We start from the raw sequence: 144,179 nt of genomic DNA on the forward strand, positions 1-144,179 counted from the left end.
CAGAGCATGGGCTCTAGGGCTCACGGGCTTCAATAGTTGCAGTGCAAGAGCTCAGTAGTTGTAGCTCGTGGGCTCGAGAGTGCAGGCTCAGTAGTTGTGGTGCACAGGCCCAGTTGCTCCGTGGCATGTGGGATCTTCCTGAACCAGGGCTCGAACCTGTTTCCCCTTCATTGGCAGGCAGATTCTTAACCACTGCGCCATCAGGGAAGCCCTGTTATATCTTCTTCTTGAACTGATCCATTGATCATTATGTAGTGTCCTTGTCTCTTGTAACAGTCTTTGTTTTAAAGTCTCTTTTGTCTGATATGAATATTGCTACTCCAGCTTTCTTTTGATTTCCGTTTGCATGGAATATCTTTTTCCATCCACTCACTTTCAGTCTGTATATGTCCCTAGGTCTGATGTGGGTCTCTTGTAGGCAGCGTATATACAGGTCTTGTTTTTGTATCTGTTCAGCCATTCTGTGTCTTTTTGCTGGAGCCTTTAATCCATTTACATTTAAGGTAATTATCGATATGTATGTTCCTATTACCATTTTCTTAATTGTTTTGTGTTTGTTTTTGTAGATCTTTTCCTTCTCTTGCGTTTCCTGCCTAGAAAAGTTCCTTTAGCATTTGTTGTAAAGCTGGTTTTGTGGTGCTGGATTCTCTTAACTTTTGCTTGTCTGTAAAGTTATTAATTTCTTCATCGAAACTGAATGCAAACCTTGCTGTGTAGAGTGATCTTGGTTGTAGGTTTTTCCCTTTCATCACTTTAAATATGCCCTGCCACTGCCTTCTGGCCTGCAGAGCTTCTGCTGAAAGATCAGCTGTTAACCTTATGAGGAGTTCCTTGTGTGTTATTTGTTGCTTTTCCCTTGCTCCTTTTAATATTTTTTCTTTGTATTTAATTTTTGATGGTTTGATTAATATATGTCTTGGTGTGTTTCTCCTTGGATTTATCCTATATAGGACTCTCTGGGCTTCCTGGACTTGATTGACTATTTTCTTTCCCATGTTAGGGAAGTTTTCAACTATAATCTCTTCAAATATTTTCTCAAACCCTTTCTTTTTCTCTTCTTCTTCTGGGACCCCTATAATTTTAATGTTGGTGCGTTTAGCGTTTTCCTGGAGGTCTCTGAGACTGTCCTCAATTCTTTTCATTCTTTTTTTTTTATTCTGCTCCGCCGCAGATATTTCCACTATTTTATCTTTCAGGTCACTTATCCATTCTTCTGCCTCAGTTATTCTGCTATTGATTCCTTCTAGAGAATTTTAAATTTCATTTATTGTGTTGCTCATCATTGTTTGTTTGCTCTTTAGTTCTTCTAGGTCGTTGTTAAACATTTCTTGTATTTTCTCCATTCTATTTCCAAGATTTTGGATCATCTTTACTATCATTACTGTGAATTCTTTTTCAGGTAGACTGCCTATTTCCTCTTCATTTGTTTGTTCTGGTGAGTTTTTACCTTGGCCATTCATCTGCTGCATATTTCTCTGTGTTCTCATTTTGTTTAATTTACTGTGTTTGGGGTCTGCTTTTCACAGGCTGCATGTTCGTAGTTCCTGTTGTTTTTGGTGTCTGCCCCCAGTAGGTGAGGTTGGTTCAGTGGGTTGTGTAGGCTTCCTGGTGGAGGGGACTGGTGCCTGTGTTCTAGTGGGTGGAGCTGGATCTTGTACTTCTGGTGGGCAGGGCTGCATCCGGTGGTATGTTTTGAGGTGTCTGTGAACTTAGTATGACTTTAAACAGCCTCTCTGCTAATGGGTGGGGTTGTGTTCCTGTCTTGCTAGTTGTTTGGCATGGGGCATCCAGCATTGGAGCTTACTGGCCATTAGTTGAGCTGGGTCTTAGTGTTGAGAAGGAGATCTCTGGGAGAGCTCTTGCCTATTGATATTACATGGGGCCAGGAGTTGTCTGGTGTACCAATGTCCTGGAATTGGTTCTCCCACATAAAAGGCTCAGGCCTGATACCCAGCTGGAGCACAGAGTCCCTGCCAGCCACATGGCTTGGAAGAAAAGGAAGAAGAAGAAGAAAAAAGAACGGATGGAACCCCAAACCAAATGGTAAAAGCAAAACTAAACAGACAAAATCACACAAAGAAACATACACACACACACTCATAAAAAGAAAACAAACAAACAAACAAACAGAACCCTTGGACAAATGGTAAAAGCAAACCTGAACAGACAAAATCACACAAAGAAAGATACACATACACACTCACGAAAAGAGAAAAAAGGAAAAAAATTTAAAAGTTAAAAATAAATAAATAATAAAATAAAAAAATAAAAAGGAAGAGAGCAACCAAACCAATAAACAAATCCACCAATGATAACAAGCACTAAAAACTAAACTAAGATAAACATAAAACTCAGAAACAAATCAGATGCAGAAAGCAAACCCCAAGTCTACAGTTGCTCCCAATGGCCACTGCCTCAATTTTCGGAGCATTTGTTGGCGATTCAGGTATTCCACAGATGCAGGGTACATCAAGTTGATTGTGGGGATATAATCTGCTGCTCCTGAGGCTGCTGGGAGAAATTTCCCTTTCTTTTCTTTGTTTGCACAGCTCGTGGGGTTCAGCTTTGGTTTTGGCTCCACCTCTGCGTGTAGGTCGCCCTCAGGTGTTTGTTCCCTGCCCAGACAGGAGGGGGTTAAAGCAGCGGCTGATTTGGGCTCTCTTGCTCACTCAGGCCGGGGAGAGGGAAGGGTACGGTAGTCATAATTGGAATGTGGGGTGAGCCTGCGGTGGCAGAGACTGATGTGACATTGCAACAGCCTGAGGCACCATGTGTTCTCCTGGGGAAGTTGTCCCTGGATATCCGGACCCTGGCAGTGACAGGCTGCACAGGCTCCTGGAGGGTGTGTGTGTGTGTGTGTGTGTGTGTGTGTGTGTGTGTGTGTGTGTGTGTGTGTGTGGATAGTGACCTGTACTTGCACACAGGATTGTTGGTGGCAGCAGCTGCAGCGTTAACGTTTCATGCCCGTTCCTGGGGTCCAAGCTGATAGGCACGGCCTGAGCCTGTCTCTGGAGCTTGCTTAGGTGATGCTCTGCCTTCTGTGGGCACACGGGGAAGGAATCCCCTCTCCTCACGCACCCCAAAACAGTGGTCTCTTGCCTTTTCAGCAGGTCCAGACTTTTCCTCTGACTCCCTCCCGGCTAGCCGTGGTGCACTAACCCTCTGCAGGCTGTGTTCACGCCGCCAACCCCAGTCCTCTCCCTGCGCTCTGACCGAAGCCCGAGCCTCAGCTCCCAGCCCCGCCCACCCCGGCGGGTGAGCAGACAAGCCTCTCAGGCCAGTGAGTGCTGGTCAGCACCGATCCTCTGTGCGGAAATCTCTCTGCTTTGCCCTCTGCACCCCTGTTGCTGTGCTCTCCCCGTGGCTCTGAAGCTTCCCTCTGGCCAACCCCACCGTCTCCACCAGTGAAGGGGCTTCCTAGTGTGTGGAAACCTTTCCTCCTTCACAGCTCCCTCCCACTGGTGCAGGTCCAGTCCTTATTCTTTTGTCTCTGTTTATTCTTTTTTCTTTTGCCCTACGCAGGTACGTGGGGATATTCTTGCCTTTTAGGAGGTCTGAGGTCTTCTGCCAGTGTTCAGTAAGTGTTCTGTAAGAGTTGTTCCACATGTAGATGTATTTTTGATGTATTTGTGGCGAGAAAGGTGATCTCCACTTCTTACTCTTCCACCATCTTGAAGGTCTCCTTTATTTTCGAATGATTCAGAGAAAATACATTTAACTGTTTAGATAGAGAGATGAGCAAATGTGGGAAAGTGTTAACAATTGATGAATGTAAGTGAAGAATACACAGGAGTTCCTAATATTCTTGCAACTCCTGTAAGTTTGAAATGATTTCAAAATGAAAAGCAAAAAGCAAAAAAAAACCCAAAAAACTTTAGAGCATCTTTTTTTTTTCTTTTCTGAGAAATCTTTTTCACAGTCTATGTATTGGGCTCCCATTTGTAATCTGGAGTGATGCAGGGTGGAATGTGACCAAAGACAGTTATAGCTGTAAAATTTCAGTCAAATGTGAGGTCAGGCCTTTTCCTCCATTTACGTGTCACAAAATTTTTTATACACTGAAAGGAAGCCAAGGAAAAGTTAAAAACACAAAAAAAATTAAAAAAAAAAAGATGTTTACATGTAAAAGGAAGAATGAGTCATTGTTTTCCTCAACAGTTTTTCTTTAACTTACTGTGAAAATTTAAGTCCATAGAAAAATAGAATTAGTGAGATAAACACCTATAAATCCATAACCTAGAGTGAACAATTGTCAATATACTGTCACATATGCTTCATTATTATTTTTTGTTAACTTTTTGAAAGATGTCATGACATGTCATGCCTGATCCTTCAGTGGGAAGCTCTAAAAATAAGAAAAATGTTCTTTATAACGACAACACCATTAACACACCTAAGAAAATTAGCAATAAATGCCACCTAATTTCTAGTCCATATTCAAATTTTCCCATTTACTCCCAGATGTGTCTTTCACCGATTCGTTCAAATCAGAATCCAATCAAGGACCACACATTACACTTGCTTATTGTCTATTTTAAGTCTCTTTTAATCTACAACTGTCTCCCTCTTTGCTCTGGGTTGTAACTTTTTTCCTCTTGTGTCCAGCAAATATAATCTTGGGGGGGGGGATTGTTAAATAAGGAGTTTGAATAAGGCTGAGTCTTTGTATACATTATGGGCTAATCATACCAAAGTATTGAATTTTTAAAAAAATTTATTTTATTATTTAATTAATTAATCAATTTAGGCTGCGCCGGGTTGTAGTTGCGGCATGCGGACTCTCAGTTGCTGTATGCATGTGGGACCTAGTTCCCCCACCAGGGATCAAACCCGGGCCCCCTGCACTGGGAGCGTGGAGTCTTACCCACTGGACCACCAGGGAAGTACCCAGAAGTATTTAATTAAAAAAAAATAGGGGATGTTTTTATTTATTTATTTAGTATTATTATTATTTTTTGGTACACGGGCCTCTCACTGTTGTGGCCTCTCCCATTGTGGAGCACAGGCTCCGGACGTGCAGGCTGAGCGGCCATGGCTCACGGGCCTAGCCACTCCGCGGCATGTGGGATCTTCCCGGACTGGGGCATGAACCCGCGTCCCCTGCATTGGCAGGCGGACTCTCAACCACTGTGCCACCAGGGAAGCCCCCGATTTCTTAGAGACAAACTGAATACTGTTTTGAATAGTATTTACAGGCTCCTTGAACCTCACTTTTCTCATCTATATAATGGGGATGATAATCCTTGTCATGTCTATTCCATAGGTGTGTCATGAGGATCAAACAAGACCGAGTTTGTGAAAGCATTCTTTTTACTAGCATGCACATGTAAGTCAGCATTATTATTATCATTTTCTCCAGAAGAATGGCTTTTTAACTTGAGAGTTAGCATGAGACATAAGTCTAAACACTGCCACAGGCAGAGGGGAGCAAAGGGAGAAAAGTTCTGTTACGACCAATTAATCCTCCTGTTTCCTTCAGAATCCAAACCCCAAACCTAAGTCCATGGAAATAACTTTTCAAACCATAGTTTCAAATATGCCCCCCTCCAAACAGCCTGAGCCTTGTATAAGCAGCCGGCAGACAAGGCCCAGGGCCGGAAGAAAGGCCCGAGGCCCGGAGCAGGCAGAGCTCCATGACCAGCTGAAACGTGTGGGCACAAACCACCTGCTCTCTCACCTTCTCACCTACTCCCTTTCCGCCCTGCGTGCGTCAGCGCCCCTCAGCGCAGGCCGGAACCACAGCAATGCTGACAGTGTTATTTCCTGTGTGAATGAAAGTGCAAAAGGATGCAAGGATGACTGGTCGTCCTGTCACACGGGTAGCATCTAGGGTCTGGCTTTAGGAAACATCCTTGATTCACTGTCCTGCCTTGTAAAGCCAAGTGTTTTTTAGGCTTGAGCCAGAGTGAATGAAGTGCTCTTCCGAGCTTGGGAGATAGAGGCTGCCTTTGGCCGCACCACGTGTGGGCATGTATTGCTTCCCGTTTTAAATTTGTCTCTTCTGTCTATCCAGGTTGAATCCCTTTAGCTGTTCACACCGTACTAAGATTAGGAGCTCTTGGGATCTCTGTGCTGGAAGGAACGTCAAGGTCATTGATGCCAGCACCCACTCAGTTAATAGTCAAATGTCCTTCATACTATTGCTTATGTACACTCAGTGAAGTGGTTAAGAGCAAGACTCCCTGGGTTCGAACTCCTGGCACCTACTAGTTGTATAATCTCATACAAATTACTTAACTGCTCTGTCTTAGTTCCCTCATCTATAAAGTATGGATAATAATAGTATTTACCCAGGGTTCTTGTATGAAGATCAGCAGAATGTATCTATATCTATATATCTCTGTCTTCGTATCTATCTATATCTATATCTATATCTATATCTGTATCTATATCTATCTATCTATATCCGTAAAACACACACAGCAGTTCCTGGCTCATAGGAAGCATTATATGTGTTGCAATTTTCATGTACCTGTCCAGCCTCTGCATAAACAGCTCCAGGGATGGAGAACTCCCTAGCTCATGAAGCAAGCCATTTAATCATTGGTCTGTTCCAACTATCATGTACAAGCTCCTTATATTGTGGGAGTAGGAAGAGAAAGGAGCGCCAAAAATATACTGGGTCCTATGGTAGATTTTTTGGATGTATTGTGTTGTTACCCTGTGGAATTATTTATTCTCATTTTATTGATTTGCACGTGACAAAACTGAAGCACAGGGATTTGAGAAATTTGCCCAGAGTCAAACAATGATTAAATGATCCTGTCAGAATTTGAACTTGGGCCTCTTAGGCTCCAATATCTTTAATTATTGGAAGGTAACTGCCCTTTTCCCACTGAGACTTTGGTTTTTCACAGTGGTTGGCACATAGTAAGTTCTCAAATGATAGGGATTGTTATTGTTAATTTCTATTAATACTTTATATGTTTGAACCATTCTTTCCCTCTTTTTTTTTTTTTTTTCCCTTGCTGAGGTAGGCTGCTTACAACATTCTTCTCTACTAGGTTTTACCTGTATAAAATATCAGTAGCATAGTGTTGCCCCTGGTCACCTGCGTTCACAAAGACAATGACTCACCAGGTAGAGAAATACTTGACAAGAATCCCTTTTCAAGTTAGTTTCTCCTGTAGTACAGAAAGTTTTAAGGTCAGAAGTCAGTCCCCTAGTAGCTCTGAGAAGAACTTCTCTTTCTGCATTTTCACCAGGGTCGTTTTTCTTCCTGAAGACTCAGCTAGAATAATTAGGTACCAACAGGCATTTAGTCTAACTGTCCATCAGCTGCTTAGCTGTAGCCTCTTCTTACACATGGCCAGGATGGAGTGCTCCTGAGGCAGCCTGTTTCATTTTGGATAACTCTTATTATTTAATTCATTTATTTATTCAACAAATATTTATTGAGAGCTGAGAGCTGTTGCCAACCCCTGAGCTAGGGACTAAGGATACAATGGAAAGTAAAAACAGCAATTTCTTCATAAGACTGGACCATATTCTGCATCCCTTGACTTTCTACCTGTTGATGTATAACTTCTGCCCTCTGGAGTAACAGAACAAGGTTAATTTCTGGTCCTCACAATAATCCTTCATATACTTGAAGATGGTTTTCCAGTTGCCTGTGTAACTAAGATTTTTTTCTCCAAGCTTTCTTTGTAAAGATACTACTTTTTTAAATATTGGCAGGTGACCTAAAGGTGATGAAAAAAATGGGTCTTATTTACTTTCTCCTAGCCTCAGTTTCCTTATTTGTGAAATGAAGATAATATATACACAACAGCTAACTGAAAATTTTTTTTAAGTATTTATTTACTTTTAACATCTTTATTGGAGTATAATTGCTTTACAATGCTGTGTTAGTTTCTGTTGTATAACAAAGTGAATCAGCCATACATATATATATATCCCCATATCTCCTCCCTCTTGCATCTCCCTCCCACCCTCCCTATCCTACCCCTCTAGGTGGGCACAAGCACCGAGCTGATCTCTTTGTGCTATGCGGCTGCTTCCCCCTAGCTATCTATTTTACATTTTGTAGTGTATATATGTCCATGCCACTCTCTCAGTTTGTCCCAGCTTACCCTTCCCCCTCCCTGTGTCCTCAAGTCCATTCTCTATGTCTGCATCTTTATTCCTGTCTTGCCCCTAGGTTCTTCAGAACCATTTTTCTTTTTAGATTCCATATATATATGTTGGCATATGGTATTTGTTTTTCTCTTTCTGACTTAGTTCACTCTGTATGACAGCCTCCAGGTCCATCCACCTCATTACAAATAACTCAATTTCGTTTCTTTTTATGGCTGAGTAATAATCCATTGTATATATGTGCCACATCTTCTTTATCCATTCATCTTTCGATGGACATTTAGGTTGTTCCATGTCCTGGGTATTGTGAATAGAGCTGCAATGAACATTGTGGTACATGACTCTTGGTTTTTTTCAAAATTTTATTTATTTATTTATTTTTGGCTGCACTGGGTCTTTGTTGCTGCACGCGGGCTTTCTCTCTAGTTGTGGCGAGCGGGGGCTACTCTTTGTTGAAGTGCATGGGCTTCTCATTGCGGTGGCTTCTCTTGTTGCAGAGCACAGGCCGTAGGTGCGCGGGCTTAAGTAGTTGTGGCACATGGGCTCAGTAGTTATGCCTCGCGGGCTCTAGAGCACAGGCTCAGTAGTTGTGGCGCACGGGCTTAGTTGCTCCTTAGCATGTGGGATCTTCCCGGACCAGGGCTCAAACCTGTGTCACCTGCATGGGCAGGCAGATTCTTAACCACTGCGCCACCAGAGAAGCCCACATGACTGTTTGTAAATTATGGTTTTCTCGGAGCATATGCCCAGTAGTGGGATTGCTGGGTCATATGGTAGTTCTATTTTTAGTTTTGTAGGGAACCTCCATACTGTTCTCCATAGTGGCTGTATCAATTTACATTTCCACCAACAGTGCAAGAGGTTCCCTTTTCTCCACACCCTCTCCAGCGTTTATTGTTTGTAGATTTTTTGATGATGGCCATTCTGACCGTGTGAGGTGATACCTCATTGTAGTTTTGATTTGCATTTCTCTAGTGATGTTGAGCATCCTTTCATGTGTTTGTTGACAATCTGTGTGTCTTCTTTGGAGAAATGCAGGTGACTGAAATTTTGAGATATTGTGTTACTTATCTGAAATAGAGTAAGTATGTGTGTGTATTAGTGCGTATTAATAGCATTAAATAACCTTAACTGTATGCCTACATGTACCAGGATTCTTCTAAATGCCTCACATTTATTATCTCATTTACTGTCATAACAGCTCTGTGAAGGGGGTGGGGGTAGGAGATTATTCCTATTTTACAGATAAGGAAACGGGCACAGAGAGCTTAAGTAACTTGTCCAAAGTCAAACAGCAAGTAAGTGATATTGCTAAGGATCTGAAACAGTGTGACTCCAGACCCTTCTTTAAGGCTCCCTGGTTGGTAGCCGTTTTTATATCAGGAGGAACTGAGAGAGGGACAAGAGTTGAATGGTCCAGAAGGTGAAGTGGAGCTGAGACTGAACTTGGAGCCTGATTTTTGACCTGTGGTATCATCTAGTATTTTAAATAATTGGCTACAGTTTGAAATGCAGTCTCTTGGGTTCACAGTCTAGCCTCAAAGGAGGCTCCCTTCTTCCCTGATTGCAGCAATCCATCCATTCAGTCCCCTACTCACGTGTGCTGGTTCCCTCTGTACCCCATTGTGTGGTTCTTGGCAGCAAATAGTACTTTTCTTTCCTCAACACATCATTTGTTAGTTTCTTTGCACTGGTTCAAATTGAAGCTTACAAACGTACTTTTTCACTTAAGTGTGTTTTTTGGTATAGCTTGGTTTTTAGCTATTTACCATTTCTAAATCAGTCTGCTAAACTGGGAAACCATAGTTTCAACTAAAAATAACAAACAAAAGGATAATTTCCTTAATACTTATAGAGCTTTTACAAATTAATGAGAATAAGGAAAACAGCCCAGGAGAAAAATGAGCAAAGGTTATGAACAGACAAGTTGCAGAAAAGGAACTACAAATGGCTCTTGTATGTGTGTACTAATCCTTGGTTATTATTAGGTAAATATATGTTAAAGTTATGACATTTTTCCTATGGTAAAGATGGGTACATATTTCTATCTATGTCTGTATTTATATCTACGTATATCTGGTAATATATTTTGCTGGTGGGGTAATAGGAAAATAGGTATTCTCATACATTGCTCTTGGAAAAATACATTGGCAAACTTCTATGAAATACTGTTTGACAATTACCTATCAAAATCATAAGTGCATGGACCCTTGTTTAGGTCACAGTTTCTCAACTTGGGCATTATTGACATGTTGGGCCAGATAATTCTTAACTCTGTGCATTGCAGTATGTTTAGCAGCAGGCCTGGCCTCTACCCACTGGATGCCTGTAGTACCTGTAGTACCTGTAGTACCTCTCCCTCCCAAAATTGCTTCCAGACGTTGCCAAGTATCTATGGGGGACAAAATTCCCCTTAGTCAAGAACCACTGGTTGAGGGTTTTCTTATTACTGCATAACAACAAACTTAATGGCTTAAAACAACAACTATTTGATTTGCTTGTGATTCTGAGATCTGGATTGCACTCAGCTGGGCAGTTCCTCAGCTGTTCTTGCCAGTGGTCGCTCATATGGCTGCATGTATTTGGTGTGGCAGGTGGGGCTGACCTCAGCTGGGATAGTGAGGTGGCTGGCTCTTTTCTCTCTAAGATCATCTCTGGTCCTCTTTCCCTACACATGGTCTCTCGGTATAAAGAGAAGGTGAAGGTACAACACTCTCTCTGTGTGGTTTCTCCAGCGGGGTAGGCAGATTTTTACCTGGCAGCTCAGGGATACCAAGGACACAAAAGTGAAAGCTGGGGCTTACCTGGTGGCTCAGTGGTTGAGAGTCCGGCTGCCGATGCAGGGGACACGGGTTCGTGCCCCGGTCTGGGAAGGTCCCACATGCCACGGAGCGGCTGGGCCCGTGAGCCATGGCCGCTGAGCCTGCGCGTCCCGAGCCTATGCTCCCAATGGGAGAGGCCACAACAGTGAGAGGCCCGCGTACAGAAAAAAAAAAAAAAGTGAAAGCTGCCAGGCCTTCTTAAAACTGTTGCTTATGTTCAGCTAAGCAGTTTTCTACATTTCTATATAAAGTGAAGAATCTGTCCAGAAAATTCTTGGACCTTAATGACTACTTTTGATTTATTTCGTATCTGGATAAGGCCAGTCCAAGGAGAGGTTATGCAAAGCATTTGCCATTGCCTTCTCCTGAGTCCATAATATTCCAAAGCCTAGATTCCCTGCTCCTTAAGGCTAAGCCTGTCCTGGTCCTTCCTTTTTCACCATTATAAGTCATCTTCCTTCTGAAATTTCTTCTTTTTTTTAAAATTAATTTATTTATTCATTCATTTTTTGCAGCCTTGGGTCTTCGTTGCTGTGCGCGGGCTTTCTCTAGCTGCAGTGAGCAGGGGCCACTCTCTGCCGTGGTGTGCGGGCCCCTCATGGCGGTGGCCTCTCCTGTTGTGGAGCATGGGATGTAGGCTTACGGGCTTCAGTAGTTGTGGCCCACAGGCCCCAAAGCGCAGGCTCAGTAGCTGTGGCACACGGTCTCAGCTGCTCTGTGGCATGTGGTATCTTCCCGGACCAGGGCCCGAACCCATGTCCCCTGCCTTGGCCGGCAGACTCCCAACCACTGCGCCACCAGGGAAATCCCCCTTCTGAAATTTCTGTTCTTAGGGTTAACATCCTTTAGATCTCAGTTTAACTATCACTTCCTGTGTTCAGTTGACCCTTGAACAATTTGGAGGTTAAGGGTGCACACCCTATATGCAGATGAAAATTCTGGTATAACTTTGCAGTCGACCCTCAGTATGCCAAGGTTCCACATCCGTAGATTCAACCAATCTTGTATCATGTAGTACTGCAGTATGTATTTATTGAAAAAAAATCCACCTATAACTGGATCCATGCAGTTTAAACCTGTGTCGTTCGTTCCAAGGTTCACTGTATTCCGTGACCGTATTATCTTAAATACCTCCTACCCTACCCCACCTCCAACAACTTGTGAAGCGCTTTTGAAGCCCCTTCTGACATCACTTTTCCATTGTTGCATTGGCCAAAGCAAGTCACGTGGCCAAGTTGAGAGTCATCATGCGAGGGGACTTCCAAGGACATGAATACTGGGAGGTGTGGTCCATTGAGGACTTTTGATGTAACTTCTATACCACTCATTATTCATAATTTTGTTTATCTCCTTTAGAGAGTTTATCATAACCTATATTATCATTTGCTTATTGATTTACTTGTCTGTTTCCTTCTATTAGTGAGAGGAATATGTACTGAAGTGCACTGGTGTCTGATACCTTGTTCTCTTCCAGAATCTCTCAGTGTTTGGCACACAGGCCAATAATAAGTATTTGTTGAATAAATAACTGAGCTCTGAGTTTTCTAAGCTATGTTCAGCTCATTTTACAAAAGACCCTGTGGTGATGTGACCAGGGAGTGGGTTGAAATTCCTTCCTCCATTTTTAAGCACCTTGTACATTTTAACAGTGGTTTTCTGAAGACAATGCCTCAGTCTTTAAACTGACACACCTTTAAGTGTGGTAAATTCTTACATCTGAATGGAACATAAAATCAGATTTTTCTACTTCTGTCATTTTCGTCATTTTTCCATTGTACTCTTAGAAACTTGGGGTATATTTGATGACTTTTGTTAGTTTATACTATCTCAAGTAATCTTTTAAAATTAATTAATTAATTTTTGGCTGCATTAGGTCTTCGTTTCTGCACGCGGGCTTTTCTTTAGTTGCGTCAAGTGGGGACTACTCTTCATTGTGGTGCGCGGGCTTCTCATTGCGGTGGCTTCTCTTGTTGTGGAGCATGGGCTCTAGGCGCAGGCTTCAGTAGTTGTGGCTTGCGGGCTCTAGAGTGCAGGCTCAGTAGTTGTGGCGCACGGGCTTAGTTGCTCCTCAGCATGTGGGATCTTCCCGGACCAGGGCTCAAGGCCGTGTCCCCTGCATTGGCAAGCGGATTCTTAACCACTGCGCCGCCAGGGAAGCCCTCAAGTAATCTTGATTATCTTTCGAAATAGTCTCATTCATTTCTTTAGCGAGGAATGTAGAAATGTTACAAAAGGGATTTGTGGAATTGAGCGGGACTGATGGTAACTTCTGAAAATCCAAGTTGTTAACTATGGATTTTCAAATCACTGGTGATTTCAAGTTTCCTGAAGAGGTCTTTTGTCATCCTGGTGGCCCTGAGACTACAGGGATTTTTTTGTTTTTCTTGTAGTTTACTTAGTCTTTAATAATATCTATGGAAAATGCAGAGAGCTTTTATGCAATATACTTTGGGGAATTTGGTAGCTATAAATTTATGCAGATAAGGTACTCCTGATCTTGCTTTTTCTTTCTAATTATGCTCCTTTGAAGAGTTCACAGGATTCTTAATCTTTTAAAATAGAGTGGGTTTATGCTTCTTTGCTGGTTGCCTGGAAGGAAGGAACAGGAAAGAAGGGATAAAACCCAGGAGATAATGCATGATATCAGGATACTGGCATTATTTCAAATTAAAATCTATGTACATAACCAGCTTTCTCAATTCTTATACCAATTCACTCTTTAAAATCTATCAGTACACATCTATGTGTGAATATGATTAAAAGATGCTACATTTCTCATATGTGTTTTTTCAGTTTACATATATCTTGCAATCCCCATACAGCAAACGTAAGATAGTGGTGGCAATATTGTATATAGCTTAGGCATCATATAAGAAAATCTTAATCAAAACCGACAGTAGCAACTCTTGTAGTAGCAACTTCATTCTAGCTGAGTGACCTCAGGCTACTCATTTCTCTTCTTAGGAACATTAGGAACAGTGTCCTCAATTGTGAAATAAGACGACTGGGGAAATGTCCCTTCTAGTTCGTGGGTTTGGGTGCCAGCAGCAAAGCAATATAATTTATATAAAGATGCCTGTTGGGCTTCCCTGGTGGCGCAGTGGTTGAGAGTCCACCTGCCGATGCAGGGGACACAGGTTCGTGCCCCGGTCCGGGAAGATCCCACGTGCCGCGGAGCGGCTGGGCCCGTGAGCCATGGCCGCTGAGCCTGCGCTCCACAACGGGAGAGGCCACAACAGTGAGAGGCCCGCGTACTGCAAAAAAAAAAAAAAAAAAAGATGCCTATAAAGCTCCTTAAAACAGAAAAATACTAAGGGTATATAACTTAGGAGGGTTTTGTACAAAATTTGAAGGTAGAAATCAGGATGGGATATCACTTTTTTCAGAGTAAAATGTCAAGTTATTTAACAGGAAAAAGAAAAGACAATGAATTCCTACTTAATTAACAGAATTTAGAGGCTTAAAATAAAATAAATATTTTTTTCCTTTCGCTGAAATGACTGTGTCAGAATTTTAGCTATATCAGAATTGCTTACATCATACTTTAAAGCAAGTATCCAGAGAGTTGAACTGGAAATATGTACAGTCCTCATAACAAGCTGATGAAGTGTGAGAATGAGGTTAGCTGGATGGAAGGACATAAAGAAAGAAAAGATGGTGTTGTAGACACTCAGTTGTACCACAGCAGAGAAAGTTCATACTAACATTCTGTAATGTTGTTGCACTGGGTCACTGAGGGGGAAAGTTCCTCTAAGACTTTTAATTAATGTGAGGATGGCAAACAGCATATCAACACCTTCCTAGTGAAGCATTAATCACCTGGAGAATCATTTCCACACCCTCTACCAAATGTAACTGGGAGCAAGTATGAATAGAAAAACATGATTTAAAAACGATCTGTTCAGACCCTCAGAATGAAACACCGTAGGAATTACTTTCTACAGCTTGGGGGAAAACAGAAGGGAAAGAGTGGGTGATAGTCAAGCAAGGTTCTGTCTTAAAAGGGGGAGCTGGAAAATGCAAAGCAAGCAGAGGCACTAAAATGCTGAGCATGGAGGTGCACAAACGCTTTCCAAATCATGGTATTTTGTCCTCTGCCCTCTCTCGAAGGGCTCTGTGAACTCCTTTGTCATCCAGTCAGTAAGCAGTGTCACTCAACAACAGTGCTAGGCCCTGAGGATTTAAAAATGAATGAAGTTCACTTTTAATGAGTGAATCTCTGAATCTTCAGGTCCCCAATTCACCAGCTGTGAGGGAGTGGGCAGGATGGGAATAGCTGGGGGTAAGACCTGTTTAATAATCACAGTGCTGTGTGGTAATGGTTGAAGCTGAGGGGAAGCCCCAAATGGTGACCCTAGAACGTTCACAGAGAGGGTGACATTTGATACAGCTTAGGGGACAAAAAGGACAGTGGCAAGTGTGGTAAAGTGTTGGGCCAGCCAAGGTACAGAATGGGAGAACTGGCATTTCAGAGAGATTGGGAAAGGGAAGCACATACAGAACCAGAGAGGTTTGCAAGAATAAGACATGTTTGGAGTCTGGCTGTAGTTTCTCACCATTAAAAAGAAAATTCTCGTTTCCTTTAGGTAATGCTCATTGTATGTATCTCATGGCCTTCACCTCCAACCTGGATCCAAAGAGCATTCAGTTTCCTGTCCCCAGGTTGTGAGTGTAACCTGATATATTTTCCAATTTAGTGAATTACAGAGGGCTAAAGAAGAGATGACCTGAGGCACCCGTAATGCAATTTGCTGAACACTTATGAGGTGTGCAGCTAAGGCCCTTAGAGCAGCCGTCCCCAACGTTTTTGGCACCAGGGACTGGTTTCATGGAAGGCGAGTTTTCTAGGGGAGGGGGGTGGAGTGGAGTGGGGGGTGGTGGGCGGCGGGATGGTTCACGCGGTAAGGCGAGGGGTTGGGAGCGGCGCGGAGCGGCAGGTGAAGCTTCACTCGCTAGCCCGCCACTCACCTCCTGCTGTGCAGCCCGGTTCCCACCAGGCCGTGGACCCGGGGTTGGGGACCCCTGCCTTACAGCATTCCCGTATTTAATTCTCATAATGACTCTGTGGGCTAGGTACTATTATTATTCCCATTTTTAAATAAAACAACTGAGGCTTAGAGGCATCTTGTTCAAAGTTATATGGCAAGTGAGCTATGCAGTCTGCTTCTAACCCAGGCAATCTGACCGAAGGGACTCAGGTCTTAGTCAGTGTGCTATCCTGCCTCAAAAGTGTGAGCACTGCCACCACCAGGAATCAAAAAATATCCTATGAGCATCCCACCCAGCCTGGGGCCTTCCCTTCTCATATGGAAAAGAGCACAATGGTGAGGGTGAGGGTGTCACCTACGGTGTGAGTGGGTGACATGGAGTTCGCCAGCCAGATCTGCCTTCAAGGGAGGACATGCTACTCAGCTCTGAGTGCTGTCGACAGCTGGCCCTCTCAGGGACTGCCTCAGTTGCTGAGTCACCTTCCCAAGGTCGTACTACTTCCCAGAATGTACCACATCCAATGACTAATTCAGGAAGCGATATAAAGGTCCAGCCATGTAGGCCCAAAACTCTGATGAGTCAGGCTAGCTGCAGGGCCTCTAGGGGAGGTCTGCTGAGCCTGTTGTTGGGTTTACACTGAAGCTCCACTTCTCCTTCTGTCCCATCCTGCTTCCTGTCCCTCCCTCCACAGGTGTCAACCCCATGGGCATTCCTTAATGACCGTCCCACCACTCTGTCTCAGAGCCTGCTTCCCTGGGGACCCAATTGGTGACAACATTAATTCCATTCTGTGACCTCTCACTTTGTCTCCTTTGTAACTTCCTTTCATGTTAGTTTCAAAACCATGCGCCTTTTGTTTTTAAAGGACCTTTGATTTTCCATGTTCCAGATAAATATCTAAGAACAAAAGTTTTAAAATTCTCAAAGGTAGCTTACACAAAGATTCAATCCCCCTCTTTTGGTTGTTATTGTTGTTGTTGTTAATAGAACTTATTTAGAGCTGTATTAGGTGCACAACAAAAAGCAGAAGGTGCAGAGAGTTCCCCTATATCCCCTGCCCTTCTCCCACATGCACAGTCTCCCCTACTAGCAACATCCATTTGCTTTGGTTTTGGCAATAGATATAGGTTATGGAAGTAAGATCTCTTTAAAACCAAAACTTTCATTAAAATAGTTTATGTGAACTTTTCATTGTTATTTTTGATGTTTGAGTTGTTGGCTGGCTTTATTCCAATAGCCTCTTGCTGTGTGAACTTGGCAGGCTCCTTAAACTTTGAGTCCCAGTATCCTCATCTCTAAAATTGGAATAGTAATTATTGGGAGGATTAAATGAGATGTCCCAACTCTAAGCAAAGTGCCTGGCACATAATAAAGCTTAAGAAAATGGGCATTTTAACATAAAGTTGGCACTGCACAGGTCACAGGGTATATTTGTTTCCTGTGGCTGCTCTAACGCATTACCACAGACTTGGTGGCTTAAGACAAGAGAAATTTATTCTCTCAGGCTCCTGGAGGCCAGAAGTCTGAAATCAAGGTGTGAGCAGGACTGCTGTCCCTCTGGAGGCTCTAGGGGAGAATCCTTTCTTGCCTCTTCCAGCTTCTGGTGGCTGCTGGCATTCCTTGACTGCATCACTCCAATCCCTGCCTTCCTGGACACATTGCCTTTTCCTCTCTGCCTTCCTTTTATAAGGGTACATGTGATTGCAGCTAGGGCCACCCTGAAAACCCAGGAAAATCTCCTCAACTCAAGATCCTTAATTTAATCTGCATGGGCCCTGTTTCTCTGTAAGGGGACATTTCCAGGTTCTAGTGATGAAGATCTGATATCTTAGGGGGACTATTTTTTAGCCTACCACACAGGGTCACACAGTTCCTGTCCTGTCCTTACAAGGCATGGTCCTGGACATCTCACCTTTAGATTACTAAAATAGTCCTTTGTTCCCCCCAGTTTGTGGTTCAAAACCATCTGCCTTATTTTAAGAACATTCCTCCCTCTCCCAGAGGGGACAGTGGCTCCCAGGGTTGGGTGGTTTCTTTAAGGTCTCAGCACTAGACAGTGTTGCTGTTTTAGAGGCATCTTTCCAAGGTTTTATTTAATTCTGGGATGCACTCTAGCACTGTTTCTCAAACTTGCATATTCCCAGCATCTCTAATTCCGTAGATGGTGCGAGGTTTGGCAATCTAAAATTTTCAAAGTGTCCCACAGGAATTTTATCAGCCAAGATTTAGAAACATTGATTCCAGCAAAGTCCTGAACCAAAACCCTCGAAATAGGGAATTCCCCTTCCCGCCTGCTGGGTGTGTCATGGTTGCATGACTGAGGTTTTTTTAAAAGGGTGCAGAAAAAAGAAAAGAGCAACTCTGAAAACTGAACAGTCTATCTGTACAGTATTCCCTGAAAGAGCTCCCTAGCGGGAAAACTTCCAATTCTGGATTAAGTGGCGGATGGCGACAGCCTGGATTTGGCAGTCCTGCTGCTGTCACTAGCCCGGGACCTCGTAGGTCTGAGTGATAAAGCCCCGGCCGCGCCCTCAGCGGGAGCCAAGCTTTCACTCGGTGAGAGCAGCTCCAGCTGTGGTGGCGGCCAGGCTATTCCAGCCTTAGTGTGGGTGTCCATAGAGAGGTACATCGCAGTTGGGGTGGGCGGGGGAGTGGCCTGCAGCGCCACTCCTGCAAGTGGCAGCCACTCCAGAGTGGCGCGGGCAGGGGGCGTGGGGAGACGTAGATATATTTATTCTGGCGTGAGAGCGGGATGCTGGGACCGCTCTACGCTGCCGGAGGAGCTGTCCTGAGTCGAGAGCAGACAGTTCTCCCGAAAAGGCTAAGAAACCAGCGCCGGTGATTGGCCAGGTGGGGGCAGCCGTAGTGCGGTGGCCGAACGCACAGAAAAATTTCGGGAGTTGTGGAAGTCCCTTCGGGGATGATGGGGCGCAGTTTGGCTCAGCCAGGAGCGATGAAGGGGCATGTCCAGCTCAGCCGTGAGATGTTGGGGCGCAAAGTCAGGCTCCCTCGGGAGGTGACAGGGGTATAATGTCCAGGTCAGCCTTGGAGTGATGGGGGGCGCAGTGTCAGGCTCAGCCGGGAAGTGATGAAGGTGCAGAGTCAAGCTCAGCTGGGAGGTTATGGGGGCTCTGGGTTAGGCTCAACCTGGGGTTGATGGGTGCCGCAGCGTGGAGGCGCTGCTTGGGGCGCCTGCTCCGGCAACCGGGCGGTCAGGTGCTGTTCCTGGGCGCCGCAGCGAGAGGCGCTGAGCGCCGACGTTCGCAGCTCGCCCTGAGCTGGGGCAGCGGGAGGAGCCCTGCGCGGTCACCGCCTCCTCTGGCCACAGGCTCCTCCTCTCCCCCCGCCTTCTTCGTCTCGCCTGCCCGAGCGCCCAATCAGCAGCCCTCGGCCCCGCAGAGCCGGGTTGCTTGTCTGGGCGGCGGAGGCTGAGCGCGACCCAAGCGAGCCGCGGCGCCCGCCGACCAGGGACAGGCGGGACTCCCGGAACCCCGCTTTGCCCCGCGCGGCCGCCCCCCACTTCACTGTCGCGCGGACGCTTCGGCCCGAGCCGCCTGGGCCACGATTCTCCTCCTCTTCCTCCCGGAGGGGAAGGAACGGAGACGGCGGAGTAGCTGCTCCGGAGAGAGCAAGCTGAGGCCCTTGCCCCTGAGGCTCGGGACTGGAGGAGGAGGAGGCGGAGGCGGAGGGAAGTGCGCGTCATTCCCGGGAGGAGAGTGTTTCACCTCCTGGCAGAGGCTGCGGCTGCCAGTTGCGTAAAAGCGGCAGCGGCGGCAGGCCGGGGCTGGAGGGGCTCCCTGGCCATGGAGGGAAGATCCAGACCCTGGGACGCCAGGAGCTCGGCTCTGTGTCTTTGGACTGCTGTGTAGGCACCTGAATTAGCCGACGCTAAGCGGGGGAGGGGAAGGTAAGAAGCAACGGGGTCACCAGCCCCCGCCCCCTCCGCTCTGCCTCCCTTGCTGCCCGCTGGGGGCCACTGCCAGGATGCGGACCATGGTCCTCCGCTCCTTCCCGGCTCCCGGCAGTCAGGCATTGGGGCATTTCTATTGAAACGGCGAAATCCTCCCGCCTCCCACAGCACCCTCCCCCCCTCCCACCGCGCGCCGCCTTTCTCCTCTTTGGATTAGGAGTAACAAGACTCCTCCGAGTAAGTCCTGTCCATAAGAAAGGGTCTTTGGGAACCACATCTTGATTTCTTTCTCTCCCTCGCTCTTTTCATTGCTTTTACGGGGAACCAAACAATGGACCTTTGAAAGTCGGTGTGAACAGTCTTAAACTTTCTGGAGAGGGCTGGCTTGGGGGAATAAACCCCACAGGAAGCCGACTACAGTGAAAGGTTGGTGGAATGTGCATTGCAGAGTTTCGGCTTCAGTGAGCGCGCGCGTACGCGTTTGGGGTGATCTTTGTCTCTTTATTACCCTGGGTTGGTGCCCCCCCCCCGTCTCCCACCCCAGTTTCTTTTAGTTAAGGTAAGGCGACTCTTTAAGGTCTCGTGCAGCTTTCTTTAAAGCTGGGGAAAGGCTTAGCACTGGCCCCCACTTCCAGCTTTCCTCTGCAAAGTTGGGAGGTCTTGGCAAAGGAAGGGGGTCCGGCTCTGTGAGGACCCCTAAGTGCCGCGGTTAATGCTGGTTGCTACACCCCTTGTAATAAAACCAAGGTTCTGACGTCCCTGGATGCTGTCTGCTGAGGGTTGATTTGTGTCCCCAGATTTCCCGTGGAGCGGAAGCCGCTCACTTAAATTCTCCGCGTTAGGTTAGGAAAACAGACTTTGATATATGTCTCCTTTCATCAGCAGTAAGGGTTAAGGATAGAGTGCTTAATAATTTTAAGAACTTTCATTCCGCACAGGAGCCACTCACTGGCTTGTGTTCACTCCCCTTGTTTCAGTGTGACTGTGATGCGATGTTGCATAATTACGCGTGTTGAGGGTGTGCAGATACTATCTTCGTGAGCTCTTCCCAGTACAAAGTGAGAAGAATTTAGAGGAAGGGGGATGGAGGGAGGTTTCACCTGAGCTGAGTGAAGACTGAGTCCTCAAAGCAGCCAGGCTTACCTGTTGGAAATGTCTCTGTTTTAAAAACAAATACATTTAGGTTCTGATGAACCTATGGGCAGGACAGGAATAAAGACGCAGACATAGAGAATGCACTTGAGGACACCGGGAGGGGGAAGGGTAAGCTGGGACGAAGTAAGAGTAGAATTGACATATATACACTACCAAATGTAAAATTGCTAGCTAGTGGGAAGCCGTTGCCTCGCACTGGGAGATCAGCTCGGTGCTTTGTGACCACCTAGAGGGGTGGGATAGGGAGGTTGGGAGGGAGACGCAAGAGGGAGGGGATATCGGGTTTTTGTATGTGCATAACTGATTCACTTTGTTATAAAGCAGAAACTAACACAGCATTGTAAAGCAATTATACTCCAATAAAGATGTTAAAAAAATAAAATAAAAACAAATACATTTAAAATATTTAGCCTTATGGTTCTTTGGTTGTCTAGAAAGGAACTATTAATGTTTGTTTGACCCTTGAAGGAAACTTGCTATTTCCAGAATTGGTCTGGGCATCATACTTTGGTTGTGTCTTTGATTAGCTATGCAAAGGGTTCTTTTGAGTGTGCATTTCTGGGCAAAGCAGAAGGTAGTGCACTTCCTCTGCTTAGTAAACATTGGCTAGCACCTTTTGATGCTTTATCCTTTACATTAAAACCACTCCTCTCAATTTTCTGTGTACCTGCACTACAGGATGTGTGTGTGTGTGTGTGTGTGTGTGTGTGTGTGTGTGTAACTGGAAGTCTTGTGGTTTTCAGTTCAGTCCACCTGACACTGTCTTATCTGAATGTGTTTACAGGCCCAGAAAAGTAAGGTTAGAAGTGAACTCTGAGTCATCACCTGTTTCCCTTTAACAGTCTGTGAATGAGCAAGCAAGGGGAGGACTGGGCACTGTGTGTGTGTGTGTGTGTGTGTGTGTGTGTGTGTGTGTGTGTACAGGAAAATTGAATCAGTGAATTCTTACATGGTACTTGTTTAGATTTCCTTTGTCACAGCTAATTGAGTAAAAGTCTCTTTTTTTTTTAAGGATTATTGGTTTTTTTTTGTTTATTTATTTATTAATTTTGGCTGCATTGGGTCTTGGTTGCTGCACGCGTGCTTTCTCTAGTTGCGGCGAGCGGGGTCTAGGCGAGTGGGGGCTATTCTTCGTTATGGTGCGCGGGCTTCTCATTGCGGTGGCTTCTCTTGCTGCGGAGCATGGGCTCTAGGCGCCCAGGCTTCAGTAGTTGCAGAACACAAGCTCAGTAGTTGTGGCTCGTGGGCTCTAGAGCGCAGACTCAGTAGTTGTGGCGCGCGGGCTTAGTTGCTGTGCGGCATGTGGGATCTTCCTGGACCAGGGCTCGAACCCTCAGCATTGGCAGGCAGATTCTTAACCACTGCGCCACTAGGGAAGTCCCATGAGTCTCTTTCCTTGGTTTGGCCTATAACCCCTCAAATTTTCAAAAGTCAGGAAACTTTCACAACAGGAAACCAGAATGGGGCAACACCTCATTCATGTTCTAATAGAAATAATCAAGCCTGTTCTCAACCAGCTATCTTGGAAATGAAGAGGAAACAAAGCAGAGAGTAAGGTAGTCTTGTGGGCCATTTCTGAATTTGAAAAGTTACTACTTACTAGCTATGTGCCTCTGGGCAAGTTTCTGAAATTGAGAATGATGAACCACATGTCAGAAAGAGAAACTTTAAATTACCATTGTCAAGTTAACAGTTTTACTCACATGGGTTGCTGTATGTAAATGTGTACCTTGTAAAGTGCTGTAAAATATTTATGAGTATTGCATCATCCACCCACCCACCATCCCTTCAGCTAACAATTATTAATCACCTATTGTGTGTCAGGCTTTCTGGAAGCAATCTGATTGCCCACTCTCTTTGTGGAGTGTTCTTTTTGGTAGGGAGAGGGAGTTGGATGAATTGGTTGAAATTCCAGAGGTCACAGGGAGCAAAGATAGGGACTTCCCTGGGGGTCCAGTGGTTAAGACTCCTCGCTGCCAGTGCTGGGGGCGCCTGTTCGATCCCTGGTAGGGAACTAAGGTCCCACATGCCTCGAGGCCAAAAAAAAAACCACAAAAAACAAGGAGCAAAGATAACCTGGTGGCTTCCATCTATAAAGAAAGATAAAACAATCTCTGCTGTTGAAGAAATGAGTCTATTCAGGTACAAAAGGAAATGAACAATTAGAAAGCCCAATAAGTGTTTGGAGAATTATGCATAGAATGCTTTAAGAACCCAGAGGAGGATCAGATTGGGAATGGGAGGGGGAAGCAATTTAGTGAAAAGTAAAATTTACTAAATCAGACGTAATAGTAGGGACTGAAAACTGGTGTTAGACGTACCATTTTGAAATGTAAAGATTAGAGGACTTGAAGTCAGAATTGAGTTTAAAACAAAGCTCTGACAATTGTTAACCATTTGCTTATTGGGCAGATCCCCAAATTCTTCACATATTGTTTCTTCATCTGTAAAATAACTTTATGGAATTCTTTGAGGATTAACTTTGATTTAATTTGCTGTGTATATGATAAAGTACCATACAAGCTAATGCTGTTTGGTACTTTCAAAATATGTTCTTTTTAAAAGCTGTAAATAGATACAGTTTATAACTTAGTCTAATTGGTCTCAGTCACAGATTTCTATTTTATTGGCCCTTTCCTGAGTGTGCTGAATCCCATCTTGAGTGCAAGTCTTCAGCTGTTGTCATATGGTGAGTCTCACTTGTTCAGGCATCTTCATCTCAGCCATAGGAAATCTTTTCATTGCGTTTGGGTTGTGAACGCTAATTAGAAGGATGGGCTGTCTAGTACAGTACATCAATTGAGAGGGGCTTGTCTGGGTCTGTACTGTAACGTCTGTACTCTCCTCCCTCCCTCCCAAGTCAGGCTAGTCCTTCTGTTTGTCTTGATCCTAACAAAATGAATATAGAAAAGGAAAAAGAAAGGACAAGAAAAACTATACATCTGCGTTTTTGAGACCATGAAAATCACCCTTAATAGTTTTCTCCATTTGTATAGAGGTGTAATTTTTCAACTACACTATTAAAGAAAGGCTGTGCTCTCAATAGCAACAGCTGCTGTCTAGGTGAAACTTGAATCTGTAAGCAGTACTTGCTTTAATATACTTGCCTTAATTCTCTGCTTGAAATGGACTTCAGCTCATCTGACATTTTAATAAATTGCCTTTGATAGAAATCCATACTCAGTATTTAAAACTGCCATGTTAAATGTGACTTTTTGGGGGAAGGGTGATATGACTGTAAATCAGTTCGCAGGACAGTTACACAGGCTGAATCTTAGCATACAGTTTGAATGGGCCTCAAAAATAATATTAAAATGAGGAAGTTGAGACCCAGAGAGGCTAACTAATTAGGTAAGGTCATGTAGTAAATTAATGGCTGAGCAGGGACAAGAACCCCTTTGTCCCTAATTTCCAACCAGCATATTTTTTTCTCCAATATACTCTAATTTGTTACTCTTTGGTTTTGTTAGCAATTTAGTTATTTTAATGTTTTAATAGTGAAATAATTTGCATTCTGGCTTAGAAATCCACTGCGCCCAAGTTTAAGGCAGACACTGTACCTTCTGTTTTGTTTGGGAGAATCTGGATGTGATATGGTGCACAGAGTGGGGTGAAGCTACTTGTAATAAGTTTGTCAGATAAGGAACTAAGTGTAAAAGTAACGTTAACTTTACTTGCATTTTCTATAAATAGTCTACTAATTTAAAATATTGTCGAAGTGCACATTTTTTAAAAGAAGCAAGTTCTTCTGAGTAAGAAACGTTACTCAGATTTGTGTTGTGAAACATATGATAAAAGCATATTAGAAATAGGTTTGCATGTTCTTTTGTTTTTCCTGTACTTGTTTTGGGAAGCCTTTAATGCTGGTTGTTAGAAACTATGCCCAGCAAATATTTTGTTACGTTCCCAAGATGTACAAGGCACTGTGCAAGTTGCTGTGAATGATACAAAGATGTGTGAGGCATAGGGTCTTTATTAAAATGTCTCTTTACAAAAAGTGAAACAGACTCAAAGCTGTGTATGACTTAAAACTTAGAATTGCTATCTCCCAGCAAATCAGTCCTTTGATCTAGTAGGCAAATCTGCTCTGAAATTGTTATTATTAGACTAACCAGACTTGTAACAAGATATTTATTTTCATTACATGGTGACAAGTGATAAACCTTTCACTTTATTTACTTTATCAGGGCCTCATCTTAGTTTGGACAATAAGTAAAACTTTGGCAACGTTCGATAAGATTTTATATTATGAAAAGTTTGCCTGGGAGAGCTTGTGGCGGTCTTAGCTCTAATGTATTTTAAAGATGACTTTTTTTTTTTTTTTGCGGTACGTGGGCCTCTCACTGTTGGGGCGTCTCCCGTTGCGGTGCACAGGCTCCGGACGCGCAGGCTCAGCAGCCGTGGCTCACAGGCCCATGGCATGTGGAATCCGCGGCATGTGGAATCTTCCTGGACCGGGGCACGAACCCGTGTCCCCTGCATCGGCAGGCAGACTCTCAACCACTACGCCACCAGGGAAGCCCTAAAAATGACTTTAACATTGCATAGAAGTGCGACTGGAACATTGTTTTTGCCTGAAAAGGTTGCAGTTTAAGACAATCCATATTGAGGAACTGAGAAAAGAATTGTCCTCATTGACTTTGAGTTTGATGTTAGTATCTTAAAACATATGCATATTCACCACAAACTAGATGTCATGTCTGATTACTAAGTCTCTCCGAAGAGTGAAATTATTATTGACTTGGGGGCTCTTGCCTAATTACTGGCTTGTGCTTGGAGACTGCAAGCCTTCTCTTATCATAATGGTCTCTGCTAATGGTGACTCACTTCCCTGAAGAATGAGTGAGGTTTTTTGTTTGTTTTTTTGTTTTTCAATACACAACGAGGTTGGAAAATTCATTATTAACACTTAAGAGATTGGAAAGATTAAGTTTAGCACAAGGACAAATGCCTGATTCCGGTTACAGAATAAATTAGAAAAATGAGTCATTTTTAAAAAATTGTGGCTAAAAAACTCCCACATACATACCATTGTTTTTAATACCACCAGTGCCACCACTATAAAGTCAACGTTGTATGAGGATTTAAAAAATATTATACTTCATTAATGCAAAAGATATGGCTTTAATTGTTCAATAGGTGCTTGGTGATAGCCATTCCCCAGCCATCCAATGCCATATACTCAGACAGATTGAAGTGCTAGTAATGTTGAGAAGCTAGCAATTTGGTAGCAAGTGGGCTGTGTATGAAGGTATAGGTGAAAAGGCCAAATGAGAGAGAAATCATCTTATCTGCATGATTAATGACATCTTTTGATGGATATTAGTTGCTGTTTGTCCAAGTGCCTGTCCTTACCATATGGCCCCCCTTCACAATATATGGTCAGTTCATGGATAACCTTCCCCAGCTGCCTGGTTACCATGTCGTCTGAACTTGGCTTTAGCCTTAAAGTATTTCTTCTTGCTCCCTGTTTGTGCTTTAGTCCTCATCACTTGAGCTCATTACTCAGCCCCTGTTTACCTGTCCTGCTACTGCTGGCAGTATTCTATCCCTGTTCAGCCATGCAAAGTCCAGCCTCTGCTCTGGTGCTGAGTAATTTGCTCGTTCACTGGGGGTCCTGCCTTTTGACTCTCTGGTACCCCTGAATTTGACAAATGTCAAGGAGACTGTGGAAGGGGTGTATATGGTCCCTATGGTAGGCCTAGGTTTCACAAGCCCTAGGAGGACAGGGGCTGTGATTTTTTTGTATTTTGGCCAGGAACTCAGGAACTCATCTGCAGGTGACACCTGCCAGCCAGCCTTCTGGAGCATACGAAAGACATCCTGAGTTTGTTGTTTTCTCCCTATATTGGTTATTGTTGGACAGTGTGTTGTCATTTTTTTTTTGTGGTACGCAGGCCTCTCACTGTTGTGGCCTCTCCCGTTGCGGAGCACAGGCTCCGGACGCGCAGGCTCAGCGGCCATGGCTCACGGGACCAGCCGCTCCACGGCATGTGGGATCTTCCTGGACCAGCGCACAAGTCTCAACTACTGTGCCACCGGGGAAGCCCAGTGTGTTGTCATTTTAGGGGCAGAGTTCAGTGGTAGATTTTAGTTCACACATGCAAAGGAAGATATTAGTAGTAGTCTGATGGTATACATTTGGGTAAGTAAGTTTGGGATTTAATAAAATCAGGCTATCACCCCTTTAGACACACCAGCCTAGTGTCTTTGCCTCAACATATATTGTAATTACTTGTTTACCTGTGTCATCGTCTGACACCCACCCCCCCAACGCTAGGCTATGCGCTTCTTGAAGGTGGAGATCATGTATATTTTTTGCACCGCTGGGTCCCAGTCATCTAGCAAAATCCTTGTCTCATAAGCAATCCCCAAACCTGAACGCATTCCCTGTTTGGTAAGGCTTTTCTCTTAAATATACTGTATGAAAAATAGACTATGTGTTGTAGGTTAAAAAATATATATACATTTGGATTCTGATCCTGCACCTGCCATTAATAGAAACTTTGCTTTGATGTTGGATTGAGTAGCCTGGATCACTTCAGTCTGGGCATCTCATTATTCATCTGGAATATTTCTTAGTTTGAAAGGCATGTCAAAACATACTTGGTATATGTTTCCTACTGTCATTGCATTTTGATGTCTGTATGTCACTGGATCATAAACTTTTGGTACACCTGTACTGATTTATCAAACACATCTCTGTTGTCTTTTCTTTTTTCCCCACCTTTCAACATTCTACCAACATGACTTTCTTGAATTTTTCTTCTGGAAAAGCATCTTAAAGCTTTGTCCCTGGCGCTCGGCAGAGAATGTAGCCCACAGGCAGCTCTGCCCTTTGCTATGACCTTAATTAAATCAGCCTCCCTCAGGTCAGACTTAGGCTTTGGTTCTTTCTTTGGAAGGCCAGCTGCAAGGCTGATGACATGCCTGCGTCTGCCATTGTGTGCCTCTGCACAGCCATCCGTCACTGTCAGCAGGTTGGGAGTCTCTCTGCTGTGTACTCCCAGCCAGTGGGGAAAAAGGGTGAAGGGGGATGGTCTAAAGACCCTTGAGAGGGAGGGGAGAAAAAAGAACAGTTTTCAGTAGAAAGAATTAAGGAGAAAAAGGAATCTGAGGAATAATAGTCGGAAGAAAGGAAACAGAAGTGAAGAGCAGAGAACTGGTAGGTAAAATGACCCTCTCCTCTCTCCAGTTTTCCAAGTTGAAGAACAATCATGCTCTAGTTTTGCTTATCCTTTAGTTCTTTACTTCTACCCAGAGGCCTATGTACTTTGCTGTTTTTTAAAAATTTTATTTTTGATTGGGCGAGGAATGTGAGATATTGTTCAGTTGTTACCCTTTCTACCCGCCTTGGTCTGTAGATCTGTATTTTTGCCCCTTTTGTTTCTCTTTTGTTTCCCGGGATAATGTTCTCCAGCCTTTTCGCTCTATCAGCCATCTTGGCTTTAGGGTCAAGCATTGCTTTTCATGGACGGATCTGAAAAAAGACAGGATTAATGAGTATATTTGGTGGCAGAAAAATCAGACATCTGCCTCCTGTACCTTGCATAAGTGAGAGGAGTAAAATAATGAATTAAACTATTTCTTAAAGGTCACTTACTTTAAAGTGGGAAAGTGTTCACTGGGTTTACTTTGGGCATTAGATATTATAAATAAAGACTCTTGTTTTGATGGACCATATTTTAACAGGAGATTCCAATAGAATTTGCCAAGGATATATACACTTTAGTGAAGTTGTAGCTAATTTGCTAATCTGAAATCCTTAAATACAGACCCATGAGCATATATTGTTTCGTTGTTTTCCAGGAAAGCAAACTCTTAGTATTTGTAGTTAATTTTTGTTTTCCAGGGATTTACTGTTTCCTGACTATAGTTTTCTAGCAAAGAGAGTATAGATTAAATGAAAAGTGAATTTCTAAGCAGGGAAAAAAATGTCTTCTAACTTTAAATAATAATTATTCCAACTCAAATGCTTAGTGGGAAAAAAATTTCTTTCTAGTAAATTTAGTCTTTTTAGGACTATATGTTTGAAATATTCCTTGTGATTTCTCGGTATTGTGGTTTAATAGAGTTAGTGTGTATTGAGAGAGTTATTTCCTTTTGAGGGGGGAGATAATGTGAACAATATATGGTACCAAACTGGAAGTCAGGTGTATATTGGTGTTTATATATAATACTAGGTTAACTTTTGAGTATATCATTCATCATATGTGTCTAAATTGACCAAGTGGCGAAAAGAAGGTGGAAGATTAGAATTAAAGTGTCTCAGTACCTTATCCTTTTACTTCATAGGGAGCTGTTTATGGTTCAAGGTTGGTGCATTCCCCTTCTATTTCTGAACATTGGCCTCAGTGAGATCAGCTTAGTGAGATGAGCAGGAATCAATGCAGGTAAACTAACTCTGCAAAGTGTCTTATTTCTTGGGAATGTGCCAGACAGTTGCAGGTGCTAGTGACTCATTCTGATTTGGAGAGTTGAAGGACAAAGACAGAAGGGCTATGACAAGCGCTGGGTAATAATGGAGAATGTGTGAATGTGACAGTGTGAAGGCACTGTCCTGTTTAGAAGTCTCAGAGTATTCATTTCTTTGCGAGTCTGCTTACACAAAACCAAGCAGATCTCTGAATGAAAGTGAACTTATGTTTTTCCCCACCATCTGTCTATTTTCTCTCAAATAGCTATAGGAATAGACCTAGCATTTATGCTGAATTCCTTTGCAGTCATTGTTGTAGAAAAATGTGTTTTATCTTGTTTGGTCTGGGAATAGAATATGTAATAAAGTATATTCTGCTGAACTATGTATAAGAGAATTCCCCCCTCACCGAAACTCTCTTTGTTTTATCCTTTGCATTTGAAAATCTTTATATGAGAATATTGATCACACTTAAATATTTGACAGTTTGTGAAATTGAAGATCCTAAAAGTCAACTTTGCTGTTTGTTTCTTACTGCATAGTTTTGTATGATTGAGTTGTTGAGCTCATTGTTTATCAACTACAGACATAATCTGAATCTAAAACAAAACTAGATGAAACATCCTACCTCCTACTCCCCCCACACACAAAAAAAACCCAAACCTGAAAATCACCTTGATGTTATTCTCTCTTGTCCTTCTCTTAAAAATAGGAGATTGGAAGTTAGAACCATTAATTGAAAGTTCAAGGCCATTAGGAGCTGGTTAAGAATTTTGTTAGGTCGTGATTACTAGTAATTATAAACAAAATTATCATTTGTTTTCATGATAATTCGCGAACACCTCTCTTTCCTGGCATAATTTACTTTTATTTTTGCTGTGACTGAGCATACCAGGCAGTGTGTTACAAAGACCTACTAAAGTCTTAATAAAAGGAAAAGTTTCCTTAGCCAGGTTTTGGCCAGTTGTACTGAAACTCTCAGAAAGTAGACTAATTTGTAGAACTGACCTTTAGGTTGGATACTGTTTCAAGAATTATGTCCTTGATCAAAGAAAGATAAACTTGAGGAGATCATGCCAGTTTCTTGAGTGTTCCTACAAGCCTGAATTTTCCATTCAGAAATAAGTTTTTATACCAAGTGTAGGCAGGATTTAAAAGGGCTTAAATGAGTCAAAAGTATTGCATTTTCATTAGGTGTTCAGTATGATGGGGCCAATATGCATGGCATAGCAATGGGCTGTGGGACACCCCTACATTGGGTTGGAGGGGCTGGATGATTTTGCACTATAGGGCAAGTGTCCTCAACCACTGTGTAAGTGATAAGCACTTGTGGTAGGCAATTGGCCTTCTGTATTTGTAGCTCAGCAGTAGAAAGAAAATGAAAACTCAACCCTTTTAAAGGGTTCTTAGGAGTTTTGAATTAATTGCCACTATCTCTATATTGAGAAGACTTTACCTTTGATCATAGCATTTATTTGCTGTCAGCGTAACAATATAAAGTGGAATGGAACATCTCCTTTTTCCTAAGTACCTACTGCATTTCATAGTGTGTGGTTAAAACTTACAAATATTGTGAAAAGTTGAGCTTGTCTAGATGGTTTGCTGTTCTGTATCTTTAGAATTTCTATTTGCAGTTGTTAATAATAACGTTTAGTCACCCACTAGATTGCATATTAGCATTTTGTAAAAATTAATGCGTTGACTTTTTTGCTTGAAGTAGTAAATGTTCTCCATTTTTCCCAAATTAGGGTAACTAATATAGAAATTAGACAAATTTCCCAGAGCCTCAAGGATGTTGAAAAAGGAGTAAATGGGAAATTCCAGTCTCTGTGTGTGTGTGTGTGTGTGTGTGTGACAGAGCGAGAGAGCGAGAGAGCGAGAGAGAGAGAGAGAGAGAGAGAGAGAGAGAGAGAGAGAGAGAGAGAGAGAGAGCGCGAGAGAGAGAGGAAAACAGTAAGTTCTAAGTTCAGTAAGCACTTACTGAGTTCCTACTGGGTGTAAGTTCCTGTGAGAATACTAAGAAGAGTAAGGTGTTGTCCCTGCTCTCAAGAGGCTTTTGGTCAACTGCAGGAGATGGACACGTACTTACATTAACTGAAACATAAGGCAGACAGCAAGGTGATTCAATAAGAGTTTTAAACAGAGTACAGGGAAGAACAGGCAGGGAACTTATTGTGGAATCCTGAGAAGCCTTCATGGATGAAATAGCACAGTATAGGAGACTATCTCAGTTTTCTTAAAATCATGCCCCTTTTTAATAGGTCAAAAAAACCCAACTATGATCTCCTTTAATGTTGTTGAAATTTCAAAATAAATTACTTTCTGTGATTATTGTAATTTATAATCAAATTAATTAATTGAATACTCTTACCAACTGTAAGCCCCTCCCACAGTTACTGTTTGAGTTTATACACTCTTTTTATCCAAGAGAAGAATTGTATTTAAAATAACCACAAAATTTTAAGGTATTTTTTTGTGTGAGGGCAACTGAGAATTTGACAAAAGTACTAGGTTTTGAACGCTACCCCTTTTCTCAGTATTTGCATATCTTTAAGTTGATATGATTTTTTCATACTTTTAGTCATTTCTTTCATATCTACTTTAAATTTTGCCTAAATTCCTGGTGAAAATTTTTAATTGCGTGATTTTATTTTCAAATTAATTATTACCAAGCCTTTTGGGCTACTAGGTTTTTAATCATCCAGGAAATAAATACTCACAAGATAATAATTCTAAGGAACATCTAAATACCAAAAATTATGCTCCAAAAGCTTTGTAGAGTGTATTTCCAAATTTGATATGAATGACTTGGGTTATTCCTCATTTTGGATTGTTTGTGTTTAGGGGTTTAGCACAGTCCAAAATAACTCTTAAAATATATCTTAAAATACTGGTGTGTTCCTTCTGTATACTATGTGATTTCCACTAGAAATACAGCCCTTTTAAAAAATGACAGGTGATATAAACAAATTAACAGTATATTAAGTAAAAACTTCCATCTGTAGTAAAAATTTTAAAATGACACCTAATGCTAGCCTTGAATAAAGCTTGAAAGCCAGGGGAAACTCTTCATCCTCTTTCCTCTATTAGGTTTCTCTGTTGTTCTTGGGAACATAAACTAATGTTCAAACTAATGCTACCAGTAGTAACAACCTTATGGACTGAACAGCCTGGGAACCTATCACAGTATTTCATGATATTTCCTTGGTCAATTTCACTCTTCCTTCAAGCAAGTGATTTAAAATTGAATTTAGGACTCTGTATAATATTGTTTAACTTTTTATACTATTTCATTGACACAAATACTGTTAAAATAAATACTTGGAATAATTAAAAATAAATAAATAATAAAATTGAATTTAGGAATTGCATTTCTTGGGGGTGCTGTATATCTTTTATCTTTATCCCCCATAGTCCCTACCACAATTCTCTAATGACAGTAAGAGCTCGCAAGTGCTTATTGAATGAGTGAAATGACAATTTTTCCCCATGAATAATTGAAATCTAGCTAGCAATCAATATATTTTAAAGTAATTGATTTATAATACTACTAAAGCAAGCTCTTAAATGTAAAGTGAAATCCTAAAGCAATGTATTTGTGTCTTATTAAAAAATTGTAATAAATTGTGAGGATAATCTGCATATTATTATTTTCTTGTAAATTTATTCTAACATAGTTTCAATAATGTGTTACTTAGGAAAATAGTGATTGTATTTGTTGCTTATGTATTTACATGTTTTTCAGTAAAATAGAGCTAATGGACTCATAATATATAGAAAAAAATATATACAATTTTGCAGAAGGGTCCTGGGGAAAACATACCATGATTACCATTGATTTATTGGTCATGTTAGTTTGTGGCAGACACCATCTGAATTTTCATGTTAGGATACCCTTTTGTGAATGTGAAGACAAATATTTTTCCCAGTGGGATGGTGACTTCATTTAGGCTCTCACTGCCTTTTTTTCTGTTGCTTTGGGTACATCTGGAGACATTATCTCCCACAAAAGGGGCCCCCCGGCTGTTAAATAATAACAACCTTTCTCACCCTGAAACAATAAAGTATCAAGTGATTTCAGCTTCAAACAAAAGATTTCTACTCCTTTCAGAGGAGATTATAGTCTGATTCCCCTCTCACCCTGGTGAGCCTGGCACTCAAGAGTATCTAGTTTAGTCCTTTCTTCGTTAATAGATGATCATAAAGGGGTCTTTGTCATACTCTCTCATTTGTTCCAGCAGGATGTATCTATTATTTTGGTCAGCTGCTTGACACATACAGCAGTTTCTTCAACAGCACCTTCGATCATGTTGTTCTCCCTTTGTCATAGAGCTTAAGCTTCATCTAAATAATTACTTTTGTTCAGAAATCAAACCCCACAAAGCAAGTGTTTTTGACAGACACACTCTGAGAAAGTTCTTTGCCCCATGTAAAATCAGCATCAATTCCTGATTAGATTCCCTTTCTGTCCTCATTAATTTCCAGATCGTTTGGGTCCTGGGAACACTTATTTGTGGCTTCTTTAATGGCCACATTTTGTGTTTAATGGATTTGCTGTAATTTAGAGTAGTTTGGAAGTACCCTTTTTTGTTGTTTTGGCAGAAGGTGAGTGGGATTAATTATAAGAGTATTGAATGAAGTCAGGTGACTCTGAGATGCTGCAGTTGTTAAGGGAGGGAAGTAATGAACATCATGTTTCTTATTTATTCACAGTTGCTGCAATAAGAACATTAAATGACAGCACTTCTTTCCCTCCCTCCCTCCCTCCCTCCTTCCATTCTTTCTCTTTTTCTCCCTCCCTACCTCCTAGCCTCCCTCTCTTTCTTTAACTTGGCAAAGTTACAGAGTAAGGTTTCATTCAAAACTTATTCTTTTATTCGAAAACTGGTAAATGCTTACTATAAAGAATATAGAAAGTAAAAAGGACTGCCGTTTTGTGTGTATGTCAGCTTCTCTTAGATAAGAAAGAATCATGTAGAGTCTGGTAAACTTCTGCATGAAGAAGTTCTGAGAATATTAAGGTGCCCTTTCAGACTCAACACAGTTCTTGTTATACCCTTGCAGAATTGATTCTTTGAAATTATTGCCTCTCAATTGTTTTGGAAGACACATGAGTGTAACTGTTAAGAGCCTGAACTCTAGATTCAAAATTCTTGGGTTCAAGTCCTGGTTCTCTGTAAACTAGCGAATCAACTTTTCTAGTCCTCAGTTTTCTCATATGTAAAATGGGGATAATGGCACCTACTCATAGATGTGTCGTGTTAGATGAATACGACAAATTAAACGTATTAGATGAGTTAACACACATAAGGTGTTTAGAACAGGGCCTGGCAGTAAAGTGCTCTATGAATGTTAGCTATTTTTTAAAATCATCTTAACCATAATCTTTGAATGCTACTATTTTTTAAACAAAATTTGAGGATTTAAAGGAATAATATAGAGTTTCTCATTAAATGAATTCACAGTCTGTTAAGTGATAACATGGTTAAAAATAGTTCGGTTGCTTTACAAGGAGATAAATTTTGTGGAAAAATTAGACACCTAAACATGCATGCTTGCCTCCTGGAACTTGTTAGGGCCACCTTATGGTTCTCATATGACACATGGACTCTAACTTCAATTTGAAGAGATTTACAGTAATGATACTCAAGGTGTGACCACCTGCTTCAGTGTCACCAAGGTACATTTTAAAAATGTGAACTCCAGGGCACTCTTTCCACCAATTGAGCCAGAATCACTAGGGTGGAAAGCCTGGGAATCTACATTTTTAACAAGATTCCCTGGTGATTCTTATGCACAATTGAGAACAGTTGCCACAGAACAGTGGCTCTCAAACTAGATGCTCATTACTGTCACTTGGGGGGCATTTAAAAGATACAGATGCTGGGCTCCTGACTTAATTTTGGGAGTGTGGCACTGGGCATTAACGTTAGTGGCTTATTATAATGTGCAGGGTGGAAGAGCCATGGCATTAGAAGACGATTAGTGGAGGTGATTGTTGACATAGTTTATTATACCAGGATGTAAGCTGACTTGATATTTTCAAAAAGTCATTACAGTGGTTACCAGGGACTGGGGCGAAGTGGGGAATGTTATTGCTTAATGGCTATAGAGTTTCTGTTTGGGATGATGCAAATGTTGTGGAAATGGATGGTTGTAATGGTTGTACAACATTGTGAATGTGCTTAATGCCACTGATTTTACGTTTAAAAATGGTTAAAATGGTAAGCTTCATGTTATGTATATTTTACCACAATACTAAAAAAAAGCCATTACAATTCTCACATTTCTGAGCCTTAATTTTCTTTTCTTTTCACAGTGACAGTATATCATGCATGCCACTAACTCCAGGGGCCACTCCCCTGCTTTCCTGCAACCTCAGAATGGAAACAGCCATCGCTCATCTGGCTATGTTCCAGGGAAGGTTGTCCCACTGCGTCCCCCTCCTCCTCCAAAGAGCCAAGCTTCAGCCAAATTTACCTCTACCAGACCGGAAGCCCGGGCCACCTTTGCTTTCTCATCTGAGGAACAACAAGCCCAGAGAGAAAGCCGAAAGCAGAAGAGGCACAAAAATACTTTCATTTGCTTTGCTATTACTAGTTTTTCATTTTTTGTTGCACTTGCAGTCATTTTAGGAATATCCTCAAAATATGCTCCAGATGGTAAGTGTGTATGTGTGCATGTGTGCATACAGAACCCATTCTAGGAGAAGAAAGAAGGGAAGGAAAGAGTAGAATAAATTCTGAAAAGTCTTTTGTTATTTTAACTTGGCTCTAGCTTACTAATATATAATTAGATAATATGAAGTGTATCTTCTTGTGAATGAGAGCGATTGTTAAAGGAATCCACTGGAAATGACAAAATTAAAGGACTGCTCTTCCTTTCCATTTTCCCACTTTGTCCCAGGGCTCAAGACTTTCTTAGAGCATTTCTTTTCAAAATAGTAATTTTAAGAGTCTTTTTTGAAATCCTGTGGTAGCACAATTTCATCTTTTGTGGTAGGTATGATTTTCAGACTGACACAAGTTTTTAGTAATAAAAATTACTAAATGCAGTGATAAAGTATATTTAATTGAAAAATAAGTGAAAGTGATAAGTTTTGTGTTCTGCCATTTGAAACCAGTTGAGGAGACAGCTCCAAAAGAGAAGCTTCCAATATTTTTGAGGAACAAGGCATATCCTTAAAGAAGAAGATCCATTAGTAGGTATAAGTTCTGATACACTTGTCTTCATAGTTAAACATCATTTAGGGAGATTTTAATTTCTTAAATGGCCTTTGCTTTTCAAGTTGGTAATATAGCAGTACTTTGAATGATTTTGAAAAGTTTATTGTCAGTCAGCCTCAATATAGTACCAATGAAGAATGGCCTCATAATATACCCTATCCGTCTCTCTGAAAATCAAAGGGCTCAGCACTGTGGAAAAAGCAGACCAGGCCACTGGATTGGTACCATACTGGTCTGCATTTTCTTTTTATAGTCTGCAACTGATTTTTGTTGAATTAGTGCCTCCTTAAATGGGTATAATGTTTGAGAAGCATTTTACCAGTTATAAGACTTAGAAATATTAGTTTATTTAGTTTTCATGGGTGATTTAGGGGTCTTATAGACTTTAAGGTTTTGGGAGGAGGTAATGTCAATACTTCTAAGAAAATAGACCTAAAGTAAGAGAGATGTTCATTCAACATCTTTGTTGGCCAAGCCAGTAGACCACATAAAGAACTTGCAACATTGCTTTTCATTGCACGTAGCATTGACTTTCTTTCCCCTTTTCTCCAGAGAAATAACCAAATTCACTGCTGTTGATTCATTCTTTCCAAGTAATCTTCAGTAAAGGGATGCTAGATTTTGGAAAATCAGAGCTGAAATCTGTGGCTTTAATTGATGTTTTCATATTCTAGCTAAGACATTGAATTGCTGATGTGGTTCCTTGAATCAACATCGTTTAGTTTCACATTTTGGCAGTGTAAGGGCAGAATATCAGTGGAAAGATGAGATATGCTGAAATATTTCAGGATCAGCCTCACTGTGGTTATTGCTGTTATGTAACTTTGATAATGCATCCACTGCTCAACAAATGGGTCGCTGAGAAGGTGGAACTAGCTAAGCTAGTTTTTTGATGCTTTCTGCAGACTATATATTTTCTCATTAAGTGTAGTTTACTGGAAAAAAACAGACTGGAATTTTTGGTGATAAAAAATTTCTAATGAAGCATGCTTTCCTGGGGAATAATTATAAACAATTAAGAGGAATTATATAACTATTATAGTAGGCTCTAGATCTTTTGAGACTTAATTCCTTCTGGATTTCCTTCTGTAGCTGGGTACAGTGCTTGTTACCTGGGGCCTACATTTGCTTATGATATCATGGAGCATTCCAGCTAAATGTTTTAAGGGGAGAGAGGGAGGTAGAAGAAAAGCTCAAGAAATCCTCAGTATTAAGTCAGAACGAATTCAAGACGTTTTTTGTTTCTTCGATGGGAATAAAAGTTTAAGGATTATTCTTAGTATAATAGTGATGATCATTGATTTATCAGAATTAAATATCAATGATTATGAAACTGCTAGGAGAAAAACTAATTCCATGAAATAATTGCCAAGGTCTTAACTAGTGGGACTAATTTTAACTGTAGTGGTTATGATCACCTCAAAGAGAAGGCATGAGCCAACATGAATGCTTAGAAATAGATGCTTGCATTAGTGGTGTGCAAGTTCAAAATGAGGAATCACAATTTTCTTCCTATAAAAAATTATATCTTTGTGATGTACCCAGTGTCTCTACTTTTTCTCATATTATCCCCCAACATATACCTTCCACCTTCATATGATTTGCAAGCATATCCTGTCCATTCTTATCTTGGCTTAGTTTAAATGTAGGCTGTATCTTGCTATTCTAAATGAGCAACCAAATGGACTTGCATAGTGAGGGATATTTGCATCACTAGTATTCTTATCTCCCCTTCATGCTCCTCTTATTTAAATACTATCCACCCTTTGAGGATCTATGTCTAGTGTCATCTGCTCCATTGAAGCTGCCTCGGTTACTCTAGCCCCACCCCTCCTTTCTCTGAGCTCTTTTTCATCTAAAGTAACTACCACATTGTTCAGTATTATTTCATACATGGCGGCTTTTTCTCCCAAGCTAGGTTATATGCTCTGAGGGCTGTGAGCTCATTCTAAATTTTATAAATTATATACTTTATAAATTTTACACTATCTAGTCCAGAGTAGACAAATTGATCCTCAATAACTACCTGGTCATTAGTTGGTCAAAATTGGTGTGATTTTTTTTCCTCTCTTTTCTTCCAAATTATATCAGAAACTAAATGTCTCATGCATTAAATAGCTGTGGCAATGCAAAATACTTTAGTTTTCATCATCTATTCAAGAGGCAAATTCTTTTTTTGTAAACACTCCATTTATTTTTTATTTTATTTTTTAAGATTAATTTATTTATTTTTGGCTGCGTTGGGTCTTTGTTGCTGCATGTGGGCTTTCTCTAGCTGCGGCGAGTGGGGGCTACTCTTCGTTGGGGTGAGCAGGCTTCTCGTTGCAGTGGTTTCTCGTTGTGGAGCATGGTCTCTAGGCGCGCGGGCTTCAGTAGTTGTAGCACATGAGCTTCAGTAGTTGAGGTGCATGGGCTCAGTAGTTGTGGCTCACAGGCTCTAGAGTGCAGGCTCAGTAGTTGTGGCACACAGGTTTAGTTGCTCCGCGGCATGTGGGATCTTCCTGGACCAGGGCTCAAACCCGTGTCCCCTACATTGGCAGGTGGATTCTTAACCACTGTGCCACCAGGGAAGTCCTTTTTTTTTTTTTTTTAACATATCTTACACGTTACTAACATTATGTACACTATACACATCTGTTTTTTTTTTTTTTTTTTTTTTTTGCTGTGCGCGGTCCTCTCACCGCTGTGGTGGCCTCTCCCGTTGTGGAGCACAGGCTCCGGACGCACAAGCTCAGCGGCCATGGCTCACGGGCCCAGCCGCTCTGCGGCATGTGGGATCTTCGCGGACTGGGGCACAGAACCCGTCTCCCCTGCATCGGCAGGCGGACTCTCAACCACTGCGCCACCAGGGAAGCCCCACATCTGTTTTTTTAAAAAAATATTTATTTATTTATTTATTTCGGCTGTGCCAGGTCTTAGTTGCGTGCGGACTTCTTAAGTTGTGGCATGCATGTGGAATCTAGTTTCCCTACTAGGGATCGAACCCGGTCCTCCTGCATTGGGAGCACGAAGTGTTACCCACTATACCACCAGGGAAGTCCCTCAAGAGGAAAATTATAATTCTAGTAAAGAAACGCTACAAGGAAAGTAAACCTCATTTCTTAAAGGGGAACTTCCATATCACTCAACTTGCTGAGTAATCTAGGGTTTGGCTTCTCTAATCTGCCGTTTCCTCATCTCTGAAAATGAGAAGTCATGTCTTTGGCCGTTTGCCTCTTGAAGCTTTGTTGGGAAAGTGTATATGTCTGAAGATAGTGATGTTTATCAGCGGCTGCCTTTGGAATGAAAGAATTGCTATTATCACCTACTTTATGATTCACTGTGCATACGAAGGAACCTGGGAAGACCTAATATACATACTGGTTAGCAATTTCTATTTTTTATGTATCAGTGTGTTGTGAACATAGTTTCTTTTCTAAAACGGCTTTCTACAGTGGGTCCAAGAACAATTCAGAGTTTTGCCTCTTACTGTTGATTTATTTCCAGAGTAGATAGTTCAGGCGAACTCTGTTTTCACCTTGTGGACTCTGACCCAAACTAGTGGATAGCGACTTGGTTTTGTGGTGAAACCTTTTTTTTTTTTTTTTTTTGCGGTACGCGGGCCTCTCACTGTTGCAGCCTCTCCCGCCGCGGAGCACAGCCTCCAGACGCGCAGGCCCAGCGGCCATGGCTCACGGGCCCAGCCGCTCCGCGGCATGTGGGATCTTCCTGGACCAGGACACAAGCCCGTGTCCCCTGCATTGGCAGGCGGACTCTCGACCACTGCGCCACCAGGGAAGCCCTGTGGTGAAACCTTTTTTATGCGTTGAGGAAGTAAAGGATTTGACACATCTCTGCTTGGTGGGATGGATGGAACTTCCATCCTTATGGAAGGAAATTAAAATATGTCAGCCCATTACTTGCAGGTTGCAATAAATGATGGTAGTACTTGGATTTGGCTACAGGTATTTTTGCATATTGTTGGTTAATGGGATATCGACGTTGCATTGTTTTATAGAGAATTGCCCAGATCAAAACCCTCGTCTCAGGAACTGGGATCCAGGACAAGATTCTGCAAAACAAGTTGTTATCAAGGAGGGAGATATGTTCCGCCTGACCTCAGATGCCACGGTGAACTCTATAGTCATTAAGGATGGAGGTAAGTAGCAGTCCCTGTCTATGGGAACAGCAAGGTTGCTCTTTACTGCAGGGCAACGTTTGATGTTCTTTATGTAGAAAACTATTCTTAGCTTTTAGGATGTGGTGTCACTCTAACCATGGAGACAGGAAAAGTTCCTAAGGTAGAACAGTAGAATTCAAGAACTGGAAGGGCCGTAGAAATCACTCAAGTCAAGACCCTTGATTTATAGAAAAGGAAATAGTTCCAGAAGGTCATCTCTCATAGCTAAATCTTTGTTACAACTATGAACAGTGATGAGAGAGTTAATGTGGGTTAACATATGTGAAAATGAGATTCAGATTTGTAGAGTCTTACATATTTTTCTAGAAATGATGTACCTTTAAAGTGAATGGATTGAAATTCATACACATGGGCATCTTTAGGGTGTTGAGATATGAACTCTCCATTTCCTCCTTTAATATGTTTTGAAAACAGGTTCAATTTTCTAAGCAGACTTCTAGTAAATTCTTTTTCCCAACTTAACTGCGGAAGTGCTTTTTTCCCCTCTTAAGATGAAATTTATTTCTCTGTACCTCAGAAAGATGTTTTAGAAGTTGGCTTACTTAGTGTGTTATTCCCTGCAGGACTGCTTGTATTTGGGGACGATAAAGATGGATCCAGAAATATTACTTTGCGGACTCGTTACATCCTGATCAAGGATGGTGGGGCGCTTCATATTGGAGCAGAAAATTGCCGCTATAAATCCAAAGCGACAATTGCCTTGTATGGCAAGTCAGATGAAGGTGAAAGTATGCCAACATTTGGCAAAAAATTTATTGGTGTGGAAGCCGGCGGGACACTGGAATTACATGGGGCACAGAAGGCATCGTGGACGCTGTTGGTGAGAACTCTGAATTCCTCAGGCTTGACCTTTGGCTCCCATGCCTTTGAAAAGGACTTTTCCAGGGGCCTCAATGTGAGGGTCATTGACCAAGACACAGCCAAAATTTTGGAAATCGAGAGGTTTGATACCCACGAATACCACAATGAAAGTAGGCGACTTCAGAAATTCCTGAGAGACCAGGATCCAGGACGGATTGTTGCCATAGCTGTTGGAGATTCAGCAGTCAAAAGCCTCTTACAAGGAACCATACAAATGATCCAGGACCGGCTGGGAAGTAAGCTGATCCAAGGACTGGGCTACAGGTGGGCACACATATCTCTCTACTTTCCTTCCTGCTATGTATTAGCGTCTGTCTGTGTGAGAGGAGAGCGGGATGGAGAAAGAAACAAAATACTTCACAGTCCGACTTCAGGGGCCAGAATGGCCACTACCATTTGGAAGTCTCGTTGCCTCTTGCTTTGAACTGGAGGGCAGAAGACTGTTTACAAAGTTCTTTTCTTGGCTTTAGTTTATGAAGCACTTTGTGAACCTTAGTGTTGGGCTTGTGAAAAATTAAGAACAGAAGCGTACTGAAAGCAATCAGGCAGTTTAAGGAGATTGATTTCCTTCTTTTATTATCTTCTGAAGATCATATGATACTCAGGCTAATTGGAGGTACCTTATGAGTTGAAAGGTTAGGGCCCAATTCCGTGCTAAGGTGGAGAAGTTGTCTGAAAAGATTGAGGAGGGGTGGAACATGCACAATTTTCTTTTTCTTTCTTTCTTTTTTTTTTTTAATCCGTTAATTTCAGTCTGCTTGTTTGATGGGCACAGGCCTCTGGGGCCCTGGCACATGTGAGGAAGCACAAGTTGGAGGGCTACGAGGTTCATCCAGATAGTAGGATTCATCCCTACAGTTTATTCTTGTGTTCTTGTGCCATAGTCTAGTTAATCATGATTTCCTAATGCAGTTCTGGGTTCTGGGGAAGCAGCTGGCTCAACATTTAATTTAAAAAAAACAACAAGTTTTAATTCTGCTTACTGTTCACAATAAAGTCAGGGAATATCTGCAGTGAAAAGTAAGAGGACTTCAAAACTCCCATGTTGAAATGATCTAGTTATTATTTTTTTCCTTTGATGGTGGGTTGGTCTAGTTATTATTTTTTCTTTGGTCAGTGTTGGAATGGAATATTATCTATAGAAATTGTAGAGAAAGTTAAGAAGACAAAAATTAGTGAAGAAAAAGCACCCGTAATGTTCTTAAAATGCTTTTTACTCACCCAGGGAATACTTAGGGGATTCTAAGCGCCGGGTACCCATAAATGCTTAGATGAAAGGACACTGTCTCAGAGTCCTCTTTGAATCTGGTGGATAAACAGAGACCTAAGTAGAAGGGGATCATACAGTGAGAAACTTAGTGCAGCTATAGGGTATGATGGGAGTGCAAATAGAAGGAGCCTTGGAGGCTCCCCAAAGGTGAGAAGCCCGAGGGAAGTTTAGGAGTATACTGTGTAGGCTGTAGAGAAGGAGGGCTTAGAGGTAGTTTCTTTTGGGATGGTGGTGGTGGTGGTGGTTTAATTAAATATTATACATATACAGAAAGGTGCTAAAAACAAGAATATAGAGTTTAATGACTTATCACCATGTGATATCGGGGTAGCGACCACCCAGTTCAAGAAAGAGAACGTTGCCAGTGTCCTGGAAGCCCCCATCCTATCCCATCCTGTTCACTGACCACTCCCTCTGTTCACCAGAGGTAAACCACTCCCCTGGATTTGTGGAGAACACTAAAGTTCAGGTTTGCCTGTCTTTGAACTTCATATAAATGGAAGCAGACAATATGTTATATTTTGTGTCTGGCTTCTTTGCTCAACCTCGTTATTGAGTGTCGTTTATGTTGGTGCATGCAGGGTGGCTTATTTTCATCGTTGTTTTATTTTCTATTGTATGACTATAGCACAGTGTATTTACTGCTGGACATCTGGGTGGTTGTCCAGTTCGGACCTCTCATAAAATGTGCTTCTCTGAGTGTTCTTTTATCCATCCCTTCATGCTCATGTGCACATATTTTATAATTTATAGACCTATGAATGGAAGTGTGGTCTGTTCAAAGTCAGACACCTACTTTGTTTCACTATCCAGTAATACCGGAGATTACAACTTTATGTCATTATTGTTCTAGGTTTTGTGTGTTCATTAGCTATGAATATTTTGTTTGACTCTTTTTGGGTTCCTCTCCCTACTGTTTCTAAATTCCCTTTAGAATTTAGAAATATTGCTGCTGATTTGATGGAGGAATTAGAGTTGTGATCCTTTGCCAACATTCCATTGCATTGACATTATCTCCAGGGTACATAAACATGCCCCTTTGAAGATAATGTTCTGGCACGCTGAAATTTTCCTCAAGTGGAGGAGGGAAGTAGGAGTGTTTTGGAGATAATATCAATAGAATAGAACATTGTTTTATAGTTGCTGAGGCAGTTCTGGTAAATAAAGGAAGCCTCTGATATTCTTCCTCTTCCCTCTCACACAGGAGATAATAAATGGAGACATTCTTCGTTTGATTCTTTCTGCTGTATCAAGGAATATAAATAGAGCTATAAAGCAGTTGTCCAAAGAGTAGCTAATCCACGCAGGGGTGGGTGTAGAATTTGTAAGGTTGTAGGCATGCTCTGATTAACTTTCATCTGTGAGTATCCAGCCATCTGTCTAGCATAGATTACATTTGGCATTTTTTTTTTTTCTACAGTAGGAAGTTGACATTTTTCTTTTCATGTTTGAAACCAGGAGTCTTAAGGCAAATTTTCTGACTTTTTATCTTTGTTCTTTTTTTTTTTTTTTGATTGATTTTGCCACAAGCTTGAGCAAAGTCCCTGGGATGTTTATCACAGTATCACAGAAATAAAATGGTGTTTTTCAAACATACTGCTTTCAACAAATAGATATAAAGCATGTAAAATTTTAAATCTATTGGAGAGTGATTCTACAGATTTAATTTAAGAATATTAAGAAACCAATAATCCAGTGGTGCTCAGCCTTGTTTGCATACATGAGATCTTAAAAAAATCCCACGCCCAGGGCCCACCCTACATGATTTACCTCAGGATCTCTGAAGGCTAGGACACGCGCCCCCCTGCAATTTGTGCAGTTAAGGTTGATACCTACGGCTCTAACCTCTGACCTGTGACTCAGAGGTTCTCAGTGTGGTTCCTAGACCAGCAGCATCAGCATCACTTGGGAATTTGTCATAAATGCAAATTCTATGGCCCAGCCTCAAACAGTCAGAAGATGGGGCCCAGCAATCTGATTTAACAAGCCCTCCAGATGATTCTGATGCCTACAAAGTTTGAGAACCACTGTTCTAACTCAGTGGTTCTCCAGTGTGGCTGCACAGTCGTGGCATCTGGGGAACTTTAAAAACAGACTAATGCCAGGCCCCACCTGTAGAGATGTTGTTTGCATCAGTGTGGGCTGGGTCTAAGCATGGATATATTCCTAAAGCTCCACGTGATTCTATTATGCAGCTAGATTTGAGAACATAGCAGAGACGATAGTGGAAAAGAGACCAGGTAATAATTTAAAAAGAAATGGGTTTGTGCCCAGAATGATATAGGAATGAAATGGGTATGCATTGAGGAAGGAAGTCAGTGCTTAATTGAAGTCATAGTCATCAGTGTTTCACCTGTTACAGAGCTGGACAAACAAGGATTTAAAATTCAGGTGCATTTTCTTCTGTGATGTCAGTTATTTCAGTCAAGTTTGGACTTGCAACCACATATGGAAAAAGAGGTGGAGGGATTGACAAAAATGAAAAAATGAATTAACAGCACCTGTCATAACATCTGTGTTGGGGAATTTGGTCAGTACCATGACAAATAATCAAATGCACCTGCTTATTTTCCTTCTAGGCAAGCTTGGGCTTTGGTTGGTGTCATTGATGGTGGAAGTACTTCTTGCAATGAATCTGTGAGAAACTATGAGAATCATAGTAGTGGAGGAAAGGCTCTTGCCCAAAGAGAATTTTATACTGTGGATGGTCAGAAGTTCTCTGTGACAGCTTATAGTGAATGGATTGAAGGTAGGCGAGTACAGTTTATACTCTTGTAAGACATTGGTAAGTATTGTGACAGATTTTTTTTTAAGTGTATTCAAATGACTGTTTAGATTTCTCAACTGGTTAAAGATGAAACCTATAGTTTCCCTACTGTACGTAATCTTTTAGACTCAAGGGTTTTTTCTGGACTAGAAAATGATCTAGTTTAGGCACCCCCAATTGGACTTTTGTTCTTCATTCTTGAGTCATATGGTGTAGTTAATGGATTTGCTTCCTGGATTTGGTACCAATTGAACCAATCTGGATGTGATCGGGTGAGCTGTCTTAAGTTATGTTCTGTGACAGTGAAATGATCTTGTACTTTAGATTTTCTTGTTATATAGACGTGTCGGCAAATATTACCTTTGAACACATGCTGTATAAACAAATTACTCATTTTCTTAGCAATTTTTCCTTGATAATCCAGCTACTACATTTATCTTATGGACAAATTGGAAAACACAGAAAAGTACAGTTAAAATTAATGTTTAACCCTATCATTCAGAGTTAATTAGCACTCTTCAACTATGTTGCCTCCCCTAGTGTTCATTTTATTTTAACCTGCTTTCCTCTCCTTAAATAATGTATTGTAAAGTTACCTTAGGTCTTTACTTTTTCTTCAGCACATTTTAAAAATTATAATCCACCTTTCAGAAGAACTATCATGTCTAGCACTGATGCTCTGATTTTTTCTCTTAAGGATGTTCGCTGCAGAATTTCTGTACTTACCGACTTTGCTGCTAGATTTTTTTGGCTCCAGGTAGATAGGCAGCCTTCTGTCTGTGCTTGCCCACCAGCTTTCTTTTCCAACCCAATATTATACTAAAATTAATGTGAAATGAGTCATTAAAAAGTGCTTTATTACATCTGTAATTAACCAGAAAGGTTTAGTTTAGATTGAGCTTATAACTCTGTTTTGAGCAGCATTGTAGCAAAGTATTCACTGAAATGGATTTTTTGAGACAGAATGCCTGGGTTCATATCCCAGCTCTTTTACTTACTATACGATGATGGGCATGTGACTTTAACTTCCTAACCCTCAGTTTCCTCATCTGAAAAATGGGGATAATAATGGGAACTACCACATAGAGCTGCTGTGAGTATCAAATGTGAAGAATATGAAGTTTTTTAGCACAGTGTATATAGTAAGCACTAAATAAAGGTTAGCTATTTTAACAATAATGCAAACATGACCTGGGTGTATTTTGTGTCCTTATAATTAAAGAGAGAAAGTCTTTTGCTTTAAAACAGAGTTCCTGGTATGTAACAGGGACTTTCACATGTTCCATCTAAGCAGCCGTCTGAGTCTGAGGTGAGGAGATGGTTTCTATTATGGATAAGGAAGCTGGAATCATGCCTCAGCTTTCTGCCTGCAAGACTACTGCTCTTTTGACCACGTCCTGGTTGCCTCTGGCAAAAAGCATAGGTGGATGAGGAGTATTTCTAAGCAGGAATTTGGACCTGCATGAAGAGTTTAGTGGAACTGCTTCCAGGAAGACTCCAGGCAGAGGATAACACTGACAAACCTTGAGTCAACATTTCCTTTGTGGGAAATTTTGCTTTCATTTCCACATTGCCAATGACTCCTCTCTTCTGGAAGAGGGTACATTCTAGCTATCTACTATAGGATATTGTTTGTGTTCTGTGTTCTCAGTGGCTCCTATTTTCTGGAAGAGGTAGAAATTCTCTCCAGGAAGCAAGGAGGATAAAACTTACATCCTTTCATACTTCCTATTCAGTAGTGCTAATAGGAGATATCTCAGGTAGGATTTTCTTCTACAGCCAGAAAAAAGTGAGGAATAATCGAACAATACAGATTTTTTCCATGTAACCTAGCTTTTTTTTTTTTAAACAGAAACAAATTCTGATGGTCTTTTAAGCCAAAACTTATTGATCTAGAAATCTTTTTTTTTTTTTTTTTTTTGCGGTACGCGGGCCTCTCACTGTTGTGGCCTCTCCCGTTGCGGAGCACAGGCTCCGGACGCAAAAGCTCAGCGGCCATGGCTCATGGGCCCAGCCGCTCCACGGCATGTGGGATCTTCCCGGACCGGGGCACGAACCTGTGTCCCCTGCATCAGCAGGCGGACTCTCAAGCACTGTGCCACCAGGGAAGCCCTAGAAATCTTTTTTTAAAAGCATTATTGAAATTTTATATGAAAAAATTAATGTTTCTTAGTTGCTCTTTTTTTAGATAATTCTTTTTGGTAAAATCTGAAATTTTGGGTAGTGATTGTCATTGCTACTATGAGTTTTTTGTTTACCTTTGCTTTTAACTTGCCTGTTTTGATTCTTGGGAAGGCAGAATGATATAGACTTTAGGAAATTGGACTCTGGAATTAAATTAGCATTCATTTGTGGGCTCTATCATTTTTCAGCTGTCAGTCAGACTCCTTGACCTTTGCTTTCTTTATCTTTAATGCATATAATAGTTCCTATATCTCAAAGTTGTTTTGATGAAAAGTTATTATGTATGTGAAATTGCACAGTTGTTAGCTATCGTTATTGTTAGAGTTATTATTATTATTTAGACAAAATTCCATTATAGGCTTTAGTATTTATATGCAAGAAACATATAAAAAACACTTTACATTTATTAGGTTCTTTTTTTTTTTTTGGTGCTTTGTAGAAACAGGAAAACATGGTGGATCAGAGTCTAAAGGAGCAGAATTCAAGATTTGCTCAGGTTAGGTTTTATCAGGGTATCCTCAAGACTGTAAGGATATTTGTGTTACTCTTTGTGCCTTGCCTAAATTTCCCTCTTTTTTATTCCCCTAACTTGAGTAAATGAGTTTTTTTTACTCCTATCATCGACTCTTAGAGACAGTGTCTTAAAGTAGCCCCAGAGTAGTTTGCCAGTTAATTAGAAGGATGATAGTGAAGTACAGTTAGTAAACAGATATCTTTGAAATGTGGTGTTTTCCCACATTTCCATATTTTTCATAGCTTCCATCTATTCCATATTCATTTGCATTAAATCAGTTTTTAAACCATGACAGATTATATCATGGACAGTTTGGAAGTAGGAAACACTTCTACACTTGGTTGCATGTTAAAGAGTATAAGTTATGGAGATGCTGGATCAACTTTTCAGTTTTCATCTGCCTAGTTGGGAACCAGCTCTGAATTTCAAAAGGAGGTATTAGGAGAGAGCAGTAATTAGTAGTCCCTGGATTGCAAGCCTGACGTTATCCCAGGAAAGGAGCTGAGTTGGACTGGGGCACTATCATGTGGCCTTTAGGTCACATTGCAGATAATAGTGGGAATGCTCATCCCTTCAGTAGACATTTATGAGTCTGCACTATGAGACAGAGCAGTGAATACACAGATGCATGTACTTTGCTGCCTTTACTGATGTAGCTTCCAAGGAGGTGAGCTGTCTTCCCATTGGAATGATATGAATCATACCAGAGAGAATATCAGAATGAGAATACCGGACATAAAGGTTACTTCCAGCAAGGATGTTGGGGAAGTACTTAAAGGTTCACCTGAACTTTATCAGATGAATAGTATCTTGGTTGATGAATTAACAGTGGAAGGACACTGTAATAAAGACTAAAGGATGAGCAAAGGCACAGAAATGAGAGATTGCCTAAGGCAAGCTTTTATTCTTAATATTAAGATTACATATGTACTAATGTCCTGTTTCATCCTGTGCATGGATCAAATTGAAGCATTGCTGACTTGTGTTTATTTTAACTTTTGATTTGTGAACCAGTGAGGGGGTTGATTTTAGAAAAAAAAAATCACTTTCTTTCTTGCTTTTTGGTTTAGGTGTTTCTCTTTCAGGTTTCCGGGTAGAGGTCATGGATGGAGTGAAACTTCATCTGCTGGATGACGTTAGTAGCTGGAAACCCGGAGATCAGATTGTGGTCGCAAGCACGGACTATTCCATGTACCAAGCAGAGGAGTTCACTCTTCTCCCCTGTCCCAAGTGCAACCGCTTCCAGGTCAAAGTCAAAGGTATCAGACTGCTCAGAAGGCTTCTTGGGAAACACTCTTTTTGAGATATGACTCCTGGAATTCTTTGTTTTTCCTTCAGTCATCATCATCATCATCTTCATCAATATTGAAGTTCTTAGTAGTGGGGTGCTTTGAACACAAGAGTCCCAGAGGATGTTAGATAAAAGTAGTCATTGAGCAATAATGTTGCTGTTAATGATGTGTTATAGGCAAATCAGTGTTTTTGTGCCAGTTTCTATGTTTAAAAAAAAAAAAGATGCAGACTAGATGGATTGATTTTTTTTTCAAGATCCTTTCCAACTTCTTATTAATTTTCCACTATTAAATAATAGTAAACCAGATTCATTTTTTAATAAAGTCTTTCTTTTTTTAATTAAAAAAAATGAAACTCAGGGTTTTTGAGTGTCTACTTTCTTGGCAAAAAGTAGATCTCACTAATATATTTAAAATGGAACCAAAAAGGTATTTTCAGGGCTTCCCTGGTGGCGCAGTGGTTGAGAGTCCGCCTGCCGATGCAGGGGACATGGGTTTGTGCCCCGGTCCGGGAAGATCCCACATGCTGCGGAGCGACTAGGCTCGTGAGCCATGGCCGCTAAGCCTGCGCGTCCCGCAACGGGAGAGGCCATAACAGTGAGAGGCCCGCGTACCGCAAAAAAAAAAGGTATTTTCATAAAACTACATTTCCTGTCATAATCTTGAATAATATATTTTTTGAGAAAGAGCAATGTACAATAAGATTCTTACTGTAAGCTGTGTTTATAAAGGATGACTGACATTTACCAGGTACTTATTTTGAGCCTGGTAATAGGCAAAGCTTCTTCCTTCGTTGCCTCAATTATGGGATTCATTGTGCATTTCACTCATTATATTTCCTTGCTTCTGTAATAAAAATTATACATTTATGATACAAAACAAAATAAAAACAAAACAAAGTAATTTATAGTAACTATTTAATAAGTACTCAGTGGGTAATTTAGAGCTTTGAAGGTTAAAGGAAAATTTTTTGCTTTAGAAAAAAATGGGATTGGCCCACTTAGCAATTTTTTCTTGTTTCATTCAGTGTTATACTTTTCTTTCTTGACAATACAGGGCATAAGCAGAAAACAAAAAGCTAAAAAACCATGATACGATCTGGCATTAATTTCATTTGGAAATTCCCACTCTTGTTAACAAGTCTACGTGATAATGAGTCTCCATAATCTCAACTCCTTGATTTATTTGTATTTTTCCTTCCTGAGTTTTTATAGTAAAGATCAGATAAAAACTCATTATTAAAGTGTTTCTAAGCTTCCAATAAATGTGGGAATTTAAAAGTGCATAATAATATTACAATAAGAAGTGGGAAGGGAAAGATGGTTATTTCTGTACTGTTAATGTCCAAATGCAGATTACTTTAGCTTTGAAGTAGAAGCAAAAACAACTTGACACTCTGTTATCAACATGTACAGAACCATTCATTTTCCTAGATCCAACATGCATCTGGGTCTTCATGTGTCCTCAAGGGAGTAGAACAAGAGCACATGGACAGGAAGCAGAGAGTGAGAGACAGCATGGATTCTTAGTTAGATTCTGGATTATTGGTGCTGTTCAAGAGAGGACTGAACTACTTCAGGGAGGAGTAAGGTCTCTGTGTGTGGATTTGATAGTTGGTAGTGAGGGTTAAGGCATTGAGTGGGGGATTAGACTATATAATCCTTAAAATCTTTACTTCCTGGGATTCTGTGGTTCTGAGGTATTGAAGAATGGAAGAAAACAATAAATTTTAATAATGTCTTGGAGTTACAGAAAAAAGAGGACTATCTTTTTGACATAAGTTTTATGTTTTCATTGTTCTAATGTATTTTTGCTTTGCTCTCATCAACCAGAAACGCCTCAGTTCCTGCACATGGGTGAGATTATAGATGGTGTAGACATGAGAGCTGAGGTTGGAATTCTTACCCAGAATATTGTAATCCGAGGAGAAATGGAAGACTCATGCTACGCTGAAAACCAGTGCCAATTCTTTGATTATGATACCTTTGGGGGACATGTCATGGTAGGCAAAAGGATTTAATGAACTCTTTGAAACCCTGGCTGCTAAGTGCATGTTGAAAAAACTTCAAGTTTTGGAATGAGATCTTTATGGCTATTGAAATCATATTTTATTTCTTTATTCAATAGCAATGAGATTTTAGATGATTAAAAGATAAGGTTATATCTTTATTTAGTTGATCTGGACCTATAGTTAAACCATTTAAGAATTGTCCTGTGAAGGATTAAATCAATTTACATTGGGAAGAACCAATTATACAGACAGAGAAACAATCTCAGTATCATGCATGCAATCTCTGAAAGAATCAGTTTTTTTTTTAAAAAACATATTATGAAACGGTAAGCAGTACACATTCAAAATATGTTTCTGTAAAGATATTTTTTGTATGCAGATTTTTACTCTGTAAAAGTACTAAACACTTACTGTGTGCTAAGCATTGCTCTATGTACTAATGTATTGGACTCCTGGGCTGCATTTTGGCTACATGTGTCTTAAAATCAGTTTTTGTGCATTGAGTAGGCTATTATTGTTGGCTACGTTTCTATTGCAGTGATTTCTAAAATGTTGGTCAGTGTCATTTCTTTGTTTTTAGTAGTGTGATAAAAAATCCAGTGTTTGTAAATATTGAGATCGCTCCAGTGGTGGATCAACAGAGGCGTTTTTAAAAAGGACTCAAGTAAACAACAGTATGTGCTAACTAAAACATTGAGGGAGGATTTAGAAATAATTATTTATCAAACTCTGGTGGAGATTATAGAAATGAAAGAATAAGACAAGACTGGAAATGGCCAAAATATTTGAACAAACCCAAACATATATACAGAAACCATTTCTGTAGTTTTCCTTGTTACATTTCCTTTATTCCTAATGAGAGGCTATTTTTATTGCTCTTCAAAGCATTCACTTATGTAAAGAAGCATTTGCTAAATTATGATCCAGGAAAACAGTCTAGTCTAGTCTCCTTCAGATATTTTCTGTTAAAACAATATTTTTTGCTACTTTGCTATTCTGAGCTACTTTGCTGAAGCTACTTTGCTTACGTATTAGTTTGATTTTGGTTATCTTACAGATAAAGAAAAATTTTACTTCAGTCCATCTTTCTCATGTGGAATTGAAACACATGGGTCAGCAGCACCTGGGGCGGTATCCTGTTCATTTTCACCTGTGTGGAGACGTGGATTATAAAGGAGGGTACAGACATGCAACGTTTGTGGACGGCCTATCTATTCATCACAGCTTCTCAAGGTGCATCACTGTGCATGGGACAAATGGCTTGCTGGTAAGTAGCCTCACATTATGTTGATGCATATTATGGAAACAGTTAGCTCTCCTTCATTCTCATGACTTCTCAATTTTATATAAGTAAGCTGTTATACCACATGTCTTACTCTATCCTGCTTCACTGAGAGTTCTGCTGTTTTTCTCTGTTCTTTTAAGAGATCAATGAACCCTGACATTTGACTTTGCCCCATCAGCTAAGATCAAAACTTGTTTTTGCTTTTGTACTGAGCATGCCTCATGAATAGCACTTGTCGCTTAAACCGCAGTCAATCTTGTTACCAGTGACATCATACACTTGTATTTCTGCAGATAAAAGACACCATCGGATTTGACACACTAGGTCATTGTTTCTTTTTGGAAGATGGTATTGAACAGAGAAACACTTTGTTCCACAATCTGGGACTCCTCACCAAACCAGGCACCCTACTTCCCACTGATAGGAATAACTCCATGTGTACCACCATGCGGGAAAAAGTGTTTGGAAATTACATCCCCGTGCCTGCCACTGACTGTATGTGAGTAATTGGCGGAGTGAAAAACTCACTTGTGATGGTCAAGGGCTGTTGGCTTTTGGGGAAGATATTTTGGGGGAGGTTTTTAATAGGTGGGATTTTTCCTGATGAATGTTTAAATAACCTTAAAAAATGCCTTTCAGGGCTGTTTCAACTTTCTGGATTGCTCATCCCAACAATAATCTGATTAATAATGCAGCTGCAGGCTCACAGGTAAATAATAAAGTGCTTCAGTTTTTTTGTATTTAAGTTTGTAAGTATTCTGGTTTATATATATGCAATGTAGTTTGTGGTAATCTAACTCAAGCACCTTGCTTTCTGGTACAGCTTATTTCATTGAGAGCAGGCTATAGTTGAGATGGTTCTTCTATTTTTTCTAAATCATTTGTGCCAGTTAGTGTTTATGAGTGTAGTAAGACAGGCGCTAAATGCCAGAAAAGAGGTGGGCTCATATCTAGGGTTATCATGCCATCTCCAGAGTGTATTTTTAGTGTATTATGTACGATCTTTCTGGCTTCCCTATTTCAGTCATATATTAATGAGCAAAGAAAGCCTTATGAGAGTGGATTATTCTGTAGAATATTATGACAGTGGTCATTCTGGTCAAAGGGGCAGATCCTTTTGTTAAATACAGGGATTGTATACACTTAGGGATTTCATCTCTTTGGTAAAGCAAGGACTCAATTGTGTGCCTTAAATTGTTTCACATACACATACACAGGGATAACTAAAGAGAATAAATGAACTGTTTTTGGATGACAGAAATGTCTCCTGGATAAGCTTGGAGAAATTTACATTTGTAATTGTGTGTTTTTAGAGCTGCTAATTTATAACAAAAATGAATCTTTAAGACATGATACTATTATGAGTATATCTGTGCTGAAAACTATAGCACAGAAATATGAGCTTTGTAGCAAAACCTGAATATTCATATATATACATCATGGCTATTAACATTTAAAAAGGAAAGAAATACCTAGCATTGTTTCCCAGGATGAAATAAAAAATAGTTGAAGGGAGTATTTCTTCAAGATAACCAGAAAACAGGTATCACTGGGTGATGGTAGAATTCACATCTGTGATTTTTCTTAAAAACATAAAACATAAAATTCTTATTTGACAGAGCAGAGACCTGGACATTCAATCATTTCAGGCTTCTATTCATTCATTTTTTATCAAATATTTGTTGAGCCCATACGGGATTTGTGTTGAGAGTTTCTGATTGGAAGATGAGATTTTGGGTAAAGGTGACCAAGGGTTTGATGTGCAGTCTTACCCCAGGATCATCTTCTGATCTGTTACATTACAAATCAACAGTCAGAGCAGAGCTTCCTTTCAGCTGTTTTCAGAAGTCATGGGTAGAAGATCAAAGCAAATTGCAAATAGTCCATGAAAAATGTAAGGTGAGGTTGCCAGACATCCTTATTAGGCCTCATGTGAGAAAAGAAGAAAGCAGGTCTCTATCTTTTCCATCTCCTGTGTGTTCTTCGTCCTTTGCATTCTGTGAGTTCTTTTTTTCTCTCCAGAAAAATTGTTCCAGTAAAGCTCATGTTTTGGCAAGGGTTTTCCTCCCAAAGTAAATCAAACCCTTTCTTCTTGGTACCTTTCCACTGCATTTTACAAAGCTCTCTTTGCCTGTTTTGACACCACAGAGTTTTAACAGGAAACAGCTGCTACCTCCTTATCCCGCTTTTTCTATCCCCAAACCTGAAACTCCATTGCATCTTGGGAGGGTTTACTCTGCCCTCAGTTTATAGGGCTATGGTATGGAGCCTTCTTCACAGCCCTCCAAGTCTGTTTTGTGCCCAAAAGAATAGAGGTGGCAGACACATTTTTCAGAGTAGTTTGTTTTACTAAGACCCATCTGTAAAGTTTTATCATGGAAAAATGCCACATATTGCATTCGTTTTGGTGATATGTTTTCCACAATTCATATCTCTATGCTCCTAAAGGACTTCGTTACAACTAATATAGTACTTATTACATATATTATATTTTAGTTCTCTCTGTATTTCCCATTAGAGTATGAATTCTTTGAGACCTGGCACTAAATAAATGTTTGCTAAATTTGCTAAATTTGCTACCATACTTTTGGACTATATATTTGAGTTTTAACAATCTGTTTAATCAGAGTTCCTTCATGTGAAGTTGTCCTTCACATTGGGCTGATTTTTAATTAAATTGTAAAATAAAAAATTATCACAGAGATTAAGAACATTTCATTTCGATTTTTATATCTCATTTTGAGTGTCAGAAATTTTCAAACTGTTCTGCTTTGGTTAAGTTAAGTAACATTGAAGTTGAACAGACAGGACCTAGCCTGAGACAGCATCCTGATTCATGTGTGTGGTGGTTTTTTCTGTTTGGCAAAAATTTGCCTCGGGACAAGAAGGGCACTGGAGTTGTTTGAAAGAAGTCAGTGATGGATAGTTGTTTAATAGGTATGACTCATCTATTGATCAGGTTTGGAGGTAAACAGAAAAAAACCCATATTGCTAAAAGGCTGTGCTGTCCTGGTCACATGGAAGGGAAGGGAGGATTTGGTTCTAGTTCTGTATGACTTTTTTTTTTCCCCCAGCTGTTATTTAATACTTTGATTTAAAAAAATTTTTTATTGGAGTATAGTTGATTTACAATGTTGTATTAATTTCAGGTGAATCAGTTATACATGTACATATAACCGCTCTTTTTTTTTTAGATTCTTTTCCCAGATAGGCCATTACAGAGAACTGAGTAGAGTTCCCTGTGCTATACAGCAGGTTCTTATTAGTTATCTATTTTATGTATAATAGTGTGTATATATCAGTCCCAATCTCCCAGTTTATCCCTGCCCCCCCTACCACCCGTTATCCCCTGGTAACCAAAAGTTTCTTTTCTACTGGATTGGCCAAATGAACTTTTTGACCAACCAAATACATCCATGACTCTACTTCAGTTTTGTAAATAACTTCATTTGTACCCTTTTTTTTAGGTTCCACGTATAAGTGATATCATATGATATTTGTCTTTCTGTGTCTGACTTACTTCACTCAGTATAACAATCTCTAGGTCCAGCCATGTTGCTACAAATGGCATTATTTTGTTCTTTTTCATTGCTGAGTAATATTCCATTGTGTGTGTGTGTGTGTGTGTGTGTGTGTGTGTGTGTGTGTGTGTGTATGTTTGTGTGTGTATGTACATACCACATCTTCTTTATCCATTCCTCTATTGATGGACATTTAGGTTGCTTCCATGTCCTGGCTGCATGAGTTTTTAAAGTAGATAATGATGGGAAAGTTACTTCGAAAATAAATTTTGGTATCAGCCAATTCTATCTTTCGTCCCATCTTACAAGCAAAGTTAAATATGCCTTTTTTTTTAAGCCTGATATACTGCTTTGAGTGTACTAGATGAGTGCACAACTCTTAGAGTCAATTCTGAACCTGAACCAATGAATAATTAGTGTTAAAAAGATGAAACTTGTTTGTGAAATGCTTAGGTTATGTGAGAGTGTTTCATAGAGTGGCTTTATAAAAGGAGGCTTTTTAATAATCTTGCCCTTTTAATTATAGGATGCTGGAATATGGTATTTATTCCACAAGGAACCTACGGGGGAATCCAGTGGATTGCAGCTCTTAGCAAAACCAGAACTCACTCCATTGGGAATATTTTATAACAACAGGGTCCATTCAAGTTTTAAGGTAGGTTCCTAAATTTTAACAATCAGTACATAACGATTTGCAGGGTAAAGGATGGACTACTGTGATTACAACTGAGAAATGTTAATATTAGGTAGAACTTGTCATCAGAGAAAGTAATTTGTGATTAAATAAGCAGACTCCTAACCTTGCCACATTCAGGATGTATAGACAGCTTTCTGTTTATACACACATAGGAATATATGCTACGGCACACATGTACATGCAATCTGAATAATTATAATAATGGACTTGACCTATGAATCCTCATCCTCTTCCTTCCCTCCCCTTGCCTTCTTTCCAATCTTTAATATCATTACATGTTTCTAAGGATGTACACATTAGTGTATTATATGCTTCTGGAGCTTAAAAAGCATATTTTCTCTCTTCTCTCAGTGCTAATAGGGTGTCCTATTGGACACTTAATACTAGTTATGTAAATAGTGAAATATTGTTTAAGAATATTTGACCCAATTTAAAATGATATATAGGTCAAGGAGACGAAAGGCCATTTAAGAACTCTAACTTTCATGATATTTGGCACTTGTCCCCACCTCCCTGGTGATAAATGCATCTGGTTCATTTTATGCTTCCAAGGCATCTTGATATTTTCATCATGTGATACAATGCCCAGATTCTTTACTCTGATGTGCCCATCAAAGTTGAATTAATACTTTCCATTTATGATACTCAGAGGATCCTTTAAAAACCTAAGTGTGATGTACTTTGAAGAGCTTAGAATCACTTGATGAAGACTTGAGAGAGGAAAAAACTTAGAAAGAATTGTGGTTTTTATGAACTGAATAGTTGATTAAGGCTAGTAACTGTTGAAAGCAGCACTTCAAAGCAGAAATCCTCAAAATTTTCTAATTATAAGTGGTATTACAAAAAACACCTTATTCTAATTAATTTTTTAAATGTCATATACCATGAGGACATATAGTAATCTACTGCATCAATTTAAAATAAAAGGTATTAGATCTAAATAATGAGTGGATTTATTAGGTTTTAACTTATTAAATTTGGGACTGACTATCCAGAGTGATATCAGACATCCAGCCTGCTGGGTGTCTCAGGGACACATAAATAAAATGTGTTCAACACGAAAATCCTTATTTTTGTCCCCAGACCCATTTCTGTGTCTTCGTTTCAGTGAATGAAACCATTAGCCACTTAATTGCCCAGACTAGAAATATATGAACCTTTATTGTTTGTTTCCTTTCCCTTATCCTTAGACATTTTATTAATTACAAATGGTATCAATTCTACCTAGTAAAGAATTCTCACTCTATTTTACCTGTTACTACTGTCACGAGTCTAGGTCACCTTTATTTCTCTTCTGGATTACTGTAGTCAGCTCCTATTTTTTCTCTTATCTCTCTTTTTGCCCCTTTCTAATTCATTATCCATCTTGTAGCCACAGTATTCTTTCTTAAAATGCACTTGATTCCATTGCCTTTATTAAACGTCCCATTGTCTTGACTCTTTAGCGTATCAACTCTGCACCATCTGGCATTTGCTTCTCTTTAGTCTTCTTCCTTACCTTTCCTCCCTTTATACATTTCCTATTAGTCCAGCTAAGATTTTTTTCCCTCAGATGTGCCATGCTTTCTCTCATCCCCAGATGTTTTGTACAAATGATTCCCTTGAGTACTTTCCTCTGGGTTCTTCAACTGTTTCCCACCCACTTGCTGCCCTTCATCCCTGACCTGTTCTGTGTGGTTAGTTCATTTAAGTTTCAGCTTTAGGATGTCACTTCTTTTTGGAGACATTCCCTGAATTCTCTCTCTCTTACCTTCACAAAAGGTCTTATCTTGGTGCTTTTCTTATGTGCTGCCAAAGCATCATCTACTTCCTTTGTTATATACTTATCATATTGGATGGTAATTGTTTATTTCATTGCATGTCTTCCTGCTAGTTTATGTGTCAGTAACAGCAAAGACCATAGTTTTCTGGTTGACGTATAATGCTTGGTGCCTACCCTAAGGTGGGCACTAAATAAATGTTTGCTGAATGACCGAATGAGTAAAAGTATTTTAAAAATACAGTAAAGTAGCTCTTTTTGTAATACCTTTGCTTTGCTGTTTATTCCCTTCTCCCTCCTTTTTTGGTAGATGTGATAAGCTAAAACTTATTTCATGAATCATTATATATATAGTTATAACTTGGGATTCATATTCATTTCAGTCCATTATTATATTTTCCAGGCTGGCTTATTTATTGACAAAGGTGTCAAAACAACCAATGCTAGTGCTGCTGACCCAAGGGAGTACCTCTGTTTGGATAACAGTGCAAGGTAGAACTGGTCCTTTTAAATCACACTCAAGCCATATCTTGCCAAAGTAAAACTTTCTGAGTTAAGCTGTTGCGCTCTTTCTCCAGTAACATGTTTAAACTGAAGTTTTCAGGGTTTGTAGGAGGGTTTTGGAAAAACATTTATTTTGCTGTTCTAGGTCCTGTGGCTGGGCTTTTCATCTTATTGAGATGCCAAAGAAATTGATGCTTTTTCTCTTTTTGACAGTTGTAAATTGATGTTAGAGAGAGTTGTAGAAAGAGAAAGAAAAAGAAGAGAGATATGTTGAAAAAGGGTTCAAAATTTGGCCAAAAGTAGAACATGATTCATTGAAAAACAAGTTAAGCTAAGATGTTTTAATATAATCCCTGAAAACCAAGGCATATATAATTTATTGTTAGTGGTCAAAGTGGAATGTCGCGTTAAATCTGTTTCAAAGGGAAAAGTCTCAAACTTGATGATTAAGCTAGTTCTGGTTCAGTTCTTCGTACTCTCAGATGCATATCATAGCTGGGCTATGTGTTACTCTCCTTTATAACCACAAAATGTGGTTAGGATATGGATCAGCATTTCAACAAAGTTTTTTTTTTACATGCTGTGTATGAGCCAAAATAAATAAAATATCTCCAATGGAAACAAAATTTTCTGGAAAAGATGGCAACTTAAGGTCATATTCAGTAGAAGCTGTGTACATGTTGTTTTTCTATACTTGAAGTTGATTGACCAACTAAAGGATCTGAAAGGGTTCTAGATTTAATAGGCTCTGTTGACAGTTATTTACGAAAAGGATGACAGGCGCTATTGTTCACAAGGGAATAAAGTAGGAGTCACAATGGAGGTTGGTAAAGCAGAATCCTTGTGACACAGTAATAAAGGTCAGGAGAAAACTGGGCAAATAAGTTAGTAAAATTAGTCATTGTTAAAGGGCAAGTTGAGCCTGAAATATAGTAAAGCAATGATCAGAAAACATTTGACAAGTGGAGAAATTGTGGGCATTGTTTAAATAAAACACAAGGAAGGTACTGGACACCTAATAGCTGGGCAAGGTATGACATGGAAAAAGAGGAGATAAACTTGAGAAGAAAAAGGAGCATACAGATGACAACAAATTATGAACCAAAAAGAGAATATTAACTGACAAAACAAATCTTTGCTAGAAGATTGCTGCTGCTTTTTAAAAGAGTTTGTTATAACTGGTAGAACTAATAATGTGTACTTTGCTAAGTTAGTATTAACAGAAAAAACTTTATACACAGCACAATTGACTCTCTTATCTGCCTTAAAAAATTACATGTGTGTGTATAAATGGATGGATGAGAAAATATATTTCAGAATCTATTGATATTTTCATTATACTTGACAATAAAACAACTTGTTCATAGTGGCCTAAGAAGTTCTTTACCGTGTGTGAGTGTATGATATTATGATAATGGTATTCTTTCCTCTGCTCTCTCTTACTTTTGTTACTAGTTTATAAATACATACATATTGGTAAGGAATTAGACTCCATTTGGAAGTTGTTATTGAAAAGAACTGATTATAGGAGAGGAGTAACAAGACATTTGACAGCTAGTATATACATTTAATTTTGTATAAACTAATGTATAAGATATGCCCTCATGCATTCATGCAGTTCAGACATGAGTAAAAATGATAAAACTCAAACACAAATGAGTAATAAGCCAGCCCATGAATTAAACATCAGACTCATGGGATCCAGAAGATATTTAGTGTGTTCAACAAAGGGGAAGTTGACCTAATAGTTAATCAGATGAGCCTTTCCTTGTGTCTTCAAGATATGAAATTACAGGAATCCAAAGATGGGATATTTTAAATCCAGAAAGCTCCCAGTTTAAGATTGGGAAATTTCATCTAAAAGGGTAAAAGAGCATGAGAACCAACAAGTGCATTTAAAGCAGAGGACAATTAAGGGAGAGTTGGAAAGTGTGCTGAAGGCTTATACATGAAGGTGATAGAAAATTAACTGCATTTTCTACATACCAAGTGGGAAAGAGGATGAAAAATAAAGGTTATCTGAGCAAGTGGTCAGTGATTTATATGGATAGAAATTTCAGAAAAAATGAGACGGCTACAGCAGAAAATCAGATGTTGCTTGACTGTACTTTTTTTTTTTTTCTTTTTGGCTTTCTTTTAGAACATTGTGTAGTTTCCTTACCAGAACTCTTCCATCTGCTTGATATTATGTGATGACTGCAAAGCTGTTTGGCAGCAACTACAATGCCAGAAGAGTGGGTGATGGCTCAGAGTCAGACTTTTTACCCCTTAGGTCAGAGCCATTTAGTATAAGGCCTTATGTACACAATCTAAGGGTGGATGTAGCGCTTTCTAGATTGGTCTCCTTACCATCCGTTCTCCATTATCCTTTCACCAAGTAGCAGCTAGTGACCAGTTAAAAAGTGAAATCCGGTTATATCACTGCCCTGACTCCATGTTTCTGATGACTTTCCATCACACTTATTTATTTATCCACCTGCTTTATTGAGGTATGATTGACATGTAAAAAGCTGTGCATATATAATGTATAGAACTCGGTAAGTTTGGAGATAAGTACACACCCATGAACTCTCAAGGGCATAGACTTATCCATCACCTGCCAAAGTTTCCTTCTACCTCCTTTATGGTCATTATTTTTTTAATTAAAAAAATTAAATTTTTTGTGGAAAGATCACTTACCCTGAAGATCTACTCTCAGCAAATTTTAAGTATACAATACAGTATTTTTAGCTATAGGCACTATGCTGTAGAGTAGATCTCTAGACTTTATTTATCTTACATAACTAAACCTTTTGTGCCCCTTTGACTATCACTTCGCCATTTCCTCCTCCCTCCAGCCCCTGGCAACCACCGTTCTACTTTTACCTTTGCATTTAGAATAAAGAACCACACCCTTGCCTGGCACATGCCTTCGTGTCTATCCTCTCCCTCTTGGTTCTTACTTACCAGCCAATCTGCTTATTGTCCCTTCAATATGCCAAGCTCACTCATGCCTAAGGACCTTTGCACTTGCTGTCTTCTGGGCATAGCTGCTTCTCAAACCATACATATTTGATGAGCACCTACCATGTGCCAGCAACTTTCATAGTGATGTTTGTGCAAATGATGTTTCTTTCACGTATGATTGAAAATCTCAACTGGCTGAAATGGTTTTTGTAAAGCTGTGTAGTTTTTTCTCTCCCCACCTGCCCAGCTCTGTAAGATTATGATGGAAATGATCTTTTTAAAAATTAGGTGGCCTTATGGAATTATTTAAGTTGTTACAGTTGACAGAGGTTTTTTTGTTGTTTTTTTTGGTGGGGGGGGGTGCCATGCTGCATAGCATGTGGGATCTTACTTCCCCGACCAGGGATTGAACCCGTGCCCCCTGCAGTGGAAGTGCGGAGTGCTAACCACTGAACTGCCAGGGAATTCCCGGTAAACAGGGTTTTCCGGGTTTTTTTTAAGAAAAAAATTTTGAATTTTATTGTATTTTTTTATACAGCAGGTTCTTATTAGTTATCCATTTTATATACATCAGTGTATACATGTCAATCCCAATCTCCCAATTCATCACACACACACACCCCCACCGCTTTCCCCCCTTGGTGTCCATACGTTTGTTCTCTATGTCTGTGTATCAGTTTCTACCTGCAAACCGGTTCATCTGCACCATTTTTCTAGGTTCCACATGTATGTGTTAATATACAATATTTGTTTTTCTCTTTCTGACTTACTTCACTCTGTATGACAGTCTCTAGATGCATCCACCTCTCTACAAATGACCCACTTTCGTTCCTTTTTATGGCTGAGTAATATTCCATTGTATATATGTACCACAACTTCTTTATCCATTTGTCTGTTGATGGCTTTTAGGTTGCTTCCATGACCTGGCTATTGTAAATAGTGCTGTGATGAACATTGGGGTGCATGTGTCTTTTTGAATTATGGTTTTCTCTGGGTGTATGTCCAGTAGCGGGATTGCTGGGTCATATGGTAATTCTATTTTTAGTTTTTTAAGGAACCTCCATACTGTTCTCCATAGTGGCTGTATCAATTTACACTCCCACCAACAGTGCAAGAGTGTTCCCTATTCTCCACACCGTCTCCAGCATTTGTTGTTTGTAGATTTTCTGATGATGCCCATTCTAAATGGTGTGAGGTGATACCTCATTGTAGTTTTGATTTGCATTTCTCTAATAGTGATGTTGAACAGTTTTTCATGTGCTTCTTGGCTATCTGTGTGTCTTCTTTGGAGAAATGTCTATTTACGTCTTCTGCCCATTTTTTGATTGGGTTGTTTGTTTTTTTAATATTGAGCTGTTTATATATTTTGGAGATTAATCCTTTGGTGATTCGTTTGCAAATATTTTCTCCCATTCTAAGGGTTGTCTTTTCATCTTGTTTGTAGTTTCCTTTGCTTTGCAAAAGCTTTTAAGTTTGATTAGGTCCCATTTGTTTATTTTTGTTTTTATTTCCATTATTCTAGGAGGTGGATCAAAAAATATATTGCTGTGATTTATGTCAAAGAGTGTTCTTCCTATGTTTTTCTCTACGAGTTTTACAGTGTCTAACATTTAGGTCTCTAATCCATTTTGAGTTTATTTTTGTGTATGGTGTTAGGGAGTATTCTAATTTCATTCTTTTATATGTAGCTATCCAATTTTCCCAGCACCACTTATTGAAGAGACTGTCTTTTTTCCATTGTATATCCTTGACTCCTTTGTCATAGATTAGTTGACCATAGGTGCATGGGTTTATCTCTGGGCTTTCTATTCTGTTCCATTGATCTGTATTTCTGTTTTTGTGCCAGTACCATATTGTTTTGATTACTGTAGCTTTGTAGTATAGTATGAAATAAGGGAGTCTGATTCCTCCAGCTCCATTTTTTTCCCTCAAAACTGCTTTGGCTATTCAGGGTCTTTTGTGTCTCCATACAAATTTTAAGATTTTTTGTTCTAGTTCTATAAAAAATGCCATTGATAATTTGATGGGGATTGCATTGAATCTGTAGATTGCTTTGGGTAGTATAGTCATTTTCACAATATTGATTCTTCCAATCCAAGAACATGGTATATCTCTTCATCAGTTTGTATCGTCTTTAATTTTTTTCATCAGTGTCTTACAGTTTTCTACATACACATCTTTTGTCTCCCTAGGTAGGTTTACTCCTCAGTATTTTATTCTTTTTGTTGCAATGGTAAATGGGAGTGTTTCCTTAATTTCTCTTTCAGATTTTTCATCATTAGTGTGTAGGAATGCAAGAGATTTCTGCATTAAATTTGTATCCTGCTACTTTACCAAATTCATTGATTAGCTCTAGTAGTTTTCTGGTAGCATCTTTAGGATTCTCTATGTATAGTATCATGTCATCTGCAAACAGTGACAGTTTTACTTCTTCTTTTCCAATTTATATTCCTTTTATTTCTTTTTCTTCTCTGATTACTGTGCTATGTTGAATAATAGTGGTGAGAGTGGACATCCTTGTCTTGTTCCTGATCTCAGAGGAGATGCTTTCAGTTTTTCACCATTGAGAATGATGTTTGTCGTGGCTTTGTCATATATGGCCTTTATTATGTTGAGATAGATTCCCTCTGTGCCCACTTTTTGGAGAGTTTTTATCATAAATGGGTGTTGAATTTTGTCAAAAGCTTTTTCTGTATCTATTGAGATGATCGTATGGTTTTTCTTCTTCAATTTGTTAATATGGCGTATCACATTGATTGATTTGCGTATATTGAAGAATCCTTGCATCCCTGGGATAAATCCCACTTGATCATGGTGCATGATCCTTTTAATGTGTTATTGGATTCTCTTTGCTAGTATTTTGTTGAGGATTTTTGCATCTATATTCATCAGTGATATTGATCTGTCATTTTGTTTTCTTGTAGTATCTTCGTCTGTTTTTGGTATCAGGGTGATGGTGGCCTCATAGAATGAGTTTGGGAGTGTTCCTTCCTCTGCAATTTCTTGAAAGATTTTGAGAAGAATTGGTGTTATCTATTCTTAAATGTTTGATAGAATTCACCTGTGAAGCCATCTGGTCCTGGACTTTTGTTTGTTGGAAGTTTTTTTTTGGAAGATTTTTAATCACAGTTTCAATTTCATTACTTGTGATTGATCTGTTCATATTTTCTATTTCTTCCTGGTTCAGTCTTGGAAGGTTATGCTTTTCTAAGAATTTGTCCATTTCTTTGAGGTTGTCCATTTTATTGGCATAGAGTTGCTTATAGTAGTCTCTTAGGATGCTTTGTATTTCTGTGATGTCTGTTGTAACTTCTCCTTTTTCATTTCTAATTTTTTTGACTTGAGCCCTCTCCCTCTTTTTCTTGATGAGTCTGGCTAATGGTTTATCAAGTTTGTTTATCTTCTCAAAGAACCATGTTCTAGTTTTATTGATCCTTGCTATTGTTTTCTTTTTTTCTACTTCGTTTATTTCTGCTCTGATCTTTATGATTTCTTTCCTTCTACAAACTTTGGGTTTTGTTTGTTCATCTCTCTCTAGTTCCTTTAGGTGTAAGGTTAGGTTGTTTATTTGAGATTTTTCTTGTTTCTTGAGGTAGGCTTGTATTGCTATAAATTTCCCTCTTAGAACTGCTCTATCCCATAAGTTTTGGATCATCGTGTTTTCATTGTAGTTTGTCTCTAGGTATTTTTTGATTTCCTCTTTGATTTCTTCAGTGATCTCTTGGTTATATAGTAACATACTGTTTATCCTCCATGTGTTTGTGTTTTTTACATTTTTTTCCCTTGTAATTGATTTCTAATTTCATAGTGTTGTGGTCAGAAAAGGTGCTTGATATGATTTCAATTTTCTTAAATTTACTGAGGCTTGATTTGTGACCCAAGGTGTGATCTGTCCTGGAGAATGTTCCATGTGCACTTGAGAAGAAAGTGTAATCTGCTGTTTTTGGATGGAATATCCTATAAATATCAATTAAATCTATCTGGTCTGTTGTGTCACTTAAAGCTTCTATCTCCTTATTAATTTTCTGTTTGGATGATCCATCCATTGGTGTAAGTGAGGTGTTAATGTCCCCACTATTATTGTGTTACTGTCCATTTCCTCTTTTATAGCTGTTAGCAGTTGCCTTATGTATAGAGGTGCTCCTGTGTTGGGTGCATATATATTTATAATTGTTATATCTTCTTCTTGGATTGATCCCTTGATCATTATGTAGTGTCCTTCCTTGTCTCTTGTAACATTCTTTATTTTAAAGTCTATTTTATCTGATATGAGAATTGCTACTCCAGCTTTCTTTTGATTTCCATTTGCATGGATTTCTTTTTCCATCTCCTCACTTTCAGTCATATGTGTCCCTAGGTCTGAAGTGGGTCTCTTGTAGACAGCATATATATGGGTCTAGTTTTTGTATCCATTCAGCGAGCCTGTGTCTTTTGGTTGGAACGTGTAATCCATTCACGTTTAAGGTAATTATCGATATGTATGTTCCTATTAGCATTTTCTTAATTGTTTTGGGTTTGTTTTTGTAGGTTCTTTTCTTCTCTTGTGTTTCCCACTTAGAGAAGTTCCTTTAGCATTTGTTGTAGAGCTGGTTTGGTGTTGCTGAATTCTCTTAGCTTTTGCTTGTGTGTAAAGCTTTTGATTTCTCCGTCAAATCTGAATGAGATCCTCGCCAGGTTGAGTAATCTTGGTTGTAGTTTCTTCCCTTTCATCACTTTAAATATATCATGCCACTCACTTCTGGCTTGTAGAGTTTCTGCTGAGAAATCAGTTCCCTTGTATGTTATTTGTTGTTTCTTATGGCAGTTCCCTTGTATGTTATTTGTTGTTTCTCCCTTGTTGCTTTCAGTAATTTTTCTTTTTCTTTAATTTTTGTGAATTTGATTACTGTGTGTCTCATTGTGTTTCTCCTTGGGTTTATCCTGCGTGGGGTTCTCTGTGCTTCCTGGACTTGGGTGGCTATTTCCTTTCCCATGTTATGGAAGTTTTCAACTATAATCTCTTCAAATATTTTCTCACGTCTCTCTGTCTTCCCGTGTTGGGACCCGTATTATGTGAATGTTGTTGCATTTAATATTGTCCCAGAGGTCTCTTAGGCTGTCTTCATTTCTTTTCATTCTTTTTCATGGCAGTGAATTCCACCATTCTGTCTTCCAGGTCACTTATGCGTTCTTCTGCCTCAGTTATTCTGCTACTGATTCCTTCCAGTGTATTTTCCATTTCAGTTGTTGTATTGTTCATCTCTGTTTGTTTGTTCTTTAATTCTTCTAGTTGTTTGTTCTTTAATTCTTCTAGGTCTTTGTTAAACATTTCTTGCATCTTCTATATCTTTGCCTCCATTCTTTTTCTGGGGTCCTGGATCATCTTCACTATCATTATTCTGAATTCTTTTTCTAGAAGGTTGCATATCTCCACTTCATTTAGTTGTTTTCTGGGGTTTTACCTTGTTCCTTCATCTGTTACACAGTCCTCTGCCTTTTCATTTTGTCCCTGTTTCTGTGAATGTGGTTTTCGTTCCACAGGCTGCAGAATTGTAGTTCTTCTTGCTTCTGCTGTCTGCCCTCTGGTGGATGAGGCTATCTAAGAGGCTTGTGCAAGTTTCCTGATGCGAGGGACTGGTGGTGGGTAGAGCTGGGTGTTGCTCTGGTGGGTACAGCTCAGTAAAACTTTAATCTGCTTGTCTGCTGATGGGTGGAGCTGGGTTCCCTCCCTGTTCGTTGTTTGGCCGGAGGCAACCCAACACTAAACCCTACCCGGACTTTGCTGGGGCTAATGGCAGACTCTGGGAGGGCTCATGCCAAGGAGTACTTCCCAGAACTTTTGCTGCCAGTGTCCTTGTCCCCACGGTGAGCCACAGCCACCCCCTGCCTCTGCAGGAGACCCTCCAACCCTAGCAGGTAGGTCTGGTTCAGTCTCCTATGGGGTCACTGCTCCTTCCCCTGGGTCCTGGTGCGCACACTACTTTGTGTGTGCCCGCCAAGAGTGGAGTCTCTGTTTCTCCCAGTCCTGTCAAAGTCCTGCAGTCAAATCCCGCTAGGCTTCGAAGTCTGATTCTCTAGGAATTCCTCCTCCCGTTGCCAGCCCTCCAGCTTGGGAAGCATGACGTGGGACTCAGAACCTTCACTCCAGTGGGTGGACTTCTGTGGTATAAGTGTACTCCAGTTTTTGAGTCAACCACCCAGCAGTTATAGGATTTGATTTTCTTGAGATTGAGCCCTTCCTGCCGTATCATTGTGGCCTCTCGTTTGTCTTTGGATGTGGGGTATCTTTTTTGGTGAGTTCCATTGTCTTCCTATAATTGATTGTTCAGCAGTTAGTTGTGATTCCGTTGCTCTCGCAGGAGGGAGTGAGTGCACGTCCTTCTACTCTGCCATCTTGAACCAATCTCCCTGGTTAACAGTTTTTTTTGTTTTTTTTTTGTTTTATTTTTTTTTTGTGTGGTACGCGGGCCTCCCACTGTTGTGGCCTCTCCCATTGTGGAGCACAGGCTCCAGACTCACAGTCTCAGCGGCCATGGCTCACGGGCCCATCCGCTCCGCGGCATGTGGGATCTTCCCGGACTGGGGCACAAACCCGTGTCCCCTGCATCAGCAGGGGGACTTTCAACAACTGTGCCACCAGGGAAGCCCCTGGTTAACAGTTTTTGATACCAATTTTTTTTTGCCTTTTCAATAAGGTCCTTGTAAATATTTTACAAGGACAAGAAAGAAAAAGTAACATTCAGTCTTTATAATTAATAAGTCAATGAAATACAATCTTTTTTTAAGTGCTGATACATTTTTTCTTTATATTTTTTATTATAGTAGATTTACAATATTAGTTTCAGGTGTACAACATAGTGATTCAATATTTTTATAGATTATACTCCATTTAAAGTTATATAAAAGAATAGCTAGATTTCCCTGTGCTGTACAATATATCCTTGTTGCTTATTTATTTCATACATAGTAGTTTGTATGTCTTAATCCCATACCCTTATGTTGCCCCCCCATCTACTCTCTCCTCACTGGTAACTAGTAGTTTGTTCTCTGTGTCTGTGAGTCTGTTTCTGTTTTGTTATATTCATTTGTTTGTTTTATTTTTTAGGTTACACTTATAAGTGATAATATAGAGTATTTGTCTTTCTCTGTCTGACTTATTTCACTAAGTAGAATACCCTTTAGGACCATCCACGTTGCAAATGGCAGAATTTCATTCTTTTTTATGGCTGAGTAATATTCCATAAGTATAATCTATTTAAAATTTAGGCTTTTTAAAGATATTGAATCCAGTTTTCTCTCTATCTAAAGCATTTCACCAGCACACAACTCAAATAATACTCTGCTTCACATATATGTATGTTGAAATATATGATTAATTTACTCAGTAAGTTTATATTAATATCATGTAGCTTGAGAATTTGTGAAAACATACTATATTTCCTGGTCTGAGGTTTTTCTGTTTATTTTTGAAATGGTTTCAGTGCTTAGAGTGTTCTGTAATGTCCCTTTTATAATATAAATTGATTAAAAATAAACTATGAAATATGAAAGCAGTTCTCTGCAAATTTGTATTTTTTTCAATATTTGAAATGTAAATAATTAAGTTGTGTCTTAAGGAGTTTTTTTTTTAGTTTAGTTTTGTTCAAAGTTAAATTCTGCTTTTTGACACTTAAGTTTATAATTGTAAGTAGCTTATTTACATTGCCTTTTCATTACTCTTTTTAAAAGTCCTTCTTTTTTTTTTTTCTCCTAACCCCAAGGTTTCGGCCTCATCAGGATGCAGACCCTGAAAAGCCACGTGTTGCTGCTTTAATTGACAGGCTCATTGCTTTTAAAAATAATGATAACGGAGCTTGGGTCAGAGGAGGAGACATTGTCGTTCAGAATTCAGCGTGGGTATTGTCTATGAAATTATTATCTGATGACACTGATGTATTTACTTTTTAAGGCTTTTTAAAAAACCCAGTAGACTGAAAAGTACAGTGGGGTTTCTGGAATCATAGTATCATTACTAATAGAAAAGCTCTGAGGAAATATGCCAGCATTAACTGACTGCAAATGTTTGGAATCGTCTCATTCTGCTGCTTTTATTGGAACTGAACTTGTCTGGTGACATGAGAGCTTTTTGATGAGATTAAACAGAAACTGGGACTTTAACTTTATGTAACAAACATGGTCTATGTCAGAGCGCTAAATAAAGATTTTGAAACTACCTGCATTTTTTTCCTTCCTTTTGGAAACTCAGTTTCCTGATGCTCTTCCACTGCCATTCAAAACAAAAGTTTTGAATTCTCCCTTAATAAGTCTGTTGACTTATGTTAACATGACTTGAGGCAGTAAGCATCTCACTTCTTTTCCATTTGTATAATTTTAGGAGAAGTCTGATGTATGTTGAGGTAAGATTTGGTGTTCAGGAGTCTAGAAAAATGTTTTTTTCTGGCTGGTACTGACATTAGCTGCTTGGCATTTTACCATCATCTCTGACTTTTATCATGCAAAAAAAATGGATATTGTATAAAATCTGTAGAAATAGCTTCGGTATTAATGTTGAAAAGTTTTGAAGAGAATACCATGATCTAACTGTTAAAAATTAGTCGTTCCTTGGTATCCGTGGGGGATTGGTTCCGGGACTCCCCATGGGTACCAAAATCCTGATGCTCAAGTTCCTTATGTAAAATTGCATAGTATTTGCATATAACCTACACACATCCTCCTGTATATTTTAAATCATCTCTATTACTTATTATATCCAAGACAATGTAAATGCTATCTAAATAGTTGTAAATGCAATGTAAACGCTATGTAAATAGTTGCCAGCACTGGACAAATGCAAGTTTTGCTTTTTGGAATTTTCCAGAATTTTTTGTTTAATATTTCTGATCCACAGTTGGTTGAATCTGTGGGTGCAGAACCCAAAGATATGGGGGCCAAGTATAATGATAAAAATTATAATTATAGCTAACACTTACCTGCTGCTTACTCTGTGCCAGACACTGTTCTAAATGGTTGAAACTAATTAGCATTTTAATGCTTTCAAGTATCCTATGAGGAAGCTTATATTATTATTTCAACCTTTACGTGAGAAGACTGAGGGGCAAACAGGTTGAATAACTTGCCCAAGGTCACACAGCTAGTAATAGGCAAAGCTGAGATTGGAACCAGGTGCCTTCACTGTGGAGCCTATGCTTTTTATTATTGGAAAGTGAAATTTTTGTGTAGTCTTGGACAGTAAACATTACTGGAACCTCCTGGATTTTATAACAATTAAATATTTTGAGCAAATTACCTCTTCTTATATGATGTGATAAATTAAAATGTTCCCTCGTTCTCTTTTTTCTTATAGATTTGCAGATAATGGAATAGGACTGACCTTTGCCAGGTTTGTAATTACTTTTAAAAATACTTACCTGATTATTTTAAAGCTGTAAGGTAGAATAACCTTGATATATATTTTTTGATAACACAGGAATGTTATATCATTTATTAACATTAAAAAAATTAGCACTCACTTCCTGATGCCACTTGAGGGCCAAAAATACATTTTTATTGATTAATTGAATTTATACCAGAGTAGGAGATGAATCTAGCTGGAATTACACAGAAGGGTAGGCCCACCATATTTTTTCCTTAAAAGAAAACACTTGATCTTTAGATTAAAGATCTTAAAAAGTAGGGGAATAAAGAGGAAGAGAGTAAAAGTTGGGAGCAGATTAAATATTTTCTTTCTTAGAAGTTGGTCTAATTTCACAGTGGTCTTTAAGAACGAAACTTTTTATGTTATATATTTTTCTCCAGATAACAGTTATTCTCATTGCCGTCTTAAACATGCTTCTCCTCTAATTATTGTCCAGGGCAAGTTTATTCTCCTCATTTGCAGTATTGTTGCTTGGGACTGAAATAATTAGTTGTTCCTGTAAATTAAATCTCATTTGTTTAAATCTAATTTGCCAAGCACATATTAATTTATAAGAGGTATGTTCAATTTTGAGGCACCTTTTGGTGACTCACTAATATGTATCAGAAAAAGCTACTGGCTACTTTGAAAATTTTTAGGTTTTTAAAGTTATAGCTTGCCTTCATTTGAGGGTCAATTTAAATTTCCTAGAGATGTGTGGTTAATGATTATTCTCATTTTAACAGTGACGGAAGCTTCCCAAGTGATGAAGGTTCCAGCCAAGAGGTATCTGAATCTCTCTTTATTGGGGAGAGCAGGAATTACGGATTTCAGGGTGGTCAGAACAAGTATGTAGGCACTGGAGGAATAGACCAGAAGCCTCGGACGTTACCCAGGAACAGGTAAGCATTGCTTTATCAGAGGAGTGTTAAATTTAAACAATAAATGAAAACCTAAACCCCTTACAAAAGTTTCTGTAATAATCCTGTATCGATTGGTTCCCACTGTGACACTTTTCCGACCTTATTATTATTAAAACTATTATTCTTGTTGTTATTATTGCTATTACTATTGTGTGTATTCTCTGGAATTCTGGAGCGTTAACTATTAAACACTTTATAGATTTCATTATCAATTTTATAATGAAGGAACCTATCTTGTTTATCCTTCCTGTGTAAGGCCTTATATAAGCTGGTAATCTTTTTTTTTTCTTTCTTGAGAAAACTGCCAAACCATAAACACTATGGACATTGAGTCAGTTTTCCCTCAATATGTGATGTTAGTTTTCAGAAATAGCCACTGGAAAAAGGAAATTACCTATTGAAAAGAGTCCTAGAAAATGAGATGATAGATGCCAAAGCTGACTCAAAACCTAACCACAGGTGTATAATTAACAGTGTTTCAGATGTTGAAAGGGTATGGGGGTAGACTTTTGGCATGTTTTCTTCCAAAATAATCACAGTCATTAAAATAGTACTTAGTACTAGAAAGATTCTTCAGAACTTTTAGGGAACTATTACCTAATTAATCTGTACCTCAGTTCTGAGACACAGTTTGGAGGTGTCATTTTACTTGCAGGAAAACCAGGTAGAGAAAAACTAGTGTTCTAAAGGCCTTACATTGGAGCTAGTGTCAGAATTTATCAAACATCAATTCCCTTAAAGCTATATATACCCTGTGTCTGGATATTGGGCTAGGACAGGTCAGGGGGATGGGGCAAACATAGTTGGCTTTGGGGGACAGGTAATGAGTGTTGGCCAAAGGGCTTAACTAGCTTCTGGCAAAGGGCAGCCTGTGCTTGACTCCTCTCGCCTGTGTTTGTTGTTGGGAAATATTGAACGTCTTTACTATATGCTATGCTATGTGTAGAACTCCTGTTAGACCGTGGAAGCCACTAGGAAAGGAACTTCATGGATTTTTAATGGCAAACATTTATTAAATGCTTATGATGTATCAGGCCCTGTTCTAAAATACTTTATTATTCAGTTAATCCTTGCAAAGCCCAGTGAGGTAGGTGCTGTCATCATTCTGCTTTATAAGTGAGTAACTTACTAAAAATAGCTAAGGTGGGACTCGAACCCTGTTAGTTTGGCTTCAGTGCTCTGCTCTTTACAATTTGGCTAAAGCTGCCTCTTCTAATATGTAAATTAAAGAAAAAAGGCTGTATTAGTTGGGTATGGGCTGCAGTAAAAATGGTGGCCAATTCAATTCCATTATTTTTATTTTACACTGGCCTTTAGTTTTATTTCAAAATGCTATTGCTTCTTTGCCAAGGAGGAATTTTCGAAATGAAGATTCCTAGTTGGTCAATGGATCCAGTTTTTATTTTACTGTATCTTTACAACCTTTTCTATGGCAGAGGACCGTTTTGTGATGTATCCTTGGAAAAACATCAGGAGGCATAGTTTTGTTTTTTTTTTTTTTACATCTTTGTTGGAGTATAATTGCTTTACAATGCTGTGTTAGTTTCTGCTTTATAACAAAGTGAATCAGTTATACATATACATATGTTCCCATATCTCTTCCCTCTTGCATCTCCCTCCCTCCCACCCTCCCTATCCCACCCCTCTAGGTGGTCACAGGGCGCCGAGCTGATCTCCCTGTGCTATGCGGCTGCTTCCCACTAGCTATCCATTTTACGTTTGGTAGTGTATATATGTCTAGAGGCATAGATTTTTAAGTAGGCTATTTGATTTGCTTGCTAGCATCTATGTTTTTATTGTAAAACACCACCAAGCTGTAAACTAATTAGTTGCTATAGAAGTCCTCTGCAATGCCAGAGAGTGTAATAGGGGAAAAACCTAAGGGATCCAGAATATTATGGGTTTTGTACATTAATTACGGTTAATAATATATGATTAGTAGGTTAAGGAGTTTATGTTGGAACAGAAAGGAGTAAAATGAATAAAATGAATTTCTCAATCTAGCCATCCCCTTTGACATAGTAAGCCTTGCAGACTTACACTTTTGTACTTTTAAGCATATCATTTCTCCTTACTATCATTTAGTGGCTTGAAAGGAGGTTCTCTCTGTTTAAGCACAGATTTGTCTTTTGTTCTCATGCTAGAGATTTTGGAACTAAAGCTAAAGTGTATGAGTTATCAAAGAAAAGATCTTAACCGAGTTGATTCAAGGAAGCCAAGTCACCTTTTCAGACAAGCCTCCATTCTATCCAAAATAGCATCTCTCTTCTACCCAGTCTATTGTATTACTATGTCTTTACTTTCTTCAAGCACTTATTATCTGAAATTGTCCATTGTTTTTCTGTTTGCCTTTCTCACTGCAGTGTAAGTTTCATTTGATTGGAGATCTTGCTTGGTTACCACTGTATCCTAGAATTGTGCTTGGTGTATATGGGATATTCAACAGTATTTATAAAACAAGTACGCAAGTGAAGTGCTGTTAAAGGGACGGGCCCATATGCATTAAACAAAATCTTGTATCTCAACAGGACATTCCCAATTAGAGGCTTTCAGATCTATGATGGGCCCATTCATGTCACCAGGTGCACTTTCAAACAATATGTGCCAACTCCAGATAGGCATACCAGTGCTATTGGCTTCCTCATGAAGAATTCTTGGCAGATAACCCCCAGGAATAACATCTCCCTTGTGAAGTTTGGTCCACATGTAAGTATGTTCTCATGGTTCCTACACAGTGAGTATGGTGGGTAGAGGAGGGATGGCACATTTCCAAAGACGAAAACACAAACGAAGGGTTCGCACTGAGTTTTTACAATTGGGAGGAGAAATCTATGCAAGAGCAGCTCCTAATTCCAGGTACTCTGTCCAGGTACTCTGTCTCACTCAAGGTGAGAACAGAAGTCCCATGTGACCTGGGGTATTTCTGATATTCTGGTGATATCTTCAAAGGGAAAATGACTTAAAGTGATGACACGGGGATGGGAATTGTAGAATTTCATAGGAACAAGAGGACATATAATTTGTTGAAATTCAGTATAATAATCCATGAAGAGATTTGGGTTTTACCTGGTATTTTACTTTTCTGGGGTCTATTCTTCTGGGGAACTAGAGGATAAAAGATTGGGAAAGAAGAGGAATAGTGGGGTGATATGAAACAAATGAGGTTATTTCTTATATGAACTATTGGAAGGGTTTTATGAAGATTGCAAAGAAGACTTAGAGATAATTGTTTACAATGCCGTAGGCCACAGAAATAGTTTTCTTAGTAGTTTCATCAGTACCCTCTTTACCATTAAAACACAGGACAATCTGATTATATACTCCCAGCCTCGCCCCATCTTTCCACTTCTAAGATGACAGTGGTGTAGAGATTGAGCCTCAGACCGTATTGCTTTCTGCTCCCACAGACACAGCCACAATTGGAAAGTGGCTCGTAGTTCTTTCATTCACGTCCACAGGCAAACTCTGTGGTTGCCCAGTTTAAAGAGAACTTAAGATAGTTTACCAAAGTCTATATGTGGTTTTCATGAATAGCTGAGGCATGGAACAGAGGCACACGTGCAAGCTGGGTTGTCAGCTTGGTTGACTGGTTCTCTTCTAGGCCACATAACTCCAGGGGAAGAGGAAGAGCTACACTGTGGATAGGGTCCCACGTAAATAAATAGGGTGGTTCTTGGATTACCTCTCCAGTGTAGAGGTTAGATGTTCGTTTACTGCCCACGTGGCTCTCCCCATGCACAGAGTTTGGTGATCACTGACATGGTCATACTGAAAAAAAAAAGTTTTTAGATGTTTCGTTTGTTGCAGAGTTCTAGAGTTCTAACAGCCTAAGAGAATCCATGCTGTTTAAGTTTAGTGTTTCATCATCCTAGAATTCTCTAACGTGGCAATGCTCTGAAACCATTCATAAAGGGAATGGTCTGTCATATTTGTTATTCCTAAAGAGGTGGACAGTATGCCCTAGACTTCTTTTAGATTTAACCATAAGAGGTATAAGGAAAAAGAGAAAAGAGCCTAGAACTAAGAATTTAGAACCACTTGTCCCACACATCACTGATTTTCCATTGAGCTGCTTATCATTTAGATGTTCAGCTGATTTTAAAACTTCCCAATAAAAGCATTATAGAGGTGTATCTGCATGGCTTGAATAACATTAGTAACTTACCACTAATAAGAAGCAGCTAAAGATAATAAAGCATGTAACCTGCAGCCTGCTTTGCAGCTGTGTACTATGTGTTCGATAAGGGTATTGAATTAACATTACCCAACATGAAAATTACTGAGCTGGACTTGGTCTACGTTGAGGAGATAGAAGATAACACACACTTTTCAACAAGTTGTAGTGAGTCATGCAACCATACCAAGGCAACACTTAGATTGTGTTTTAGTTTGGAACTGTACTTACTTTTTGGTGGGAGGAGTCATTAACAAGTTAACTAAAGCATTTGGAGTGAAATAAAATGATTAGCTCAGGAGATAGAACTTATAATAGATTTTTATTTAATTGAGGTATAGTTTGCATACAGGGAAACGCAGAGATCTTAAGTATAAAGTTTATAAGTTTTAACAAATACATATGACTGCATAGTTGCCCTTCCCACAACTATTCTAGTTTCTCTTACCATGGATTAGTTTTATCTGGGGAATAGGTAATAGTTTTTAAGTTAAAAAAAGGGAAAACACCGAAGATGAAATTGAACGCTTGCTGCTTGAACTCTACAAGGCTTTGGGAAATTTTTTTCCCCGTGCATGTCATAATTAATCAAAAATGTTGGTTGACAATTATGCTGTGTCTCAGAACTGCTTTAACCTTAAAGTAATTGTAATGGATATGAAGTTGGGTCCTTGCAGGGAATGCTGGCTAACATGGCAGGAGCCCTCATTTTATGATGTCCCTGTTTTTCATTGTTTTCAGGTGTCTCTCAATGTCTTCTTTGGAAAACCTGGTCCCTGGTTTGAAGATTGTGAGCTAGATGGTGATAAGAACTCCATATTCCATGACATTGATGGCTCTGTGACAGGATACAAGGATGTTTACGTGGGAAGAATTGACAACTACCTGATCCGCCATCCAAGCTGTGTAAATGTTACCAAATGGAATGCAGTGGTTTGCAGTGGGAACTATGCCCAGGTAGGCCAGAACACATCGTGATGCCTGATTCCTTACCAGCTCCTGACAGCACTGCTTCTGTGAGGAGTACTCTTCAGCTCTTCGGGATGATTGATACTTTCCAAAGCATGGGTTTTTTGGGGGGTTCTTTAGGGGAAAAAAAAGAAAAAAATTCATTAGGAATCACAGACTCACAGAATTTTATTTAAAGTTCCCCCACTCCAAACCAATTTAAAAGTGAAAAAGTAAGCCCAAGAGAAGTAAGATAACTTGCTCTTGATTAAATATGGTTGGATTGTAGTTGGGGTGAGAACCCATATTTCCTGAGTTCCTAGGCCAGGTTTTTTTGCTGTGCTACAGCTGTGTCCCCTGAGAGGGTGTTTCACTCTTTGCTTTCAGGGTTATTATCTCTATTTTACCTCTAAATTAGGGACTCTGACTTGTGAGGCAGAATATCAATAGATCACACGGAAAGTGAGATGTTCTCAGAAACAGAGCTAGGAATTGGAATGAGTGGACAAGGAAGGAATGCAAGGAAATTCTGCAAATTATATTATGATATAATGTCTATGAAAATATGAAGGGGATGATATAGATTGGGAAACACTTCTTTGAAAACATTAAGCTAGTGTGCAATTTATTAACTGGATGCCCAGTATAAGAGGATGGAATAATTAGGGAGGTAGTATGTTAAGAGCACAGATGCCAGAACCAGATTGCATGGGTTTGAATTCTGGCTTTGTTACTTCCTTAAATATGAGGTGGGTAAGTTAATTAATTGCTCTGTGCCTCTGCTCAGTGAGGGTAATATTAGATCCTCTCGTACGTGGCTGTTGTGAGGATAGAATGCACGAGTATTGGTAAAGCATTTCACCCGTGGCCTAGCACATAGTGAAGTGCTTGCTGCAATTAGTATTATTTGAAGAGCAGGGCTCTAAGTTGCAAAGATGATTTTAATAGTGGTATTTGATGGATGACAGATTGCAAAATGGAGGTACCAGTTGCCCAGAATTTTGAAGAGAGCAGAATTTTGTTTCCATATTTTAGACAATTACATGGTCATATTTAATAATAGATGTTAAGAGAGATAAAAGAATAGAGGGGGGCTTCCCTGGTGGCGCAGTGGTATAGACAAGACAAAGGGCTTAAGAGGGGTAAAGATTAGAGAGCTTTTTCTGGTTTATTTTAATGGCGTATTAGCTTCTTTGTTGTGGGATTTCTCATCCCCATGGGAGCGAGAGGAGTCATACTTGCCGAAGTTCTGGGAAGGACAAGAAAAGGATGGAGAAATAATTATAGTAAAATAAAGAAGAATGTGGTTGAAAATGTGATTTCTTCTTCCATTCGTTTTATTCTTAACCAGAATTGCCCTCTAAAATTAAGTTGACTCATTAATGCCTAAGAAGATATAGAAATTCTAGAATTAAAAGATAAAAAGCTTTTAATTCTTTAGTAGCTACAGTTTTAGTTAAATTGCTAGCCATGTGTATTCAAAGGTACATGTATCTGTCTTAAAGTGGTATGTGCTCACTCATGAAAACTTTATATTTTATTATAAATGTCTCTATATAGTCTTTGGATTTTCTAAGGTATTTGAGAATGTGAACCTGATAACTTCTAACTTAAAAAGCAAAGTAGTAATTCTATTTTTATTTGAAGATGAAGAAAGAAAAAAGTGTCTAATACTGCCCAGGCGGCTCTGGAAATGGTAGGACAGAAATTTTCTCCTGAGAATTTGGAATTTGGGCTGGGAGCCCAGATATGTAGCCATTTGTTATTTCTTGGATGATGTATAATACTGTATTTTTTTAACAAAAGATAGAAGCAACTGGATCTCAAGATAGAATAATCATTCTTTAGCTATTTGTAAATATATTTTAATGGGATGTCTGCTCTTTGCTGACCCAAGGGTAAAGGTGCTCAGGGAGAAAGGTGGTAACATAAGGAGAATGTGCCACCTCAAATCCTTCTTGGATTTGGAAGAAGGCAGGATATATGTATGTATGTGTTTGGTGCGGGGGTGTATTCTATTATATTTTAACCTATTATATAATGAAATACAGATCAAATGTAAACATTTAAATAAAGAATAAATAAATATAATATATTAAGCATATATATTTAAATGTAGTCTCAAAATATATATTTCCTGGGCTTCCCTGGTGGTGCAGGGGTTGAGAGTCCACCTGCCGATGTAGGGGACACGGGTTCGTGCCCCGGTCCAGGAAGATCCCACGTGCCGCGGAGCAGCTGGGCCCGTGAGCCATGGCCGCTGAGCCTGCATGTCCGGAGCCTGTGCTCTGCAATGGGAGAGGCCACAACAGTGAGAGGCCCACGTACCAATCAATCAATCAATCAATCAATCAATTCCTATCTCTATTTTAATCTTTAAGTGGTGTCAGTAGAGAAGAGTACTATAGTCAAACATGAATGAGAGTTAAGAAGACTTTCTGGCTCAAAGAATTTATAATTGAGGAATCAATATGGATAAAACTGCAGAAATCAGAGAAACAGAAAACATAGAGAAGTAGCGTGGATTAAATGCAACATTCTGCAAATGTTTTAATACTTCTGGGGGATTCTGTTACAGGATACTGATTTGTTTTAGGAAATTGTTCTGAGGTTTGTTCTTTGGAGGATGCATTTGGGGAAGATTTTGTTTTGGCACAGTATGGGGCTCAAATGCCACTGGAATAAATTCAGGGCTTTCAAATTTGCCTCAGTTTAATATGTTTTTCCAGTTTTTGCAGAACACTTTATAACTTTTTTTTTTTTTTTAATGGGTGGAAAATGACTTCTTGGGCTGATGTAGGTCATGGAAAATTGAAAGCCAAAGCTCTGAGATATTTTAAATTTCCATCTCTTATTTCAGAGGAAAGTCTTTCAGATTTGACTAGAGGGTATCAGTTTTCACATTAATGTACTAATTTTTTGTATGTGTGTACTTCAGATTGAGGGATTTCTTTGACAGGCTATGTAAACCCACAAAGGTTTTATATTCTAACGAATAAGCTGGCCTGTTGTGGAAGAGATGATGAAGATCTTGGCTACCAGAACACATGGTCTGTTCTTACTATTTCAGCTTAAGCAGGCTTCATTGTAAGTGGAGCTTAGGATGAAGTTGGCTACTACTCAGTTAGTCTGGCACGGATCATAGAATCTCTCTTTTGAAAGTAGAGACGTTTGACTTTGTGCTAGATATGTTTTCTTTAGCTATTTAAATTTTCATTCTCTTCCCTTTAATCCTTAATTATGTTTTGAAGGTCTATGTGCAGACATGGAGCACTCAGAATCTGACTATGACCATCACACGAGATGAGTATCCAGCCTACCCTATGGTGCTCCGGGGAATTAACCAGAAGGCAACCTTTCCACAGTACCAGCCTGTGATCATGCTGGAGAAGGGCTACACCATCCATTGGAATGGGCCAGCACCGAAGACTGCTTTTCTATACCTCATAAACTTCAACAAGTATGCTTCTATTACTGTTATTTCAAATAGTTGGGCAATTAATAATCTAGTGGAGAAAAACAACCTATCTCCTTTGTAGCAAGTAAAGAACTTCAACTTTATGTACTTTGTTCCTCCTGTGGGGAGGCTATATATGTTATATTGATGGAATTAAGAGATTGTATAAATTGAATTCTGTCCTATTAAAAGCATGTCTTTTTCTCTATGGTCAAGGAATTGTGGGCAGAAAGCCATTTAACGGTAGGTTTTAATACCGTCTGCTGAATACTTTAATTCTCTGTAGCTGGGATGGGAATAAATTTTATCTGGTGTTCCAACTGAGCACTTGGTTACCTAGAAAGTAAAAAGATTTTTGAGGCCAAGTTTAGACTTGACAGAGGAGAGTAGTATGACTGATTATTCATGTCAGCAATGGGCAAGAAGTGGAAGAACTGTGGCATGGATAATGCCAGGTATTTGCCATCCCTGCCAGAATGTGAAAGCACCTTTCTATCCCTTCTTGATTTCTCAGTTGTCTGCTCTAATAATATTACTTTCAGTCAAGGGCTCTATTTTTACATTAATTTATTTAAGCATTTACTGTGTGCCAGTTGGTATAAAGATGACTGAGAGAAGTACTTGCCGTTCAGGAGCTCACAGTATACAGGTAGAACAAAATTTAAGTAAATAAACCAGTACTATTTTTTAAAGGACAAAAGATAAGAGCAGCTATTCTGCCTAAGGGAGTTGGGCCAGGCTGCACTGAGAAGTGATAGCAAACGATCAGTTTTGTTACAAAAGCAGCAGAGTTGGGAAAGGGCTAGTTCTGCTCAGGGACTGATAGATTGTGATGGGAGCGTAGCGGGGGGAAGTTACAGAAGATGAGACTAGAAACAAGAGCTGGGACTATCTAGACGTGTGATGGTTAACCCATGGGACTCCATGAAACTGCTCAGATATGTACCTGAAAAATTGGTTTGTTCACCTGACTGGTCATAAAGGCTGACTCGTCAGAACTCTCTTAAAATACCCAATTGGAATGAACAGAGATGGACATAGAACATGTAGGAATTCCCCTCCAAGGATGGCTGAACATCATGGTAGATGCTCTTATTCTGAGATGATAGGCCTCTGGCACATGCTCTAAACTGAACCATTACAGTTTTCCTGTAACACTGGCTGCTGCTTCTCTATGCCCTTGCTGGACAATTGCACCTTCACTTACTGAGTCAACCAAGCCAAAAAAATCTCAGGACTCATCCTTTCCTCTTTCTTTTCTCTCATTTCTCCATCCTATCAGTGGCCAAGCCCTGTTGATCCTATCTGCTTAATGTTTTCAAATCTCTCCACTTCTTTCCACCGTCACTGCTTGTGACTGAGTTTAGGTCATTAGCCTCTCTTGCCTGGATCCCTGCATCAGCCTCCTATTCGGTCTCCCCACCTCCCTCCACCTTCAATCCTTGGTCCACATTGTGTCCAGGGTGCGGGTTCTAAAAGCCAATCTGATATTGTCACCCCCATCAGTGAGCTGCCTAGAAGTCAATGAAGGAACAAACGATTGTCAGAGAGGGTGGAGGAGATATATGAAAGAGTGATCCGCAATACATAAAGTTATATCTGGCAGGTTATGAATCTGAGGTGAGGTATTATAATCAAATGGTATGCAGGGTTCTGCACATACAAGGCATAACTTCTGAATAAATACTAAGAAAGTAAAAAGATTTTAAAGTGAAAAAAAGGATGAGCTCAGAAGTTTCAAAACTCTATATGGGCTTGAAATTCAGTCCAACTTTCCTTGTTTAATTATCTAAAAGTTTGTAAAAGTTACATCATGGGCAGAGGCAAGAGGAGGAGATGGATAATTTTTTTCCCAAATTTAATATAATTATAGAGAGGTCATGGATTTTGTCATAGTGGCACTTTTGAAAATAACAGTTTAAAAGTTATAAAAGCTGTACTTAAGCATTAAACAAAATAAGGAAATACAGAAAAACATTAAAAAAATTACAATAACCTATAATTCTTCTAATCAAATTGAGGCATTATAAACATTTATAGGGTTCTCGTGTCTCTCCACCCTCAAGTGTTCTCTGAGCATATAAATATGCCAAAATTTATTTAACTACTTCATTCCCCTATGAACATTTAGATTATTTTTCTCCTGCCCCTCTCCCCCTTTTGGTATTACAAATGATACTGGATAGAGCATCTTTTCTTATACATTTTTGGTCTGTATTTCTAATTTCTTAGTGGGATTACTGGATGAAATCTGTGTGAACAATTTTAAGGCATTGTTACATATTGTTTTAAAATTGTTTTGAATGATTAAGAAGTTCTGGAAATGGATAGTGGTGATGGTTGTACAACCTTGTGAATGTACTTAATGTCACTAAACTGTAAAGTGAAAAAAGGTCTAAAATGGTAAATTTTATATGTTACCACATGTATATTTTGCCACAACTTAAAGAATGCCAAAAAAAGAAATGATAAAAAAGGGGAAAATATTCTTAATGGTTTTCAAAAAGTATTAATTTTATATCTTAGAACATTAGGTAAGAAACAACACTATGGCAATTTGGTAATATTCATCAAAGACTTTAAAAATGCATACACCTGTATCTCTAGCAAATTTACCACTAACAATTTATCCTAATGTAATTATAAAAGATAAAAATATATTTATGAATAAAAAAATTCTTTGGAAAGATTTTACCAGTGTACGTTTCCACTATCAGGCTATTAGTGTTTCTTCCATCTTAGTATACCCATACCCAACTGTCTCAATTTTATTATCTGCTTGCAGTATCTAAGTACATTTTATCCAGCTTCTCTTCACATTCCCTGAAGTCCTGTTGAAACCAAGAATTTTTTATAAGCCATATCATTGTTGTACATATATTGAGAGGAGAGGAATTTGGGTAACATGTAAAAGTCGATGATTCATTAGTGTGTTAGGATTCAGGACTTGCATTGTTAGTGGCTCCATACACAGCAGAAATTTAAGGAGAAGACCATGGCTAAAATTTACATATGCTGTAATACTCAAAATGTACTGGCTCAAATGTGAATTCATGTTTTTATTGTCTCTCCTTTATAGGAATGACTGGATTCGAGTTGGGCTCTGCTATCCGTCAAACACAAGTTTTCAGGTTACGTTTGGCTTTCTACAGCGGCATAATGGCTCATTATCCAAAATGGAAGAGTATGAGCCTTTGCATTCGCTGGAGGAATTGCAGAGGAAACAGTCTGAGAGGAAATTCTATTTTGACTCCAGCACGGGGTAATTCAGGGCAACCAGTGAATGAGAATTATTGCTGTTTTTCTTTAGTGGTGAAATTACTAGTTCTTCAGTGTAACTAAGAATAGATTGTGATGTGACGGCTGCTTAGAAAAGCAGCTGATGTGGGTAATTCTCTGCTCATCACCATTAGAGGTTTAGAAGAGAACTAGAATGACTCGTAATTACAGTTGGCAGTAGGAATCGAGTGAGATGTTTGCTGTTTACCTATTAAGGTGATTTAGAAAGAGAAATTATCCTTGTCAATAAAGAACCAGTAGGCCCAATTGAAAATTAAAATAGTGTTTTCCATAACGACTCTAAAGATGATTATTTCCATATGATATAGTTCATATTTTAGTGATAGCTCATTTTTCTCTTCCTTTAAGGCTATCTCTCAAGTTGACCTTGGGTTTTTAAAAAATCACTGTGTAACCATGGCATATTTGCTTTCAACTTTCTCTAGCCTGCATCTTTCCACTTTTTAGTTCTAATCCTGTTCACCTGGGGTCCTGTTGGCTTTGTCTGCTTTTATCCAGTTACAGTCTCTCAGCCTTTGGGTTATGGTAGGCTCTCTCTCCTGTACTCTTCCAGAAAGTAGCATGCTCCTTCAATATCCATCCCTTAACCTGGCATTTCTACTCTATGTCATTGTCTAGGTACTATAAAGACACTAATGTAAATAAGGCACATTTCTTCTGCAAATTCACTGTCCATTGAAGGATGTGGGCATGTAAAGCAAGTAATCAGAGGGCGAAAGGTTTAAATGCTGCAAGTCCTATAGTGTGCCTTTTGAGGTAACCCAGAGGTTCAGCCTTGGGTGACCAGTGACAACCCAAGAAGATAACACTGGGGCTGACTCTTGAGGAGTGACTAGGAGGAAGGTGTTCCAAGGACAGTGTGGATAAATGCATGGAGGCATGAAGAACATGGCATGGCATGTTTGGGGAAAGACAAAGTTTCCTACTGGAGAGAAGGGTGGCAAGATTGACTGTGGGGGTATGAGGTTAGGGTTCAGTCAAGTGTCTTGTTAACCTTTGAAGAAGATGCAACTCATTTGCCCTTCAGGGCTGGTGCAGCAGCCAGTGTTATCAGCTTAAGTCTTTTTTTTTATCATCATTATCTCTGATTTCAACTTCAGCAACCTAGTTGGGCTTTTATTCTATAGATGATAGAACTGCCACATTCTCAGTTGATTTTCCACAAAAATAAATGGAACGCCCAAATTTGTAAGGACAGTCTGGTGATCACAAATTAATGATTGATATGTAAAAGGATGGGAAGTATTTCTTCATCTGGATATTTCTAGAGTCCTTCAGCCTTTGAGGTTCAAATTCTTTTTTAGTTCTATTCATTTTGATGATTTAACTTATATATCAAAAGTCCCATGCCTAATCAAGTCCCTGTCATTCCTTATATATATGTTAAAATTACTGGATGTTGGAACACTGGCTGATTTTCACTTCATCACAACTTTGTGTTGTTCACTGACCTCATATTAAAATGTGAACTCTTTAAGAGTGATGTCTCCAAAGAAAGGACTGCTATGGGCTGTCATGTAAGGGTTCAGTGAACCAGGCACTTTAGATGTTGCATTGCCTTCCTCAATTCTGAAAGTTGAGCTAGTGTGGGTCCCCCTCTGGGAAAGCGGTTATTACCAGGAAGTCTGCTGATCCAGGGTGATCTTCTATTTTGTTGGTTCTTACTTTGCCAAGCAGAGCTGAGTTTATAAATAGAAGGTTCTTCATGACTGCAATTGGAGAATTGCAGTTGATTGCCTGACTTTATATAATATTCTGCCTTACTTAATTGTGTGATCTTGGGCAATTTAGTGAATATTTCTGTGCCCCAGTTTCCTTATCTGTTATTTGGGAATAATAAAAACGCTATATTATATGGTTGTTGTGAGGTTGAAGAGCACACAGTTCATGCAAATCATTCAGCATAGGGCCTGGGATGTTGTACGTCCTCAATAAAAGTTTACTGTTATAAATAAATAAATAAACAAACAAACAAATAAATAAATAAAATGTGAACTCTTGAACTCCAGTAATCAATCGCATTTGATCAAGTCCTTTTTAGAATCTTGACTTCCTTTGGTTTAGAAGGCCTAGGTTTGCTGACAGACATTGGACTACTGCCTGGAACTTGCTTTTCCATTCATATTGGCAGTAGGAGGAGAATTCAGAATGGGTAGGACTGTTCATTTCGCTTGATTTTGGCCAAAGTACAGACAGAAGGACCCCAGGTCCATCTGCTCTTAGTAAATATCACAGGAATTGATTTGATACCATATCTTGGCCTTAACCAAACAAGTCTCACAGTTGCTGTTTTAATTATTCCAGTTTTGTGCCTTAAACCAAAACAATTTGTAAACCAAAAGAAAAAAAAAAGAATAAACCACACTAATTTACCAAATCCTAAACTCAAGTGTAAAGTTTTCCAAGGAATTCTTGAGCCAAGCCAAATTCCATCCTCCTAAATTACCAGTTGAACTAATTCAAACCAGAAATCGACTTTGATACTGCCCATAACGACTGAATCAGGTTATCAAAATATTTTCTAAAGTGGTATTGCATTTGACTTAGAACCCTAGGAGGGTAGAAAGGAAAGGGAAACAACTTTATTGGTTTTGTAGTTTATTTTTCTTTAAAAAAAAATTTAATTTATTGGAGGAATATCCCTTCTGGCCGTGAGTTTATTTGAGGAATTTTTGTAAGTTTTTGAGAGTTAATCTAACATCCGTTGGACTGGTTTCTGTTTTGTGCAGGTTGCTGTTTTTGTATCTAAAAGCCAAAAGCCACAGGGATGGTCACAGTTACTGTTCATCTCAGGGATGCGAGAGAGTCAAGATCCAGGCAGCAACAGACTCCAAAGACATCAGTAACTGCATGGCCAAAGCGTATCCCCAGTATTACAGAAAGCCATCAGCACTCAAGCCGATGCCATCCATGCTCAAGGGACTCTGTCAAGGCTGCGGAACCCATCAGGTAAACAGGGAATAAAAGTGGTCTGTGGTCCAGGAGAAAAAGTCAAAAGGTTCTGTGCAATCAGCACATTTTTTTTTTGAAACATCTGTGCTGCCAATTTATAAATATTGCATGGTTTCCCCTGAATTTTGGCCCATTCTAGAATGTGATGCTCATAAGAAGCAAACCAGTCCAAATTTATAATAAAACTACCTTCCCCCTGTGATATATCAGTTTGCCCTGGATGATTGTGGATTTATTGGTTGTCATCTTTTCTTTCTCAGATGTGATTCCATTACAGTATCGCTATTTCGTTTGCATGTCAGTGATATCAAAAAATAATTTGTTTTCTTGGAAGTGTGAAATTTATCTTCAGAAAAGGCACTTGTATGAAAATTGTTTCCTTCAAGATGAAAAGCCATTAATTTGAAGCATGTGCTATTATGTTTACCTGTAATTAAAAGTACAAACTGACTTTGGCTAGAAGTGAAATGCTTCTTGTGACATATTCTTAATGAGATGGTCTCCTAGATCTTGAGAAAACATGGCAATGAAAGTAAATCCAAAATATGAGCTAAAATCAGGCATGGGGTTTCCGAAGGAAGTCAGACTAATTCCAGGTGAAAAAGAAATACAGAATTAATATTGCCCTAATTGATCTTTAACCTCTATATAAACAAACATGGGTCAAGAAGAATGGTTCTCAACTTGTGGTCCCCAGGCTAGCAGCATCAGCATCACCTGGGAACTTACGAAAAATTCTAAATCTTGGGTCCCACCCAGTTCTACTGTATCAGAAACTTCAGGGATGGGGCTTAGCAGTCTGTGCTTTAACAAGACCTGGAGATCATTCTGATACATGTTCACATTTTAGTTTCACTGGCCTAGAGGAGTTTTTAAAAAGTCCTTATTGCCACAGAAATGCTTGCTATTAATATGGAGAAAACCTCTAAATCTTTATTTCTTATCATTATAAGTGATTTGAGAAAACAAAAATTCTTCCATTGCACAGGTTCTTTATTTCTAATTTTTCTTGTTTCTGTCCATTGGAGGCAGTAAGAACAGGGAAAGGAAGCGGGTTTTATGCTTCCTATCGTGATATATGATAAGTATTTTTCTGATGACAACTCACTGTCATAGTCTTGGTTGCTCATACCCTTGAGCCACCTCTATTCTCCAATTCAACTAAACCAACCAACCAACGAACAGACAAAAAAATAAACCAGGTACATGAAGAAGTTTACATGAATCCTTGCCTGTCCTATGTAATGTTTTGACTGTTAAAGTGAAATTTTCAGATAGTCTTTGTGGGGAAGTAAATTTTCCAGCCTAATTCTTAAGTTGAATTTGTTAAGAAAGTCCTTCATTACTGAAAAGACTTCAAATAATTTATAATTATTATAAGAATTACTACAATTTATAAAATAATTTAATCATCTTCAGAACTATTCTGGGCCTATCTTGTTAAATGGTTCCATGCATTGACGTTTAGCGTTCTTTATTCTTTGGGCTTAAAACATTGATCAGGATTCATTTCTTAAAGCTGTATCGACTAGTGACCTGGCAGTTGAGAAGTATTTGAAGCATCTGGGGACATCACTTTTACTTGGAAATTTGAGGGGAATTTTTGTTTTGAATGTCAAAAACACATGTGTATTAGAAATAAGTAGGGAAATTCACATGATTTTTTTGACTTCAGACCTGAGACTTCAAAGCAATGTCCAGCTTCTGAGTGCTTAATATCATGATTATCTGCTCTTGCCATGATTATTTGCTCTTGTTGGCATTGATTTATAAGGACATACACTTTTTTTTTTTTTGGCCATGCTGCGTGACCTGCGGGATCTTAGTTCCCTGACCAGGGATTGAAACTGGGCCATGGTAGTGAAAACGCTGGACCTAACCACTGGACCACCAGGGAATTCCCCAGGGCATGTGCTTTTAAGTGCTAAATTGTATGAAGAGTTAAGAGTGCTTTTGAATGAAAAGACAGCCTTTAGGGAGGAGGTGGGTGTTGTGGTTTGGAGACTGGCAGTGATTTGGAGTAGAAGGAAAAAGGGAACAATGCTGTTCCCTTCTTGGGAAGGGAACAGCATTGGAAAAGGCAGGGTAGCAGAAGAGGAGGTAAAGTGCTTGTGGGAAAGTGAGGGAACTGCCCTGCATGTTGAATGTGATAGAATAGTGGGAAATAGGGTCCTGAGTGTATAAGACGTGGCTCTATTTGTGGAACATTTTGCAGGTCTGGTGGAGGAATTTAGACCTGGTGATGTACAGGCCCCTGAAAGTTTTTAAACAGGGTAGTCCTTGTCATCTACACTTCTTTCCTCAGTCCTGGAGTGACTGAGTCCCAATTCAGAATAACTAGTCTGAAAAGGACCTTTGAAAAGATTTGTGACTGTTTTTGCATGAAATGTTTACAAAGATTTAGATATAAAGCATATTTATGTAGTCATTTGTAGAACTGATTTTATTAACAAGATTACAATGATTTGAAACTGAGATTGCTCCAGAAAGTTAGGAACATACACTTCTCATATAAAGCCTGTATCAAAAGATAGAATTCCAGGTCATGAAATACGTACAGAAAGTTCAGAGAAAACAAATAAAAACAAAAACCCACTCACTGGCTTTGGTATAGTTGAGTTTATTTTGAAGGATCTTTTTGGAGGAAGATGCAGTTGACATAGATATGGAACTTCTTCCCTGTCTAGGTGGTGTTTACAAGTGATCCTCATAAAAGCTACCTCCCTGTGCAATTCCAGTCACCCAGTCAAGCAGAGACTCAGCGTGGAGACCTGTCTGTTATTTCTGTGAGTACCATCTGGTGTGTACATTGCCTCAGCTTCTCGGTTTTACATTTTATCCTAGTAACATGAATTCTCTCTGGCAACATTCACTTGTTTATAATCACATTTTGATTATTAGTGGTGAGCAATACAGTAGAGGTGTAAATACCTCCTAAACATTTGTGTTTTAAATAAATAAGATAAATTTATTAAATTTTTTTCTCAGTCAATTATATTTATTGATTACTTTTAGGCGAATGTTAAAATTATTCAGGTAATTATTCAGATTTCTTTTCTGTAGGAGACAAGGCGTTTTTGGTTTAAAAAAATTGTCATAGGGGCTTCCTTGGTGGTGCAGTGGTTCAGAGTCCGCCTGCCGATGCAGGGGACGCGGGTTCGTGCCCCGGTCCAGGAGGGTCCCGCACGCCGCGGAGCGGCTGGACCCGTGAGCCATGGCCGCTGAGCCTGCGCGTCTGGAGCCTGTGCTCCGCGGCGGGAGAGGCCGCAGCAGTGAGAGGCCTGCGTACCGCAAAAAAAAAAAAAAAAAAAAAATTGTCATAGATAATCAATATGCAGAAATTTTAACCTTGGATTTTGAAGCTTAAAAGAAGTTCCCCAGTTATTTGTTTAAAATATGGGAAGTGAAGGTTTTAAAATTTCCTCGGCATTTTATTTTGAAGTTGCCTGGTTCCCATTTTTTTCAGATGAAGAAAGTGAAGATGCAAAGTGTTAGTTGTCTTTTTTAAGTAGGTTAATGGGAGTTAAAAGCCTTAGCCTCATATCAATACTGGAATTGGGGCTAAGAGCCAAGCTAGCCCGCAAGGTAACCAGCTCTAGGCATGTGGCCTGTCCAAAATCGAGTGCATCTATATAAAGAGCTCTTTGGGTAGGACGTATCTAGCCATCCAGCTGATACCCAGCTAGGGTCTGGGCTCAGTCTCATGTGGTCTCCTTAGGAGCTCGGTTTTTTTTAAGTGGTGGACAGCACATTCACAAATCCCCATATATGTGAGCAAAATTAAATCTTACTCTTTTTTTTCTTTCCCAATCTCTTTTATTGTGTTAAAATACACATAACATAAAATTCACCATCCTAACCATTTGTAAGTTTATATAGTTCAGTGGTATGAAATACATTCATATTGTTGTGCAACCATCACCATTATCCATCCATCTCTAGAACTTAACTCTGAATTAAGAACTTTTTAACGACCCTGAATTAAAAATACTGCTACTTAAGGGGGGTGTGTGAAATGGGGAGTTATTAATCAAAAGGCATAAAGTTTCAGTTGAGTAAAATGCATAAACTCTCAAAATCTGCTGTACAACATTGTCCCTGTAGTCAATAGTAATATATTGTTCACTTAAAATGTTTGACGATGGATCTCATGTTAGTGTTCTTACCACAATTAGAAAGAGAGAAAGAGTGAAAGATCCCTATGTAACTCAAAGATTTCTCAAGTATATATACCTATTGCCCTGCATTAGCATTTCTTCATTTTGTAGTGTGTTCATGATGTAATTTTATTGGTATGAAGTTTGTTAGCTCAACATCTCAATGCAGTCAGCTGTATGAGGAACCCATCCCAGCCTACTTGCGTGGAATCTGGTGGGTGTCAGTTGCAAAGGTAAGCAAGTTGGTGCCGAGTCTCTCTGCTCTGCTAGCTCACTAGATAATTAAAGAAGATATTGTTTTGCCCAGACCATCTCAGGTAGGGTATTCCTCTGGGTCTGTAGACATTGTTTGACTCCATTGCTGCACACTGGGTGCCTGGGACCCTAAAAGAGATCACAGAGGACTGTGTTTTGTCACATTTACCTCCAATACTTTTCACATGCATTACCTGAAGAGTCTTTGCTGGACATGGCCTTGCTTTAGTTTTTACGGAAAATTTTGTGTTTCCTTTAAGTAACAGGTTTTTGGGGGGGTACTTTTCAAGGGGACAGTTTGGGTGTGTTAGGGATCATTATGTATATTTTTTATCAAATGTGTCTCAGTTCTAAGTATCCAGATTTTTAAAAATAAGTGAGTCACTTTCAGTCTTTCTAAATATAAAATGGCACTTTATGTCAAGCACTTCTAGAATTATTCTCTAGACTAGGGCTATTTAAATACAGGCAAAAAGCCATTTTGTATTCCTATGAGATCATTAGTGATTAGAAATAAAATTTAAGTATAACTTCTCCAAGCAAGGACAGGTGTAGTGAAGAGAGCATCTCTCCTTTGTTAGCTTTTTTTTTTGCGGTACGGGGGCCTCTCACTGTTGTGGCCTCTCCCGTTGCGGAGTGCAGGCTCAGCGGCCATGGCTCACAGGCCCAGCCGCTCCAGGGCACGAACCCGTGTCCCCTGTATCAGCAGGCGGATTCTCAACCACTGCGCCACCAGGGAAGCCCTTCTCCTTTGTTAGCTTTTAACATAGTTTATAATTTCCCACATTTTAAAGAGAAACAGTGCCTATGACTTAAGTTAGTGTTAAATCATTTTTCAGTCTAATAAGTTTTTTTCCCTTCCTTTTTGGTTGAGGAATTAATGAGATTTGGATGTATCTGGAATTCATTTTTCTTGAAAAGGTCTCAAACCATTAATTTAAAGAGGACAACTGGAAATTTCAGTTCACAGTAATGGTGAACAAGATATAGTAATACCCTGTGGCTTAAATCCTGGTAAAATTACCATTTTTCCATTTTGATTTTAAAGGAGAGCTATATATGGAACAAAGGAGATGAAGCAATCTGGCTCCTCTGTTGTTCTAAATCTAAGCTATAATGGGGGGGGTTTATGTGGGTTAAAGCATGCTATCTATTTATCTATCTATCTATCTGACTAGATATCTATTTCATATAGATACATGTATTTTTCCTGAACCAACGTGACAGTATCTGAGCTGCAGTATAGAGGCTGCCACCCGATCACTGAGTTGGAAAGCTCTGACCCCATTGAGAGACTACGTGTGTAAGAATGAAGGCCCTGAGCCTGCAGAGAGAGTCACCCTGCTCAGCTGAGTGTGGGCTGCCATGCCTTGCTTGTAGCAACTTAGCCAGTCAGAAAAGACCAGTGAAGGCAAAAGTCTGTGAGAACACAGGCTCAATCTCAAATGTTGGCAGAGGAAGAGTAATGGAATATACAGTTTGAGTTTGGGAATTATTATTTGATTCATGGGTTTAGAAGACAGAGGGAAAGGGGCTGGAAAGACGAGTCATCCTGGAAATGCCGAAATGGTGATGACCGCAGATGTTTTTGTATTCTCAGATCAACGGCACTGACTTTACCTTCCGAAGTGAGGGCGTCCTCCTCCTGGTTGTGGATGCCTGCAGTGTTCCCTTCCGGTTGACGGAGAAAAAGGTTTTCTCTTTTGCTGATGTCAGTCTCATGGAAGAGTATTTAAAAACAAGCATCCCTCCAAGGTAGGTGAAGCTTGCTCTGTGTGAGGGATAAGGTACCTTAAAGATGACATCTGGTTAACTCTGAGCTTTGATTTGTCTACCTGCCCTTTTACCCTTTTAGGGTATTTAGGATTCTTGAAAGATAGTCATTCCTTCCTAGTCTCAGGTTGATGCCTGTGTGATCCAAGTTGCTTGTCATTGATAAGTGAGGACTTGGATGTTAGAAGAGTTTGCAAATGATGGGAAGGCTCTTGGAAGGAGAAAGGCTTAAAATTTTGGATCATTTCTATCCCACTTTTTAGTATTAAGTTAGTCTACATGGTACCCAACGCACTCAGAAGGCTCATTATCATTTTAAAACAATTGTATAGATAATTTTATAGACAATTTTACCTTTGCAGCCATCTTTCCCACTGATGAACCCTCAGACAGCATTGTGCTATGACTGTGGTATAGGAGGTTGTCACCTGGGTCACTTGGAAGTGACTGGAAAGGAGTAAATTGATTTTTTTTTTTTTTTTTTAATTTGGCTGCACCATGTGGCTTGCGGAATCTTATTTCCCTGACCAGGGATCGAACCCTCGCCTTCAGCAGTGAAAGCGTGGAGTCCTAACCACTGGATCGCCAGGGAATTCCCCAGGAGTAAATTGATTTTTAAGTGAATGAGTGTGTGGTCTCTCTTTTAAGAGCCCTAGTCTGATTCATTTTTCTTTGTTAGTCTCTGAACAAAGGTTCACAGGAGAGAAATCTTCCTTTTTTTCTGTTGGGCAGACACAAAAGGTATTAAAATAAGCCGTAAAGCCATAGTAATTAAGCCGGTGTAGTAGTGGCAGAGGATAGAGAGATCAGAAGAGAGAATCCACAAAAAGATCTGAACGTGTGTGTTGATATACTCACAATAAAAGTAGCAATTTAAACCAAACCATGGAGAACAGATTTTATTTCATTTTTTTTTAGAATTGGCATTTATCCATTTACTTAGTAAGTAGATAATAGAACTTAAGTAGGTATATAGAGCATCTGAAACTAACAAAACTAACCTCCTCTGTTAAAATAGTTTGTTCCATGACAGAGCTGTGTCTCAAGCCATCCACTAGGTCCACTGACCTAAATGACTTTTGCTTTCCCTACATTTATAGACCCCTTGTAATAGCAACATAAGCTCTAGGTGGGGCATTGAAGGGGACACTTGTAATAGCAGGGATGAAAAGGAATGTGGGGTGTTTTTTTTCTGTGTGTGGTACGAGGGCCTCTCACTGTTGTGGCCTCTCCTGCTGTGGAGCACAGACTCTGGACACGCAGGGTCAGCAACCATGGCTCACGGGCCCAGCCGCTCCGCGGCATGTGGGATCCTCCCTGACCGGGGCATGAACCCGTGTCCCCTGCATCGGCAGGCAGACTCTCAACCACTGTGCCACCAGGGAAGCCCTTGTTTGTTTTTTTGAGTTCTGCTTTTATCTAGTATTTCTATACTGTATTTAGTTCAGAACGGTACTCAGTAAATACATGCTGAATTACTGAAATTTGCTCTGATTTTCTAACTTTTACAGGTCAATTGTTCTGTTGAGCACAAGAGGAGAGATAAAGCAGTTGAATATTTCAGATTCGTTAGTATCTCTGGGATTAGCCAAACCGGCCAATCTCTATAACAAAGGTTTGTATTTGTATTCTTCTGTGAAGTTCTTAGGAGGCCAGCAACGTATGCATTTTTACGGTGGAGTATAGCTACCAGACTGTTTTCATGAGCTTGTTTGGCTGGGGTGGGTATCATGAAAATAATTTCTAAATCAGGAGACAGTTGCAGAGGAAGTGTGTTGGGACGTGGCTTGTTATTTGGGGCAAGAGGTGGGTGGTGAGAGTTCATTCTCTGACGTAAGGAAGTACAGTTCTTTTTGTTTTTGTTTCACAGCCATCTTTGTTTTGCTCACCTCCGCTTCACCTCCCACATTATCTTGCATGGAACTAGTAGAGGTACAAATTGAACTTTTTCTTTTTCTTTGTTTTAAGGGAGTACCATATTTTTGGGATTCAGTGGAAACTTCAAACCATCATGGACTAAGCTGTTTACTAGTCCTGCTAGAGAGGGCCTTGGGCTGCTTGAACAATTCGTACCTTTGCAGCTGGACGGATATGGTTGTCCCAGAGCTGGCACGGTCCGCCGAAGAGACTTGGAGCTGTTGAAGCAAACTTCAAAAGCACATTAGAGACTAACTGTAACTTAGCTGGGGGAAAAAATGTGAACTAACTTATTTAATTTATGGCATTTTAAAATGACACTGTTAACCCAACGGAACTATTTTCCTGTTTGATACAGAAAGGGGAGAAAAGAAAGAATTTAAAGTGATTGCTTGAATATGGGCTCACGCACCTTCTAGTTGTACAAAATGTTAAAGAATTTATTTGTATTTGTTAGGCTGGTATATTTCAGAGATCAGTTCTCTTATTCCTCACCTCCCACTCCTGTGTTTTGTAGTGACCATAAGCAGTGCTTCACCTTTTGTACAGTGGGATGTCTTGGGGGAGGGAGGGGGCTTCTGAGAGTCAGCCTGAGTCCTTGAGAGGACCAGCTCTTGTAGCACCTTGGATACTTGAAGTCTAATGCTCAGTTGTGTTGTTGACTTTGGGTCAGCAGTTGACCTGCGTGGCTGGCATGTTCAGGAATGCCTTGGGCCCTAGTTCCAGGCAGCCTTTGAGGATTTGGTATGATACTGAATGGTAGAGTTTTAAGTGGCAACTCAGGCCCAGCTCATGCCCTTTTTTGCCTGGACATGTGCTATTTTTATTCATTTGTATATTGATTCCTTCTAAGGGTTCAACTTTCAAACAAGAAGTATGGAATATATTGGGACAAAGGGCTTTTAGGAGTTAGACATCCCTTTAATCTGTGACCATTGGGAAAAAATTTGACCTGCACCATGGTCTGATGTTGGTGGGGCCATTTTTGCAGCTTTAATCTTTAGCCTGTTTTGACTGTATATTTGTATTTAAAATGCAGAGCTGAGCTAAATATTTACATTTTTTTAAAAAAGAAGCAGGCCATTTTCCTGAACTATAAACTTGGGTCGTTTCAACTTGCACAAAGGAAGTCTGTTCTTGGAGTTTCTTCTGCACCCAGTTTTTTGTTGTTGTTGTTTTTGTGTGTGGATTTTTTTTTAAGCCTTACTGCTCACCAACCTGGCAGGACAATTGCAGAAAGCTTAATGATACCCACAAAATATTGTGGGTAGAAAAAAAGGAGAGAAAAAAAGGAGAGCCTTTTAAGGGCCAGAATCATGGAGGGAATATTCAGAAACCTTTTTTTAGCCTTAGAGGAATCCGTTACTCTTAACTAAATTGCTAGAGCCAATTCAAAAAAGACACTGTGATGCCATATTTTTCTTCCCCCTAGGTGCATGCATCTCCTGCCAGTGAGCACTGCATGTGGCAAAAAGATTGCTGCCACAGCCTGGGATGTCACCACACCAAGAGGAAAGAAGCATTGTAATGCCTTTACCTTTTCCTAAACCCACAATGCATGAAGTGTAGTGGAGGGATGGCCATGGCAAGACGGGAGGGAGTATGTTCAGGTTGACTTTGGCAGTACAGACAAATTCACTTTTCTCTACCAAGAGCAATGGCTGATGGCCTGTCCTTTTCTGTCCAAGAGAAACTGCAGAGCAGCTCTGTGACTTCTATTACTTTATAAAATGTGCTACCTCAAAGTGCTACCGATAAACCTTTCTAACTGTAAGTGCTCTTGCTAAGGGCACATGTCTTAAAGTTTAGGTTTTGGGGTGTTTTTTTTTTTTGTATATCGATGAATGAAATCTTACCTATTAAATATATTATTGGATCATCGTTCCTCAAGGTGATTAAAGTTTGTGTGTGTGTGTGTGTGTGTGTGTGTGTGTGTTTATGACCAATATCTTTTACGTGTGATTTTTAGAGTTTGGCTCTTTAAAGATTTGGAGAGGATATGTACGTTCTAAGGCACTCAGTTTTTCTGCTTTATATGCTAATGATCAGGGCCTAAGTGAAATAAATAAAAATATGCGTGCATGTATATTTTTTTATATGTGTGTGTGACTCTATTTATGTAGCAAGCAGTCAATCAGTTAATCTGTCATTTTTTATTCCCTATCCCAGCTGTAAAGAACCTATGGGCAGACATAAGGAAGGGAAATGGTCCTCCACTAAGTAGATTTTGTAAAACTAAGTAATCTTCATAAGGCCAATGGAGAGGTTCTCAATGTTGGCTGCACATTGGAGTCACCTGAGGAGCTTTAAAAACTGTGAAGTCCTGGGCCCCACCCCCCAGCTCCTACATTCATATTTAATTGGTGTGGGGTGCAGCCTGGGCATTGCAGTTTTTTTTAAAGCTCTGGGTGATGCTAATAACATGTAGCCAGGTTTAAGAACCACTGCACTCATATAATAGGCCCACTGTTTAACTTCAGTCTATAATTTTTTTGTGAGGAAAACAAAATTAAGATTATCTATTCTTTTTATTTGCGGTTCCTATATTACTTACAGAATTCCCAGCCCTAAACAAAGCACTTCGCTATGGTCTCCTTTTAATCGAACTTTCAAATAGAGTTTTTAGTCCTTAATTGTTTCAAATTGTTAAATTGGTTATCGAAGCTGATAGCCACGTTTCAGCAGTTGGGAGCTAGCAATCTGTTTTATTTTTACTGAGAAAATGTGTTCAAAGATGATTTATAAGTTCGTAAGCATTTTCCATCAGGGGAGGCAATTGGTTGAGCTCCAGAAATGTGGCCGTGCACAAATCAGCCAGCTGATGAGAAACGCAGGGCCTTCTCATATGTCGACAGACCTGGGTTTTAAGTCTTTCCTGTGAGATTTCTGCCTCTCCACCTGAATCAGTGTGCCGTACATTATCTTCAGAGGCTGGAAGAGAGTGCTTGTGAGAAGATGAAAGGCAGGCTCATGGTCTTGTAGAATATGACTCCAAAGCAGCCGCTAAACTGATGTTTAGACCTGGGTGTGGGGAGGAGGTATTTATGACTTCTCTGTTCTCTGGCTCGATCAGAAGAGAACATACCCTCATGCTATTAAATGGAGTACTTGGTTTGGGAGGAGGGCTGGGCAATGAAGTGATGGATAGAGACTTGAATGCTTCACGTAACTAAGTTTTCATTCCTTAAGGGATGCAGTAATGTTTGGATAAGTCCAGTTGAAAGGCATTTCAATAAGCAGGAATGTGCTTGATTTGTGTTTGTTTGTTTTTTCATTTGGTCCTAATAGGTAAGTACTTAGATTCCATTGTGACAATGTTTGTTGATTTCATGATGCAGAGTTGGAGTTTACCCTCCAGAATTCATGTTTGGCTTTCAGATACTTATGAAATCATGTTTAATAACTTGAGAAATTCCCCTAGAAGTGAAGACCATGAATGGGAGTAACTGGGTAACAGATTGTATCACTATAGTTGGTCTTAACTTGGTAATAACCCAGTCTTTTAGAAATATGAGCACACACTCTGGATTGGAGCTCATTTTCAACAAAAATTCAGGGAGGAAAAAAAATCAAGAAAAGGCATCTCCAGTCCCTTGTTCACAAATAGCAAAATGCTGTTCACATCTTGCTGGACTCTTGGCATCATTTGGAAGATTGAAGGTCTTTTACTCATATTTATCTTCAGTATGAGAGAGAAGCTGAAAAAAGGATGCTAATTAGGCACTGGTGTTGTAGGGAAGGGCACACACCACTTTATTTTTATGTGATAAAATTAGAGAATGATTGAACTATGATGATTTCTAAATGAGGAACTGTGTCCCACAGGGCATCCAAAAATATCAGCCACAGCAAGATGTGAAAATGTTATACCTGAAAATCCAATAGTGGGTCAGAAGGCAACTTCACAGATACATTTTAAAAAATTTTCTAAGATGGATATTGTGATTATTCTGGATATGAAAAGCAATAACAGATTTAAAATTCATCCTCAGAAAAGCTTAGACTTTATAATCAAAATTGATAAGTCAGGAATTGGCAAACTGACCTGTAGGACAAACCTGTCCCCCAGACTGGTTTTATACTAATTTTGAGCTAAGAGTGGTTTCACATCTTCAAATATAACACATTGGAAAAAGTCAAAAGAAGGGTAATATGTTATGATGAGAAAATTATGTAAAATTTAAATTTCAGTGTCCATTAATAAAGTCTAGTTGGAGGACAGTCATGCTCATTTGCTTACATACTGACTATGGCTCGCATATGGCAATGGCAGGTTTAAGTAGTTGCCACAGAGACTGTATGGCCTACAAAGCTGAAAATATTTACAGGTGTATCTTGTTTTATTGTGCTTCACTTTATTGCGTTTCCCAGATATGGTGTTTTTTACAAATGGAAGGTTTGGGCAGTGCTGCGTGGAGCAAGTCTATCGGTGCCATTTTTCTAGTAGCATTTACTCACTTTGTGTCTCACATTTTGGTAATTCTTGCAATATTTCTAACTTTTTCATTTTTATTATATTTGTTATCATGATCTGTGATCAATGATGTTTGATGTTAACCACTGCAAAAGGATTACTCACCGAAGGCTCAGATGTTGATTAGCATTTTTTAGCAATAAAGTTTTTAAATTAAGGAATGTACATTGTTGTTTTAGACAATGCTATTGCACACTTAATAGACTACAGTATAGTGTAAACATAACATGTACTGGGAAACCAAAAATTTGTGTGACTTGCTTTATTGTGATATTTGCTTTATGACAGTGGTCTGGAACCAGACCTGAAGTATCTCTTATGTATGCCTGAACAGTGTTCCTTTACTGAAAGAGTTTGCTGACCCTTGATTTTGGTGAAGGGTATATTGGTGTTCATTGTACTGTTCTTGGAACCTTCCTAAGGCTTGAGAATTTTTAAAATAAAAAGTTAAGGGAAAAACCTCCATCAGAATCACCTGAGGTACTTGATAAAATGCAGAATCCCAAGCCCCAACTCAGACCGGAGAATTGGCATCTCTGGGAATTGCAGCTGGGAATATAATGGTATAACAAGCTCCCCAGGTGTTTCTTATGAGCAGTAACATTTGAGAATCCCATAGCACGTAGTAAGCCCCTGTTATCGCTCTCCTTCTTTAACAGAATACATCTGAACAAATGTGAATGTTATTTTTTTTAACTTGAACAGCTCCATCTACACTGTCTTCCCCACAACTTTTGGTCACTAATGCAGGGCGGATCTGGTGCACAACACAGTACCTGGCTGTTTCTGGGGCAAAAGTTTGGAGCCCGTGAAATCTCTCCACTGTCTGAAATTCTGTTTGAATTATTCCTTTGGCTACAATTGTTCCTACAATGAAATCCCATCCATCCTTGTGAGTTCTTTTTATTATTTTAAGGAGTTTAAAGGAAAATGTACAATAAGCCACAATTAGGCTGCACAGACTAACAACATAAGTTTCTTTGCTTTTGGATGGAACTGCATTCACCCTAGTTATTTCACATTTATCGAAGTATTGATTGGCAATTGCAGGTCTACTTTTTTTTAAGGTAGAATGAATTATTTTATATAAGCAATTTGCTTTGTACACAAAAGCCTTTTAATACATGAGCTTCTTGGAGGGGGTGGGAGGGGCTGGGTGGATTTTAGGGGGATAATGAAATTGGTCCTTGCCAGGAAAGAGGGTGGTACACTCTGGGAGGGCATGGGAGGTTTATCTTTTTCCACTTTCTCCCACCAGCTTACACTGATCAGAACACCTAGTTCCTGTGGGAGGAAGGCTTTGGTCAGATAGGTTTCTTTTCTTTTTTTTTTTTTTTCCAGATAGGTTTCTATGTGGGGGAATGTCGGCTTTGCAAACTCAGGAGGCAAGGAACATCATTAGCTCCATATGGGTCGGAGGAGGAGGGAGTTCTCACAAGGGAAAGACCATGCCAGAACTTGTTGCTTCCTTCAAAAATGTGCATGTGAACAGTCTTCTAAGGAAAATGGCTGAGTGAGTAGTTAGTAGATTCCAGACAGAGTGAAGTGTCTAATGCAGTTCGTTGCTGAAGGTATGGTGGGTGTTTTGTCTGATGCCACCTAAGGCTCTTTACTAGCAGTGTTACTTCAAGTAGTTTCCTACTTCTGGTCCTCAGCTTTCTCATATATAAAATGGGACTACTAATACTTTTGTAAAATTACAAAAGGGATCAAATGAGAGTAGCCAACAAACCTGGGTGCTTTGTTTACAAAGAAAATCGGATTTCCAGGCAATTTGTTACCCAAAGACTGGGTTTGCCTCTTGCTGGGTGTTGAGCTAAAAGACAAAACCAAGCCAAAGATGGGAGAAGGAAGCTTTATTACTTGAGTCAAGTAAGGAGAACACCGGGGATCTTTCCCAAAGCAGTGTCTCCTCCAACAGCAAAATTGGGGAAGTTTTAAGCTAAGGGTACATGTATATTCATGAAGAGGCTTGGGCGGCTGACAAGAGTCCCTAGCTTTAATTGAAGTCACAAAGGTCAGAGAAGGTCAACATCATGGTCCTGTAGGTTCCGGTTGACCTAGGTTGAGTGCCTGAGAGGGGTTTAATGTCTGCAAAACAACTCAAGAAAGTGCTTCAGGCTAGTCTTCACCATTGAAACAAATCTGGGAGCTTTTACAACTGATTTGTTAGCTTTGCTGTTGTTACTTCTCTTGCCTGATAACAGTTCTTTTGTTCCCTTAAGTTCATTATTTTTGAGACCTGTTCAAGGCCAAGCTTTGTGGACAGGCTCAGATCACAAAATGACAGGCCCAAAATGGCTTCTCTTATGTCAAGAAAGCCATGCTTGGTTCTCTTTCTCCCAGGACCCCCTACCTTATCTGCTTATACCATGTATTCTAATTTAGTCTTTTTTTTTTTGAGGGCTAAGGATTAGGGAATTTATTTTTTAAATTAATTTTTATTGGAGTATAGTTAATTTACAATGTTGTGTTAGTTTCTGCTGTAGGGAATCTGTATCTTTTAAACAAACTTCAGAGATAGTGCGAGATTTGGGAACCACTGAGAATGCCCTATGAAAGCCCCTGCCCTAGTTTTCCTAGTTTTAACAGACTTCCCTTACTAAGTTGTTTGTATCTAGAGAAGAGGCCCTCAGGCCAGGCAGTGCTTGTTTAGTGAATTGGTTTGAGCATCCAGAATGAGGTTTGCATTTAGGCCCTTCCTTGCACTAGCACCGTAACTCAGCAAACAGCTGTGTACGGACTCAAGCTATGAAATGTGGAAAGACAACTATGAAGTGAAAACATGTGGCTGCACCCTGTTCTGCAGCTGGTGTGTGCAGTTTTCTGCTCTCCATTCTCGTGAGGGAAAACTGCAGTTCATGGTTTGCCTCTTCCAATTCCTTTTGGCGAAAACTAACATGGAATGCAAACAACTCATTTCTGGTTTTCTCTCGGTACTTTACCCACATTTCATTCTTCCTTCTTACCAAGTAGGAAAAATGCTAACAATGCAATGAAATGGTTCGGAGTGAAGGTTTATATGATGAGCTGAAGCTGAGTTAGAGGACTTGGAAAATGAGTGCCTTTGGCAACAAATCTTCCTATGTTTCTGCACCCCATTTCTTTCTAGTCACACCCCCACCTCCTCATCACTGCCCAGGGTCCACTGCTGCAGCCTTGTCACACTGGGCAAGACCATGTTCCCAGCCCTCTTTGTACCTTTCATTCCCCATCATCGCTCACGTGTTCCATGTCCAATCCTCAGCATCCTTAGCTAGCCCTTTGTAGACTAATTCAAAGTCAGATTGGTCCTCGTGTCTGAAACATATTCCCTCTCAGGCAGCAAGGCCATTTTAATATCTGCCCACAGTGCCCATATGCTAAAAGTAATATGTTGCTGGAAGTTTTGTTTATCTGATTTGGTTAGTTTTTAAGGCAATTTTGCCCTCCTACATACTTCACCTACATATGAGGCTGATTCCATTGAAGCCTGGAGGAAGTTACAAATCTGGGAAATTAACAAACTGGATAATCATTCCCTGGGTAATGGAGTCACTACCATCTACAGGATATGAGCACTTGTATTTGAATAGAGTCCCTTTTGACCATCTTCAGGAAGGTTATGAATAATACTGTGATTTTCCTCCTGCTTAAGCAATGTTCTCAGAACATGGAGACTAGATGAGTAACTCTACCTGGCTCTGAAACATAATCCATTTGGATTCCAGGCCCAGGGTCTTGGCCGCAAAAAAGTGTGTTTGTTCCAGCATCTTCCTGGAAGCTGTGCTCTGTGAGCACTGGAAAATCCCTTTTGTTTATGGTGTCCTGCATTTCTGTAAATCACCTTATTTCAATAGCTGAAAGGAAGAGATTTGGTAATTATAGCTTTCCTTTGTTGCAGCTTTATATTGAAAGCATATGCCAGGAAGGTTAAGTAAGAATCCAAGTGGATAGATGATATATAAACAAGATTAGGAATCATGAGGATTGGGGGCTTCCTGTGCAGTTTTATCCAGAGGAAAAAGGTCAATTACAAACCCCCAATTATTTTTTTTTGCTGGTGGGAGTATGATTTTATTATACTGATGATCTATACTTACTGTGTCTTATTTCCAATTCCTTGCAATGAGTTAATTTGTTGATTTCAGTTATAAATTTTTAATGTGATATCTAAAATATATTTAAAATCTACTGACAAGTATAATTGTTGGGTATTTTGGACAGTCAATTTCTAATTTATCAACTTAATACCTATATGGTTGCTACCTATTTGATTGAAATAACCTGAGAGTTCCTTTAAATTTTATTTGGTCCTTTATCTGTTTACAGAAGGTAAATGATGAATATGAAGCATAAGGGTAACCAATGAAAGACTTAAAGATTAGTAACTTTGGAAGTAAAGGATGATGAGGGAGAAGAATGACTCCACCCTGGCTTTCTTTAACTTTTTCCATTAACTATTTCCATACTTAAGTTAGCAAGTCAGAGCCAGTAGAATCTATCTAGTCATTGAATTTCTGAGTTTGCTTAGTGAGATAATACTATTTTAAACAAATCCTGCCCTCCTTGTTAGAGAGAGAGAGAGAGAGAGAGAGTGTGTGTGTGTGTGTGTGTGTGTGTGTGTGTGTGTGTGTGTGTGTGTGTGTGTGTTGCTCTCATATGTCTGAAAGTTTATTCATTGTACCAATATCATTATTTTGGTGAGGGCTAGCTACAAAGAGAATATTACACTTGTGAGTGTGGTGTTAAAGAAGAAATATTCAGGACACTTGTTAAAGATGGTAAGGTAGACTTTATTCAAGGGGGCTATTATAATGGAGTTTTGTAGTAGGGGAGTGAGATGGAGTGCAACTCCAAATACACCAAGGAAAAGTGAGGAGTTATACCCAAGGAGCAGGGTGGGGATTGGTGGATGTAAAATGACTAAGAAAACAGCAGGGGTAGGGGGATGCTGGCTTGAAGGGAGTTTTGCAGCAGGTGGCCCAGGGTAATAAGATACCTGAGAACAGGGAGGGGGGATGAGAAATTTGATTAGATATCAAGGATGGGGAGTTTTCACTAAACTGGAGTTTTGTGAAAACTGAATTAAAAAGGCCAAGGACAGAGCCCAAGGTCAGGGGCCTCATCATCAAAAGGACCTAAAGGAGCCTGATTCAAGCTTGGTCAAGGACACAGCCTTTGTCAGTGGTTCAAGGGTGAAGGTAAGACTACGGTTAATTACCATGGGGAAGTTAGCTATTTAGATATACTCACCTGCTTGGTATTAAGTTTAGAACTAGGGAAAGAGGGTTTAACCTTTCCCTCTGATTAGACTTCTGTGAGTCAAATTGCTTTGAAATGGGCTGTTGAATTATGAAAAGGTTTCAGATACCACATAGAAAAAGAACAGGTTTTAAAGAGGAAGGAATCAGGAGTTCCCTGGTGGCACAGTGGTTAAGAACCTGCCTGCCAATGCAGGGGACACAGGTTCGAGCCCTGGTCCGGGAAGATACCACATGCCGCGGAGCAACTAAGCCCGTGCGCCACAACTACTGAGCCTGTGGAGCCCGTGAGCCACGACTACTGAGCCTGTGTGCTGCAGTACTGAAGCCCGCGTGGCCTAGAGACCACGTTCCGCAACAAGAGAAGCAACTGCGCTGAGTAGCCTGCACATCCCAATGAAGAGTAGTCCCCGCTCGCCGCAACTAGAGAAAGCCCGTGGGCAGCAATGAAGACCCAACACAACCAAAAATAAAATATAAATAAATTAATTTAAAAATAAATAAAGAGGAAGGAATCCCTGTCCTGGATTCTGCCATTCTCTATTGTTCCCCCAAAGTACAGGATTATCCTTTTTTTTTTTTTTTTCTTTTTTTTTTTTGTGGTACGCGGGCCTCTCACTGTTGTGGCCTCTCCTGTTGCGGAGCACAGCCTCCGGACGCGCAGGCTCAGCGGCCATGGCTCACGGGCCCAGCCGCTCCGCGGCATGTGGGATCTTCCCAGACCGGGGCACGAACCCATGTCCCCTGCATCGGCAGGCGGACTCTCAACCACTGCGCCACCAGGGAAGCCCTATCCTTCTTAAAATGCATTTTGTGGGCCGTTTCCATCAGAACCGTGGGGTTTACTGTTAAAACTGGATTCATGAGTTCCATTCTGGATGGGTTGAATTAGAATCTTTGCTTAAAACCCAGAAGCCTGCATTTAAATAAGCGACATAACCAGTGGAATGTATCACAGAACCCAGAAATAAATTTGTAACAAAGATGGCATTACAATCAATGAGTAAAGAATAAACTATTCAATAAATAATGTGAGAAAAGTTGATTTTCCACATAGAAAAAAATGCAGTTAGATCCCTACCTTATACCATGAAGAAAAATAAGAGTCCACATAGATTGAATATTTAAATGTGGAAAATAGTAGTGTTAAAACTTTTAGAGAGTGGAAATTCCCTGGCGGTCCAGTGGTTGAGACAGCGCTTTCACTGTCATGGGCCCGGGTTTGATACTGCAAGTCGTGTGGCATGGCCAAAGAATAAATAAATAAATAAAACTTTTAGATAAAATATAGAAGAATATAATTTTGACGTTGGAATGACCTTAAATACATGAAAAATGCAAATCATTAAAAAAACAAAAGAATTCTACTAGATTACAATTTACTAATATTGTGTGACAAAAATTACCGTAAGCAGTCAAGAGACACGCCACATAAAATAGCATAAGCAGTAAACAGGATATTTCTAACAAGTATAACCAGCAAAGAATTAGTATCACGAACCTAAGAACTTCTCTAAATCATTTAAGAAAAATAAAAGCAAACCAAGGGAAAAATGGGCAGGTTTTAATCATATCCAACTCATAGAACAGGAAATCTGAGGCAAATACATGTATGAAAAGATGTCTAACTGTATTATTATTTAAGGGGAATTCAATTAAAAAGTGAAATACTATTCAAAGCGTTCATGAATATGCAGAAAAATGAAGCTTTTGGACACGTTGGCTGGATATAAACAGGTACAAACACTCTGGAGAGCAAATTGGCAGTATCTAATAGCTTTGTGTGTATGCTATCCTAATTATATATGTGCCTATGAATCTCTTGTTCATATGTGCCAGGAGGCGTGCAGAGATATTTATTGCTGTGCTTATATGGGTGAAAAATTGGGAAGAACGTGAATGCTCATCATTGAGGGACTGCATCAATACATTATAGTATACTCATACATGGGACTACCATACTCCAGTCAAAATGAATGAATTGTGTCTTAGTGTATCAGTATAGGTACATCTAATGCTGGGTAGACAAGGTACAAATTGATATATATGAAACAATAGCAATATTTATGGATACAAACATTGTTGAAGTTGCACCATCCAATTTCCTATCTCTAACAAGAGGTTTTCTTTCTATTCTTGCTAACCTTGGAGATTTTTTATTTTATATTTTGATATCAATATTCAGGCTAAAATTGCTTTATCATTCATACTTTATTATTTCATCCAATCTTTTCTTTTTTTATTGGTTTTTAAAAATCTTTTAAAATGAACTTTTAATTTTAGAATAGTTTTAGATTTATAGAAAATTTGTGAAGAGTTCCCATATACCCCACATCTAGTTTCTCCTATTATTAACATCTTACATTATGAGTATGGTATATCTGCTATAATTAATGAACTAATATGTTAAATAAAGTTCATATTTTATTCAGATTATCTTAGTTTTTAACTAATTCCTTTATCTGTTCTAGAATCCCATCTAGGATACTACGTTAAATTTATTAGTCATGTCTCCTTAGGCTCCTCCAGGTTGTAGCAGCTTCTCAGACTTTTTGTTTTTTTATGACTTTGATAGTTTTGAGTTGCTGGTCAGGTATTTTGTAGAATGTCCCTCATTGGAGTCTGATATTTTTCTCATGATTAGATTCGGTTTTGGAGAAGAAGACCATAGAGGTAAAGTACCATTCTCATCATGTTGTATCAAGAGTGCCTATTATTAATATTAGTTATCACCTTTGATGGTAACCTTGATCACCTGGTAGAAATAGTGTTTGTAAGGTTTTTCAGCTGTAAAGTTATCCCTTTGTCCCCTCTTTCCATGCTGTGCTCTTTGGAAGGAAGTCATGATGTGCAGCTCATACCAATCTCCTTTTTGAAAAGAGAATCCGAAGCTGAGAATGATAAAGTAATTTGCCCTAAGTCATACAGTTAATCATACCTAGTGCAAGGTATGATTTGGGCCACAGTAAGAGGATTACTTAATGTATAGCAATTTAATTTTACACTTAATTTACATGTTAAAATTAAGGTTAAGGAAGTGCACTTAGCACTTGCAAAGTCCAGTGTCCCCTTGCCCTCCACAATCCTTCTACTCAAAACATATAGATTTATTAAGTAACATATTTTTCATACACCCCCCCCCCCCCACATACACACACAGCTGAGCTCAAAATGAATACTGGAAAACTTATACATATTGGAAACTGGAAAGGAACTAGTGACAAAGAGCAGGAGCTAAAGTTCCATGGGGACCAGAAGTCTGCCCCTAACATTTGCCACCCAGGCAGGCAAGAAATTCCAGGGTCCTGAATCTTTGGAAAATGGTCCAGAAGAAAACAAGAGGTACATATGCCCAGATGGGTATATCTTCTTCAGCTCCTGGATTCCTTAGTTCTTAAAGATGGGCACACTGGATGGAGGGCCAGAGGGACCCTTTAAAGTGCTAGGTCAGACATCAGGGCCATATACCTAGGTCTGAGGGTGGTACTCTAAATAGCCATGCGGACTATACTTCAGGAAAAAGAAAAATGATTGTAGATTGAAGCTATGGGGTAAAAGAAGTGATGATAAACAAAGGAAGCAGTAAAACATAGAATATAATTATAAAAAATACTTTCCATAAAGTAACAAGCATAACCGTATTTGTGTTTGTGTTTGAAAACAGACTAGAAATAAAATACCACATAATAACTTGGAAGTTATGAGGCAGAGGAAGTTATTATGTGCTAAGGTCTTTGTTTTTTTCAGTAGAGAAAAGAGATACTGATTGGCTTTGTCATCATATTATAAATGCTTGCTAAAAAAAATAAGCACAGGGGCTTCCCTGGTGGCGCAGTGGTTGAAAGTCCGCCTGCAGATGCAGGGGACACGGGTTCGTGCCCCGGTCCAGGAGGATTCCGCATGCCGCGGAGCGGTTGGGCTCGTGAGCCATGGCCACTGGGCCTGCGCGTCCGGAGCCTGTGCTCCGCAACGGGAGAGGCCACAACAGTGAGAGGCCCGCGTACCGCAAAAAAAAAAAAAAAGCACAAAATGCATAACTTCCAAACTGGAAAGCAAAAAGAAAGAAGTTTGAGAAATCTATTTAATGAAAGATAGCAAAAAAGTAGAAATAAATAGCAAAAAATAAGACATAGGGACTTCTCTGGTGGTCCAGTGGCTAAGACTCCATGCTCCCAATGCAGGGGGCCTGGGTTCGATCCCTGGTCAGGGAACTAGATCACACATGCCGCAACTAAGAGTTCACATGTCGCAACTAAAGATACCGCATGCAGCAACAAAGATCCCACGTGCTGCACCTAAGGCCCGGTGCAGCCAAATTAAAAAATATATACATATAGAGTAAGATGGTAGAAATCCAAATATATCAATAATTACAGTAAATAGCCTCAGATTAAACTCACTTTTCTAATACTGGATTAAAAAATCTGGTTAAAAAAATAAAATATAAGCTATTTATAGGTATGCCTTACACAAAATGATATGGAATGATTAAAAATGAAAAGAGAATTATATACAAAAAAGTTGATGTAACAATATTAATATTGAATAATATTAATAGAATACTACTAAAATACTAAGCAAGAAAATGCAAAGCGAAAAAAGAAGGAAACATAATGATAGGAGGTAGCATTAAGGGACAAAGAGAAATATCTCTTTTAGAAAAATTGATAAGTTAAGGAAGCTAAATTAAGGAAACAATCCCCATGTTGAATCACAAAAGTAGGAAATAGGCACTGACTTGTTCTCCAATTCAGGAACTGTGGTTCGGTCTTCAATTTGCTTTACAGCGTATGCCACATATTTCCCCTGTATTTTTTAAGTACATATTTTCAGTTCTCCAAACTCACCATGTGTTCTCTCTTCTTGAGCTTCATACAGGCTTTTCTCTCTACCCAGATCTTTCTCCTCCCCACTCCTTTTCTTGGCTAACTATAATACCTCTGATCTCATTTTAACCATCCTATCCTCTGGGAAACTGCCACTGTGCCAGGGGTTCCCATAGCACCTCATACTTCTCCTAGAGTGGCATGTACAAATTTGAGTTGTAATTGCCTGTTACTTTTCTTTCTCCCCCACTACATTATAACTGTTCCAGGACTGGAGCTATATACTTTTCTCTTATTGCAGCACAGTGCCTGGCACATGATTTACTTCTTGAGTAAATAAATCAGTGAAGGAATGAGATAAGTAAAAATGAAATGTGTTCACAGATGGAGGGATTAATTCTACCTAAGGAGACAGCTTCAAAGAGGAAGACACCTTTAAGAAAAAACTTGGAGAATGAATTAAGGCAAAGGTTGTTCCAGGTAAAGGGAACAGTGTGAACAAATGCCTGGAGACTAGAGAGAGCATGGCATGGCAGGCAATTGTGAGTAGTCAAATTTAGTGTAGCTGGAGCATATATATGTGGCAGTGAAGGAGGGAGAAATGAGGCTGAAAATCGAGATTGGGATCCCTCTACAGAGCCTGGAATGCCACACTAAAGAGTGTAAACTTGAGCTGGTAGGTGAGATAAATCCATTAAAAATATTTAAACGGTAGCATGATTATGGTAGTTATTTGAGCTATTCACCAAATATTTTCAGTTCTTCCCAATTCTAAGCCTATATTAGGATTGTACTTCCCCATCTGCCTTTGAATCTAGGCATGGCCACATAACTTACTTTGACCAATGCTAATGTATGCCACATCTGCACGGAAACTTTAAGAGACACTATCTGATTTGCCATTGAGTCTTTTCCTGCCTTAGGTCTTATGGAAGCATGAACCTTGGTCCTTGAGTGAGAATGACATAAAGAAAACCCTCAGCTATTTGTCACAGACATGAATAAGATACAAATCTTTGTTGTTATAAGACACTGAGATACAGTGGTTATTGTAGCAAAATCTTGCCTGTTTCTGCTATTATAGGGTTTCTTTGTCTTGCTTCATTTTGTTTCAGATCTGACAGATCAGTTAGACTTGAGGCTGGGAGAAAAATTAGGAGACCATTCTAATAGGCCATTGGCAGTAGGGAAGGTGAAGAATGAGGACAGGGACTGAATTGATTTTACTCATTTATGGATCTCTGGTACCTGGCACAGTTCCTGGAATAAAAGAGAGGTAGGGGGAGAATCCTGTTCTCATGCTTTCATAAGGATTGTTTAGTATTCCCCCCAAAGATCTGTCCAAGTCTTTGTGACTTGTGAATGTGATCTTATTTTGAAGTAGGATCTTTGCAGATGTAATTAAATTAAAGATCTTGGGATGCGATTATCTAAGATTTAGGATAGGCTATGAATCCAATGACTGGTATCCTTGTAGGAGAAACGGGAGGGAGGTTTGGCACAGGGTTACAGGGGGAAGCCATGTGAAGATGCCGGCAGGGACTAGAGTTATGTAATTACAAGTTGAGGAATGCCAAGGATTGCTATCAACCATGAAAAAAGTAGTAAAAAGGTAAGGAATGGATTCTCTTTCAGAGTCTCCAGAAGGTACCAATGCTGCTGACACCTTGATTTTGGACTTCTGGACTCTAGAACTTTCAAAGTACATTTCTGTTTGTTGTTTTGTTTGTTTTAGGTAAAACTTGTAAGTTTATTTGGTGGAGGACTCAGAGTCAGGACTCCTGGTTGCGGAGTCATCTTCATCCTCCCGTTAGCAACCTTGGGGCTGGCCTCGGCCTCGCGGTCCTCGCAGCAGCGGGGCGGGCGTAAGAGCGCAAAGCTTCCTCCTGCGACTGCGCGTGCGCGTGCGCGTGCGCCTGCGCCTTGGTCTTCACGCCCCGCTCACCGCCGGCGTGACGGAGACTTTCGTGCCGCAGCGCTCCGCGTCCATCTTGGTCATAGGATTTGCTTCGGGATGATTCAGCCTCTGTGCTCCGGCTCCTTGCCTTTGCTCTCTTTCCACTTCCTACACATCATGACAGCTGGTGAGGAGGTGTCGGGTTGTTGAGGAGGGAGGTGACGCGCAGGAGGGTGGTCTTGAGGCTCAGGTGCGGTTCCGGTGTTTCGAGGGCAGCTGCCCGCCCGGGGCTCCTCACCCGACACGGTGTGTGGAGCCTGGAGACGCGCATGTCACCGTCTTGTAGATGTCCCTGTAGATGTCACCTTGGTCAGGAAACGAAAGTCCGGCGGTGGTTGCGGGAGTTAGGTAGTAGTCGGGAAACTTGAGGCGCGCCTTGAAGTAGCTGCCCTCGTGGTAGGTGTTGGGCCTGAAAATGGCCACCTCCCAGTTGTACACGTCGCCCTGTCCACTAGGGTCACCCAGCAGCCCTCCCCTGTCCCCTCCTGCGACCCTTTGAGCTGGGCACCGGTGGCCGGGCCTTGGTGTGATGCAAGGGCCCTGGGTCTGGGCGCGCGGGAGACCTGAGCCAGAGCTGGACATGGCTTCCTCCTTCTCGCGGCCCTCCGGGCCTGAGCGCTCCACTTGCTCTGGCGCTGCGCCAATTGCTTGCCTCTTTCCGCCCACGCTGCCAGATTACTGTTGTTTTAAGACACTAAACGTGGTAATTTCTAATAGTAGTCCTAGAAAATTAATAGCAGACTTGTGCTCCACTTCTCAAGGGGGAACAGTATTAGAATAATATTTTCAGTTACGCCACTCTCTGCACAGGAGTAAGAGTGATTAATCTGATTTGTGAGGTTGGGGAATTCACTTGTAGCACCTAATGCTCTTCCAGGCTGACTTTTAGGCTATGCTGTGGGGTGGATATGTTCTACTCATCTCTTGCATTAAGTAAGTAAACCTGGTTGATGACTTGAACCTGTTTTATAGAAGCTCGCTAGGCCTGAGGCATGAAAGGCAACACACAATTCCCCATGTAGCTGGCTAGGCATAGATATGCTTTGCACACTGTCCCTTCAGATGGTTTGCAAGATTGGACGTGTGTGTTATGGCTCTGAGGGTTTGTAGGCCTGGAGGTCTTGAAGAAGAGGAAGAGATTCTGTGTGTGAGTCCAAAGTACAGTACAACATATTACTTCAAACTCTTATCAAGGTTTACTTGATACTCAGCCATGATGAAGATATAGTTCATCAACTTTAGGATTCCATAATTGCAAGACTCACCATTATTTTAGGTGCTACTAAAAAAGAAAGGAACAACTCCATATGAATTGGTTCAGAAGCCAATTATTGCTTTGAAATGTCTCAGCTTTTCTGAGTGTCTGGCAATTTCTCCTTCTTCCATTGGTATTCACTGACTTGTGACAGCTAGTCCTTTGCACACATTTAAGTAATGAAATACGACGTTATCTACTTGTAAACATCTTTTTTCTTAGTTCCTATAAAGCACTCAGTTATTCCTTTATAAGAAAATATGGAAGCGTGGTCATTCTTCCTACAAGGAATATTTTCTGCTTAGTTTCCATGTCTTTCTGCATACACAATAGACTGTTTGTTTCACTCATGTCAAATTTATATTCCTCTGCTGTGTTTCTGTGCCTTTCTGCATTCTCCAAACATTTTGTTTAAATGCAGAATCGTAGTGAAAGATTTTTGAAAACGTTTAGACAGCAGTTAAATTCAGTACTGTAGTGCCAGATTGCATATAACTCAACAGAGGTGATGACATTCATATGAACAACTGTGACCAATGGGGCATATGCCAGCAATGACAGCTCAGTTGTGACGCTGCCTGGCTGGCAGGGATTGTGAATGCAACTCCTTGGATTGTAAGAAAATCCAAGTTCAATGTATTAAATTTGAAAAAAAAGTGTACCTTAGAATTGCTGAAATATGCAAATTAAAATTTTTACAGAAATAGGTAATCAAAATTTTCAAATAAACCTCAAACTTAATTATAACCACTCTTTTTTCTGTAATAGGGAGCCAGAATTAGATAAACCTATATTGATTAATCAATGTTTCAGTATTTTTATCTTATTTGAAAATGACCTAGACAGTGAATTTCCATCACTTAACTTGGTGGAAACGCTAAGCTTCCAAGTTACCAAAAGACTTTAGAAACTATTTTTAAGTAGACATATTTTATAAAATCTCATCACTGTTGAAAAGTTTTATAAACTTTTACTCCACTTACATCTATTTGATTTACACATTCGTAGCAATCATGTTTACATTAGTCAAGAAAATTCTACCAGATGTTAAAGAGCTAACTATCATCTTTTTATTTTATTTTATTTTTTTTATCATCTTTTTAAAAGTTATTTTCTTGCTGGCAAATTTTGTAACAGATAACTTATTTGACTAATAAATCCAGGGAGAATAAAAGTTGCATGTCTGCATTAAGTTTAATGCTGGTAATTCTGAAGACATGCTTGTTTTAATTAAAGCAACAAACTGAAACTAGCTTTTATTTACTGAAGATTATCCTAGATCACATGCACTTGAAAAACGTTTGGGTTAGTGTTTATAGTTCTGAGAGCATACTTAATTTACGTAGCATTTGTTTGACTTTAAGCCAATTAAATAAGTTGCAGGAAGGGGGACCCCTTCCATGGCCCGAGAGTAGGCATTTGTCTAACACTTGGAAATGAATTGTCCGAGGAGACATACGTACTGACAAAGCAAAAGGCTTTATCGGGAAGGGGTGCCCGGGCAGAGAGCAGTAGGGTAAGGGAACCCAGGAGAACTGCTCTGCCACATGGCTCGCAGTCTCAGGTTTTATGGTAATGGGGTTAGTTTCTGGGTTGTCTCTGGCCAGTCATCTTGCCTTTGTTTGATTTGACTCAAGGGTCATTCCTGGTGGCACGCGCATCTCTCAGCCAAGATGGATTCTAGTGTGAGGGTTTCTAGAAGGTTGGCAGGACATATTATGGGCTGGGGTCTCCTGCCTCCTTTTGGTCCCTCATGATTTCTCCTGGTTAGTTGTCAGTGGCAGCCCTGTGTTCCTTATTGGGACCTCCTTTGTGAGACAACTCTTGCCAGTGGTTATTGTCATACCTGGCTGAGACAGGTGGTTTCATTCGATGGTTCCCTAACAAATAGAGCTCTTTAAAAATTAACAGAAACAGACTCACAGACTTAGAGAATGAACTTATGGTTACCAGTGGGGAAGGGTTGCAGGGAGGGATAGATTGGGAGTTTGGAATTGACATGTACACACTGCTATATTTTAAATAGATAACCAACAAGGACCTACTGTATAGCACAGGGAACTCTGCTCAATATTCTGTAATAACCTAGATGGGAAAAGAACTTGAAAAAGAATAGATACATGTATAGCTGAATAACTTTGCTATACACCTGAAACTAATACAACATTGTTAATCAACTATACTCCAATATAAAACAAAAATTAAAAGAACAAAAACAGTAAATTAGTTTTGGCAATACCATCCAGAGGTAGAAAAATATAACACATCCATAACATGTGTACACAGACACAAATATATAGACAGATGAAAACAGAGATCTTTCAGCTTTCGTTAAGATTTTTCATTTGTCTAGTTTTCAAATAGTCTTTCCCCATTTTTTCTTTTTCTTCCCTTCTGATAAGGATTACCTTTTGAAATTTGCATATCAAAAAGATGTTCCACAGCTCCTAGAGAAGACTGGATAGAACATTTACATCTCAAAGGCACAGGGAAAGAATGCAGGTTCCTCCAAGAAGGACTTTTGTTTCCTAAATCCAGAATTTTGAAATACCTACAAGAATTCTGAAGTGAATAGGGGAGATTTTGGGATTAGTAGAAAGGTTAGGTGGGCAATTTATGTTCTTGTAAAGACTAGATTTGTAAGGCAAGTACAGTTGTTTTTAATTCCTCGAAGAATTGAATTGCAACCTGAATGGTAGCAAGGCTGACTAATTCATTCAACTACATCATTTTTAATTTGCTTTTTTTATATAAGGGAGAGCTTCAACTAAGATGGAAATCAAAAGATTCCTATGTTCTAGATTTAGAGCTGTTTGTCTTTGGAATGTTTTTCTTTCTCTCTGGGTACATAGTTTCATTTAGTTTAGGGGAGAAGGCCTAAAAAAGAACTTCCTCTCAGGTTCTGAATATCAGTTTCCAATTTGGCTAACTTTTGCTATAGAGCTACTTAAAAAAAAATCTTTTTGAATATCTTGTCAGACTTAAGCCAGGACAAACAATTAATATACCTGGAGTGTTGAACAACCTCATGAATGAAAGAGGCATTTCCCAAAGAAGTACTGAAGATACTATCCTTGAAATGTTGCAGGAAGGGGGACCCCTTCCAGGGCCCGAGAGTGGGCTCTTGTCTAACATTCAGAATGAATTGTCCGAGGAGACACACGTACTGACAAAGCAAGAGACTTTATTGGAAAGGGGCGCCCGGGTGGAGAGCACGAGGGTAAGGGAACCCAGGAGGACTGCTCTGCCACATGGCTTGCAGTCTCGGGTTTTATGGTGATGGGATTAGTTTTCGGGTTGTCTGTGGCCAATCATTCTGACTCAGGGTCCTTTCTGGTGGTGCGTGCAACCACTCAGCCAAGATGGATTCCAGTGAGGAGGATTCTTGGTGGTTGCTAGGACATGTGGACCGGTGTCTTGTCTCTCTTTTTGACCTTTCCTGTATTCTTCTGGTTGGTGGTGGCTTGTTAGTTCTCTGTTCCTTCCAGGAGCTCCTGTCGTAATGTAACTCATGCAAATTGTTACTGTCTTTGCCTGGCCAGGGTGGGCAGTTTCAGTCAATGTTTCCCCTAACACCAAGACCAAGAGCCACTGCCGTTACTGAACTGAACTTGGGTCTGCTCATTGGATGTGCAACAAAGTCAATCTACTGACGCTGGGTTATAGTGAAGGAAGGTACAGCATTTATTGCAGGTTGCCAAGCAAGGGGAATGGGCATCTCATGCTCAAAAGACCCGAACTCCCTGATGACTTTCAGGCAAGGGTTTTTTTTTTTTTTTTTTTTTCGCGGTATGCGGGCCTCTCACTGTTGTGGCCTCTCCCGTTGCGGAGCACAGGCTCCGGACGCGCAGGCTCAGCGGCCATGGCTCAGGGGCCCAGCCGCTCCGCGGCACGTGGGATCTTCCCGGACCGGGGCACGAACCTGCGTCCCCTGCATCGGCAGGCGGACTCTCAACCACTGCGCCACCAGGGAAGCCCCAGGCAAGGGTTTTTAAAGATAACATTAGGGGTAAGGATTGCAGGGTGTGTGATCAGCTCATGGACATTCTTCTGGTTGCTTGTTGGTGAGGTAACAGGTGATGTTTCAGGAATCTTAATCATCAGCCTTCTGGTTCCAACTCGTCTGGGGTCTGTGTGCTTGTGGTCAGCATGTAGTCACCATCCTCCACCTGGATGGGGATCTTAGTTTCTGCAGAACTACTCAAAGATACGGGTCAGACGGTTATGTATATCCCTTGAGGATGAACTAGGTGTCCTGTGACTCTGTTTTACTGCTGAACTGTTGTTTAAGCTATCATTACTTTTCTTGCTCGACTCCTTTTCCTTTGTTTCTGTGTTCCCTCGCTTCTTGGGAAGGGCAAATAAGAAACTGGGGACATGGAGGGACTTGTCCTTGGGAGGGCCCTGCAGAGTCCTGCTAGGTTTCAGTCTGACCCCAGACTCAGCCTGATTTCTCAGTCAGACCCAGTTCAGAAAAGGAAACGGTCAAATAAAGTTCGAAAGCTCATAATACAAAAAGCGTGGTGTTAGGATCCGAAAGGGACTTACCCACCACCTCCAGAGGCAGCGAGAAAGCAGCAAGCTGAAGGGACTCAGCAGGTATCTCCGACTCATTGCCCATTGCCCCGTAGACACTGTGGGGTGGGGGAGCTTCTTTAGTCCCCTCTTCTGACATCAGAACTGTTATAAGATAAACTGAGGCATATTAAAAATTTTAAGAGTTTATTTGAGCAAATAATTAAATCAAGCAGTGCCAAACCAGAAGTGGTTAGAAGTGCTCCACTGACAGGAACTGGGAGAGGCTTTCGTAGAGAAAACGTGGAAGCAAAGTAAGGAAATTACCGATTGGCTATAGCTTAAAGCCTAGTTGGCCATTTGTGATTGGTTGTCCTTAGCATTTTGATTTTGTAACCTTGAGGCAAATGTAGGCTTAGATTTGGTTTGCTTCTATAGGCCACCAGAGCATTAGAACCATCTTGGCCTAATGGTCTCCTTGTTCAATGGCTTTAAAAGAAGGCATGGTTCTAAAAGCTGGTCAGGCATTCGTTACTGTCTATTACACATTTCCAAGAACAAACCCCCTCCCTTGTCTCTGTATTCTGCCTTCCATTAGTCACACCTGTCTCTTGTCATTTCGTTTTGCTTTGCTTTGTTTTTTTCCCTTGTTGGGTCAAGGTAGGTTTGTTTTATGGAAATAATTAATGCCTGATTTCCCACTCTTCAGAGCTCTGGTGTGAGTTAAATCTACAGACGTTTATGAGTGGTGACAATCCCTGTAGGCAGATGTAGTAGCAGTACATTTATTTGGGAACCAGCTATACTGAATGATGCCAGCTGAAAGGGAATCCCAGAAATTTGCTTTCATGTAGATCAGACATTTGAACCCAGTGAAGAATGGCCCCCACTTTTTCTAGCTTTTATAAGTCCTGTAAGGCCCAAATTTCACTTGTGCAATCTGAGAACATTTTTTGCTTTCATCTGGTGTGCCTGGGGGTGGGGGAATGGGAGTCAATTGTTCAAAAGGAGGTTCTTTGTTCATCCTGTCTCTCAAATCTGTTTCATAGGAAAATTTCCATAGGGAACCTAGGAAGAGAAACAAATGGCTTAGGCAGAGAGCAACATTTGCTCTATTAAACATTCCAGTGGCTGGGTCTGTGGCCAGCAGGGCAGCCAAACCTAAGGAATTTCAAGGAGCATAGCTCTTTTTAAAATTGGAGTCCTATGTCTGGACATAATGCTAATTGTGTCACATCAGCAACTTGATATATAGTGCTGTGGGGACATCAGTGTTTTCTTTTGTCAAATACAGGCTAGCATTTATTAAAAAAGGTTACAATTAGAAAAGATTGTGGAACAGAGCTTGCGAAAGTGATCATGGGCGCCAAACTCTCTTTTCACTATAAACTGCTTCCTTTTCCTTGCTTCTGTAGTTGTCAGATGCTAAATGCTTGAATATTCTTGGGTTCTCTTTTCTTAGGAAGGGCAGAGTGTAACGGGGGGAAGCAGATATTTGAATGCTGTAGTCCAAACAGCTGGCATGGGAAACAGGCATGGACGTGGAGGCTGCTGGTGATTTGAACAAAGCCCAAACACGCCTGAAGTTAACTTGATTTACAGGAGTCAACAGAACCTGGAAAAGAACCAAGCTGTGAAGCCTTTGTTTAGAAAGTTTGCAGGCTAGCCATATCTAAATAAAGCTTTTCTATCAGGATTTCAAAACAAAACATTGAAAAAAGCAGAGGGTGCCTCTATCTTTCCTTGCTTCTGGCCAGGTTTTGAATTCAGTTAGAGGAGTAGTGAGTTGGATGTGGAAAAAGATGCAATCAGTTTCTTTGAGCAGTTCAAGAATCTATCCCATCCTGGAACATAAAACACTGCAGGTTTGGATTGATTTCTACTGCCTAAGGAAAAAGCTAGTATTTCATGTTTTTATTGTGGTTCAGTAGTTCAGGACTTACACTATAAGTTGGGGGCAATGTCAAGTTGACACAGGAAGCATAAGTGACTTAGAAATGCCATACTGAGGGTATGCCTATGCACCTACCATTCCTAGATGCCATCTCTGGCTCAGCCACCAAAAGAAGTTCTCAGTGTCCTCCTCTGTGCAATGGTGATCCTAAAAATACTGATTAAAAAAAAAAAGTCAAGTGAAAAACCACATGTAAATGTAAACTATGAAGGTTCCAGGACCCTGTAGTCTCTGTGCCCTAAACACTATGGCATCCAACAATATTTATGGACCTAGAACACACATGGTAGGCACTCAGTTAGTATTTGTTGAATGAAGGAATGTTTTGTGGCAAAGCATCTTCATTTTCCTCTATAGTAGGGGTTGGCAAACTATAGCCAAAGGCCTCTTTTTCGAAATGAAGTTTTATTGGAATACGGGTACAGTCAGTGTTGAGCATGGCTGCTTTTTTGCTACTACAGCAGAGGTGAGTGGTTGTGACAGAGACCATCTGGCCTGCGAAGTCCCAAATATTTACTATCTGGCATTTTACAGAGAAAATTTGCCGATCCCTTCTCTACCGCTAAACTTTTCTACCTTCCCCTAAACAGTATGTCCATGAATATTCCTGGAGCCCTATTTCTCAAAGTATGTTTCAGGGAACACTAATTCTGTGAGCTGTTCCTGGTTTAGGAAGTTCAGAAAATAGAAATTTATAATGTATAGTGTTAAGTCTGAGAAAAAAAAACTTGTATAATTTTGATTCAGTATTTTAAAATTCACTTGACCTTATGATTCTCACCAATTAATGTTTTATAGAAGGAAGTTGCCCATAAACACCTTAAGAAATGTTGGTGGACAGAATTCATTTTGCATGCTAACTCCAGGAAATTGGAAGTGACTGCCCAGTGCATTGCATTGAGAATGGTCATGAGGTACTGCCGAGGCACAGTGGGGAAGAGTACAGCAATTAGTTACCTAGATCAGCCATGGTGTGTATGCTGAGCGTTTGCCGACACTTGTTTACACCTTATGAAAACTACTTTACACTTACGGTCTTTACAGTTTCTATATTGGTTCCTGCTGCATGAGATGTGACTTCAAGGATGCTTTTCTTGGATGGCTTATAACTTAGTTATGAAGAAATTTCACAAAGAATTACAGTGAGAGTACTTGTCTTATCTTCCTAGAGAACTGCTTAGAAGATGAAATTTGATTGGTCATATAAATGCAAACTTGATTATTATACATTATTCTGCTTCTGGTATTCCCATTCCACTTGTGTTACTTTTTGTAGTTGTTCTGCAGTCCTTGGATATTATTATTATTTTTTCTGGTCTTTATTCTCTTTGCTTCAGATTTTGAAGTTCCTATTGACATATGCTCAAGCTCAGAGATTGTTTTTCCTCAGCCATGTCCAGTCAACTGATGAGCTAATTGGAGGCATTCTCCATTTCTGTTACAGTGTTTATGATTGCTAGCATTTATTTTTGATTCTTTCTTAGAATCAACTCTCTCTGCTTATGTTACTCATCTGTTCTTTTTTTTTTTTTTTTTAATGTGGTACGCGGGCCTCTCACTGTTGTGGCCTCTCCCGTTGCCGAGCACAGGCTCCGGATGCGCAGGCTCAGCGGCCATGGCTCACGGGCCCAGCCGCTCTGCGGCATGTGGGATCTTCCCAGACCGGGGCACGAACCCGTGTCCCCCGCATCAGCAGGCGGACTCTCAACCACTGCACCACCAGTGAAGCCCAAGTCTCAGTCTTTTAGTGAGCTTGTGCCTCTGGACTGTGAACTTCACAAGGGCTTCTCAGTTCCCCAACTCTACCCCATAGGTGGGACAGGACAGCCAGAGTAGGCTGGAGTTGGATATTTCCCTTCTCCCAATTTGTTAGGCTCTGGTCAAATAGTTTCTCTTGAGGGCAGCCTTGTTAAGAAAAGAATAGAGTATTTCAGAATGGCTCCCTTTCCCCTCCCTGGAAGCATGAGAGAATTTTTCTCCAATATTCACTGTGAGAACCTGGTAGGTAGAACTCACAGAAGTGTCAGGCCCTCCTGATGACTGGGTCCCCTTGGAGGTTTAACTCTCAGACTTGTCCAGACTGAGCCTCCAGCAATTTTTCAATTACAGCTTAGGTTTTCCTACCCTGGTATTGGTTCCTGTGGGGTTTTTGCTCTGGTTAAGTTGTGATTTCTTTGTATCTACCTGTCTGTCTCTCCAGTTTGGGGGCAGTGGTTTGCCCTGTGACCTCACTTCTCTGATACATATAAGAAGAATTGTCAATTTTTATTTTACTTTAGCATTTTACTTGTTAGGATGGTATGGCAACTTTCAAACTCTTTACACGCTGGACCAGAGACTTTAAGTCCACATCATTCTGTATACTTTACTGGGTCTTAAAAAGATAACAAAGCAGATTCCTTGTCGGATCTTGTGTGTCAAGGAGGCATTATAAATTTACTTTTTGAAGTTCCACCTTTGATTGAAACATATAGCAGTTTAAAAAGAGAAAATGAAAGTAATAGATACACTAATAAAAAAGAATAACATTTCCCTGTACCAGAAGCACAACAGAACAACAAAGCTATCATTGGGGGTTAGTGCTGGACCATGCTGAGAGGTATGTCTGAAAGCAGGCAGAAGCTTCTTCAAACTAGGACCTTGAGTGGGGTTCTCCTGGTTAAGAAAGGAGGCTGGAGAGCTCCTTAGGGCTGTCACTTCTGTGAACTTAGTGCCCAGGAAAGAAAGATACTTTGTACACATTCACAACCTGAAAATGAGGCAAGCCCCACACAATGGCAAATCTTTAATATCTGCAATACCGTCAGGGACATAGGGGAAGAGAAGCAGTTGCTGTTTGCCACTATACCTGGGAGTGGCTGGAAAGGAAGGAAAAAAAAGACATTTTACCAAAATGAGCTTGAACTACAAACTCTAAAACATATGAAGAAATCTAGTCTTAGAAGGACAGCCAACAATTTGAGACATTCATTTTAGGTACAATTAAAATAATAGATTAATATGAAAAAGTCTTTTGATACATGTGTTTAGGATCATGAGAGTAGTAAATGAAAGAAAAACTTTCATACAGGCAGAAATGAAACAAAAAGATGCATATGAAATAAAAATCTTGTACATGACAAATGTAGGCAGTGGAATAAGAGACACAATATATTCTAGGCTGACACAGTTGAAGAAAATATAGTGCTCTGGACAGTTGTATTAGCAATTCCACAAGAATGCAGCACAAAGAGAATAAGAGAAAAAATATGGAAAAGCAGGGAAGAGACCTGGAAGATGTAGATTGAGAGGTGTCAGCATACATCCAATAGGAAGTTCAAAAGAAAAAAGGGATGGTGAAAAAATATTCAAAGGAGAGTGAAGACATTTCAGAGTTTAAAGAAATTCACAAATCTTCACATTTTAAAGAGCACAAAGAATAATGAAAAGGAAAAATAGAAATAAGTTCACATGTAAATCCAAGATGGTAATATTGCAGAACTCTAAGCATAAAGAGAAAGGTCTTAAAAGCCACAAGAGAGAAAAACAGAATTCCTGTTAATGAATACCCATAGATGAACAACAGACTCTTCATCTGCAACAGATGCCAGATTACAGCAGATGTTTTCAAGGTGCTGATAGCAAATAACTGCAAACATTGAATTCTAAATCCAGTTAAGCTATGACTCAAAAATAAGGACCTTATAAAGACAGTTTCAGACATCATTAGAAAAATTTACCACTTAAGATCCTCAATGAAAGAACCATGAACACATATGCAAGGATCAAGATGCAAAAAATAAGAGAAACTTATTCTTAAAGTGCTGTTATCTTTAATTAACCATTGACATTGTTCTCTCTCTCTCTCTCTCTCTCTCTCTCTCTCAAAATTCTAGATAAGAATACCAAGAAAGAGGGTGGAGGCAGAAGTGGGAGTCAAGGTCTTTTCATTGGGTAGAAAAAGAAGACTTTGGTTGTTTAGGAGGTGGATAGAGATGTTAAATAATTCTAGGCCAGTGTTTCTCAAACTGTGGCATCTATCAGAATCGCTTGGTGCACACAGGTTGTAGGTCCCATCCCCAGAGTTTCTGATTCATTAGGTCTGTGAGACCTGAGAATTTGCATTTCTAATAATTACCAGAGGATGCCTGTACTGCTGGCCTGGAGTCCACACTTTTAGAACCAGTCCTCCAGACTTGATTAGAAAAATAATGTAGCTGACTCTGTAGATCAAAAAATTAAGGGTGACTGATAATAGAATAGAAACTATGTATAACTTTAAAATCATAGGTTAAAAAATTACAGTACAACAGAAGGCAGGCTAGGAGAAAACATAAGAGAATAAGGAGGAAAAAGAGATTGGTAAGCAAAAGTTAAAATGGTAGAACTAAACCCATAGACAGAAAGACAGTCTTTGCAACACATAGAATTGAAAAAGAGTTTATGTCCAGACTATATTAAGAACTTTTGCAAACAAAAAGACAAAACCTGAGAACATTTGCAACGGATATGAAGGCAATTCACAAAAAAGTAAAGCAGTATGCCCAAGTAAGCGTGTGAAAAGTGCTTAGTCTCACGACTAACCAGGGGAATACAAAATTAAGACATGGATTCATACCCAACAGATAGGTGAAAACTTAAAAGTCTCATAATTCTAAATGTGAGTGGGGAAAGTGAAGAAACAAGACAGAAGTCTCACACATAAGGTGGTGAGAGAGTGCATTGATAACAATCCTTAGAGAACAATTTGACTATATTTAGTAAGGATATAATCCTCATGTTATATCAAAGTAAAGATGCACATTCTCTGTGACCCAGCAGTTTTGCTTACGAGGAACCCAGAGGAACTCTTGCATGTATGTGTGTACAGAGGTGTGTGCATAAATGTTCTGGAAGCATTGCTTGTGATAATGAAAAGCTGGAAATAACCTAATTATTTCACTAGGGAGTGATAAAAATGTAGGATCTTCATAAAATGGAGTACTCCAAAGAATTAGAATTAATTGGTACTATGCAGAGATAAATTCTACCTACAGATTCTTTAATGTTTTATATTATACAACATTATTAACCCCAAATACCTTGAATCAGCATCAGTTAATACTACAGTAGAAACTATAATGTTTCAGTGATAAATAAGAAACTTCAATGAAATGTATTGACGTAAGTGATTTTGAGAATCCAAAGCACTGGGTTAGCCATTATTCTTTGTGAAGATTAGAATGATAACACAGAAGGCTGAATAATATTTACATTCCAGTAATCATATTTAAAAATTAATCTACACTTTTTTTGTATTTTGTTATCATAGAATTGTCTCTACATAAGTCTGTTTACTTAAAAGGGCAAAGAACTTTCCTATAATATGTAAAAGTTTATTTAATAGTTATTGTCCAAAGACTGTTGACTTGTAAACTTGAGACAATGTCTGTTTAAGAAACTACATTTGTTCAAATATTTGTAATAGAGAATTACGTTTATTACTGAAAGAAATGAACTATGTTAGTCGCTCTGTTCTTGTTTTAATTAATACAACCAGTATATAAAAACTGCTCAGTTAAATTAGGAAAGTGTAATTAAAACCTTCCTCCCTGCAAAAAGAATTTTTTTTTTTTTTTTTTTTTTTTTGCGGTACGCGGGCCTCTCACTGTTGTGGCCTTTCCCGTTGCGGAGCACAGGCTCCGGACGCGCAGGCTCAGCGGCCATGGTTCACGGGCCTCGCCGCTCCGTGGCATGTGGGATCTTCCCGGACCGGGGCACAAACCCGTGTCCCCTGCATCGGCTGGCGGACTCTCAACCACTGCGCCACCAGGGAAGCCCAAAAAGATTTTTTTCAAGTAAGATAAATTAGTGCTTCTAACATTAACTTAAAACTGTAATGCTGAATCTAATTTTCCAGTTACATGTATTAACATGGTAAATCTCAAAAACAAAAAGTAAAGTGAAAAAAGCAAATTGGTGAATATGTACAGTAAGATGACAGTTATTTAAACAAAACTTTCAAAACAATGCCATATGTATTCCATATGTTTTTTTTACCAGAAACTATGGTATCAAGTAAATATCAATATTACTTATAGATAATGTGCCATGGTGATAAATTATGAAAACATGGAGGGTAGTCAAAGAATCTGGTGATTTCTGGGGAGAGAGGAAGTGAGAGGTAACAAGAGTCTTCAATGATATCTGTCATATTTCTTACTTTCGTTTTTAGCTTTATTGAGATATAGTTGACATATAACATTGTGTAAGTTTAAGGTGTACATGTGTATGTTGATTTGACTTATATTTTGCAAAATGATTACCACCTTAGCATTAGCTAACACCTGCATCCTATCACATAATTACCTTTTTTTTTGTGTGTGGTGGAACAATTTAAGATCTCTAAGCAAGTTTCAAGTGTATAATACAGTATTATTAGCTATAATCACCATGCTGTATATTAGATCCCCAGAACTTGTTAATCTTATAACTGGAAGTTTTTACCCTTTGATCAGTATCTCCCCATTTCCCCCACTCCCCAGCCCCTGGTAACCACCACGTCATGTTTATTTCTTAAAACAAATGGTGAAAATATGGCAAAAATAACTTTTGTTCAATATAGGTGGTAAGTACTTGGATATTTGGATACTTGGATTTTAAAAAGATAATCTGTCATGTATTTTTATTTAGGTTATAGAACATGGGTAAAAAATATGTGAAAAAAATGTGTTCTTTCCCTCATATACATAATTATTATAAACCAGTTACACACAGAAGATTCTTCCCCATTCCCCCCATCCCCCCAAATCAACTATTTTATTCATATAGATGCTGTGAAAACATGAAGAACTCCAGCAACAGGAGCCCATAGGTAGTAGTCAGCTGTTAGCAGCTTCAAGCCGGCAGTATCTTTTACATACAAATGTCCAGTAATGTTTCTGCACATTTCCAATTAGCAGCCTCTGGCTTGTCCACAGTAACTACCCAAACCTTCCCCAGTATCCAGCCTTCCTCAGCAGCACCCAAACTCTCAGCAGATGATACCTTTCAGCATTTAATCAGGGAGAAAGAGGTCAGTAGGCATTCCTCCCTGAGCTTCTCCCTGTCTTTCTCCTGACCCACAGATCTGAATCTGGAGCCTTTATTCTCTCTATTCCCCTTAGTTTCTGTGCGTACAACGGCCTTTCTTCTACTTTAATTCATCCATCCGTGTTCTGGACCTCCTTTCCTTTTACTTTCTCAGAATATCACTTTATCATAGGTGCCTCTGGCTCCTGTGTCTTTATTCTCTCCTATGTGTATTTGTTTCCTTTTGGTATGTAATTATGCTTAACTATCTTCTAACTTAAAAAAAAAATCCCCCTTGATCCTTTCATTTCCACTACGTCTACTCCTCCCTCAACAACTTCAATTCATTTTTGAAAACTTTATTGCTAAGTGAAGAGCCATTATGGTGAAAATCCTTTCCTGACCATCTATTACATGAGGTAACATAATGCTTCACTGTCAAACTTCTTGAAGGAGAGATCTACTTTTCCTTTTGCTACTGTCTCAATCTACTTCCATGGTGGTTTGGTTGCTGCCCCTCTTAGTCCACTAAGTTCTCTTGCCAAGAATTTGCCAACTGATGTCTTGTTTGTAAGTATAATGTTTTGAGTTGGCTTCTTGGAAGTAGTTCATAGAGTTGATTATTTCCTCTTATTTGAACGTGTTTCTGCCCTTGACTTCAATTGTGTTGAACATGCATTTATTGATGGACCAGATACAATGTGCCAGAAGCCACCCTGGTTGCTAGAGGTCGCTGAGCCTCTCCGCAACGGGAGAGGCCACAACAGTGAGAGGCCCGCGTACTGCAAAAAAACCAACCAAACAAACAAAAAACTGACATGTAAAGGAAAGACAGAAAAATTCCTATCAGGCAAAATGACATAAAGGATCACGGAATATTTTTTTGGATAAATTAAAAAGTAGCAATATAGTGAAACAAGTCCTGAAACAGCAAGTTTGAAATTTACTTAAGGGCACATGTTTTAAGAAAGTTATAGGCAGAACTTCTCAAAGACTGGAAAGATATCCTTAATAATAAGAAGCTACACTTAATCATCATAATTTTAGCGAACATTTATGAGTATTAGGGGCGCCCAGTATTATACTGAGTATTTTACATTCATGCTCTCAATTAATGTTTATATAACACTATGAAGTCTATATAATTATTATGCCCAGGTTACTGATGAGAAAAACCAAGCCCTTTTTAAAAGCCAGATCTGCTGGATCCAAACCTAGTGCTTTCTCCCTTCCAGGAAGGAGGTTTATTGCCTCGCGGGACAGAGCTTGGCTCTCTAGGTAATGCACAGACAGGGCTTGTCCTCCATTGGGCCACAACAGCCAAGACGCATTTCCCTCCTGTCCTCTTGGTTGCCTTTTGCAGATTTCCCTATTAGGGAGTTTTTGAGGAAGAGGATTCACAGGGTCACATATAATAATGGACCAGAGGCTATGGAGGGAGGTAAACTTTTTTATTTAATACCACCTACCATGGAAAGTTTCTGTGTGAGTCTGTGGGTATGAGTGCTGAGAATGAGCTTCCCCTTACACGTGGGGAAGTGGTAGGGCCAAGAGCCAGAATAACTTGTCCAAAGTCCCCAAGGAAGTCAGCACTAAAAGCTGAGTTTCTACCACTGGACATTCAGGAGGCTTAAACTAGATATTTATGTGTATGAGAAAGAGGGCCCAAGAGAAGGGAATGCACCCTCGCCACTGAGTTATATAGAGACTGAGTGCAGAAACTTGTCTTCAGTTGTTATGAGGTTTCTCAAAATGTCTGGTTCAGAGCTCAGCTCACAGTAGACCCCCAATGTATGTGCTTGATGAATTAGGAAGATTTTATGGACTAAACATTATCTGATTTAACCTTCACAAATTCCCATCAGTTAAATATCATTGATCCCTTAATAAAGATGAAAGTATGGAGACTTTGAACAAGACTAAGTAACTTGTTCAAGGCCACTCGGAAAATAAGGACTGGAGCTTGGGTTGGGGAGCAGCAGCCGTCGTGGTCACAAGTTGAAAGATTTGCCTTTTCCTGTTTTGTATTGGCTCTCAAGAGCCCATTGTTAAATATTCAGGACTTTCCAAGCTGATTATTAAGTTGTTAGTGGTTTGAAATTGCATGGTGTTAAGCACTTTTATCACAGGAATCTGCAAGCACTGTAAGTGAGGGCTCCCTCCACCTGTGGAGAGCCAGTTTACAGAACTGGTTTAGTGTGTCTGACCTGTCATTGCTCCCATTGATTATCCCAAATAACAAAGTTTCAATTAAATGTTACATCACAACTCACTTAAGAGCAGCCTCACTTAAAGCTTCAGTGCATCCAGCCAAAGGAACTGCCTTTAATGTGCTCTTTGTAGGGCTAGATCCCTATGAAGTATAGATCCAGGGAGTAACAGAGGTTAAAATTAGTGAGAGGATTCTAAAGAGTGCTATTTTCTCTGCATTTTATTTCTGTTGAAATATTTGGAAACTTTCCTGTTTACGTATTTATTTAATGTCTGTCTCCCTCCACTAGAATGTGAGCTCCATGAAGACAGACACTTCATTTTTGGTGCTCCCTGGTTAGACCGTAGTGTGAAAGAGGATCACAAAAATCTCTCTCTCAAACAGCAGATATAGTTGAAACCAGCAATAAGTTCACCACCAGCAGTCAAACAAGGAAATAGTTACAGTCTCACTCTCTAACTGTGAAAACCTGGTAGCCAAAGAAAATCAGAAGATTCTAGCATGTAGGCAGCTAGCAGTAGGCTAGCAAAGCTAGTAGCAAAGCTGCACTAGGCAGCTTTGGAAAAAGTCAAGAGAAACCCTTAACTATCATTACAGGGTTTCAGTAGAGAAAAGAAGGGCTCCGAGAACTTTACATTTTCCAGGGCTTCAAATAAATTGAGCAATAATCTGAAGACTCTGGGCACCCTTGACCCATGGGAATATTTTTAGAGGAATAGCACCCACAACTATGTGATGTGAATTCTCAGATAAGATATTAAGAGAATCTCTGAAGAAATAGAACTCACTCAATAGCCCGTGAGTTCTGGGCTATTGCCCAGAGCCCCAGCAGAGCTTCCCCCTTCCCCTTGCACCACAGACTATAGAAAACGAATCTAATACAATAATCACTCTTTAACCTGTAGCTCAGAGGAGAAAACCATGCAGGTTCAGATGAGCTGCAAATAGTGTCACCAAGAATTGACTTGTGTTCTGTCAGAGCAAAGAGAGCTTTGGTTAGAGTTGTCTACCTTAAGCTTGTGTAAAAAAAAAAAAAAATCCGCGGTGTTAGATAGATTGATAATAGGGAAAGAAAGAAGGAAAGGGGAAGAAAGGAAGAGAGGAGGGAGGGAAGGAAGGGGAAGGAGGAAGAGCAGGAAAGAGCAAGGGAGGGGGGACGGAAGGAAAAGGCAGACTAGAAGAAAAGGAAGGAAAGAAGAGGGTGAAGGAGGGAAGGAAGTGGGAACATACTGGGCAAAACAGATGAATAGTTCAGTCCATATTTCTGTGAGTGGTATGGGTCATAAAAGAATTAAGAACAGGAATTCCTTATTAAGAACAGGGTTATAAGAAATAAGAATTCAAGGATAGAATGGTACAAGACAACAGCCTGAAGTGTGGAAGATTTCAGAGCTAAGGGAACAAATTAAGAAGCGAAACAACGTCATTACCAAACTTATACATAAATTAGAGACAACAAAGAACAGAGTACACACAGCTGAAAATCAAATTATTTACACAGAGAAAAAGCTGGAGGAAGTCATAGTGAGCATAGAGGAAAAATGCAAGAGTTGAAAGCAATTAGAACAAAGAGTCTCACTGCCACTGGTCCTCTCCTCATGCTCATGTTCACACTCTACGAATTCTACCCCATTGGGATCCCCAGTCCATTGATCCTACCACTTTTCATTATTTGTCAAGCTCTCTAGCCTTATTTCCTCTTTATCCAGATTAGATTTACTTAAAAACACATTCCTTGAAAATCTGAATAATGCTTTTTATTTTGTTTTTTGGCATATTCCCACTGGAATGACAGCCCTTCTGTTATGGATGGTGCTTGGTTTAGAGCAAAAGATTTCACATATTGAAAGCTTTGATTTTATGGTCTGTTGCTGCAGTCAACCCCTCGGAAACCAGGAGTTTCACTCCCTTTCCCCTCTTCTCCCTTCATTATATTCATTTGGCAAAACGAATAAACAAACAAAAATTAAAACTCAAAACAAAAGTCCTGCATGATTAAACCCAGCTATCTTCTACTTTGAGCACTTGAATGGTGTTGGAATTACTAATACAAATGGAATGACTAGTCTCACTATAAATTTGTGCTCATAATTTTCAAAAGAGCACTTGATACTTCCTGGCTTTTCTTGTGTGTTCTTTTTACTCTCTGATTCTTCAAAATAACCTTTACACACTTCCTCTCCTCCAACCTTCAGTATCCCTCTCTTTCTGCACTCTCTTAGCTGATGTTTTCTCTTTACATGACCGATAAAAGCAAACAGATGGTGACTTGACTTCCTCCTTCATATTTGCACAGTCCTTATCTTTCTCAGTGTCTCAGCAGCAGAGTGGCCTCTCCATCCTTCGTGAAACACTTTCTGTTCTAGGGCTTTGCTAGTTCTCCTCATCCCTCCCTGCTACTCTCTCTCAGTCTTCTTTACTGGATTCTCCTCCTTCCACTTCAGATGTGAGTGTATTCAAAGGCTTGGTCCTGGGTCCACTTCTCTACCTACACTGATGCCACATCCCATCCTCACATGTGCTGATTTATTTGGGGGTAGGGAACTGGACACAAGTATTTCTTAAAGCATCTCAGGTGGTTTTGTTGCAGAGTGAGGACTAAGGACCAGTCTCTACCCAAGGTGATTTCCCCCTTGGTATTAATTCCATCCATATGTTGACTATTCCTAAATTTCTTTCTCCGCTGAACTCTAGATATCGATAGCGCTGTCTACTGGATTTCTAATAGATATCTCAAATGAGACATTCCTAAACTCCTGTTCCCAATCCAACCTATTACTTCTCCAGCCTTTCCCCTCTCTCAATAAGTGGCACTATTGACATATAGACACTACCAAATGTAAATAGATGGCTAGTGGGAAGCAGCCGCATAGCACAGGGAGATCAGCTCGGTGCTTTGTGACCACCTAGAGGGGTGGGATAGGGAGGGTGGGAGGGAGGGAGACGCAATAGGGAAGAGATATGGGGACATATGTATATGTATAACTGATTCACTTTGTTATAAAGCAGAAACTAACACACCATTGTAAAGCAATTATACTCCAATAAAGATGCTAAAAAAAAAAGTGGCACTAATTTTAACTTGTTGCTCAAGTAAAACAAAACCAACCAACCAACCAAACACACACTAGAATTTGTCCTTGGTTCCAGTTTTCTCATTCCTCCACCTCGAATTCCATCTCACTAGGAAGTCCCTTCTTCTCTGCTTGTAACGTGTATCTCAAATCTGCTACTCTTCTTTGTCTTCACTGTTATTGCTCTAGTCCAAGCCATCATTATCTCTTGCCTGGATTACTACAGTAATCTCCTAACTGGACTTCCTACTTCTACTTCTTCACTCCACCATCTCTTTCAATTCATTCTGTACACAGGAATCAAAATTTGGTCTTCTAAAAATGTAAACTAGTTCATGTCCTTCTCTCCTCCTCTTGCTTATACCTTCTAAAGTCTTTACATTATATTTTGAATGAAGTCTCAGTCTCATATGTTGGCCTAAAATTCCCTGTGTGAAATGACTCTGTCTACCTCTCCAGCCATATACTGTCCTCTCCTAATCTCCAGTAAACTCTAGCCACATTGGCCTTCTTTCTGGTACTCAAACATGCTACACGTATTTTTGCCTGAGGCATCTTCTGTTCCTTCTATGCAGAATGTTACCCCTTAAAGAAGTTTTCTGACTTTTTTTAATCATTCAAGGACTCAGCTCACATGTCACATCTAAAGAGAGGTCTTTCTTGGCTAAAATAGCCTTTTCCCCACTTATTTACCATGTGTCCTTATGTACATAGCACCAATCACACACAATCTGAAAACTATCTTGGGCTTTTTTCTTACGTATTTTATTTTTTCTCTCCTCCTTTAGAAGGTAAGCTCCATGAGTGTAAGAATCTTACCTGTTTTTCAGTCTTATCTCCCCAGTGTCTAGATGCCTCAAATATATTTGTTGAATATACTCAGGAATGGAAAACCTATGGTAAAAATGATCAGTGTTGAGGATCAAGTACATTTAAATAGAAAACTAAGGGTAAACACTTGGAGGATTATAATTACAAAAGAAATTTTAAGTATTAAAAATCTTGACAACATTAAAACCACAATATAACTCATAAAACTAAGAATGTGAAGGGAATTATAAAAAGCTAATAACTTCCTTATTGTTCAAAGTATAGAGTCAGTCTTTTAAGTTCATTCAGTCTAAACATTTCTTCTGTTAAATTCAAGAACAATTAAATTTTACTTAAAAAACAGCATTTAGAGTACAATTCTATTTTACATTCTTTTCCCCCTATGTATCCACCCTCTTGTTGGTATATAGTAATAGAAAAAATGTTATAAAGAGAAAAGAGATGATTATTTTGGGGTTGTGAGAGTTCTGGTGATTTTTTCTTTATTCTTTTCCCCTGTTGCTCACATAAAAAAAAAAATCATGGAAAATGAAGTCATTCTGAAAAATAATAAATGGGAGATGAAAAAGTGCATACTACACGTGTAGAGAACATGCTCTCCCAAGAAGCTAACTATGAAGGTGAGAATTGAAATAAAATGAAACCAGGGAGGTTTTCTCTAAAACTTTGCTAGTTTGCTTATTGTTTAACAAGAGAGGTACTAGAATATATCTGAATGTAGATGAAATGGATTTAGAAGCAAGGATGTGTGCATGTGGCATATGTAGGGAGATGATCTATGGATCAAGGTCCCTTCCAGAGAAGAGGAGAGTTAAGGAGTTTCACAGCCCATTTGGAACTAGCCTTTATTAGGAGGTAGGTGATTTATTGTAAAAGGGGGAAAAAGGAGAAGGTGGGTGCAGGTAGATGCAGGATGGTATGTATATTTAGAATCAGTGATAGGAAGTGGAGGGGTTTGATAGCTAATTACTTTTATTATCTCAGGGAAGTTGGAGACAAGTCATCACTTGAGAATGGGTGTGGGAGTTTGAGGAAATTGAAAAGGTATAAAATAGAAAAGCTACTACTAGAGAAAAATAATAAGATTAATGGGCACTGTTGAGGGCTCAGTTGATGTTGCTGATTATAAATGTAAAGTGATAGCAATCTATAAAGCTGAATGATTTTTCTCTAGCTTTGCTCAGCTGTTTGGGTGCAGGAATGGGGCAAGTGGGTGGTTGAACTCACTCAGGGTGGGTACTTTGAGACAAGGGTCCTAGGGAGGTCTAGGAGTTTACAGGAGAAGGATTGTAGTGGAATCTGAGATGGATGAGGAGAGAAGTGAGGAGGCTCTGATGGGTAAGGAGAAATTGGTTTGGCCTGTGGGTTGAAAGATGATGACCAGTTTGAAGGAATGTTATCCCTGGGCATTTGATCTGCATGTCGTCTTTTCATAAACAATGAAAATAGACTAGACAGAACATTCATATTAAGGTTTTAGTCCTAGCCACTCTGATGTACATTTGTGTGGTTTGGCACAAGCTGCTTACTTGAGACTCAGTTTCTTTATCTGTAAATAAAAAGGTTGAACTAGATCAATGCAACTCAAACTTTAGCGTGCACATGAATTACTTGAGTATCTTGTTAAAAGGCAGATTCTGGTTTAGCAGGTCTTCGGTGGGGTCTGAGGTTTTGCATTTGTAATAAGCAGCCATGTGATTCTGATGTTGCTGGTCCATGGATCATATTTGAGTAGCAAGGAAGAGATAAATTCTATAGGCTTAAAAATTCTGATTATAAAATCTCGAACCTTGAAATATATTTCCTCCTCCTTCTCACCTTCCTTTTCTGAGCTTTGTCAATTCATTTTGAAACCAAGTTTTGGACACTTCTATAGTTTTCCCTTAACTGAGCAGGAAGTAAATAGAGAAAGATGCAAACCCTGCAGAATAACCCACGCCCAGCAACGGAAACAGAGAGGGTTGATGACGTCTTACAGCTTGTGCTTGCTGGGTGGGGGTAAGTGATACTGCCTTTTCCCAGGCATGGTGTGTCAAACAGGAATGTACTATCACTCAGGAAATGGCTCCAATACAAACAGGGACACCAGAGATCAGGATTGGATGAGAGACTGATCACAGCAAATGGCACGTTACAGACAAGACACTCAGATCGATTTCCTTCCTTTGTCATGTGAAAAGGTTTCACCGTGTCAGGGTTCTTTTCCTTAAAAACATATGTTCCCAATCTAATATATATACAAAGCCCACCACCACAAGTTCTCCTTTACTCAGCCAAGGACTGAGTAAAGGTTTCATTTTGTGTTAAAGCTAAAGATTACAGGAAGCTCATCTGGTACCGACTTAGAGAAATGTTCCCATATTGTATATTTCCCATATGACTTTCCATTTCAAAAGGTTCCAATTACAGGGTTGTGTTTTTCTGGATTGAACATGTTTTTCACAGGCAATTAATTCATGTTTCAATTATTTAAAAAATAATAAGGGCTTTCGCAGATTGAATCTGATATTTTAGCTCTAAAGAGAAAATTTGTTATAAGGAGAAATAGATGAAAGAATGGAACATAAAATTTTTGTAACGGCCGTAACTGAGGACAGTTCCCATTTAATGAGATGGGTGTTAGTGATGGTAGGAAATGAAATGCTGAATATGAATAATTGAGGGAAGAGTCAGAGTTAACGTTTCCTTTTGGGATCTGTTTCAATGGAGGAGGAAATCATCCTGAGAAGTACTTTTTGGCTTATATTGCAAATGAAACTGCCCATAGGCCAAGTTTAGAAAGGATTGGGAAAGACACAATCAGGATCTAAATGTCAGCTTCTAGCCTTTCATCCTGTAGGGCAACCTGTCACCCTTGAGATTGAAGAAGAGGCTGACGTTATGTCAAGGCTCCTTCTTGATTTCTGGAGGTGTGTTTGCCCTGCATTTGAGGATGGCAAAAAATAAAAGAGGAAGAGCCATCTTATCTAAGGTCTGTCTGTTAGGTTTTCTTTAAATATCCTGACTCCATTCAAGAAATGTCTTGGAATATGTTTTACATTGTGCTGAAATCTAAGCCATCTTTATCTCCGGAAATGGTGGTTGGGTCTCATAAATGAAAGTAAGGGTGTTTATTGGTAGCAGTCATTTGCAGTGGAGCAAGTCTAATGAACTATATGAAAAGAACAGTCACAAAACCCCCTTTCCACAGGAAGAAGAACATTGTATGCAGTAAACACAAATAAACTCCCTGCTGCCTTTCTTCCCCACACCTCTTAACACGTCGTCATACGTATTGTTGAATCCACAGGCTATGGAATAGATGACAGCATCGACTAATGAAGCTGAAGTGTTGTAAGGGATCACTTTAATTATAAAGCCAGAGCTCATCAATGGATTGAAGTGAGGGAGAAAGAACTGGAATAACCTTGCTTGAACTGCATTAAGTTACCATTTTGCAAAGCCAAGAAATTCCTAGGGTTTTCAACAACAGGCATTGTGGAGACTTTTTTTTCCCAAGGTGCTGGGTTGGGGGTGTGAGTGGATTTTAAGAGATTGCAAATTACTTTGAATAAAGAAGAGGTTTTTTTTGTTTGTTTGATTTGTTTTGTTTTTTTTTCACGGAAGGAGTTTCTATTACATGTAGCAAATTGAATTCTAGATTTTCAGCACTACAGAATCTCAACCAGATATCCAAACTGGCTGGAGATGTTTATTGCAAGTAAGGTATTCAACACCTGTCCAAAGAGACCTCCCCACCCCCTTACCTTTTCATGTGCTCTAGCATGTTAATCATGCAGGAGAGACGAAATATTTAGTCTCACAACATAATTAAAGAGGCTACGAAAATTTCTAAAACTGTTAATTACTTTACTCTAAATGCCAGTTAAGTAAATGACTATAGAGCTCCTCCTGGGATATTTTTGAAGAGTTATTAATCACACTGTTTCAAAATATGAGATCCACTTTAGCAAGTTAATTTAGAGTAGAAAAAGGACTTCAGACCAAATAATCCAACCCAAAGGAAAGATATTGACATTTAGTAGCCCCTGTTGCTGCTATAAGGTAACTCATTTGCTGAAGAGTCACTTATTGTAGATCTTCTACTTTTATGAGGCACAGGATTGCCCCTTCTTTTCTGTTACATGGATGTTGTATACTTAGCACATGCCAATCACTGGGGCCTCCCAGGCACTCCCAGGTTGTTGGAGGTGGGTTCTTAAACAAGTCTCTTTTCTTTTGGTGTCACATTTTAATCTGAATGTTGGTTTGAGTTCTACAGTTTGAGATGTATGTTAAAAATGAAAGTTAAGATTATAATCCTTGTGACTTTGGAGCGAATGCTTCCATTTCTACTAAATGAGTTGGAATTTAAACCACATGTAATGATGGTCATTATCTCTGGGACTTGCTGCTTTGTAGGGAGGTTGGGCAAGAGGAAAGAGGTAAGGTGGCTTGCTTCGAAGCTCATACTACCATACATTCCATCACACACACACATCCTCTCTCCCTGTCTACAGCCCCTTTATACGGCAAGACAGATTACCTCTTTTGCCTTCTGAGACCTGCCTTTAGAATGAATTTAGCCAGAATTAATTTTTTAATAGATTTTCTTTTAGAGCAATATTCACAACAAAATTTAGCAGAAAGCACAGAGTTCCCATGTACATACCCCTAGGCCCACTGCCACGTAGCCTCCTCCCTGACTATCAACATCCTGCACTGGAGTGGTACATTTGTTACAGTCAGTGAGCCTACATTGACACATCATTATCACCCAGAGTCTGTAGTTTACACTAGGGTTCACTATTGGTGTTGTACATTCTATGGGTTTGGACAAATGTATCCATCATTATAATGTCACGCAAAGTAGTGTTCACTGCCCTAAAATTTCTCTGTGTTCCACCTATTCACCTCTCCCTCTCCCCCAATCCCTGGCAACCACTGACCTTTTTACTGTCTCCATGATTTTACCTTTTTCAGAATGTAAAATGGTATGTAGCCTTTTCACATTGGCTTCTATCACTTAGTAATTTGAAGTTAATTTTCCTTCATGTCTTTCCTGGCTGAATTTCTTTTTATTCATGAAAACATTTCTTTTTGTTTGTGTTGGGGTGGGGAGAATGAAAACACATGGTAGCTTTCCAGGAGTTGGGCCTCCAGTGTTGTGGTCATTCTGTGAAAACACCTTAGGCTAACACACCTTGGATTTTGATAACCCACCAGTCAACCTGGAAAGTTTTTGTATTCCTGTTTGCCTGTCTGTTTTTGCCATTGGGATGTTCAGAACTGTTTGATGTTGTGTGGTTCTCTTTTATTGCCTCCCAACTCAATAAACATAAGAATCCAACAAGGCTCAAGATGGATTACTGTTAGGAGAGGAAGGTATTTATTCATTTCTTCAAATAAAATGGTATGGAGAGTGTTTTTACATAGACCAACTCAGAATAGTTTGTCTTCTAATTCCAGCTTTCTGTTTCAGCAGAGGGCACTCTGACCTTACCTAGAGCCCAGTGTTTTTTTCATTTGCCCAGTTTTGGAAAAGAGCTAGCTTATCATGTACATTCTTCAGTTTAACAGTCAGCAGTGAGTATATTGTCAAAGTAGAAACCAGATGCATCAAACTAGGGCTTAGTCCTATCCTGTGTGATCCTGAAGTCCTTTGTTCATCTCTCACCTAAAGCTCCTACTGTTCTGTAGTGAAATCCATGCATTTGCATGTAGCTTTTCTGACCAGTCTGTGAAGTTCTTGGGGCTGGGACCCATATATTTCATCCTTGGGGTGGAACACAATGCCTAGAACAGACTACACATTCAATAAATATCTATTGAGTAATTGAAAAAAAAAAAAAGAAAAGGTAGAGTCTGACCAGACTGTAACAAACAAAGGGACAATTGTGCATGTATTTGATGTTTCTCTAGAAGACATCATTTTGCTTTGTGGATTCAATAGTGTTCCTTCTTGAGGTCATACTCATGCTCCATGTTGCTGTGTGTCAAGAGGCAAAAAGTAGCATCTGCCTTAGATCCAGACTGGAAGATCCCATTGTGTCACCCCATTCAGCATGGCATTATTTGATACCCATAATGGCCTGGTCCTGGCAAGTCATGTAGGTAAATAAAATAAATACTAGTTCTTTCAGCAAATTTTGAGATGGCAAAAGCCCAAGACAAATCCAACTTGCTAATTTGAATGTACCCTTCCTTGGTACTAAAATGCCCTCCTCTTCATCTCTGAATATCGAAATCCTACCAAATATCTAACGACCAGTTCAGATTCTGCCTTTTTCATAAATTTCTATTTCATGCCATCAGGAACTTCTCCATCTGGCCTCCTATAGATGTTGAACCTTTGAACAACCCTCATGGCTCTTATGCATTTTTCTCTTATAATTTTTCATTTATATATATATATATATATATATCTTCTAGAGGTTTAGCTCTTGTTGTAAGGAACTTGATGTTTTCTGAGTGCTAGCTGCGTGTGCTATTTCATTTAATCCTTAAAACGTTTCCATGATAAATATGAACATTGTCATCTTGCTGATGAAGAGACTGGAGCTCAGAGAAGTGAACTATCTTAACTGTTATCTCCCAGGTAGCAATGATGGAGACAGATTTTAAAACCAGTTTGGTCTGATGCTAAAGTCCATGTTCTTTCTGTTAACATTGTGCAGCTTAAGAACAGGAACAGGAACTACTCATTATGCCCCGTAGAGGGTTGAGCTGTAACAAGTTGGGGGAGGTTGTGCCTCTTTACTTCACCCTGTTTGAAGGCCTCAAAAGTTGCTGTGGTTTAACTTTAACTACTTTAACTACTCATGACAACCTGCTCGTAGAAGAGAATCTGTGGACCCCTCATTCATATTATCTGTATTTTTAAATTAAGAAAACTGATACATAATCTACATGCAGTAAAACGCCAAAATCTTAAATGTACAGCTTGGCGTTTTTTTCCTACATATTGTGCAGTAAAGAGTTAACATAGTAGGCCTGAATTCTATCCTTAGAAAGCCCTGCTTGTAAGGTTGGCCCTCATCTGGCATCTAGGAACTTCAATTTCAGGAAGGTTTGTGTTGTTTCCCTGATGAGAATGGTTCACTGTGTGTGTATGTTCAGATTTGTGCTGAACACTTGACTTTTTTTCTGGAAGTCTCAAGTTTTGGTACATGCTCTGCAGAAGCTGCCTCTCTGACTAGCTCCCAGTAAAAACCCTGGCACTGAATCTCTAATGGGTTTTCCTGGGCGACAACATAGCCTATGAAATGAATTTCATAGTTCATTGCTGCAGGAATGAACATCCTGTGTGACATTACTGGGAGAGGACTCTTAGAAGCTTGCTCCTGGTTTACTCTGAACTTTGCTTCATGTGCTTTTTCTCTGCTTTTACTTTTCATCTTTTTTTTCTGTGATAAGTGACAGGCATGAGTCTAACTTTATGCTGAGTCCTCCGAGTCCTCCTGGCAAATCATTGAACTGAGAGTGGTCTTGTGGTCCCCTGACTCACATATGTTTACACCTGTGTAACTATCAATCAGATCAAGATATAGAACATTCCTATCATTCCAAAAAGTTTCCTCATGCTTCTTTGCAGTAAAAACCCTTACTTCCAAAAAGAGCTAACCATTATTACTTCCAAAAAGAGCTAACCATTTTTCTGACTTCTATTGCCATAGATTGCTTTTGCCTGTTCTTGAATTTCAAATCAATGGAACCATAGTAGTATGATTCTCATGTTTGACTTCTTTCATTCCAGGTAATGTTTTTTGAAATGCATTAAAAAATCCAATATATCCAAAATATCCAATAGAATATCTATTGTAGTGTACATCAGCAGTTCATATATATATGTACCATAATTTATTCTTTCTTCTGTTGATAGACATTGTGTTGTTTCCAGATTTTGGCTGTTATAAATTATAGCTGTGATGAACATTCTTATATCAACCTTTGAGAGAACATATGCATTCATTTATCTTGGAAAATGTCTAGGATCCAAATTGTTGGATCATAGGGCAGATGCATTTTTACCTGTATTAGAAATTGTCAAAACAGTTTTCTAAAGCAGCTGTAACAGTTTATATTCCCACCAGCAGTGTATAAGAGTTCCAGTTGCTCTGCATCCTTGCTAGAACTTGGTATTATCAGTCTTTTCAATTTTAAGCATTCTAATGGGTATGTAGGGATAGTTCGTGGTTTAAATTTGCCTCTCTGATGACGAGTGACACTGAGCTTTTTTTCATATTATTTTTTCATATTATTATTGGCCATTTGGATATCTTTTGTGATGTGATTCATGTTATATTTTGAAATGATTTTTAAAAAAAATTTCTTATTTTGTCCTTAGTTCTATCACTGAATTTCTGAGTTTTTCTAATTCTGATTTTTGCTGTTATTTCATATAATTTATCATTAAAAAATTTCCATTAGTTAATTTGAAAAATATTAAGTTACAGCTTTCATCTGTTCTGTGGTCACTTTTCTGGAGTGCTTTAATCATCTATAGGGATGTTTTCTTGCACCTCATTTTCTATTTCTTATAAAAATATTGTATAGAATTCAACTATGATTCTTTTCTGTTGCTTATTTTTTACATGAGATTAGTTTGCCTCAACTTTTAGGAAGAAAGGATGAGTTAGGATAACTTTTCTAGCTCCGTTGCTGTGGAGTTCTGTCTTTCTGTTAATTATTGTTTTTGTTCAAAAACATGGTCTCATACTTCTGGATACCTCCTGGTTTTGTTCCTCATCTCCACTTTCTTTGGACCTGCTCTTTTCTTCCCTCTCTTGGTCAATTTACGTTCTATTCCCAGTAGTTTCTTCCTCGTGTAGAGCTTTGCTCTGGAAGAACACTTTGGCAAATTCATTTCCACAGTTTTTAAGTCTCAGATTAATCCAGCCTCTTAAACTCTTACTGCCATCCCAGCGCACTTACCTGCAAACACCCCTTCCAATTCAGCTGCAGTCCTCAAATTGGCTACCCATGCTTTCCAGTCAATATATGTTGGCAGTTTTGGAGTTATTTTGTTCTCAGATCTGTTAGATGCCTTCTTACTTTCCTTGGCTTCTTCCTGTATAGATGCTGATACTATATGGGTCTGTGATTTGTTCGCACTTATTCCTATTTTGGGTTCATGAGAATAATTTATTCCTTAACTTATAGGTATTATCTGTGGCTTTTTGGTTTGGCTCTATTTTTATGGGGTGATTCAGGGAGATTAAAAAACTATACTCTCTCACCACTATCTTCCTATATTCTATTTTGAATTTAAGCCAGTGTATTATTTTTCAGGATATTTATGTTTTAGGTATTATCTCAAATTACAGAACAGGAAAACACATCTCCAGAGCTCTCAGGGAGCAGGTATCGAGTTTTCAACCCCTTGAAATCATACCATGGTAAATTGGTATTTATTGGGCCTGTGCATCAGACTCTTTTGAGAAAGCGGGCTTGGGAAGAATATATATAATTCTATGTTTAGTTCTTTTTCTTTTCTTTCTTTTTTTTTAAACAATTCCCCTACTTCCTCCACTTGTTTTCCTTCCTTGATTTGAATTTGTGGGAGTATATTTCACTGTTTTTTTTTTTTATGTAAGAGGTGGCTTAGCAAAAGAAACTTCTTAAACTCTTTTTCCACTTCCCAAAGCAACTGTTGACAAAGGTATGGATTTCAATCCAAACATACAGTGGAACTCATGGGACTGTTTGGAATCTTTGCATAATGAAGTTTCTCTGTGGGATTTTTGCTTTCTTCCCTATCCCATTAGGACTCCTCCTATGCTGAATTTAGATAATGAACTTTCTGGTTAGGGATGTGTTTTCCTTATTTCATGGTTAGTGACCAATATTAGAGTGCTACAAGTTAGGGTAACCACATAATCCATTGGTTCTCTAACTTTGTCTACATAAGAATCACCCGGGATTTTAGATCCCACAAACTGGAGATTCAGATACAGTATTATAGGGTGGGTCTAGTAATCTGCACAGGATATACATCCCATATGCTGATGCAGCTGGTCAGTCCAGGAACCTCAGTTTGAAAAACAGTAGCATAATCCAAAACTATTTGCAGCCACCAAACCAAAACTGAGTTTGGCGGCTGTGTTTTCCAAAATAGGCAGTGAAGTTTCAGAAAGAAATGCTTCATGAGGACATTCATCCATTCACTGTTTGAATTAATGTCTTAAATGTTATATATGTGTCAGGGCCTGTGCATATTCATTCTGAAATGAATGAGAGATGGATCTAGACTTTATGGCTGAAATGAGACAAATGTGCAAAGGAATAATCCCAATATACAAATGTGCAAAGGAATAATCCCAATATAATGTCAAAAGGGCAAAAGTGTTGCCCCTTGGAATTCTCAAGAGAGGTATCTGTGGCTTTCCAAATTTTCCATATAATCCCCCCACCCCCGAAATATGTTTGTAATCGAGAGTGAAGAGCAACAATTTCAGCGAGACGTAGAGCCTGGGCTTTTATAGATTCCTTTTCACTAAATGACCTCCACAGGCTTCTGTTCCAGTTTTGTTCAGTAAAATGATAATTCCACGTCATGGACCTTCTTCTGGTCGATCAAGAATATTAAATCCACAATTGCCAAAGTTTATCTGAGATTAAACTACTGTAGAATAGTGCTTCTTAAATTTAAGCAAGCTTGTCGAAACCCAGATTCCCAGCACCCAGCTCTAGATATAATGATTCAGTAGGTCAGAAGTGGGGCCTATGAAGGCTTGGTTTTAATAATCTCCCAAGTGATGCTATTCCCACTGGTCTAAGGACCACATTTTGAATAGCACAGTTTTAGAAGAGCTGTTGGTAGCACCCAGGAACTGAAATTGAGCAGGACCCTATGCGGCTCCTGGGCACAGAAGCCTTTCTGTGTCCTTTGTTTCTTATTTGTAGGGAAGATTCCAGCCTCCATGACCTTCCCTGAGTCCCAAAAGGGCAGGTTCAAACAGTTGCTAATCAGGGAAGGGAGGGGATGCAGAGACAAGAGAGGAGCAGCCAAGAAACAAGAGTGCAGCCTTGGGGCAGGGTCCTGGTTCTGCCTCAAGGGATACACATAACAGTATCTTTGAACTCTTTACAGAACTAAAACCCCCCCAGAATGGAAGATGTTAGCATTCTTAATTTCAGATTAAAGGAACCAGGGAAGCTCTTCAAGAGACTGCCTGAAGCCAGATTAAAGGAGTGCAAGCCCTTCACACACCCTA

The 144,179-nt window shown here is 39.6% G+C and overlaps 1 protein-coding gene across 2 annotated transcripts; it reads left to right on the forward strand.

Moving 5' to 3' along the window:
* The first annotated feature begins 19,371 nt into the window (after positions 1 to 19,371).
* On the forward strand, positions 19,372 to 97,783 carry CEMIP2 (cell migration inducing hyaluronidase 2). 2 transcript variants are annotated; one of them, XM_082842146.1, is made up of 24 exons: positions 19,372 to 19,794; positions 35,688 to 36,030; positions 40,592 to 40,732; positions 41,338 to 41,899; positions 45,485 to 45,654; positions 49,441 to 49,629; positions 51,495 to 51,664; positions 52,731 to 52,940; positions 53,252 to 53,457; positions 53,598 to 53,667; positions 57,006 to 57,134; positions 59,339 to 59,427; positions 70,125 to 70,256; positions 71,708 to 71,743; positions 72,505 to 72,660; positions 75,210 to 75,387; positions 77,597 to 77,812; positions 81,055 to 81,263; positions 84,340 to 84,522; positions 87,290 to 87,509; positions 90,200 to 90,298; positions 93,525 to 93,679; positions 95,209 to 95,312; positions 95,666 to 97,782. In XM_082842146.1, the coding sequence occupies exons 2-24, from the start codon at positions 35,700 to 35,702 to the stop codon at positions 95,860 to 95,862; spliced, it is 4,152 nt and encodes a 1,383-aa protein (XP_082698272.1). In that variant the 5' UTR covers positions 19,372 to 19,794; positions 35,688 to 35,699; the 3' UTR covers positions 95,863 to 97,782. The 2 variants fall into 2 exon arrangements, with proteins under 2 accessions (XP_082698272.1, XP_082698273.1); XM_082842147.1 differs by lacking the exon at positions 35,688 to 36,030 and having other exon boundaries at positions 95,666 to 97,783.
* Positions 97,784 to 144,179: the final 46,396 nt, after the last annotated feature.

The sequence above is a fragment of the Leucopleurus acutus genome (genome assembly GCF_964270905.1).
Source record: "Leucopleurus acutus genome assembly, chromosome: 7".
Taxonomy (NCBI): Eukaryota; Metazoa; Chordata; class Mammalia; order Artiodactyla; family Delphinidae; genus Leucopleurus; species Leucopleurus acutus.

What these genes read in the sequence shown, in the direction of transcription:
- CEMIP2 (XM_082842146.1), top strand. Translation starts at nt 35,700, where the DNA reads ATGCATGCCACTAACTCCAGGGGCCACTCCCCTGCTTTCCTGCAACCT. An exon ending in CTCAAAATATGCTCCAGATG is followed by an intron (nt 36,031 to 40,591) that starts GTAAGTGTGTAT and finishes ATTGTTTTATAG; the next exon opens with AGAATTGCCCAGATCAAAAC. An exon ending in CGGACGTTACCCAGGAACAG is followed by an intron (nt 72,661 to 75,209) that starts GTAAGCATTGCT and finishes GTATCTCAACAG; the next exon opens with GACATTCCCAATTAGAGGCT.